The following is a 143,469-nucleotide window of genomic DNA, read 5'->3' as shown; positions in this document are numbered from 1 at the left end:
ACTGGATGAATGTTATTGTAATAACTTTAAATATACAACATTCACTAGATATGGTGCTAGAGTGCCAGCATCTCAGACTAACACAAACACACGCTATTTTAAGTCAAAAAGAAAGCATCATCTGAACACACACTGCCCCCGAATCTTTGATCACACTGAAAATAATGACTGTAACCACACCACATTTCTTGCCTCAATGTTTTCAGAAAACATATTTTAGTGTGCTGTTTAGCTGTATACATCTGCGTTTTTCTACAAGGCCGCCATGTTGGGAACAGATGTGGTGAAGAAAGGGGAGTCTCATGCTACTGAAACAAAGAACAGAGAAGCCATTACAGTGATCCACTATATCTCAACACATCAAACAACGTTTGGTCCTGTATTAACGTTTAGAATGTTATATATTTAAACTTAAAGAAGTGTAAGCAGGCTTTTTTTTTAACCTTCAGACGCCCTGGCTAGCTGTTTCTCCCTGTTTCCAGTCTTTGTGTTAAGACGAGCTAACCAGCTGCAGGATGTATTGATCATAAGTGGTATCAATTTTCTCATCTTACTTTCAGAAAAAAAAGCTGAATAAGCATGTTAAACAAAATGATAAATGACTTTAACATATGAACTTAGAGCTAAACAAAAGAGGGCTAAGAGATTGTTCCAAAAACTGACCAAGTATACTTCAAACATGCCTGAAGCTCACAGTCCTTCAAGTTCTGTTCTTCTCGCTGTAACTAGTGAACGTAGACCACCTACAAGCTCCCTCTAATTTTACTCGAGTGAAAAAGTGGAAGCCGAACCCACCCCCTGGTTTCATCCTTTGGACGCATGCCCATGACCAGAGGCAGCTTTTGGGTGTTTGAAGTGGGGAGGTTCAGCAAGCAAGACCTTAGCTGTAACCACTATTTTCTTTTCTTAGATAGATAGATAGATAGATAGATAGATAGATAGATAGATAGATAGATAGATAGATAGATAGATAGATAGATAGAGTGTGCATGCAAGTGTATAGTGTATCTGCTCGCCATGTGGGAGCGGGCTGACCTTTGATTTTAGCTGCATGCGACAACCTCACTAGGATGGAAAAAGTGTGTGTGTGTGTGCGTGCATGTGTGTATCTGGGAGTGTCCCTCTCTATGTGCATCTCACGCATACTTGAGGAAATTGTCAATAGCTGCTCATGAAGACCAGGGCCGACTCAGCGCCGTCCTGCCCTCTGAAAGCACATGGTCCATATTAAGGCCCCCGTCAGACGCTGCCATCTCCCGCAAGGGCGTGCTCGCCATCAGGTTCCTCCAGTCAAACATCCGCCTACTTCAGTGGTCGTCCTTGGTTAGGAAATGACATTGCGTTTGAAATAGGGCTTCTGAGTGGATAATCTCCCCCAGGAGTGTTAGCAGAGACGTCCAAGTTCACTGGGTTTGTGTTCAGTCATGCAGAGTGTAACAGTGGACTGTGATACTGTAAGGCTGGGATCGATGCATTATTCACATAACTTGGTTTAGCTCCAGAGCTCCAGAGCAGCACAGCACAGTCTCCTTTTAAAGATGTACAGTACAGTGCGCCTCAAGGGTGGCAAGTTACAATCAAAATAAAATGCGCAGAAGTCAACCTACAGGTTTCACATTTCCCGTGTCCTCATTTTTATGATATTCACATGTCATGTCTCTGTATCAATTCTATAAACGCTGTACATCAGGATTAAAAAAAAATCTTACTTTGCATCCCCAGCTGGGCCTTTCAAGTTTAACATCTCTCTCTTCCTTTGCAGAGTTCCTGCTTCTTTATCTAGCTTTATCCATCTGCTCCCAAACAGGTAGACGATTTATCTTAAGGACTGGGCCAGGTTAAGTGTATTGAGGTCAGACAGGATGGCCCCTGAACAGCACCCGTTTAATCCCTTGGCCCGGTCCAACCAGCAGATTAGACCAGCTTGTTGGGGGAAATACTCAGGTCGACCCTGACACTCTCTGTTGGCTGCACTTCAATCAAATTCAATATCTTACTTCCCCCCTCTCATATCTCCGCCGGCCCCGGCAGAAAAGGTCAATGCGGTACCGTCACATAGCTTCTTCACTGAACAGGACTACTTTAAACAATGAAAGCACAGGCAGGATTTTGTAACAGGATGACCTCATGGCAAAAAAAACAAAAAAAAACAGAAAAGGACAGATAATGAAACCATAAGCCAGAGCAATTCCATTAATCAAGCTGCCTAACACCAGAACATTGACACAACGGTGGCAGGTTGAATAACAACCACACAACACAGCACTGAACTTTTCTAGTTGAATTTCAAATGTGACATACCTGCTTTTTGGGTAGACTGCATATACACTGATAGGTCAAGAGTAAAAAAAGAGGTCAAGGCAGATGGAAATGAAGCAACCGGCTGCTTTATTATTTTTGATTATTTGACGCTAAAATAGCCGCTGCAGGCGATGGCAGAAACTCATCTCATCTTTTGTTTAAGTGACATCAGTTAGGAAAGTGTTGCTATAGATAGTTGAAGCATAATACATGAGGCTGGGTCAGAGAGGTGGTGCAAAGAAAAACACCTTTATTACAAAGCTAATGGATCTGGGATTTTGTACTTGTCATTAGCTGATTGAAATGAGCATTAAAAGCAATGTGTTCTGCCTTATGTAGATCTGGTGTGAGGAAAGTGTGTCTGCTGCAAGAAACAAGTTGTTAAAATGACAATAAGTTGTACCAACTTTGATGTTTCTGTCCATGGTTTCTGTATCTCCGTCTGTATTTGGGCATCTATTACAGTTTGTTGATCATCCAGCTGGTAAAGAGACCTCGTGGTAAGTAAATAGCAGGATTAGGTTTGCACAGGGCTGTTAGGTCAATGAGCTCCATTAACTCACAACAGGGGCACAGGAGGATTTGTCCTGTCTGTCAGTGTCTCATCAAAACAATACTGTAATTTACCGCTGATACCACTGTCAACTTAAGAGACATCACAGCTACATAATCAGAAGCTCCTCTCTGTAGTCCTGCCGTCAATTCCGTGACTTCGTGACATCACACAGCATTTGTGGGTATCCAGGAATGGGGCTCTTAAAGAGACAGGAGCTAAAACAGAGCGTCCCAGACTGAGGGGGAATACAGAGCTGCAGCACTGGACAGTGTGAGAATACCGATGTGTTTTTTGGGCACCAAAGCGTGTAAGCCTATTCTAGTAGTAACCCAAAATACAAGCTATGAAGCTATGAAATGATGCCTTAATGGCATTATATACTGGTGCAGATGTCAGAAAAGTTCTGCTGGTTATGTTAATTGTTTTTGTACTTCTCCCCAGACACTTTGCTCTTAAAGGAACACTGATCTTACATGTTACACTATATTATACAATGTCCAAAATGAGGAAATTCTACTCAGCCTCTGAAAACGATTATATAAAAACAACCAGTAAGAAAAATCTCAGTTTGGTCTCAGACCCTCCACTCATTTAATAGAAATCCCTGTTCACAAGGACATAGGTTTTGAAACTATGTGGATATTTGTAAGGCTTGTGAAAGATAATATCATGTTGAATTGAGGGAAGTGTTTCTGAGACCTGACGCATGTAGGGCCAAAAAGAGAGGATGCCTTTGACAGTTGCTATTTTCTGTAATTATCGTGTCCCTTTTAAGTCCCCCCTTTTTTATGACAGAAATATATCTTGATATTTCAAGGTTGCAGCTAAAAGTACAAGTACACCAAAACATTGAAAGAAAAGATCATGATGCAGAAATAAAAGTGTAGGATTTATGACAGTTTCAGTAGAGTATTTGCGCTTTTTCTCAAGATTTTGGTGTGAAGCAAGAGGTTTGCATTTTGTGTGGGATGGTTGTCATTTATCTATCAGCCCCCACTTTTACCCCCAAATATTCCCCCATAGCCAGCTGGTAACCCTGGGTAACCCAGCTCATGTGATAGTGTGAACTGTGAAGGTGGCTGTGTCAGCAACCATGCTGTGTGTGTGTGTGTGTGTGTGTGTGTGTGTGTGTGTGTGTGTGTGTGTGTGTGTGTGTGTGTGTGTGTGTTTGTGTGTGTGTGTGTGTGTGTGTGTGTCTGCGTGCCTGCGTGCGTGTGTGTGTGTGTGTTCCGTTGAAGTTATATCCCCCTCTTGTTGCACATCACAGACCTCAATCCAATATTTCCTGTGCCTCAGAGGGCACCTTTGCATTAGTGTGTGCATAAGAAACACAGTGCCGGTATGTACTGTATGAGCGTGTTTATGCGCCGTGTGCATTTGCCCTTTGTCCTGGCTGCTATGTGTTCTGGTATGTAGCTAAAGGTCGGGGCCAGGCGCAGAGCAGGACGGCAGGGGCCCGGTCAGGGGGAAGCTGTGGCTTGGGAAGAGCCGCAGAGCCAAAGGCCAGCAGCGCTGACGAGAGCAGGGATTAGGACGGAGCCGTGAATATCAGAGCAAAACAATCCTTGTGCACAGGCTAAAAGATCACAGCCCATAGAATGCGAAAGGAAATAACCAGTTAATGAGCTGAGTATTTTTAATCCCCCTCCACTAGCATGGCATCGAGTAAAACCTGTAGGTAATTTAAGATCTGCAATTGATGTGCACACCTCGGGAATCTGAGTTAATGTGTAATTCCAGAAACTTCTCGCTTGTCGTTGCCCACTGCATGACTTCACAGGACTTCAGTGCAGGCTGTTCCTGAGAATTTTGCAAGTCAGGACAGCTACAGTGCACACACACACAAACACACACACACACACACACACACACAAACACACACACACTCACACATACAAACACACAAACAAACACACACATTATGAGCTATCCAGCAGCCCTTCTATTGGCCAGAAGAGGTAGTGCAGGGTGCTCTGTCTCAGTGGTCTAGAGTACAGAGTCTCTGACCTCTGACCTTTCATGCTTGGGCTTGTGGGCTGTTTTGCACATGTCAGTGTTGTGCTTCTCTGCATGAATCACTTGAATTCACGCAGGGATGAGAGTGGATATCACTGTTAGCTGTATTTGGAAACTCTAGTATATCTATTCTACATATACAGTAAGTGTAAACCTACAGCGATGCCACTCAGGGACCAAATCTGGACCAGAGAGTAGATGGTCGCCGTGGTAAGGACTTATCACAAGGTAGCCATACCCCTAAACATACCCTCCTTTATTATTTGTATTTTGCTCTCAGTGGGACCATGATTTACTGAATGAACATGATGCCGTATAGAAGAAGGCCAGAAACTAGCAATTAAGGCCACAAAGTCATTAGGAACAATCTCCTGAGCAGGGATGGAGCTTGGATTTGGTGGATCTAAACAAAGATTTTGTTTGTGGCCCCCAAAACACTCCCAGCACAACCAACATTCATATTATAGCAAATGGTTTATCTGAAACTATTCAAGGCAATTCAGAAATTGTTGTGTGTTGAAATGATTTTTAAAAATTCACTGTTGCAAGAAAACGAAACCTAGCTAATTAGCTAATAAAGTGTGTCCTACAAAAGACATTTCAGCTAAAATTAATAAAACATACATTACATTCTTGCCAGGCTAAATTTATTTCGGCTATGGTCAATTTGGTCCAAGTGAAAGGTAAGGTAATTTTCTCATAACCTTACATACAATCCCACTTCTTTTTGAAACCAGTGGAGTTGCCACCTGCTCATCAGAAAGAATGACGTTTTACAGCACTTCTGCATTGGCTTCATTTTTCATATCCAGAACCACCAGCCACATTTTATACTGTCAGTGGTTCATAATCTATTTTGTTGTGTTTGTTAATCTGACGGTAGAAACATGTTTTGAACTTTGTTATGCAATCCTTTCAGTTCTGTGACCTACAAGGAAATATGTGCAAGTGGAACATCACGAACACCTGTGTTATGAATGCTGTCGATATAATGACGTGGATACATACCATCAAGGACCAGAGTCTCATTTACCCGAAACTTGTCCGACACGTTGTTCGGTGCTTAGCTGAGCAGGTGATTGTTCGAATTCCACTGACATCTGTAATCAATGAATGGAAGTTGTGTGCACAGCTTTGATCCATTTTGGTCACTGTGATAAGTAAGCCATACGCACATTTTAAAAAGTTGAATTGAGGTTCCAACTACGAAATCCCCTGAGCCTAGAGGATATGACTGGCTTGATTGAACTGCTGCCATCTCGCTTATCCTTTTCAAATCTTTGGAGGAAATATGAGGGATGGACTGGAAATCTTACGAATTTCACTTCCTAATCCAGTGGAGTAGAAGAGTAAGAAAGAATACATTTTATTGTTCTCATTCATCATGTTTGTTTGTTTTTTCAGATGTCCTTATGAATGACACAGTGTGGTGAAATCTGGACGTTTACTCTGTTTAGCGCATCACTAATTAGTTAAATCGTGCACTGATTCTGTTGATTTGGACAAATTTGAATGTGTCATATTTTTGTACAGTGAATTAATGCACTGCCTCATATGACTGTGACATCAAAAAGCTGTAACTGAAAGAAGAAAGAAGAAAATGCTAACTTGCTTAATAGATATTGACTTAAAACATTATTTCACTTACTTGTCTGATGATGTCCTGGACTGGTTTTTCTTTTAGATAAGGAACTGCGTTTTGTTGTATATCTGGACAGCTTTCCCCCATTTTTATTGGTGAAATATAATTACAACAAGACATAGAACAATTAAATCATACAGACAATAGGACAGTACAGTACAGTACAATAAACAGTTGACACTGAACTGGGAGGTTGAGTGTTTCTGACACGACACGTAGGAGTTGGTACAGTTGTAAAGCTGTCACTCAGTTTCCTCACCTGTTCCAGCAAGCTTTCATAGCCTGTGACTAATGGCAAACCATCGACTGGTGTTCAGTGACTCAGCCACAACATAAAGAAATGAAAACCTTACGGGATGACTCTCGGTAAGAACAGAAACATTTTCAAATGTGTATGCGTTCACACATGATGGTTGAGTTGGAGTTTCTTTACCGTTCCTGAAAGTCAATTACCTGAACCGCCAACACAGAACATGAACAGTGCAGTACAGGGAAGTACCTACAACTGATAATTATTTTTTCATGATTACAAAGCAGCTGGTGTGAAAGAATTGCTACGCCTATTTGTTCCACACATTAACACTACATACTGATGCCGCTGGCCTGAAGGGGGAAGGTGTGACTTTTATCAGATTCGGAATCAGAAATACTTCATTGACCCCTGAGGGGAGATCGGTGCATTACAGTGGCTCCTTCTAGAATAGAAAAGATACATATAGAGACGATAGTAAGAAGTAAGAGTAAGTGGAAATAATGTTAACAAGTGATAAATATAAAAAAAAAAAAAAAAAACAATAATATGTGCAACTATATAAGTATTTACCTTTAAGAAGGGAGTTTCTATTAGGAATTGAGATGTTAGATATGCGCCTTTTACTACACTGTAGCTACAATCGAGATACTATAGACTAATATTGCAGTATGTAATAGCAGACTGTATTTCACAGTATAAATAAATGCTGCATAAATGTTTCAAATGACAGTATTGCACAGAAAAAAATTAACAGGTGAGTCGATGTATGAGGCAGTGAAAAGGTGTTGGAAGTATTGCACAAAGGTTGTTGTGAGGTATTTTACAGTCAGATTGTAAAATATTTTTAAAGGCGAGATGATGGGCAGATAATTTGAACATAGAGAAAACAGTGGAGCAAGATATTTCTCTAAGGGGTCGGTGGAGACCCAAAAAGAGCAAAAAGCCAATCAAAAATCATACACAAGAAAACCTGTCTCCAACTGAATTATATTGTTGCTCTGTTAGTCAGCTAGTTACTAAGTTAGCTTTATATGCACCATGAGAAAAAGGTATCCCATCACACGTGAGATTACAAGAAGGAAACAGTCTGTGTCAATGTTGCAAAAAAAATCATGTTCTGCAATTTTAAGTATAACCAACTATATTTACTCTGTGGTAACAGACAACCTTAAAATTCTCACCTCCCAGCGTTCTCCTGTGGTATTACTGTTCCAAGCCTTAGCAACATGGATACCACTACCAGCCTGCCTACTGTCCAAAGCAAAAGAACAACCATGAGAATCCCAATTTGATCGCAAAATCCTGTTCTCAGTGCTATGAGGCACAGTCAAACATCAGGTTGTCTAAAAAGGTGCGCAGTTGTTGTTTCTTACTGATCTTGTAGAAAGAATGCAAGATCTGAACCGCCTGAAGACCCAGTGGTAAGAGGAAACACATAGCAGCAGGGGAACAGACTTTGACACAAAGTGCTCCCCCTCCAGTGAATACTCATCAGTTCTCTCCTGTTTTACCTAGATTTCTTTCATTTTCCCTCTTTATTATTTATTTATTTATTTATTTATTTGCACAATACAACAAACAAATAAAATTAACAACTTCCAGAAGAAGCAGATTGTGCAGGTGAGATCAGAAAACCCGGTGGGGCTTATAGAGTGAATCTCACCTCCTTACATCAATACAACATTAATGAAAAATAATAATCCACAACATATAATAATAATGATGATAATAATGATAATAATAATGATAATAATAATAATAATAATAATAATAATAACAACAAACCAACAACAATAATAATAACAATAACAATAGCAATAATAATAATCCACAAAATAACCAGTAGCCCTAAAATAATTTACTGCATAAAATCAATATACAGAAAAGATAGAAATAAAATGTGTGTATGTGTATGAGAACATGTTAACTTAAGCATAAGTACAGTATATCAAGTCAGGTTCATCAAGAATATCCTAAGCTTATGTTTGAATTGATTTACAGAAGTAGACTGGGATGAAATATGAATATATCTGTTCAATAGTTCTTCCATTGCCATCTTGGCTTCCCCTGTACTTTTTCTTTTGCAGTGTAGAGTACTTCAACCGTTACCTGGGGCTAGCGACCAGGGGAAAAATGCCTATTTTCCTGTTTGGATGGAAGATCTGTTTTTTGTTGTAATGATTCCCTTATTTTTGTGGACAAAAATCCACCCGGTGGACAGACAGGTGAGCTTTATAGTAACCCAATCTATATACAGATGGGGTTATTTCTACACCCATTACAGTGTGCAATCATTATGTACTACAAAAAGTTATTGCCTCTGTCAGTGTTACCTGGATTATATTTGTCAATGATTTAACATCTTTGCATCTTTAATGCTGTGGCTGGTATTGTGTGTAACATGGTTAAGATTGGCACCATCATGCAACTCATAACCACGTTACACATCCTACGATCACCTACATCATGTTACAATACACATAAAACTCACTGTTTAACAATATTACTGTGGTCATTGTAAGCCAAATAAATGCATTGGTGTATAAAGGTAAAACTTTAAGACACTTTTCACATTGCACGTGTGTGTGTGTGTGTAGGTGTGTGTGTGTGTGTGTGTGTGTGAGACCTTGCAGCCCTGCATCGTGACCCTCACTCTGCTCTTTGGCATGATCCTCTGCCTTTCAGATCTGCTGTGTCAGCTCTGTGTCAATCAGACAGCAGAGAGAGAAGGAAATATTCTCTCCCTCTCTGTCTCTCTTTTTCTGTCTGTTTCTCTCCTCTCTCTCTCTCTCTTCCCCCTTCTCTCTCCCTTGTTCTCTCCCTCGCCCGCTCCGAGCCTCATTTCCCACACCAGTAGCACAAAAGGTTTACACATCCATAACATTATGCTATGTGCGTATATGTTGTGCGTCATGGAAGGAGCCCTCCCCTGAGCGTTATGTATATGAATGAATGGCTCTTACACAGGGAACAGCTCCTCCCCAGGAAATCCATGACTGTACTTTCCAGAAATAGAGTATGACTTGCTGAAAGTGGAACTAATGCATCAGGCGACAGGTTTCCAGCAGGGCTAAACATGATGGAGACTGAGGTATACCTCCAGCTGGAACGACCGCTTGTAGCTGAACCTGTTCTCAAAGACGCGTGAGCACGCGGTTCAGCAAACTGGCACATTGGATTTCCCACACTACAGTGTACATGCAGCAAACCTTAGATGTGAATGCATGCATACACACACACAAATGCACCCAGACACGCACAGGCAGAGCGGCAGAGAAAGGTGTAGGCGGTGTGACGCAAACAACATGAGTCACTCTGACACCAAGCCTGTGTTACAACGCACACCATTGTTAAAGTGGTTACCTTTCCAACAGGTTGGATGGATTGTGGCTCTCCCTCCCCTCACTGGTGGGAGGCAAAATGACCAGAGTGGAAGACACAACTTTGAATAATCAAACTGAGACCATGATTCAACACAACAACCTCATCTTTTAGGTGTATGATAACAGACAGAGGTCCTACGATGAAGATTAATCACACCGTTTTATTTTTATATTCAACTCACAGATATGATAATTATGTAAAAGGCTGTAACTATAGCAACACAAACCTGTCGTCCAAGAAAAGCAAACCCACCATATGCCCAATTTTCCCACAGAGAAGCATGGAGGAGGAAAATCCAGAGAGAGGAGAAACAGTTTACCTCTTCCTTGAATTATTCAAGCATGCGGTTAATGGCTGCGTTAACATGGACCTTAAAAATGCCTCATGAAACCACCTCAATCCACAGCGATTTAATGTTCGATATGATGGAGAGGGGTGGTGTAAACCTTTGAAAATCTCTTCAGTAGACAAATATACATGTAATCGCTCAAAATAACCTCCTCTGTTTCTCCTTGGCAAGAACGCAGGAAGGCAGTCATTCATTCATTCATTCATTCATTCATTCATCGACATTCATGCTTTTTGTATTTATTTGAATGGCCAGGATAACTTAGTTATCCTCAATAACAATAATGTACAACAAAGTTGCTGTCTGCTGTAATGCAAGACGTTTTCAAACATGGACACCTACAAGCTTTAAATCAAAGCAGCCACGGCAACTGCAGATGACACCAGCAAGGGGATGAAGAGGGAGAGGAATTCTCCCATAAAATCTCTCAATGTTGTGAGTTGTTGAGATGTTGAGGAGACATCTAAACTTTGTGAAACGCTTTCTCTGACAAATTCTGAATGATTTGACCTTCTTGTAAATTCAACAAATGTTATATATAAAGTCATAGCTGTCCTTGTGTGAATGAGTGGATGAGTCTCAATAAATGTGGACAAAAAAATATATATTTATATTATTATTAATCTTCCTGTATTTCTCACAGCAAGTTGAACCACTTTGCGCACATCAAAAAAGTTCTGACTGAATGCTTTGGGGAATAGAAACTCACATTTTACCGGATATTTAGCATCAATAAAACAGTTAGATTGGAATTGTTAATCAGGATGAATTCAGTCGGACTGAGAAATTATTGTCCATGTAGCCACAGCTATTGATATCACAATGATACTGCTCACCAATCCTCCAGCTCAACTTTTATTTGTGTCCAGTCAGATGAAGTGTATTTGAGTCTCCCAGTATCACACATAAACGTCTCATCATTGGGCCCGACCTGATCAAGAACAGAAGGGGCCGACTCCTGCTGCACTGCCTACCTCCTCCACAAGAGAGCGTACAATCTGTTCACTGTCTGTGCCTGGAGAGCTGCCAAGTACATACCAAACTGTTGCCCAATCCTGTTTGTCACATCAGTGGAAAAAAAAGGCAAACTTGACAGTACATTGCAGCACTTTCCGTGGATATAGAGGACTTATTTGAGTAGAGATAAGAAGGCAGCCTCGCCTGATAATTCATGATGAAATATCCCTCCACATTGCTTCACAGAGGAAACACAGAGCTGTAAAGTTATACAATTGTGAGCGCTGCCAAGGTTCAGTTATGGGGTTTTCTATTTGTGCAATTAGTAGGGAATAAAGCATTAACACTGGGTAATGTTTGAGAATAATTGCCCCCTCAAACTGCTTGCAGACTTTGTTAGCAAACACTACAGGAGCCTTGGATTAGACACACACACACACACACACACACACACACAGACACACACACACACACACACACATACACACACACACACACACACACACGCTGCCCAGATGGGAGACAGATGTTTAATAGACAAGGTCAAGGAGTCCATACAGTAATTGTCTGCTCCACCGTTTCTCAGTATTCTCGGCGTTGTTCAGATCACCACATCCACATAAATCCAGGAAATTTCCTCTGGAATGGAAACCATGTCCTTACTCTCACAGACATATTTGTGTTTGTTTTCTCTCTTTCGCATACTTTCTTTCTCTCTGAAACATACACACACACACACCCACACACACACACACACACACACACATTCATTCTGGTCTCAGGGAATAGTCAGGGGTTGGATTCATGACCCCCACAGACATTTATATATACACCTCAGTAAACAACAACATAAAAAAACTATAGACTGAAAAGATAATAAAAATGTCCTTAATCTGTTACTTTAAAAGTGAAACGTGTAAGAATTTTAGTTTACAAAAACAACTAAAACAATCAACAAAATGGGAAGAAACAAACAGCACATCCATGTGTATGTGTATGTGTATGTATGTGTTTGTGAGGAGTTGTCTACTGAAGTTAGCATGCTAACCAGCTAGCCCTGGTCCAAAAACTTATATATATGTTTATTCAATTAAAAAAGTTAAAAGTACAAAATGTAAGAACTGACCACCAATTTACACTCAAAACAAATAAAGGGCAGCATATCACCAGTGTTACCACTAACTGCTGTTAACACTAGCTACCTTAGCTAGTTAGCTCAGTTAGCCGTGCGGTTAGTGGTTCGGACTGGGAGTGCAGGGTCTTGGAAGCAGAGGAGTGTTAGCATTTAGACCACTAGCACAGGAGCTTTGGACTTAAACAGGCTGAGGCTATCTGGTTAGAATGCTATCTTCAGTAGATATCCCTGCAACACAATCCACAGACATCATAATGTCACAACTGCTATTAATTCATACTCTGTTGATAATTTGAGTTTAATTTTAACTAAAATTCTTACACATTGCCTCTTTGAAGGGAACTTCTGTATAAACATGTTGTTATTTGAACATTTGATATTCAAGTATAACACATAGAATTGGGTTATTCTGTCTCCTTTATTAGATATCACCTAGAAATGTAATTTATTCACATTGACTTGAGATGAAAAATTTTACATGGAACTTATTGCATCTGACGTTGTATCCACAATTAAAATACTTAAAGTCAATGTTTAAGGCAAATTGTACAAGAAACTGAATCCACTTCACATTTGTTCTATTTTGACTCTGTTTCTCCTCCTTTCTGGATGTTTCTGTGGTCTGACAGCATTCAGGGAAAGTGCTGATGATGAGGGATGATGAAACGTAAGGAGAAGTTTCTAATCTCATTATCCCTATCCTAACCTAATCCACCAGGAACACCACCTCCGAGTCATCCACACCCTTTTACATGCGTTGTACGCCACACAACATACAGACAGACATACTCATAAGACATATATATATGCATGGTAATGTGAGGTGACCCATATCAATAAAGGAATAAAGATGTCGGACATGCAGGATACGATGCTGCTGGGTTTAGAGGGAATCAAGAAAACCATTTTGCATGGAGGGACTGGAGTCATCCCAAAACTCATCACGGGGACAAAGGTAATGCAGGCCTTCACTACTTTATTACACTGTCTGACACAAATGTGTCTTTATTTGTATTGGTTAGACTTTTAAATAACCTCCCTATCAGTTATAGACTAAAGGAGTGTGATTCCTCAGACAAATATCAGATTTTTATGGTCTTTTTATTTTGGACACATTTTAGAGAATATCTCTCAGACTTAGTTTTAATGTTCTAAATATGCACACAGAGCACTTAGTAACAGGCTATTTACAAGAATATTCTTGGCCCGCTAGGAAGCAGAACCGTGATATATTCTGCACGGGTTTCAAAGGCTTTTTTTGTTCAGTATGCATGACTTCATTACTTGAGATTTATGGATTAATTTTTTCGAATCATTTGCGCCACTTTTAAGCCATTTCAGCTGAACAGGATGGATGAGGAGAGACACATTCATGTTGTCGCAATTCCCCCTGGCAGCCAGTAGAGGCTGATAGAGGACATAAATCACTCAATGCCCCTTTAATGGGAACAATATTTTCAGAGATTAATCAATACCCTCTGAAACACCTGCATCAGGTTTGCAAAAAAGTGTAACCTTAAGAACCCTGTTGTACAACCTGTGTGTGTTTTTCTTAAGGAAGGAAAGCTTCGACTTCTTTGAGAGATTAACTTTTTTGAAAAATGTGATATTCATTGGAAATCTACTCTTGACTGCTCCTGAAGGTTGTCTAATCGTGTTCAACATCATCCCAGGTTTATAAAATCGTCCTTCACTTATACTGGCGCTGTATATGAGGCCGCCGTTATCATGAATTATGGAAGGAGCTCATGAAAGCAACACAGTGCACACCCAGTTCTATTTAATGGTTTCACTTCCCTTGGACGTTATACAACTATTCAACCTCGGAGTGCCTGCCCATCCTCCTGTCTGTCTGCCCTATTGAATAACTGAGCAGTGCGAAGCTGCTGACACAGCATTTTTTTGTTGAGACCGATGTTCGTTGGTGTTTACTCCCCCTGTTGCAACATGTTACACGTTGTCTATCAGCGAGTATTGGCTCGAGACCTCATTTTCCCTTATGCAATTTAATTTGATTGGGTTTGTGATCACCTGCATTTCACGCACCAACTATTTTGCCCTCTGTGAAATGAAGTCACTTTAGCTGCCTTGTGTTGAAAGAGTCATCACCCATTTCTGAAGCTGCCAAAAGTGTTGTAATTTTCCCCAATTTATGTCCAGTTTATTAACAAGCCAGCTTTGTGCAGAAAAAAGAAATCATGCCTGTCTTTTACATGTCTGATTACATTTTGAAAAGTAAAAATCTTCTTGGAATAAAACAGCAATATGTTGAAAACAAAGCAAAATCATTTTTGCATCAATCTACATCAAGATCCATGCATTATTCTCTGAGGTATGATTAAGAAAGTCCAAAAAAAATTTGTGGCTCTTTCCTTTTATTCGTATCACCACCAATTGTTTCTTCTATTTTTGGCCGAGACCCATCCTCCAACAAGGTTTCATGGAAAGCAAACACTTTCATTTGAGTCTAGTTTCATATAAAGACAAAGTCAATAAGCAGAGGTTTGTATTCCATCATCTGACTCCACAGTATTTTAAGAAGTACTTTTTGTCGCTGATGTCTTTTTGTCTCCAGGTGACCTTCCACTTCCGCACCCAGCTGTGTGATGACGATCGCACAGTGATAGATGACAGCAAAGTGGTGGGGACACCCATGGAGGTAGTGGTCGGCAACATGTTTAAACTGGACATCTGGGAGACCCTGCTGTCCTCCATGAGGATCGGTGAGGTGGCTGAATTCTGGTGTGACACCATTGTGAGTGCTAAAAAAAAGTTAACAAGCGCCAACTGCTTTGTGTTTTAGTTTGTTGCTGTGTTACCTTGTTTTGTTTGAAAGCACAGCACATCAGAGTCTCTTCTGAGAGCTTTGATTGTTCACTTTGTACAGAATGACGTCACGCTGCTGATGTGGAGGTTAAAACAAGCATTACAAAAACACATTAAGTTTTATGCTTCAGTGTTATGAAAAGTAGCCAAAAGTCATCCTTGAGTAAAAGTATAAACAGTGTCACCCATGTGAACAGTAATGAGTAAAAGTCTAAATGTATCAAGTATTATACATTTATTTTTTGTATGCATATAATGTATACTATAGGTCAACCGATTATTTGCCTGATCAATCATTGGCTCCCATATTCAGATTTTTTTGTGATTAGACTGCAGCTAAAACAAATTAAATTAAAAAATGTACTACTTTGGCTCTAGTGCAGCATTTAATCTACAAAGTAACTAGTAGCTGAAGTTGATCAAATAAATTTAATGGATTAAAAGTACAATATTTGCTTCCAAAATCCCAAAAGTAGGAGAAAACAGAAATACTAAAGAGAGGTTAAAGCAGGCTAGGCGAGTAACAAAATACATGGAACAGGATTACATAACAGATGATGGAGGATACAACAAAAAGGTAACTGTATTTCACTACGCTTAAAGAAGTAAATTTGTAATTAGATTACAGATACATTCTTTAAGACAACAATTCACGTGTCTCACACAACGTCACTCTGGTCCTGAGTGAAACCAGATACATAATATGCACTTGTGTATTAAGATTAAATAAAAGTATTTACATATTTATTTGCATGTTTGGTTTTGAGGTAATCAAAAACTAGCAGAAAGTTCAGGGTATAGTATTTTATTATTGTGATACTACATACTACATTTTAACAGACAAATAGTAACTTGATTGGAATACACTTTTTTTTTAAACTTCAGTTAAACCTCCCAAACCTGGGTACAAGTACCTCAAAAATTACAGTACTTGAATTAATCTACTTAGATACATCCCCTCAGTGCCAGTTACATACATTGTACATTTAAAGCCCAGACAAAAATCACAGTATATTCAACTCCCCTGTCCATGAAAAAGAAAAATGAACACAGGAGCAGATAATAAAAGAAGATGTGTCACTTTTTGGCTGCACAGAGCTGACACAGAGCAAACTGGGGTCTCCACTACTTCTTTTAAACATGGATGAACGGGCCGAAGTGGAAATACTCACAGAAAAATAACACGTGTGCTTTCTAACAAACATTCACATGTTGAAAAACACAGTTTCAAGGACATCTGATTCACTTTTCAGTTTACCATCTCTTTGAATTCCCTGCATATTTGTCCCTGCATGAGTAATGTTTTGTCTTGCCGAACGTTGTCTGTGTGTGTCCTCTTCCTGTTATAAAAGCTGCTGTCTCGTGCAGATACCTGGTCAACAGACACGTACATGCCCCCGTATCAGAGGCAGGTGTTGCGAAGCAAAAACACTTCCTCTGAATATCTGTTAAAGTATGTGCAGTCTTATGTAAGCTATAATTTGTTATGTCTGGTCTGTGTTTCTGTGTGTGTGTGTTTCTGTGTGTGTGTGTCAGAGACAGATGGGTTGAGGCATACTGTCATTAATCTGCGGCAGCCTCACTTTTCCCTAATCGGCTCTGATTCCTGCTGAATCAGCACCACTGACTCCCCTCCACTCTGATTAGATGTGATGGGGCTTAGAGCGCCTATTCACCCCTCTGAACAACATGGCCGCACCACACGGTCCCCTTGCACATGGTGTGCAGTGTTACTCCCATCCAGAGGAGGGCAAAGTCGGCATGTCGTAGGAGGAATTAGACTGGAGATGATGTGAAGCAAGTCAGTTTAAATTACAACAAATCTTTGACATATTTAATGTGAAATGAATCAGATTTCCTGTGGAGGGTGAGTATGAGTACAGTATGGTCTACATCACTCTTTATATCTGTTACCCTCGACCGAGCAGGTCTAGGTATAAGACGCATTCTTTTCTTGTTATCCACTGATACAATCTAACAAAATGTAATATGTAATATGTAATATTGAAAGCAAAAATACCCTGTAGTCATTCAGAGACAAATCCAGGTGCTGCTTTATAAATAGCCAACAATGGAAAAACTCATGAGATTTAAAGTATTTGAAAGCCTGCAGTAACATGACAGTGAGGCAAGACTACTTCTATGACTCTCTTTTAATTTCTAACTCCTCTCTCCTTGTCAGCACACTGGTGTTTATCCGCTTGTTGCAAAGAGTATGAGGCGCATCGCAGAGGGCAAAGACCCGGTCGACTGGCACATCCACACATGTGGTATGGCCAACATGTTCGCCTACAACAGCCTGGGCTACGACGACCTGGACGAGCTGATGAAGGAACCGAAACCCCTCTTCTTTGTCCTGGAGCTGCTCAGGGTGAGAGAGGACAGAGACGTCCACGCGGATCTTTAGAAAACCGAAGAACAAACACCAATGTATGTGTGTGTGTGTGTGTGTGACTGACAGGTGCAGCAGCCCAGTGAGTACAACAGGGAGACGTGGGCCCTGAGTGATGAGGAGAGGCTGAAGGCCGTCCCTGTCCTGCACGGCCAGGGGAACAAGTTTTACAAGCAAGGGAACTTACAAGAGGCCACACAGAAGTACAAAGAGGCCATCATCTGCATCAAGAACGTTCAGACCAAGGTGAGTATCTTGAAAAAACAGAAATGTAGTCACTTCTACGCAACTGGCGTCGATCTGAACTGCTTTCGCCTTCAGGAGAAAGCATGGGAGGTCCCATGGCTGAAGCTGGAGAAGATGGCCAACACCTTAACGCTCAACTACTGCCAGTGTCTGATGCGCATGGAAGAGTACTACGAGGTCATCGAACACACCAGCGACATCATCAACCAGCACCCAGGTCTGACACCGACACACACTGATGATGGAGGGAGGGGTCGTGTGGACATTTTAAAGCAGAACGAAGTTTTCTTTGCTGAGTAGATAATCACACTCCAGCCAGTTTTATGTATGAGTGTGAGAGACTGTCACGCTGCGTAAGCAATAAAGCCTCACAGTTTATTCAGCCTTTAATAAGCTGGGTGTGTTTTCACTCTGTGTGTGTGTATGTATTTTTAATTGTAGCTGTAAAATGTCTTAAATTCGGACCCTGTAAAAGGTTTTCATGGATGCACATGTGAATCTATCCAAGCTGTAAAAGACACACTATTCAGCTACACAACTATAGATGTCCCCCACATGAGCGGCTGCTGTCAAACATGTGTTTGTATTATGTCCTCCAGGTGCAGTGAAGGCCTTCTTCCTGCGAGGCAAGGCCCACGTGGAAGTGTGGAACGAGGCGGAGGCCCGACACGACTTCAGCAGGGTGCTGGACCTGAACCCGGGCATGAAGAAGGCCGTGAAGAAGGAGCTGGCTGTGCTGAACATGCGCATGGAAGAGAAGAACCAGGAGGACAAGGACAAGTACAAGGGCATGTTCTGATGTGGAGAGACTGACGCAGAGGAAAGAGGATCAGAGAAGAAGAGTGGAGTTGTTCAAGATGTTATATGTAACATGTCTGCATTAAAGCGAATTTTAAAAAGAAGGCAATGTGTACTTCCCAACAATGTTCAAATCTGGAGCAATCTGTCATTTTACCTAATGGCTATCTGTATTTCTGTATTACAGAGCATTCTGGGCTGCATTCCTTCATTTCCAGCATTTATGCTAACTTACGCTAGCTGGCTGCTGGCTGTAGTTTCAAATGTAGCGCACAGATATGAGGTATCAGTCTTTTTTTATCTAGCTCTCAGAGAAAAAGCAAAGAAGAACATTTCCCAAAACGGCTAATGATTTCTTTACTACTGTTCTGATTTTTTTGCATTGTTTCAAAATATTTCCTAATATATAGCAGAAATCATCCATAAATCCCTTATTGATGGCCAGTGACAAACTGTGTTTAAATCCATTGAACCAGATGTTATGTGAGCGAGTGGAACCACCGTCATTGTAGTTCTTTCATACATGTCACACTTTGCTACTATTTTCCCTTGATTTTTTTTTTTTTTTTTAAATAATGAAGCAGTGGCTATGATGTTATTAAAGAATCTTCATTGACTGATTTTTTTATGCCCAAACAAACTAAATAAATTCATGTTTTCAGGACTGAATATACTGAATAAGCCAACTGACCTAAAGAACAACACCATTTCATATTTTTTTACTTCATTCATATGTGGCGGACCCTGCAACCTTTCTAGCTTCAAACAGTGTTCTGGGGACCTTATTTTCCTCTGAGAACAACACGTTTATTCATTTATGGCAAAAAATATGCCAATATACCCAATATGTCAATATGTTAAATTCCTGAGATTGATCGTGTCTTCAAAACTACAAAGTAATCCTTTAAACAGGTACGATTGTTATCAACAATTTTCAAAAAACAAGACTATAGAAATGTAAAAAATAATAAAGGGTTTATTGACCTTAAAGGTGTGGGCTGAAGATTGAACTACCCTTTTGTAAAATCAAATCAAAACCAAGTCAGTTTTCTAATTCTTGCAGGCACACTGCCCTTCCACAAGGTGGAGCTCTGACTACAATTATTCCTCTGCTCCTACCTGAACCCTGCTGGAGAACTGATCCTGAGTCTGTAGAGTCTGAAGAGTATGGGGGCACATGCAAATAAACGAGCCGTGCTGCTTCCTTCCTTTGTTTAACACAGTGGAGGGAGGGACAGAGTTTGACAGTGAGGACAGAGGAGAGACATGAGATCTGACTCACACATCTGAGAAATGCTTATCTTAAAAACACATTTGACTGCACTTCAATAAAATATTAGATCAATAGTATTATGACATCAGAGAGGGAGGTCAGTTTCATTCAGGGAATCCCCACTCATCACTGCACTACCGCCCCCACCCCACCCCACCCGGGTCACAGTGCAGTGTAGCAGTCACTCTGGGAAATGAGGCTGATGGTAATGCACCAGTCTAATGATGAGGAAAATCAATAAGAGCAGATCACAGGAAAAAAAAAAAAAAACAACACAGAGGATCGTGATTAAACATTCAAGTCATATAGCCTCCTTCCTCACTAATGCAGCCGTGGCTCGTCTGATCTGATGCAGGTGGACAGGGGGACTTAAAACTGTGTTGTTGTTTTTTTCAAAGACTGCATTTAAAAGACAAATTGTATCTTTTTCAAATCCAGTCAAACGTTTTCTTTATATTCACACCTGAAAATGTCCACAACGCTATTTGGAAAACTGACGCAGAGAGAGTTGATTTATGATGTCGGGCTGTGCCATTAGAAACCATTGTTGTCCCGGACCAGATTCTGCATAGCAGCACAAAGCGCCGCTGGCTCACCTCCATAAACCACTGGTGCTGATGTTGAGGAGGAGGAGGGGGAGGAGGAGGGGGAGGAGGAGGGGAGGGGGGGGGGGGGAGGATGGGGAAGATGGAGGGGGCTCCGCGCCAGACTGCCCTGCTCCATCGGGAGATGCATCAAGTTAGTCAAAGAAAGCCAATTTCTTACCGGCAGTCCGACGATGGAGTTTTCAAATTAAAAACCTATCAACATATAATATTTATATTACTATTTCTTCTATGTGTTGCTTTTTTATTTGTTGCTGCGGGAGCACCCTCAATTTCATTGTGCCCTCCTGCACAATGACAATAAAGACTATTCTATTCTATTCTATTCTATGTCAGAATCTGGAGGGAGGCTAATCATGACGTTTTGTTTCTTGTCTGCTCCTTTTACTCTTCAATCTCCGCTTAATAGTTACACTGATTCCTTTCTCACTCACTACTATCAAATTAAAAATGTTCCCGTTCATGTAGGCCAGGCTTACATTAGGAGGTATTTGAGGTTTATTGTTGAGTGTTTAAAGGTGCATTATGTAGTTTAGGGAAATTCATTTTAATCAGAGGAGAAAGATCTTTATTGACTGAATGGCTTCATCACTAGATAAACTGACTATTCAAACCGAATAAATTATATTCGGTATAAATTAAAGGAAAACACAATTTCATAATGTTTGATTTTATAATAATAATAATAATAATAATAATAATAATAATAATAATAATAACAATAATAATAATAATAACAACAACAACAACAATATAGTCTAATAACCAGTGTTGGGCAAGTTAAAAATGCAATTTATTACATATATTACCTTTATTTTTAAGTTATTTATTTTGTTAAAATATTACTGTAGAGTGTTACTTAGATTAATATCTTATATTTATTTGATATTGCGTTGCCTAGGTCTATTGTGTCTCTAAGCTTACAATTGAAAATATTTAATCCTATCTCATGATATAACCTATATCAGACTTCTTTATGCGTTATTTAGGCATTTTGTAAAAAAAAAAAAAAGAAAGAAAGAAAGAAAGAGAGAAAAAAAAGAATAATCACATTTTAATTTAACATATTGTAATATTTGTTAATTAGAACGTGTCGGGGCGCTTTTATTTTGTGTTCCCTGACCGGAAGTACCCTGCTTGTTGCTAGGTAACTTGAGTTGTCCCAAGTTGAGTAGAGCGGGGCTGCTGCGGCTGGAGGACAGACGGAGCGGAGCAGAGAGGAGGAGAAAGTGTCTCATGTGCTGGTCTGGTCCTCTCTGACGGAGACGCTTCACTACAACTTGCTGGCGTTTAAAAAAAAAAAAAGCACACTTAAGAGTTTTTTCGGGGCCACTTTCCAAGGAGCACGACGGACTGAAGAGGGACAAGTGTTGGGACTGGATGAAGGCGGCGACAGGAGCTCCTCTGAGTGATCTGGTCCTCCCCGGGTGTCTGAGAGAGGAGGGGAGGTTGTCTAATCCGAGCCCCCCTGCGGGACGTGAGCCGACGTGAAGGAAGGTGAAGGGAAAAAGTGACCGAGGAGCAGGAATGATATCTACAGGAATTTCTTCATCTCCTCTCTGATTCGAATCCTTTCTCTCTCTCTTTTTTTTAAGGGGTTTGTGGTTGAGTTTTTCCTTTCAGATAATCACATTTCCCCTTCATCTCCACCACACCTTAAAAAAAGAGTTGTTGTGAAAAGTTATTATGGGATGCCGGTGTGTCCTTAAACCATTTTAAGATTCATTTTAAAAGTAACACTTTTTCTGATCTGATTTGACGCGACTGAGAACTTGAACATGGCCATCAACACGGACACCGACTTCCTCAAGTCCAACTTGGGTGAGGGTGGAGGAGGCGCTCCGCCCGCAGACGCCCAGGAGACGGAGAAACTCCTGGCGCTGACCGCCGAGCCCGGAGGCAACGGGGTGAAGATGACCACCTCCTTGTCCTCCTCCTTCGCGGTCAACATGGACAGCGACAAGGGCCCGGAGGCCGACCAGAACGGCCACAGCGTCGCCCTGAGGTCGGGTTCCGCCGGGCAGCTGGCCGCCGCCGCCCCCCTCTCCCCCTCCAAGGTGAGCCTGAGCCGCTCCTCCACCGGGAACGCTACCGTCCAGGAGACCCCGAAGCCCAAGGATTACCTCATCCTCGTCATCCTGTCCTGCTTCTGCCCCGTCTGGCCCGTCAGCATCGTCGCGTTGGTGTACTCCATCATGGTGAGTGTCACTTTATTAAAATGTGCATGTAGAAAAAAAAACTGTTCTGTGAGTCTGAGTGTATTCTGGGCAGTATGGATCAATGAGTGAATGATTGTAAATGTGATGAATTGACAACATGCTGATGAACATGTCTAAATCTGACATTAAAAGGGCCCCATATTTTGGAGAAATAATGCAAACTTAATGTTAATATGTACAATATTAATGAGGTAATGATACAAACTCAGCAATATTTACTTCTTCCATAAGTGAATAAACAAGCTACGCTCAGAGGATAAGAAGGTCCCAGGAACCCTGTTTGAAGCTACACAGGTGGCAGGGTCCGCCACATAAGTCAAGCAGTATGAAATTGTGTTTTCCTTTAACGTCAGTTTGTTTATTCAGCCATGAAGACAGAGAGAGTTTGTGCATTTAGTTTATTTAGGCATTAAAATATCAGTCAGAAAAGACATTTCTACTAAAATTTTCTCCCCAAAAACCCCGTTGTGCACCTTTTAAGAAAGGAGGAGCCGTCATTTAAAGAGTCAAAACTATGTTTATTTTACATGCATGCAAGTCTGTGATTTCAAACTTCATACACTTAGTAAAAAAAGGGGTAATATCTTTGTTGAGCAGTGTGTCAAAATTGGTAAAATTGTATGTTTGACACGAATATAATCTGGATCAGGGATGTGAAATTTGTATTACTGACTTGACAAACAAGACAAGCCGTCTCCAAAACAGCTTTTAGTCTGCAGTCATTTTTATGTTTTTATTACCTCCATGCCACTAGAGCCATACCGATACATTGGTTGGCTGTTATTATCTGCCAATGCTGCCAATATATTGATGCCAATATAATACCAAGATATCTTTTTATCGATGTACAGTAAATCTAGCTCAATATATGAAAAGTCATTTTTTAAGAGACTATAAGGCTGAAAAAAAAAATACTTGGGATCGTTCATAATTTTTAAGTTTTCATTTTCAGTGCACTGATGTCATTTTGTTCGATAAAGGTTATTGTTAACTTCTCGTATATCCTGCCTTTGTCAAAAGTGCTTGATAACCATGATTGACTGATCATCACCTAAAATGTGTGTTTCTCAGCTGAAATTTATTGATATCTATCTACTTATGCTGATCTGCTTCGGCCCTAAAAATCAAGTGTCAGTGGAGCGCTACATGCCACTATGTCACTTTGATGTTTTAGAGAAATGGATATACTGCTCATAATTCAGTGAGCTGAAGGTCATACAACTATTTGTATATCAATTTCCTTTTTGGGGGGGATATATCAATCATTTTTGATTAAAAAAAAAAAAAAAACACTATGAAAAACTGGCCATCATAAGTCAACAGAGCCCAGGGGGACATCTTAAAATGACTTAATTTGTCAGGCCAACAGTTCACAATCCAAGAGTGATCGATTTACAGCCAAATAAACAGATTAAAGCAGCGAATCAACACATTTCAGAAGCCAGAAGTGGAATCATGTGATAAGTCACGATCAAGGATTAATCAATTAACAGTCTCTCAGAAATGTGCCTTGTCTTTATATTGTCTATCCCGAGTCAATGGTATTTATTCAGACATTTACGTATTTAAAACTAATTGCACCTGGGGACATCCTTATTTATTTAAAAATGAAATAAAGAAGTTATGAAGCTGTTTCCTCCATCCTTTAAAGTAGCTCCAGGTCAGTGTTTTATATGAATCATTCCAAAATCCTCAAAATGATTATCATATTTCATTGAAGGAAAACGGGTCACCTCTTTAACTGCAGCAAGAACAGTGCAGTTGGCCCTGTGGTCCCTGATAAACTCATTAATATCAGGGAAGCACACACACACACACACACACCCCTCGGACTCAGTGCACCATCAGCTCTCCCAGTGCTGAGGCTTTAAACGATCTCTGGCCTGCTGCTGCTGCCACTCAGCTGCAGGTTGTTCTGTCTCAGAGACGCTGACACTTGATTAATCCTCCCCCTGAAAGTTTCAGGACACAGGAAACGCTGATACAAGATGCCGCGGAGACACTGAAGCCACAGATGCTGGATAAGCTCCCACTCTTCATTCAGTGAACGTTTTGTGGAGACACGGTCCTCAGTCAGTCCACTCCCCACACGGTCCACAGTCATACTGCAGCACACGAGTCCGTAGATTTATGTCAAGGGTGCGCTGTGTTAAAATTGAAAGCTCACACTTTGATGTTGTCACCGTCTGAAGTGGCGACAGGTCTGCAGTAAAATGGTGGATTTTATTGAGGGCTGTGAGAGATTGTTGCTCTCTATATCCATCAGCCAGAGATAAAAGGGAGAGACAACAAATCAAGATACTGCGAGAATTATCTTAGATAAAGATTAATGAAGATGTGGCGTGGAGGTCAAGTGTAACCTGATGAGCAAACATTGGTGTCACTTTTGAGTGGTGACCATACTTTATAGCACATGTGAATACATAAATTCTATTTTAGTTTTGATAAGCTTTGATTCATTTAAATAAATGTTGTTAAATTGTAAACCAGGGTCAAATCCCCTCGTGAATCATACTTAAGCCCTTTGTCTTTTGATACTGACAGGGCCATGCAATTGTCTGTGTGTGTACTTGACCTACAAACTCTTACAATTGAATTATGCTCAATTGCAGGTCAGAACTGTAATGGACAGATGTAAGTGTGTAGAGATTAAAAAGCAGGCTTTTTGGTTCTTTTTTCGAAGTTCAGACAGTTTTCACTAATTGAATTTATTGCAAAATCTGTGAAAGTATTGAGTAAAAAAAAAAGTATTGAACCACAAAATAAAGAATAACACCTAAGGGAAGGAGAGAACGTTTTTCAATAGGTTTGATCTTTTAACAAAGTTATTTTGTGAATTTGTATTAAATCCAAGGCTTTATGGAAGAGCAATGAAGGATTCAGTTTGGTTCCTACAGTATACCTTTTACAGCACTCATATTGAAGTCTGAACTGAGAAAACTGAATCGTGAACACATAAACTGTCATGTTGTTTAATTCTGTAGACTGCAGGAGTGATGAATGAAATATGACTCAGTGAAGGTTTGTTTACATCCTTGGAGCTGAGACAAAATATCGGAACCAATTCAGGCTTTGCCTCCGTTATCGAGCCAGAGGCCGTGTTACATCTGTTGGGAGTTTCTCCAATCTTGAATGCTGTCACCATGAGATATCTAGATCATTTCTTTTTAATTGGAGGGCATAAAAAAACTAAACAAAAAAAGCAAAGCTTGCACAAGAGGCGGAAACTGCAAACTATCATTCTTCACTTTTTATCAATTAACTCTGACGTCCCGAACCATTCTCTCCTGCTTTCTTTAACACAATAAAAGCTTTGAGCAGCACATTCAGGTGATAAATCACTGAATCCATTTGGCTCATCCAGATCTGTAACAACCAAAACCAAACCAAGCAAAATGCAAACAGAGGCAGAGAAGGCGATTCATTCTTAGCATACAGCACAGATAAATCCGGCTGCTGACTGACCTTTGCTCTAAGTGCCTGGCAGTATTCTACCCGGACTCGTTTAGCAGCATCAGTGGTAACTCTCCTGTGTACGGATTTTAACTCCTGTGGGCTGATGGCAGTGCAGTCTCTATTGGCACAGCCGTTTGTGTTTTTCAGCGCACTTTACTTCTGACACTGTACAGCAGCCAACACTCAGATCTACAGAGAAACAAGGCAGAGGCAATGCTGCAGCAAACCCATTAGTTCTGTAATATCACTCCTGTGGGCACTACACACCAAAGGGAATATCAGGCAGTATCCACGAGATAGCCTGTACTTCCCCGAGCCATCATCATGAACCCACTGACATTCACAAGTCAGCCTCCTGCTAATGGCACACAGAGTGTGTGTGTGTGTGTGTGTGTGTGTGTGTGTGTGTGTGTGTGTGTGTGTGTGTGGGTGTGTGTGTGTGTGTGTGTGTATGTGTGTGTGTGTGTGTGTGTGTGAGAGAGAGAGAGAGAGAGAGAGAGAGAGAGGCTCTGACAGAGGACATAAGAAACAAAAGTGAAGGAGGGAGAAACTGGAGCCGGCCGCTAACTCAATAGAAGGCGAGAAGAGTCAATTTAGTTTCTCTGCAGAGGGCAGATTGCAGCAGTTTGCCAAGTCTGTGGCAGTGCTCAACATCCTCCCTCTTTCCTGGACGTATGGAAAGGGGATACGAGCCTTGCAAACGAAGATCAAAACATCATTGGCTACAAGGGCAGATGGGTGCGAGAGAGAGAGCAAATGGCTATAAAGTAGTTCCTATCACTGGATTAGAAAGGAATTGAATCAGATACCGCAGTGATGTCAGATAAGTGCGAGTGAGTCAGAGCAGGAAAACAGAGGTTTTTACAACACGCGCTGTGAGCAAATGAATCAAAAGTAATGCGGTTGATACCACAAGATACGCAGCCCGAGAGTGCCGGCTCGCTGCTAAGTGCTAATATTTCCCTCGCCCATGTGAAATGGATACTGCTGGAAAGTTGAAGAGAGAAACAACAAACTGATGTTGAAATTGTATTAATGAGGAGTCGGAGGAAACTGCCCAGACTACAGGAAATTATACAAAGAAAAAACGAGAAAAGGGACGAACGTGTTTTTTGTTTCCCCCAAATGTAAACAGTAGTTAATGTGTCTGTGTACTTTGTAAAATATTTTTTACATAATTTAACATCTAATCAATCTCAGCTTTTAGTGGTTTCTAAGCGTAGTATGTCAGCTAATCAACATTTCATATATTGACAACTGATCTGTCTGCTTCACTGCCCTCTCTGGCATTAGCCAAGTCTGCTTTCAGATCCCCTACACATCTATGGAGGTTTTTTTTTTTAATTTTTCGTTGGATCATTTTGTTTTGTCGGCCAACAACTACTGCACACTCACATAAACCCTCCTTTGAGCAACAACAGGCAACTCATTTGAGCAGAAAAGCTCCAATAAATCTACCGTACACAAAAAGGCCCAGCACCAAACAGCAGATAGACAAAGTTATCGACTGGCCAGAGAGGGCAGTGGAGCATTTAGCAGCTTATGAACACGATATTTACTTGAGGAGTTGGTCGAGGCCAAAGCAGAGCTAAAAGGAGAATTAATTTTAAACTTCAGTTGTCAGCACACAAAAAAAACTCTAAATGAATGATAGTACTGCTCGATGTCTGCCTGAACTCTATTAGGTGCCAGTAGGTCAGCTTTGTGTTTTCAGGTTGTTCCGCTGTTCCCAGATGCCAAAAAATGTCAATGTATGCAGCTGGTACTGTTAAAATTAAAAAAGCCAAACAAAGAATGATGAACTCTTATGGCACGAAGAACAAATTACACAAATGACCTGACAACTGAAAGCAAACCGACTAAATACAGAAGGGACTGATTAACTTATGAAAAACAAGTGAAAGATAGCACGCTGGAAAAAGACAAAGGCAGGAGGTTTAACAAAACAGAGTATAGATAAACCCCGGAACTATGACATTATCCTTAAAACTCCCATAGTATGTTCATTTTCAGGTTCATACTTTTGATGGGTTTCGTTTCGTTTTGTTTTCTTCTGCTTGTCTGTGAGGGTCGAGGGGATGTTACCGCTTTTATCCCCCTTTTTCAAGGATTTTTGATGGGTGTCTACTAAAAAAGTGTACTTACTGTCAATTGCTGCAGCCCCTCTATTCACACTCTGTCTGTCTCTTTAGCCCACCTAGGGAAGCCTGGCCTTTTGTAATTGGTCCATGTTATTGTGGCGGCGACAGGGATGAAGCATCAGACAAGGCAGCTTTCCTTGTTTTAATCCCATAAATAACTTAAATGAACAATAATTAAGTACAATGTGTTGAGGCCTCATTTAGCCTTGTAAGACTCAGCATCTTTCCATTCTGGCAGATGGCGCCTTGCTAACAACGGGACTGCCAAAAAGTCACATCCATCATCATCCACCACCACTTCAGCAGCAGGACCACCTTAAAGCCAACTTCCAGCTGGCTACCGCCACAGATCTCTGACAGATGCTCTGGTGGGGAAGGCTTGCGGCTGGCAAACACGGAAGATGTGCAGTCAATTATGGGGATTGGAGAGGCAGGGGTTTTTACTGCCCCGACCAGCCTATCCCAGTAATGGGGAGGCCCAAACTGCAGGAGCATTATTGCACGCTCTGCAGATTTGCCTGTGAAATATGGACTCGCAGTGCTGCACTGGATGGATGACTCTGTGTGTGTATGTGAGTGTGCATAGGTAAATGACTTCTTATTAGCAATCTAATACCGCAGTCATGGTGGGAGAGCACTTCATACTGTAGTTGCCAATAATATGAAGCCTATCAGAGAGAAAACCAGAGAATGCTGCTCACACTGCAGAAGAAAACATAAAACCAGGGACTGCCGCTCGGATTGCAGTTGAAAACAGATTTATTTATTATTCGCTTAGTTTAACAAGTTATGATATTATCATTCTACAGTTGATGAAATAGAACATATAGAAAGGGTGTGCTGTCATGTTGTGGATTCAGGTAATTGCATTAGAGCACCACCCAGCTTTTTGAGGCGTGGGGGGATGGGTGCTATATACTGTATGCATCCTATAAGGGGGAGCTTTGATATTAGCATTGAATGAAAATGTAATAGCACCACAATAAATAATATTTACGTGTTGCTACATGTTCGTCACATTTTCTTTTTAATAGCTTTGTTATTACGGTAATTTATAACGCGGTAAGCAGAAATAGGTAACAACTGTCTGCCTTTTTATGGGATTCTGATGATAAGTTAACAGCCAGACAGTGCTTACAGTTTTACATCAGTGCAGTATTTTTTTGTATTCTCTTACAGTTTAATATTACCTTGCAAGGCAGCTGGATTTGCAAGATCACGTGATCGTGTCATCTTGCAAACCCATCTTGCCAGACTTCAAGCTGTGTGCTTGCTGAACCACAGTAGTTGAGGATGAGGATCTACTGGCAGCAATAGCCATGGTTTGGATGTGACGACCAGCGAGAAAAGGTCAGCGTAGATGCTGCTACAGCATCCGTTATATCAGAACTGGAGAGTGTATTTATTTGAAAGAAGAATAGCAATGGAGGCTTTTTTTGATGGAAAGGGTGTTTTTGCTTTTCTCTCAGCTGGCTTTGGTAACAGTGTGATTTGCCAGCTGGCTCCACTGGTAGTACATTCCTACTGTTGATCTGATAGGTAGGAGTTAGCCCGTGGTAGACTGTGAGAGGCAGCTGTTTCAACTAAGACAGTAAACACAGTAAACATTGGATCTAGTTAACATCAATAGGTTAGCGTTGTCACTGTCACATTGTGAGTGTGTCACCATGTTTCTCTAGTTTGTTTCATCATGTTTTTACAAATTCAGTTTGAAACCACGTTGAGGATGTGAGGGACTCTTTTTGTCTGCTGATCACTTTATCATCTAATTTTCTTTTGACCAACACATTATGCTGCTAATAGCACCATGCTCTGTTTATCTTGATAGCTTTGCAACAGACTAAATTGCGAAACTCATATTACAGATGTGCAACATAGAATGAGGCATAGCATATGCCATTATGACTCTGGGTTTTTGTAGGGCTTACCCCAAGTTAGCATATTTGAACTGTGTGTTTCCAGTTCACAAGCCAACAAAGATATAAATACGATTAAAATTTATAAGCTCCAAGCTGTTAGAATGCATTTTATAGCTTCCAGAATGAGAGCTTTGCCTTCATGGGTCTGACAGATTTGATCATCTGACTACATTGAGTGGTCTGAAATTTTAATGGTGATTCTAACGTAACAAGACTAAGTCTAAAAGCCTTGTTAGCAGCCCCTAGAGGCCGCGACGCTCCTCACACCCATCCAGACAAAAGTGGTTAAAACCGGCAGACTTCGAGACCAACCAAGCAGCATTGTTTTTTCTCTTTAGGGGCTTAGAAATGACTACAAGTACTTAATTATAAAATATTTGTCAACATTTAATTTTGAGAACATTTTTAAATTAGGGTTTCTGTGTTCCAGGCTACAATGGAGAGGCATAACATGGTAAAAAAGATGAAAATTAACCCAATGTTTAACAGAAAAAAATTAGGGCGTATTGATGCAAACAAACCATTTTAATTGGATCAAAATGGCCACAGTGACGGACATAACTATATACTAGCTCGTGGTACTGTACAGTGTCCCTCTCCACCAGGCTGCTGCTGGCCCTCCATTATTAATGACAAGAGAGAAAGGGAGCACTTACTGACTTACCAGCCTCCACCTGCCTCTGCTGAACACATGAACCACAGAGAGAGAGAGTAATGTGTGAGAGTGTGTGTGTGTGTGTGTGTGTGTGTGTGTGCGTGTGTGTGTGTGTGTGTGTGTGTGTGTGTGTGTGTGTGTGTGTGTGTGTGTGTGTGTGTGTTTATGTGTGCACTGGTAGCACAATGAACACTGGACAAGACACTTTGAGGGTAGAATTTCCCATTCAGAAAACAAATATGACCAAGCTTACTCTTGCTGTGAATCAATATAGACATTCATCAGCCAGAAGAGGAGCCTCCCACTAACCACACACACAGACACACACACACACACAGACGCACAGTAAATCTCTTGCTGCCTTGAGGCTAACATAAAAAAAGCTGAGTATATTGAACAAGAATGCTGACATTGAATTTCTCTCTTTCCTTTTATTTTTTTTGGTTTGGATGTAGAATATTATAACTTATTCAAATCTTTTTCATTAACATTTTCTCTCTTAGCCGGCTAAATAGGCAGTGTTTTCTGAAAGAGGCCTTTCATTGATTGAAGGTGCTGATGTTGCCTTTCTCTGTGATGTGAGTCCGGATCAATACAGGCTCTAGTGGGACTGTGTTTGGACCATAGCTTCACATTGCAGGTCCTGGAAGTGAGAAGCTGAAGTGTGTGTGAGTGAGAGAAGAAAATCTCTTATTTTAGTGTCGGGAGCCGAGATTGACACGTGCATTGATTAAGCCTTTGTGTCTTTTCACTGTCCTGTAGCGTTTTCATGCTTTTGAAGTAATGTGAATTAAAGGACCAGTGTGTAGGATTCAGGGGGCCCTCTCAACGAAGTCAACTAAAACTGAGAACTGTTTTGTATACTTTTCCGCCATGTTGCACCAACATGTTTCTACAGTAGTCCTGACTGGACAAACCAAACACGGTCCTCAGGGTGGGCCTTTCAACGTTTTCATGTTTTTAGCTGCCACTGTAGGAGGTTGTGTTTTCACCCGCGTCAGTTTGTTGGTTCGTTTGTCAGCAGGATTTCACAAAAACTATTAAAAGGATTTCCACAAAGCTTGGATTGAGGAGTTTCAACCCAGAGTAGACGGCATTGACGGAGTTATACAGTCTACTCAGTGTCATTCTAATTTGAGTATGCTCCTTGAAGTGGAAACAGGATCTCTAAGTGGTATTTTTGTTGCCGCCGCTGTCACAAAGACAACTGGATCCTTTGAGTTTTCCTAGGAGTCGCAACTACCAATAACACAATGACAAAGCGTGAGTTTCGTCATCTGTTTAGTTTAGAATGGAGATGGTAATGTTGCCAGTCAGTCTACTTTTTCCCAGGAGATGTTATGCCTGGTGTTACACTGCATACTGTAAGCCAGGTTTTGAGGGAACCAATCTAAATATCACTATTGTCATTATGAATGTTTGAACCATAATGATACTTTGAAGGGGGGAAAAAGAGGCTATTGCCAGTTTTATAAAATCAGTATACATACACCCAATTTAAATTAAATATACTGAATCAGATTGGAAAGTAAGTGTTCTCAATGTTGATTTAAAAAAAAAGTCATTCCCTCCAGTGCAGCACCCCAGGGTTTGCACCATCCCCACCCACCTGCACTGACTGCAATGTGGGATCTGACTCCACCAGAGACAGCCTGGAGACAGAGAGGCTCATGGGAGTCGGAGGATGAAGTCACTTGTAGAGATCTGTCTCTCTCTCTCTCTCTCTATATATATATATACATATATCTAACTCTCTATCTCTCTATCTCTCTCTGCAGTGTAATCTTATCTTATACTGAGGCAACCCCAGCTCTGCACCCTCAGTATTGACTGCGTGATTGAGAAAAGAAGAAATGCAACATATTGTGGTTTAAAATGCATTTTTTAGGATTTTCTATAAACATCTCTGAGGTATTTGCTCAGGGAGTCCCTTCCATCTGTCTGTTGAAATTTAAGGAGCAATACCAAACCCCACCTCTTAAAATACTAAATGGAAATGGAAAAGATGTGCTCGTATCACGACAAACTAAACTTTTTCCTCAAAATAACGTCTCACCTTGACTGCACTCCATGTCACATCTGCTCTAATTACAACTCCCTCTCCTCATGTCATCTTTGCTAGGATTCTCCCATCAGTGATTCAATTAGACTCATTCATCGAGGGTTCATGTACGAGGTAAATCATTGGATAATGATGTCTTTGTGCAGCTGAAGTGGCTTTAATAGGCCACATTTTGTCCTTGATACATTCATTTCAGGATATGTGGAGTGATTATTCCATGTAATACCACTCTATATGGAGAAACACACCCCTACTTAAATAAAGCTGTGTAATTTAATATAGATGAGAGGAATGGGAGGTCCATTTCCTGCTGTGCTGCACAAACACAGCTTCCAGTTTAAAAAGACACATTCAGCACCACGGACAGCTCCTAAAGATTTCATCAGACACAAGAGCGAGCACACAGCCTCGCTGCTTTCTTTTTCTCTCTCTCTCTCTCTACAACATGTGACATTAAGTAAAAAACATAAAGCACAACTGCATTGTAATGATATAAGGACAGCAAAACAGGCATGATTTCCATCTTAAAAGGACGATTAGCCAGCAGCTAATTCATGTCTGCTGTTCCTGGGCAGGTAGTGAAAAAAGAAGAGAACAGCAAATTCGCTGCATTTAACAGTGCAATATGTAAAAGTCCATCAGAGTAACTTTAAGTTGAATCAGTATGATAGAATATTTAAGCAAGACAATCATGGGAAATTACAGTGTTGTGCTTATTGCAGCCAGAGTCTCCAATGTTTGTAGGTAAAGCATCCCACTTCTCCGCCACTGTACTTAAAAGCAGCAGATTGACCAGATGCTGTTATTCTGAACAAGCTACCCCATCACTTCTAATAGATTCTCTAGTCTGAACAACCCTGCCACAGCTGGAATGGGTCAGACATTCTCTAAGACGGGTTCCGCAAAAAACCCAATAAGAAGTTGTTGGAGTGAGGTAATTGCCATATTGTATATGTACTGCATCAGGTTTATAATTATTATTATTTATTTTGCTGAAAATGCCAACCTTTTGTTACATATCACAAGCTTAAATTTTAAATATGACAATGAAAACACTCTACTGGTTATGTCACGTACAGTTTTTTTTTACCAGGACTGTAGAAGTAAGGTCCACAGACAGTGAGGATTTGGAGAAACTTCACACAAAAAAGCTAAGTCCAACCCAAAATATGACGACAGCTACATAAAATTTGGTTTCATGGTGACAAGGGATGCGATTGCTCTGAATCCCTTTGTGTGTGTCGTGTGGGGCGAAGTTAGCTAATGAGGCTTCCAAACATGAGTTTGTGACCAGGTTTTGATGCAACAAGACAGCAAAAGATCACAGAAACAGCTTTGTCTAGTGGACGAAGATAACTGATGCTTGAGGCTCTTTGAATTATTTAGATTAAGTTGTTAAATGCGGTATATTAACCTCACAGTAATTGTGGGCAATAGGTCAAACTTTTTGCAGCCTAATAACTGTGTGAGCACATTTTTTATTGTTTATGATTTGAATACTCAAAGCACTTCTTAAGTTTGGTCATGCGAGTTGAAACCACAAGAACTTTATGGATGTGAAGTTGACAATCTGCTGAGCCTTCTGTTTTTTTGTTTCCATAATGTTGTAATATTGATACTGAATATTTGGTTTGGGTGTTTTCTGGACCCCCGAGGTGTACTGACAGTCATGAAATACACAATGAGCTGATTTTTATTTTTTTTACAAAATAAACTGCTGGGGGGAAAAATATTCTATCCTTTAAAAAGTCGGGGATGCACATGAGCTTTGTAACATGTGCTCTTCACCTTCACCTTCTCTCTCTGCTCTTGGTTTTAACACAGAGTATGAGTGACTCTTTTCTAACACTGTTTTCCCTCGGAGTCTGACCTCTGAACAGGCCCAGTTGATCATGTCATGGACCCAAAAGGTAGTAAAAGCACCCCCCCCCCCCAACAGGGATGCTGACCCAGGCTGAAACACACCAGCTGGTATTGTGTGCAGAGTCCAAGTAGCTGGAGATTAAAAATTGAGTGAGCGGTGAATGTCCTTCCTGGTAAGTTTGACCTCCTGGAAACATGCTGTATTATCCTATTAAAAAAAACAACCTGGTAGATGGTGACACTGCTGGCACAAAAGGCTGGTCAGATGCCCTGCAGCATTTAAATAATCATTATAAAGGGGCTCAGTGAGACATAATCAACGCCATCACACCACCACCAGACCGCGATGTTTTGACTCTGCGTGACGGATGTGTCGAGTCACACAACCAGAGAGAGACAGCAGGAAGTGAAATTCACCAGAGCAGGCATTGTTTTTCCAACTCTCCAGTGTCCGATGTTGTTGTTGTTGTTTCTCTCCTCGGTACGACCTGTACTTCTTGTTTACTGCGAAAAGAAACTCTGTGTAGTCATTAGCCGTCACACTGGGTTTGTGTTTGGACACAGAACAGAATAGGTCATGCATTCTTAATATTATAATATTAAGGAGTTTTATACCACAAATGCTTCCCTCAGTGAACTAATTGCAGACGTTGTGATGCTCTGCACGCTTCATTTTTGCTGATTTTAATCTCTAACTTGACTTTATTTACTTTTCTGTCATGTCTGTTATGTTGCATTACATATGCACACAACTCTTGTCTTAAAGGTGTTTTGGGGGCGTGGCTGAGGGCAGCAACTTCATACATGTGATATCAGATGCTGACAGTTTGAAGGCACAGTTTCTTATCATGGGCTGCGGCCATTTTTCTCCATTGTTTTTACAGTATCAATATAACACCAACACCTGTTTGATTAAAAGAAAGCACCTTTAAAGTAACATTATGTAGAAATTGGCATTTTTAGTGAATATCAACATTTTATAAACTAAATCTTTGTTTTACGTCAAAATCAATAACGAGTTTTTAAGAATCAAACTGTGTGTGTGTTTGTGTGTGTTCGCTTTTCTGCTCTTGTGTGTGTGCCTTGCACAGCGGTGTGTGTGTGTGTGTGCGGAACAGTATCACAAATTATAAGCAGCCTCAACAAATGCAAACCAAGGTTAATAAGACGATAGCCACATCAGCCGTTTGAGATTTGTTGTTTAGGGTCTCTCATATATAAAAGCATTGCGCGAGGATTGAGGATCCATCCGTCATGGCTCACACACATACACATAAATCACCCTGTCTCCATATCTGCAGCTTACATAAAGCAATATACATACAGCATTAAGTTGATCTACGACCCCTTCACAGCGCCATGCTGATGTGCTCCATCCAGTCGGCTCCACAAGTCACATTCTTCCATCAACCCCAATACAGCTATCTGAAATAGACCATTTGACTGTTCACGGCTGGGTATAAATTATTGTTGGTATTTTCCCTTAGAGGAAGGAGAAGTCAACATTACTGTACTATATGCGTTCCGTCTCCCTTTTAAAATAACTCGGCTGTCGATTTACAGAAAACCTCCTGATAAATATTTTAACTCTCTGAGAGCTGCTGGAGAGAGTCGAGCCCCCACATGTGCTGTGGAGGGAGCGGCCTCTGGGAACCAAACTCGATATCCCTTTAATTTGTGGTGTTCATTTTATGTTGCTCTGGTAGTGTCAATATGATTCATGGACATATGAAGGTTTTTCTTTGTTGCTGGAGGCTTATATTGATAAACTTAAGCTCTCTGGGGAGTTGTCTTTATAATCTTTATTATAAGTCACCGGATATGTGAAATATGAGTGTCATATCCAGGGTTGGGTGGTAATGGACCACGTGTCATTTGATTAACAGGATCGATTCACAGAAAATAAATTACTACGATCAGCCCAGATTACATTTAAAAATATGTGTATTTAGATGCCAAGTCAAAGATTACTTGATAACATTTTTGCATAAGCGTAATTTGATTTGAATGACTGCAAATGAAGAAGATGTGGAATACATTAATTTGCACTAAGAATGTTTTAAAAGTGCAATATTATCAATGTTTGATGTTTTGAAGTAATCAAAAAGTAGTCAGATGGGATTACATTTATTTGTGATCCAGTGGGTAGGTGATTACAAAACTTAATTTGTATTCAGTTAATGACTACATTTGAAAATAATCTGAACAACGCTGGTCATAAATAAATACACGATAATGATAAATAATAATAAACAATAAATACAGAATCAACTCACAGTAAAAATATAGAAATGGTGCAGCTAAAGGAGTATGCTTGTTCTGATTTGGAGCCTTTTTTTGCACTTCTACATTTATTATTGGCATATGTAATGGTTTACATCTTATAGGTACGTATATGTGGTCCATTTCTTTCAGAATTTTACAAGTGGGTCATTTTGTAGACATAGGCTGAAGGATTTTAAGCAGATATTCATCCTGAGCTATGAGCTTGTCTGGAATTTTGCCCAGGTTTAGTATGAGAAGAGAGCAATCGATTCCAATTTTAAACATTTTCATTATGGTAAATGTTCTGTTCTTATACTCCACCCCTTCACACACACACACACACACACAGTTTTGTTCACCTGGGTTGGACTGATCAGTCACTAAGAATGACTGTATTTTGGTAATATTTCACACTTTTTCAGGTCTTTCTTTATATAATCTTTGTATAATCTACCATTGAGGGTGTTGGTGTTAACACCGTATCCTTCTTTAAGCAATGAAAAAGTCTAACCTGGAGTATTCTGTGTGGATTAATGACTAAATTGCTGTTCTGTGGAGTGGAGGTGGATCCATACATTTATAATCCCATGTTCCCTCAAAAGCTTTATCCTGGGTGTTTCCTCTGAACCAAATTATAAGGGTCAAGTCCCCCAAATATTAAGGTTACAGATGGTTCAATAAATGACCTGATGCAATATATACATCTAATCAAGTACCTTCTGTGTGATCTATCACCCCTTAAAGTCGAATATTACCTTCCTTATCTGTAATCTAGCTATCTGATTGCCGAGAGTAAAATGTACTTCTCGTGCTCTGAGAGATATGAGTCTTGCCAAAACAACGCTACTTCTGCCACTAGATAAAGTACCACATTCACAGCGAGCGTTATTACCCTGTATTCCCAGCAGTGCATTAAATTTTACCCGAGGTCTTTTATGCTTTGATTGCCCATTGCAACGGAAAAATATTACCCCACTGTGGTATGGTTGGATGTACAATTATGTAAACCGGTGCTTTGCTTAAAGGTGCACAACGTAACTTTTTAGTCCAATGTTCTTGAACTGTCAGACTTCTGTGATCTTTTTGTTTTCATCCCACCATAACTCAAATACAAGCCATGTTCACAAAGATATGGCTTTAAAGAACATCAAATCTACAATCTGACTAAGGCCTGTTAAAAAAAAACATCATCATTCAGGTGTTTCTTCCTGCTAACACCCTGTGCTGTTTGTGTGTCCCCAGTCCAGAAACAGTCTCCAGGTTGGGGACATCGACGGGGCCAGGAGGCTCGGCCGACTGGCTCGCCTGCTCAGCATCGTCTCCATTGTCCTGGGCGTTGTCGTCATCGTCGTCTACGTCTCAGTTTCAGGTACAAGAACAAAGCCAGGGCGGACACATCTCAAAATACAATGATGTGAAAAAAAATGTTTTCCCTGTACATGTTGACTCACCACAGCTTGCTATTAACTCACATTTAAATATTTGGTGAAGCCTCCAGTGTGCTGTGCTTCAATATAAATTATGTTTACAGTATAGTAAGGAGAGAAACATTTGGGAAATGATGTACGGTGTGTGTCCACTCACAAACACACACGGGGCTTTTACAACAAGTGTTCAACAACAAAGACTGCATTACGATTACAGGGTGATATATGACACCACCACACAAGCATGAGATGTGTATTTTTTTTCTACGTCCAAACTCAGCACATTTCCAAGCTGTGTGTGTGTGTGTGTGTGTGTGTGTGTGCGTGTGTGTGTGTGTGTGCAGATTGATTTAGCACTGCAGCGAGTGCAGCAGGCTGACTGTGCAGCGAGGGCGGCTACCGCTCACAGCCTTCGACACTTTGAGCTTCAGCAGCCAAAATAATGAAGCCATCTCGGTGCCGTACCTGACGTTTTCTCTCCTCTGTCTCTTCTATTGCAGCAAGCAAATGACACGAAGGAGCCGAGGGAGGAACGTGAACCATGAAAGCCAAACAACGGGTGAATGAAACAAGGGGGAAAGAAAAAAAAGCCTATTCCAAAATAAATAAATAAACGAGTAATACGATTCTTGAGTTCATGCTGTATGGTAATTAAGTCGTGACCACCCTCAGAATGCGAAAAAAAAAGATAAGTAACTAGTGAGAGTAGGCACCGCAGCAAGTAAACAAATGAAAAAAAATCCTTCAGAGATGCATGCATTAGAATCCAGTAACATTTGCTTGACAAAAAAAAAACCTGATGTAGAATTGTTCAGGTGAAAACAGAGGACAAAAGTAAATGCAGATATGTGTGTGGTCAGGAGGACTCATAAATGTCTCCTTTTGGAATAATGGACTTCTTAAAACGAAGAGGAGGATCCACATGTGAGGACAGCGGACGACTGCGATGGGGCTCCTTTGGGAAGAAGAAGAAGAAGAACAGCCTCTGGGTTTGGACTGCCAACAGCTGCATATAATCCTCATATATTCCTTACTGAACCTCTTGCATTCAAAAGCATATACAGCTACAAATATATTTGAAATATGGATATATGAATATAAATATATATAGATGTACATTTTCTAAAAACGTTTGTATGCCAAGTGGTGCTGGGTTTGTTAAGACTGTCACAACGGCTGCTCCGCCTGCGTTATTAGTGGAGACAAAAAGGGTTTGTGAAAAAGGGGGCAGGGAACACATTTTAAATTTTTGTTATTTATTATTATTTTTTCAAACTGAACAAAAAAAAAAAAAAAATAGAGACCAACTGCATGCCCTGAATGTAGATAACCAAACTTCTGCCTTCCGTTTTGACTGTTATTGTCTCTTTTTCTTATCGAGGTGTCGGGGAGGCGAACAGGTTTTGCACATACGGGAGTGATTTGTGTACATTATGTGAGCCGGGCCACTGTAGAATGTGGCCTTTGTTGTCTTCAAAAATCTCTTTGCTGTGTGCTGGCAGAAGCTGAAACACATGCCAAACCTCCTACCATCTTTAAATTCCTATATGTTCCTTTCACATGCTTGATTCTTTTTCACAAAACCTGATTTAGTGGCTAGCTCCTTTCATTTATTTCTTATCAATAGTACCTTGAACTACCTTTCTACACCATAGCTCCCCATTCTTACATTGTTATACGTGGACTGTTAGATGCCATTGTTTCACTGAATGTTTTCTTGTCCGCTCCTTGTACTGGTATGAAAATGTAATTTATATGGGAAAATATATATGCAATATGTACGCATGCTACGGGCCAAACGGGCTCACACACATTTATTTTTTTGTAAATGAACAGCCTGGTGAGTTTGCGTTTGACCGAGTAACAACGGATAGCATTTAAAAACGATCTTTCTTTCAAGTCCGAGCACGGCAGATTGATGACACAGGACTGTTGTATTGACACATCACAGGCTACAAGCACAGGTGACGTCACTGTTAAGACCATGTAGCATTGTTTGAATCCACAGCTGTTTTCTTTAGGTGCTTTTTTTTGTCTTGTGCAAATCAGAAATCATCTGGACTAAGTTCCTTTTTTTTTTTCTTTAGTTCCGGTGGTTGTTTGTTCAAGGGCTCATACAAGAGGAGAAACACCAGCTAATTACAACTGATAAAGGGTGAGACTTATCAAACTATGCAGCTAAAGTGATTCTTCCAAGTCCTAAACTGAACATCACTGCAGTCACGTGAAACGTTAACACTGTATAGCACAAAGTTCTGTGCAAAAAGGGGTTTTTATCAATTCCTTTGCGATTCATTGTTATATATATAAAAATAATAATAAAAAAAAACACATTCTTTATCCAAACATCTGAAAGCAGCAAAATCCAAAGAGTACAAAACAAATTCTCCATTTCTGAAACTGGTGTTTAAGAGCCCAGTGTTTCGCCTGTAAGCTCTGCTCTGTCAGTAAAACAATTTGAACCTTCATTTCATTCCTGTATATTACTGTTTTCCTTTTCCAGTATACTGTATGTGCCAGTTTCACAGTCATCTGTGTGGTGTACATTTTGCATGTCTGGAATAAATGTTACCATGCATGGTCCAAGATTTGCCTTTCGATGATGCCGTTCATGAGTTTGTTTGTTTATGTGCCGACAGTCCACTGCTGGAGAAACAGCATAGACCAGCACCAAAACATAACATATGCATATGTTGCTGTTTTTTTCCAGCAGAGTCTCAAACAAGCAGAAATGAGTTAAAGGATAAGCTCACCCAAAATTTTAATTCCGCCATTATCTACTCACCCTCACGTAGATGGTGAGTTGGAGGAAGTTTTTGTATAATCCACAAAACAGTAGTAGTAGTTCACAACTTCAACACATGGTTGAGCTCGCCGAAACCACTTCAGACTAGGGGTTCACACTAATGCTTTTAGCTTAGCAGCTACAGTGGAGATTTCAGCTAAAACAAGGGGCCTAAATATTTTGAAAATTGGCCGATTGTGCCTCCAAATCTTTACCACCCATCATCTTGTCAGCTGCTGATCAACTGGGAAGCTGTGAAATGACAACAATTTGTCAGATTACCTACATTTATACGACTTGTGACGTGGTACACACCCAGAGGAACATTTTACTGCTCAGAGCTTGCTCCTTTATGGCTATGGAGCCGTATAGGAGCTCAATGAGAGTTCTCATTTCAGTCTCGTTGTAAGTTAGTCTTTTTTGGTCTCAAACATTTCTCATTTGTTTCTCCTAAAATTCCTTAGGAGCAATAGGTGAGACTTGAGACTTTACCACTTAAACCTTGCTCCTTTCCAGCACTGGGGAGACATTCTGAAACTTCATTGAGAGCTTGATGAGATCTCCTTTGAAACTTACAGGGAGCCCAAGTTGAAATTTTCTGCACCTGTTTCTCAGGAGAAACAATTGAGAAACAGGAGAAATCAGCCACAGCCTCACTTTAGTCTCACATAGATCTCATAGTTGTCTAGGAGAAATGAATGAGACACTACTGAGATCTCTTTTCCAATTTTCGTTTCCTCTGGGCAGCAGCATTACATCACCCAACATTCGCTCGCCTACCCTGAGCATGACGTTGGAAGAAAATGGCCACCGTGTGAATAGCAATAGTGTACTTCTGAAGAGGCTTTTGTGAAGAAAAAAAAACACATGGAGAATGTCCTCAATGATGCAATATGTTAGCAGGTAAAAAAAAAAAAAAAAAAAAAAAAAAAGATCAAAATTATGTAAGTAAGCGTGTCTTTCACTTACCTCAGCATGAGAGCTACATCTGTAAAATGTCTCCACATTTGCAAGTGTGCTATTTAAGCATAACAAATGAATCACAGATTGATTTTACTTTCCGTTAAGGCTGCAGTCTGCAGTGCTGTTGTATTGGATTACACTATAATGTACAGCTGTTGCTTTTATTACATCTGAACCATCTGCGTTCCAGCAGGTCCTGAGACACAAAACACCATTCATCATGGCCGCCACTACTATGGGTTGCAGATGGCCTTGTGGGGAAAAAACAGGTTGCAAAATGAAGAATTCATGACAGATTTTGCACTTTTAAACCACCAACACACACACACGCACACACACACACACACACACAGTAGAGTAGTGGTCTGATGCAACACCATGAGCCTGAAAGATAGCAGCATCTTTTCTACTTGGCAGCACTTTTTCTGGCTTTCAATTTTCAAAACAATGCTGGCTGGTTTGCTAAAAAAAGCTTTAAAAAAAAAAAAAAGAAAGCCTTTTAACTCATCAATAATCACCTCAAGAAAACAAAGTGATAGGAGGCCATCAGGTGACTGAAGCATCACAAAGCAGCATTACCAAAATCTGCTTTATATAGCCATCTGATTTCTTCACAGAAACAGAGGACCAGGCGTTTTATTCTTACAGCTATTCTTCAGCTGCTGTGAATAAACAGACTCTGTGCTTGTCAGGAGTCAGAGCGGCGCAACCCCTCTAAGTGAGAGGATCTGGTGCTTAGTTCTGCCTGGGTGGCGCTCAGTTTGAGTGGCTGAAATATTCAGGAGTTCGACGCATCAGCACCTCTGCAGCCTAGCGGACAGCGTGTACTCATGTCCTGGACCAAATTTAGACTTCGGCCCAGGGTTTCCCTCCTAAAGCAAGTGAGACGTTTCAAGACAGGACAGAGAACAGGCGATTCCTTACAAAAAAAAGAAAAAAAACTTCCAGATAAGTTAACAGACAGTTTACAGAGACTGCAGCCTGCTAGGTTTTTGTGAGGAAGGCATCAGACAGAGGGAATGAGGACAAGAAACCAAATTTATCCCCTTCAGTCCCTTGAAGTGCACTTATTATATTTGGATTCCAGTCGAGCAACAGCCTGACGCGGTGAGACAAAAACGCATTGATGTTTCTCACACGGCCGCCTTGCTTTTCACAGTCCCACACCCCCGCCAACAAAGTAAGACTTTAATCTAACGGGTCAAAACCCAGTCTGCAATCATTCCCGTCTCACATGAACGCTTTAGTTCCCACCTTCAAATGCACGTGTCGCTTTGTGTTCCAGGTGGACGGAGATGAAACAGCGGTTGATGGGCTCTGCCTGGTACACTATACTGAGAAAGGTGCAGAATGGTTAACTCCTTCAATAGCCCATTATCAAAGCAGTGTTTCCATTCCTCTTCCATAGAGACGCAGAAGTAGAGCACTGCTTTTGATTTCACCCCTTTCATCTCAAATCCTTATTTCCAACCCCCCTTGTCAAAATAAATCTAGGCAATGTACATTCCTGCAAACCGGCACATTAACTCATGGTCCATTTCTTTAGGTTTGATCTTAAGTTTTATCTTGTGTCAACTCTATGCTTATGCTCAGATTAGGTTTAAGGCTTCATCTTAAACGTGAGCATGTGGTTATCTTGCCACAAACACTTTTCGAACCTGAGTACCGTGTCATGACTGCCATTAAGGGATCCCATCAACAGTCTGCCAGCTAGCAAAACAGTTGGAGCCTCTTGTATAAGTGACCAAAGAATCAGAAGATTTTAACGCTACTTTTGAGATCTAAACATTCACACATTTGGTTGCCGATTTCATACACCAATCAACCACAACATTGATGATCTTGTTACAATGCTCTGCTCTGCTGGTAAACCTTTGGTCCTGGCCTTAATGTGGATGCCGCTTGAATTCTGTGGCAGACCAAGTCCACCCTGTCATGGCAAAGGCACTGACTGATGACAGTGGTATGGACGTGCCAGAATAGTAGGATGCATGGATGCCCCACCGCGGATTGGACTTGGCCCTGACTGGGTGAGGCATGGACAAGCCTTCTGGGGGCGTCACGTGGTGTACCAGGGCATTGGCGGCAGATCCCAGGTTGTGAGGTGGGGCATCCATAGATTGGACTTGTTTCAGCATATCCTACAGACACTCATTGGGATCGGGCAAATGGCATGCAATGACTGGCAAATTCGGAGGCCAGCTCCACACCTTGAGCCTCTATGTCAAATTAATCGTCGAGTGACATCATGAAGAGAGCCCAGAAACCACAACATCTACATGAATATCAGGACCCAAGATTTCCCTGCAGAACACTGTATTGTCACAAGATGCTCAATGGTACTTACTTACAATCGTTGGTCCTTTTCATGCATTGTGCATTTCACTTGTCTGACAAAGATTACAGAGAAAGTTACTGGAAACTGGACTGTGATTACTTTTGCTATCAATCCATCTACTGATTATTTCTGTTGATTAATCTTTGCTCAAGATGTCAAGAATGTTGAGACGCTGCCAATATTTGTGCAGAAATAACTTTCACCATTAATAAACTGAAAATAGTTGCCATGGGCTCCCCAGTAGCTCAGTTGGTAGAGCATACGACCCGCTGCTGCAGCCCAGGGTATGAGCCTGACATGTGGCCATTTTCCACGTGTCACCCCTCCCTCATCCTGTTTCCTGACAATAAAGCCATGACAAGATAACGAAAATACTTATTAAAAGAAAGTTGCCAGTTAATTTTCTATAGATTGGTCACACTGCACACTGACTCATTTCAAAATGCAAATTCTGTGAAAGCATGGTGCTGAGGAGGTTGAGGCAATAAACCGTAACAACCACCAGGTCTTCTTTTTTCATGTCTCTCTCTCATTTCCTGTCAACTCACTGATGGAAATGAGAAAGCTCAATAGTCTTTTGAACAGAGTTCAAGTCATATATTTTGAAATATAAAAAACAGTTTAAAATGTTAATTAGCTAATAGTGTCATACGCATTTTTGCACATACTGATATGAATAATTTATTAATTCACATTTTACAGCCCACAATGAACAATCCGTCTCAAGCCATTAATTAAAAAGGACCATTCCACAAAAAATTCTTCCAACTGTGAAAAAAATGATGCATCACACTTTCTTCAGTCTCTTCACACTTTCTTCAGTCTCTGTCCAGGTGAGTTATCAATATAATTGTTTAAAATCTTCTTTTATTTGTACTTCCGGTTTCCCTCTCCGTCGCTGGCAAAAGACTGCCCCACCACCAGCCCTCCATCTGACCCGCTGCTAAATACAAGTTCAGTAGTTCAAGTTGGCTGAAATTGTTCCCCGACCAACTGAATGTCCTTCGTCTCGAGAGCCTCCAGGCTCCTCCAATCACTGAGCTCAGTCTCCTGGGGTTCCCCCTTGCTATAAAAGAGCAGATCAGTCCTGCTCCTTTACAGATTTCAACCAGGCCGATGTGTTCAGTGAAAAGCGTAGAGCAGGAGGAGAATGGTGCAGACGCCAATCACTGTGCCGAGGATGAGAGAGTCCCGTCTCTTTCGCAGGTTGATCCGTTGGATGAGATTGTTGATGGTCGGGAAACGGTCTAGGAAAGTCAAAAGTTAAGGAGGATCACAAATATTAAAATTCCTGATTTGGAGGCCGTAATGTAAAAAAAGATGAAGAGAGTGCCAACATAAACTGACAATGTGGACAGGTGTGATGAGGTCTTATCCACCTCGAGCTGCTGCAGCCTTATATTAACACCTTCTCTATATTAAGACTCATTGTGGCGTTAGACAAAGGTATATATGGTTCATCCTCATGAATCTTCACAAGGAGCCACTCCTTCATAAAAAAGCAACATGTGAGCATTGATTTCTGAGGGAGCAGCAGGAACCCTTCAGCTCCCATATAAAGGATACTGGCCAGCGTGTTGACCCTGCTTTGTATGGATTTCAGCATGCCCCTCTGGGAGGTCATGTTCTCCTTGGTCGCCATGGCAATACTGTAGAGACAAAGAGAGAAATGAGTTGCGAGGTGACAATATATACACTGCAAGTGGGCGCAGTCATTAGTACTGTAAAGTGCGTCTGAGTGCGAGGGGCTTTCCAGATGATTAGAAATTCAATTCTACTGGGGGAACGAGCGTCCATTTTAAAAGGATAAGAGGTGGAGCGACAATTAAGACAATCAGTTTTGCGATGGAGTGTGCAGGAAAACATATCTGCTGGTACCTGCTGGTGTCTGATTTAAAACCAACTTAATTACTGTTAATAGTTGCATCTCACTCGAGCAAGTCCACAACTGTCCATCAAATTTAACAATATGGGACTGTAGTCGACTGTAAACTAGGGCCAAAACTAATTGCTATTTTTATTGTGAATTAATCAATCCACTCAGATCACTTCATGACAGTAACATTCCAAAATCCAAAGACTCTCTTACTGTCATGAAGTCAAAGAAAAGCAGCAAATCCTTAAATTTAAGAAGCTGGAACCAGCAGACATTTTTGTTTGAAAATTGATTGATCATTTATCTAAATAGCTGCCGGCTAATTTTATTACATTGTTGAACTTTTCTAGGGTGATGCGCAAGTCATCCCATTATGAATCTCCTTGAGCTTTACAGGTGTCATACAGTATTGTATGTGAGTCTCCTCATCTTGTAGAAGGAAGGTATAGAGTTGCTATGATATTGTGCCTCCCTTGCTCTCAAACTTGGGCCTCAGCAACTTTTAGTGCAAGAAAGTGCAGCCGGCAGTTGGCAGGGAAAGTTTCAGGCTCTGTTTGCCTTCTGTTACACACGATAATCAATAGCAGTTACTGAGCCCCCTTCTGAGCCCTTCACAGTAGCAGCATCTGAGGGAAGGAAATCCACTGAACAAAGTAAAAATAATGACTTAAGTTTGGTGTTAATGTGCTTAAACGGTACAGTAGCTTTTTCTTCACTGCATGGAGCTTTTGAACAGCAGATGCAGCAGCATTAAGAACCAGCCACAGGGGACCAACTCCACCCACCCCAGAGCGACGGAGCCCCAAAGGAGGCAGGTCAAAACAAGATAAATGAAATCCTCCATGGTTGTTTAGGGTTGCTGCTCATCAGCGAAAAAGAGTAAAGGGATTGTGTTTGTGTGCACCTGAATGCAGATAAAGACAGAATTTGCATTGTGTAACTACGAGTGTACGTGGAGGGTGGGGTGTGCGGGTGAGGTCACGGCATCAGTCCGCAGTCTTGGCCTGTAGCAGTGTTTTGGGGATCATGTTCTCCTCAGTCAGGAAGAAACACTTTGCTGACTCCAGCAACCTCGACAAGCCTTTATCTCAATGATAACCAGCTCATGAGAATCAGAGCTGGAGGATAAAGATTCCCCTTCATAAGCGCAGCCAAAATGTATGTGATCAGTCCGTGATCACTGCTTAATAGTGACCTGGGGGAAGCGGTCACAAGAAGTGGAGTAATCTGTAAAGTTATAAAGCCAAGCTTGGGTGGGATGTCACAAAGCATCATCCATCATTTCAGAGACAAAATCTGTGAAAAATTACAGCCCTCACAGTTCCAAAGCTTGAACAATATCTCGGGCGCACAGTTGCGGCAAGGCTTTCAAAGACTAATTCCACCAATCAGGCCGCTGTGCAAGCCAGTCCCCAGGTAAGCAGTTTACGAGATGCAAGGACTGGAAATGGAAAAGACAAAGAGTGGGACAGGGCCGATGGAGAGAGATGAGAGAATGACAGACTGGAGGGAGGGAGGAGAAATGCTAAGCATCATATTTGTCATTTGCTCAGGGCTGAAGGGAGAGAAAGGGAGTAGTGAGAGGTGGAGGATACCTATAAATCAGTGAAGTGGGCGGATTTATTTTGGGCATCCCAGGCTGCAGACATTATTATGTGACCAGCACTTTTAAGGCCTTGATGTGCACGAACTCTGTCAGCTGAATCATCGGTACATACAATGAGCAAAGGCGTTGAAAAGTTAATTCATAAAAAGTCCCCTATAACTCCTCACAACTTATTCTGGAAAATATGTCTGAATTTGTTCCCTGTACAGCCAATGTGAGTCTGCATTCAAATGTTGTATTGTAGAAGTGTGTGGAGGCATTCAACAGGAAATTCTTTTAGATTCTGGATGAATTTTAAATAATTTCATCGACTATTCTTTGATGTTTCATCCTGACTGCAACAATAAAAGATTTTTAATTTGTTGCTGCTCTGTTTGGCAGCTCTTGTTATCACACTGCTGCACACATCCTGAGGCTGCTGCGGCAGGTTCAGCAGGTAGACTTGACAGTTTAGAGGGGGGGGTGGGGGCTGTCACTTATGCAAATACATGTCTTTCCATTATATGCAAGATACAAAGCAGGTCTTACCTTATTGTGTCATTCATCAATCGGTCCGAACTATAAACAAGGAGTGGGAGATGGGGGAGGGATGAAAAAGAGAAAGAGAGGTTAGTTAGTGACATGGGGAAGTGTATCAAAAACACTGAATGGTAAAAAAGAAATCTGTTTGATTGGCTATGATCACTACTGATTCTGATCACACGTCACTTGGTGACACTTAAACCGAATTAGATTTCATGGAACTGGCTTTCCTTTTCTTCTCTCCATATTAATCTAATCAACTCCCACATAGTGACTGACCAAACAGTCTAGCAGAAAACAGCCCATCATCATCAGAGTCTTCCCGCTATCATCAGTGTTTCATGTCCTTTGTTTTTGCAAAGTGACAAACAGAAAAATCGTATCTGTGTCATGTGGGTCAATGTTAGATATCAACTACTGGTCAAACAAAATGCTCAAACGTAATATTTCACGACTGTTGGGTCATTTGTTCAGCGCATCTCCTCCTGGATGATTCCCACGACACTGAGGACTCTGTATTAAGTAGACCCAGAGGATTCCACCTCAGAGATCCTAAAGCTTAATCTTCTGCGTAACTACATTAAAAAGGGAGTGTCAATTGCTGGCTTTTGTCCTACGGAGAATACTGGAAGGCACACAACCATCTGACGTTGTAACACCAGTTTTGTGTCTCGGGTTGCTCATAAACAACAAGGCTCTCAGCAGTTTATCCCCTAATTGGAATCAATTTTGGATAATGTTCCAGAGAACTAAATGAAACCAAACAATCAAAACTGCAGGGATTGGATTTCATAGCTCAGCATCCATTCAACTCCACATCCTTATGGTCATGCTCAATATGTGGTTTGTGTTTGGCTCTTAGCGTTTTGTATCCAAACAAAGTCAAGGGAAGAGAAGGGACTTTAATAAGTCAAACTTTAGTCACACCAAACCTTTAGCTAAATCTTATCTTTATACCTTAACTTTGTCATCTAATCTTCAGAGAAACATGGTTGGGACTGGAACTATGCTGACCTCTCTCTGCACTGCAGTTTTTTCTTTTGAGGAGAAAACATACCATCAGGCGCAGCATGTGCACGTGCATTGTTGGCAAGTACGTGTGCTGAGCTTACAGTTTTTTAATCCTCTAACAGATGCTGGGCAGCCCTCAGAGGAGTCTCAAAGATCCAGTTCATCAAGAATTGTAAATTTGAAGTAGAAGAAAACCAAGTGAATTATTATAGAAGGAGCACTTAAAAGTTCAAATAGTAAACAAACTTTGTTTCAGGCAGTTCAAGTATGAGAGTCAGAACTACTTAAAAAAAAGTGTAATACCACAGAACCAAATTTGATTGTGGGACCTTGTCCCAGTCACTTATGTGGTCAAGTATTGACCAGCTGATCTCTCAGAGGACAGTCCATTTTCTGGGTTACATATTGATGTAATCCCTTTGAAACAGTTACAGCTAATGACCTATAATGTTACGGTCCTTCTCTTTGCTGGTAAGCTAAACAGGACTGACGTCAGCCAGTCAACATGGCTGATTTTAATGGCTGTAACCGTGATCTTTACCTTTTCTCGACCCATTTTCATTTGTCTACATTTAACATGGTCTCTAGTGAGGTTACGGGAGAGGTAGAAGGGACTGCCATGGATGAGGAATGCTTGCAAATGTCAGTGGAAAGGAGCACTACCTATAACTTCAGAGGAGAGTAGACGGACTGGACACTGAAAGGGACAACGCACAGTCACGGTTGGTGCTGGACCACCCTCTGTTCTTGGATCATAGCTCTGTACACAAGCACCAAACTGCTATTGGCTGTGGTTTGGTGTATTATCTTTTATGTTGTTTGGTCACACTGAAACACAATCACTTACTGGAATCAAATCATTTGGTGAAACGGGATGCTAGCTGGCTCAAAACTCAGAATGAAGGCTGGCAGCCAAGTTCTGTACAAATGCCAAATACTGCAAGCAGGGGTGAGCACAGCGGGAGTAGGACTGTGCAGGCTTACTGGCAAGCAATGCTCTTTATTTTTAGTTTTTAAACAAATGACATTCATTTTGAAAATCTTACAACTCATGATGCTTATTTGATTGTTAACTTAGGCAGAATTTGGTGAGGGGAAGGCCAGACAGCCACGTGACACTGGTCTTAAATGATGGAAGGAAAAAGATGATGGACAGACAAAGGACTGACACAAAAAACTGAACCTTTAACTGTCTGTCGTCCCACAGCGTCCATCTGATAAATCCTGAGCTGAACAGCAAAACAGAGAGTGGCTGTGAGCTGAGGTGAGTCGTGATTCATGGAGTTTATACATGCAGGAATGAGGCGGCGCAAGAGATTTATGCTTTGTTCCCTCCATCATCAAGCTGCTGCTGTGGCTTTGAGGTTGATTGTGCCATCACATTCGTGTATATGTGGTTTGAGGAGGATCCTTCCATTTCCCCCAGTCAGTGGTGTTTTGCTGCAGTCATTAAAATCACTCATTAGCTCCAAGCTAATTGCCTTTCCCAGTTTGATGGATCAACCCATCCTCCCCACAAGCTTCAGTGCTCTTTCTTGCCATTCACACATCGGAACAGACCGACTACTTAAAGCTCACATGAAAGTGTCCCTTTTTTGTTTGCATCAGAACTGCTACACTACCAAGCAGTGGTAAATTGGCATCATGACTACAGATTAAGATTAAAATGGTAACTAATTTCTTTTCTGTCGAGTCATCAATTATCTCAAGTGGTATTCTGAAAAAATCTTTAAAGTAATGCTCTGTCAGGCGACTTTAAGAATCCGCCAGGTAAACTGAACCATTAATTACTTTGCCAAGAAAACAGTCTTAGTAAATCTTGGCAACAGTTGCAGAAAGCAAACTGCATCAGCAAAGAGGAAAAAGGGTCACAAATCAAAGCTCAGAGTTGAACATATTGTGAGATTCACAGAAATGATATTGATAGTTATACTGCCATTCATCAACAGCTGATGCCAACTTATTTCTATAAAACAAATTAAGAGAAAGAAGGCTAGAAGCATAAACTAGGACTTTGCTAAAAGCTTGGAATCTGTAGGAGCTACCAAATGACTCCTCCATTTTTTCTTTTATTTCGGATCAGCTGGTGGGGCCCGGCCAGCACAGAAAAGCCTGTGGCAATGTAGAGCATTTTGTTGCTCCAAGATGAACATTCTTGAAATGAGAAGCCCACAAATAAAACAAAAAGCACCAAAAGTACAATGACCACATACCACTAAGCAGCAAAACACTTCAAATCCACTGGAATCAACAAGAAAAAATGTCTTCTTTCCCAACAAAGTGGCACACAATCTTAATGCCGATAATGTCTTGCGAAAATGCACTTGTGATAGACCATAATGGACCGATAAATATAAGCTAGTCAGTGAAAATAGTTGATGCACCTGACAAAAGCTGTGTCGCTCACGTGCTCAGGTCCATTTTCGAGCAGTCATCTTGATAACCAACTAGGAGCAAAGCACACGGATGAATTGACCCAAAATGCCTCAGACACTTTGATATTGTTGCGTAAACCTCTGACTGAACCTCTGAACGGAATCTGAACCAAACTTTGTGGTTCCCTCAAGTGAGGGGGAGAGCGCAGGGCAGCACTTTACCCAGAATCCTCAGAGGTATCCTCTGCTGATTACATTAGCATATCAGGGAACTGGCAGCTCAGATGGAACTTCTTAAAGTGGGCAACAGGCCAAAGCAGACTAAAAGCAGGGGTCTCAAACTTGGGGACAAGGAGAGATGGAGAAATAATAAAGGGAGAGTAAAGAAGCCTAACATGTGGGGACTGTGGCAGGAAAGTAATTTGTTTGAAATGCTTGGGAAAAAACTGCTACCAAAAACATATGAGTACTTCGTCGTTAGCATCGCTCTACTATGCACCACATTTAACAATACACTTGCAGAAAGGGAGACAGATTGGAGAAGTGGGTAGAGTTATATTGGCCATCAGGGTTCTGAAAGTAAAAGCCCAAATTATTTGTCCCACAAATATCTTCTGTTACTGGCCGTTTGAGCTTTTCAGTCATTTGAAAGGGCAATGAACTGTTCTGGTTTTATCTACTGAAATGAAAAAGTTCTGATTTGCGGGTCCTTGTAGTAGTCTCTTTTGTTCTTTGAATATAATCTGGATGATGGCATTCTTCATGATTGCAATTAAGGGGTATTCTAAACATGCTAGATGGAGAGGGCCCTTGTCCAATGTGAGGAGTAACTTGACTAGGCTAAGAAGAAATGTTTCCAGAGGTGGGTCCAATTTGTAGACACCTTAAAGCTTTTAAAGCTTAGAGCTGCATAGATAAGTCACTGGAAACTAGACTCTCAAGTAAGTATAACAGGGTCCAAGAACCCACAAACAATTGGGGCCCTAAGGCTTATTAGACTAAGCTGATTGGGAAACATTAATAAAAAGGGCTTTTAACACCTCTGGTTAGGGATGTCCCGATCAGGTTTTTTTTACCCCAATCTCGATCCGAGTCTTTCAATATTTAGTATCTGCCGATACCGAGTCCCGATCCGATACTTGGCCTTAACTAATATTTTCCTGGATAATACAGCTGCATTTAGAAACAAAGTACCTGCATCCAAGCTGTTCCTTAGTAGGTTTTTTTATTTTGTTGAAACAAAGTATATACTTTCATATGGCTCTTTCTTATTCTGCATATGCTATTGCAACATTGGCCTCCACCTTCCTTGTGTTAGCAGGTGAGTGTGTGACGCTGCACTGTGACAGCAGACCCTCGTGTGCAGCCAATTGAAGTGTGTGAGACGCAGCCCACGCTTTGTACCTCCATATCATATATTGCTTTTTACAAATTCCTTACGCCGTCACGTAAAATAACGTGGACGCGTTGCTCGTCTATTTCACACGCATTCAGCATCTCCTCAATTGCCTGTTTTACATGCTCTGCTGTATGAGACCCACGAAACTAGTGCGCATACCGGCCCGTTGTAACTCAAAAGTGGAGTTAATACAATATATTGCCAGGTGATGAAGAAAACCCTTATCCTCAACCACAAACATGAGCTGGTTATCCAGAGCGATTAATTTAATTTTGCTCTCTGTAATATTTGTGGCCATGTCGCTGTCTCGAGGATATTTCTCTTTCCTTTTGAAAGTGTCCGCGAGTTTTTTGCTTTGGTGTCTTTGCCTGTATTGCTTGAGGGAACTCGTTGTATTCTTTGAGTGTTAGTTTTTTATATGCAGTATCAACTGAGTAGTATTAAATGCAGCTCTGCGAAACGGCTGATTGCAGATGTTACATGTTGCCGTTGGACTGCTTTCACTTTCTAATTGAAGTTATTTCCACACTGCAGACACTTTATCGACAGATTTGCCAGAGTAACGTTACGTGCGCGTCTGCGTTCTGCCACAAATTGTGCTCTGACATTTAAAAAAAAATCGGGCTTGGGTCCATGTTCAAAATTGCCGATTCCGATCAGCGGAAAAATGCCCAGATCGGCCCCGATCCCGATCCTACAGATCGGATCGGGACATCCCTACCTCTGGTATAACAGCAGGCATTTGTATGCTCAGACAAAGTCAAACTGTAAGACTCAGAGCCAAGATGAAGAGGCAGGAACTGAACTTCATGGTAAGCGTTGAAAAAAGCATTTCCAGTTGGTGGCAAACAAACACAGACAGCAAACCACACGCCATCAAATTCAAGCCGATGTGCGTGAATGAGAGGTGTAAAGCTTCTTCGCTTCTCACCAACACCGATGCTGTGTCTCTGTTTGACAGGAAGTTCTATTCAGAGTGACCACTACCATTAGAGCTATTCCAACATGAACTTTTAATGGACCTGCCCTTCCCTCCCTCTAGTTTATTCATGAATGCTGACCTTTATGGCTGAGAGAGATGGAAAAACAGATACGCAACAATGGCGATAGAAAGGGATGAACTGAACTCATGGACAACTACAGCAATATCAACAATACTTATGGTAGTTTAAACCACTTAACGGGATGCATGGCAACATCAGTGATCTGTGTTTTGAACCAGCTACCTCCCATCCTACTATGCTGCTGCTCTCCACCTACTATTATCTCACCACGTAATGTGTAGGCAGACAATGCACAACATCTATCGCTACCAGCAAAATTATAGAGAGGCGACTATCTAAAAAAAATGAATCCCAGCATGTCCGTCTCCTTAGATTTTGTTGAGAATAAATGCATGCTGGCAAGCCCTCCGCCCACAACAGTCATTTGTAAATTAACTGGAGGGGACTTTTTCCTTGATTGGAGAGTGATTAGTCTTAGCTGATCAGTTTGGCAAAGCTGGAACCATCACTTGCCAATACATTATAGAGTCTAACACACACACACACACACACACACACACACACACACACACACACACACACACACACACACACACACACACACACACACACACACACACACACACACACACACACACACACACACACACACACACACACACCCTATACCCTGCGCTGTTTGTGCCGGTCTTACAGTTTATCATGTACCTTAAAACACTTGCAGAGACAGAGCATTTTATCCCTTGTGTAGGTCTCACTAGTCTAAGGTAGAAAGCCATGGGCAAAAACAGAGTTTAATCACAAACTGAGCTTTAAAAGGATAACTTCACAGAGAGCTCTCCAAAACATGGTGTGAATATTAAATTAAAAAGCATATGAAACTCTCTCTAGACCTGAGCTGCTCACATAAGCTCACATGAGTGATACCTCGATACTCATACAACTGTCTGTTGAAAAGAGAGCAAGAAGTGCAGTGTATCTCAGATCTAGAGTGTCCACACTCTGCCCTCAGTGAGACTTCTGATCATCACTCTGGCCAATAACACATTTTAGCCCTTTTCTCTTAAGGCCTGCTTTCCTGTTTCATGGCTCTAATGGGATCAATCAAGCGTAACTCGATCCTCATCTCCAATCTACAATTTCCTCTCTCGTCTTTGTCAGTGTTCTGGGGAAGCCCTCTAATATGGGTTGTGGTTTAATAAGATAATGTCATTATGGATACCCTGATAAATTGTGCTGGATTAGCACAAGGGCATGACTGCTGGGAGTGCAAGTGGGCACAACAAACTAGAGTAGCTTCAGCACAATGTTGAAGTGGAAATCTGCTGAACCAGAAAAATTACCTGAACAATTCCCTTGTATGTTGAAATTTGCAAGGTGAAAAAAACTAGGGTATGTAATTTAAAGTAATATAATACCAGATCAGTATTTCCTTGCATATGCAGCGCTTGAAACGTTGGCAAAATCACATCAGAGCTAATGAAGGATCTTTGAATTGTGCTGTGTTTGTGTCGCTCTCACTCCATAAACATTAGGCACGCCATGTCAGAGCAGGTTAAGCGTGTTTCGAAATGAATGAAGGAGGTCTTAATGAGGAATAATTGAGCCGTAATTCCTTTGAGGTGTTGAAACAGGAAACAAACCTTCAGCCAAGGAGACAATAAATCAGACTGCTTTGTAAATCAAAATTAGGAGATGGGATCATCGAGTCTGAGCGACATTAAAAGCTCTTCTGTGGTTTATTCCTGTGTTGGTTGTGTGTGTGTGTGTGTGTGTGTGTGTGACCTGCTGACATCCAATTTTACTTTGCACACAGGATGCCTCTCACACCTCTCACACACAGGTACTCGCTTACAGATTTCACAAACTTTACCACCTCATGCTGTTCTGCAGTGTTGAGAGTCAGCCAAATGATAGTAGGACGCTAATGAGGTTGCTGGCAGATCTGGTTTTGACCTACTGTGTCAGTATGAAAAGTCTGCCAAACTTTACTCACAGCTTTAAGTTGCAGTTATGCAATGGAGTAGAAAAGTTGTTCTAAGAATTTGCTTACTCGTTATCATGAGGCGTTTGCACCCTACGACGCTGCCAGTGCTGATATTTTTGAGGCATTAAATAAAGCACAAAACATTTGGGTCTCCACCAGCCAGGAAAGCACTCAAATGCGGTCTTCGTTTTTCTTTATCCTTATATACGTGACAAACTCCGGATTAATGACTGCAACATCATGAAAAAGAGGCGACCCATCTGCTGGAGAGGAAAAGCATAAAGAGATAAAGTACCAAAGGATGCCAGAGCTCAACAAACAGGCATCAGTGACAAGTGCTATTCCAAATGGCTCTGCTGCACCATCAAGATCAGCTCTGATCAATGGAAAGCTGAGGGCACTGCTTTGCCAAGAAAGGCTGTACAGCTCTGGAAAAATTGCACCTATATTCTACTTTGATGTGCTGGGATTGATATACCCACGCTAACTTATAAATCTGGGCTGAGTGAATTAGAAAGTTAGATTCTTTATCCCTTCAAAAAAATCTGCAAATGCAGCAAAGACAGCCGAGGGGGAACTTACTTTCTCAGGTGCTCATGCTCCTTTAGAAACAGCTCCGTTCTTCTGTTGTTGACCCCAGAGCCGCTCTTGTATGTCCTGAAAGGGGAACCGGAATATAAGTCGAAAACTCACGGAAGTTATGCAACAATATTTCAATAATGTGAAACAACATTGAAAAACAGTGACAGTGCATCAATTCTCAGCATCCAGGCGACGACAACGTTATGTCATCCAAGTCAGTAAGAAAATATCTCACAACCATATCTGAAGTGTTATTTCAGGGATCATGGTCGACCAAGCTGACAGTTGACTGACAGCCTCGAGCCTGACGACTGGCTGCAGTGAGACTAGTGTTGATGATTGTCACTGTTTCCAACAGTTGGTCAGAGAAAGGGCTGTCAAAAATATTCCATCACCTTTTCTTTACCTCATCTACAGACAAAAGACCACAGGGTATACATGGTGGGCCAGTTTCTTTCAGTGTGAGAAACTAAACGGTCTGTCCGAAGCCGCTGACACATCAAACTGACACCAAAGAACTACACTCCCGCATCTCGCCCCAAAAAAGCTGCAATTGAACACACCGGAAAGACTACAGTCGGCAGCCAGCAAGAATGTGCGTTTTGCACCCGAGTGATGTACAATCTGTTGTTATAAATACATCCGTTTTAATAATATAGCCACATCTAATTGAAAAAAAATAAGTAGAAACTTTGCTAAATTGATGAAATCATGGATACTACAGCAACAGGCTCAAGAAGCTTTCCCCTTTTTCTTTTGTGTCTCTTTTCGTGCACTGATAAAGTTACCTGAACAGCCAATCAGAGTGATGTCTCTCACTGACGAGCTGTCACTGATTCTACATGCTGAATAGGTCAAAAAGCCATCTTGAGCCACTGATGGCTGTGAAAATGCCCAACAGACCGAGTGCGAGGGCCATTAGTCTACAAAAGCTCTCTGAAAACGCCCACCTATGGTCAAGATGTGAATTTCCATTCTACATAACAGCTCACTTCAATGGTGTGCAGGAGCTTTGCTGATTCACTAAAAATATAAACACATGTGGCCTACAGCTCTTTTTCCAACGATCTCACCAAGGCTACTACTTCTTTTACTATTCCATGTGATATTTAATCTGATCCACTGACAAAAAGCACTGGTTTTACTGCTATGTAGACCAACTTTGATCAAACAGCAGATGACGGTAATACCACTGTGTGCCATACAGTAAAAGCCTTTTTGTGGTTCACCAATGGAAAGCTTTTAATGTAAAGCGAGCAGCAGTAGCAGGAAATATTCAGTTTGCATTAGCAGCAACTTAGCGCAACATCAGTATGGTCATCGTGTAGCGGATCAGAGAACAGACTGCTATTGGCTGGTTGAAAGGGAGAACAGGATTGTGGGAGTGGAACGAACCACCTCATAAAAGCACATCTTTTTAAATGCTGCCTTCTCATTGGTCACCCGCAACTTGGAAGGACAGAGATGGTCATCTTGTCCCAAAGCAGGGTGAACCAGCCGGTTTCTCCACTGATATGAGGCAGCAATGGACATTAAATCACAGCTATGCAGCCTTAACACAGCTAAAAATGCCATACTAGGCAGTGTGAAAGGGCGAAAGGGGCTGCTCAGCCTTCTCCTGTAAAAACGGTTCAGATTGGGTGTGTTGCAGGTGAGAACGGTAAATAAACTATTGATTTTGCATTATGGCTTACGATTGTTCATCCCTATATTGATAGTACCATACAATCTCATGTTAATAAAGGGAGCAGTAACAGTGTGCTCTATCTGGTAGCAAAGCAGTCAAAGTGAATGGTTGGGCTGTTACACCATCACACAGCGAACACATCACATCCATTCTCTATTGCTAGATGCAGCTCAAGCTATGAGCCTCCCTGAGCAGCCAACTCCTGCTGCTGCTGCTGCTGCTGCTGCTGCTGCTCTCCTGGGTTTCTGGTCATTTAACACAGCCCCACCCTCCTGTTGGGCGAGAACAAGATAAAGAGCAGGGGAGAGAAACATAAGAGTATGCATGCGTCTATACCATAAACACTCTCCCCCACCCAGCTCTCTGTGAGCAGTCTAAGAACAAATGTGCCTACTTCATCGCCAGTGCGCCATCTGAAGCCGTTTAATGGAAATATTTTATTGAGTGCACACACACAGCACAGTCCACAGCAGTGTTGTGACAATACTGGAATTTCTCATTTTGATACAATACCAATACCACAGGGAGAAGCAAGGCTATGTGGGCACTGCAGCAGAGCAGGGGAGCGGGAAAGCACAGCTAGTGCTTGTGTATCAATACTGCAGAAAATGAGTATTGAAACCGTTTGGAACATTCTGAATGCATCGATAAGTCGATATTTTTGACAACACAACTCCACGGTGGCTGCATCGAGCTCGAGCTGAGCTCCCCACCACCAGCAGTGCTGATGCCTTCGTGGGGCTAGAATTGCCTGTACTGACAGCCAGCTTCATCACTCCAGCAAGGCTTTTTAAAAGGGCACCAATGTAAATCACAGGCGAGCTGTCACTTTTGTTGCTGACATTTAGAATCAAAGCATGAGCAGCGGGAGCGTTCGGTCTGCGCTCAGCTCTGCTCCATTCTGCTGTTATGAATGGTGCTGCCGTTAGTGTGCGTGTGCATGAGAATACGTTTTGCTGACAGTGTCTGCGAGCACACTGAAAGATATTGATACACTGTTTGATAAAATGTCATACTGTTTATCTAAAACGAGACAGTGTGTGATATTTCTTATAATCAGTATGGATTATTTTGTGTGTGTGTGCGTGCAATATAAATAACGCGAATACACATAGAAATGTACAGTGAACAGTGTCCTAGTGAGGATTACTCCATGCCCAAGATCTCTACTGCCCTCTACCTGACACAAGGGACAAAAGGCTCAGCTGCTGCAGGAACATCCATCACTGGATCAATGGCAGGACAGCTGACAAATTTTACAGCAAACTGAACCTGACATTTTGCTTAATCTGCAATACAATTTATATAAAGATAAATTAGTCTCAAAATGATCTAAATTAAAAAATACCATTTAACAATGTGTACATTGTTGTACATGTGTATAAAATATCAACAATAATTAATATTCATTCTGGAAGAGATGTGTGCATTTGTTAAACTGTACAACATTTGTTCATGTTGCTGGTGTTTGTGTGAAATTGGAACACACTTTCACAAGTCCCCCCGTACACATTTGGAAATCTTTTACGGATCATTTTCTCTCCTTATAAAACTGTCATTCACATCTTTTATTATGAAGCTGTTGTTGTTTTGAGGCAAATTCTACAGTTTCAGACTGCAAGTCATCTAGAAAATATTTTTGTAGTTTAAGTTTTTCTACAATGCATTTTTTTCCTGTCGTGGAGCCTACTGAGTAAGCTTGGTTAAAACCGCAATCACTGATTTTCTTTGTTTCCCCACCAGATCAGAAGAGGAGTGTATTTGTGGTAACAAGTACGGTCGCAGTCCATCACAGTCGAGGCAGTTAAACAGCTCGAGTCTTTAAAAAAAAAAAAATAAGCTAGCCTTCCAGCTGTGCAGGATATTGCTGCGTTGATATATTCTTAAGTCGCATCATATCACTCTCCCATGCTCCACCAGCAAAGGTCAATTAAGGAGGTTAGATGCTCTCTTGTAAAGTATGACTCAATGTCTGATCGCACTGCGCCATAACAGCAGCAGTTGTAATTCCTCTACCTGTGAGCTCAGACGGTTCCCTCATTAGCAGCCCCTGAGCACATTAGTCATCGTTAGGCCGAGCACAGGGTCAACAACACCGGCTCATTTCTATGCATTGAATTCATCAGCACGGAGCCTATTAGTAGGGTCAGTGTCACTCCTTAGCAATGTGATTTAATGAGAAGATTGAGCGAACTGTTGCATGTGGTGCTGAACTCGTGGGATGTTACTAACTGAGCAGATACACAGTTAAGATTTGATTGCTTGTGTGCAGCTGCGACTACAAATTATCATTAGGTAATTGCTCTGTGTTGCATCATTACTAAAATATAAAATACATTTACATTTTGAAATAGGTTAACATAACTTTGTTCAGTAACACATGAAGACAGAAAGCTGTTGAGGGGAGAAGTGGTGTTAACAGGACTATCTGTACATACCTCTGTATGTAGATGTTCTCTCATCAAGTCTCTAGGAGCAGTTGTTTTTGGATTAAACACAAGTTGAACAGATTGATTTAATGCAGAAGTGACACGAACAACTAAAATGTTGTAGTGTGAACTAAACAGCTTTTCAGCGGAGTACATTTGCTAATAATCAGCTTTGTGCCTTAAACGGTTACTGAACCTTTTTGCTTATCTTATCATTCTGGAGTAAATATTGATTGCACAGTGTGATAGCGGTAGAAAAATGACACCACCTGTGCATAGATTGGTCCACTAGAAGCATCGCTTTCATTATGCTATTCTGTCTACCACCAGGCTGGATTTTCTCCGAAAACAAAGGTCAAATTATGGCTCAAAGGGAGCACGTCCGCTTTCAAAACAGGGAGAAGCATGGTTTTGCCAGGTCGCTGATGGAGGAGACAAAGAGGATGCAAAGAAGGCGAAGAGGGAGACAGAAACCGAGGTAAAACAAGAGTGAACAGATGGACATTCATTCAATAGAGTGCGCTGGTGTCGTGTCAAAATCTGTTCCCTCGCTGAAACTGTATGCGTTTCCTCTTACCACCGGGACCTGAGACAGTTCAAAACGAACATTTTTTCTACCAAAACAGTCCATAAATAACCTGGCAAGGTGTTTTACTGCCTTTTCATAGTGCTGAGAAAATTGGATTCTTATGGTTTCAGCTCTGGCTTAACAGTCTGACATAAAACATATCAAATACACATCAGTATTTACTGGTACACCAACGTGGGAAAGTTACCACAGTCTCAAGATTTAAAAACTCTATTATATTTACCTATTTACCTATTTACCTAGCGGTGAAATGCTCAATTAGCATTTTGTGAACTCATTTGGTAAGGGCTTCAATACAAAAGACACTCACACACATGTAAAAGTTCTGCAGCACAGGTTTCACTTGAATGTTTCTTTATGGGAGCTTAATGAGAAAGACTTTGATATAAGGTGAGCGTAAGGCCTATGGAGCATGTGCGACTGTGTGATTCATCCTGGGACTATTTGCATATTAGCAGGATGGAGGGGGATCAATAGGAATCCCGCAGTGCTCACTGTCTGCTGTGTCTTAAAGATCAATAAGCCATTACAAAAAGAAAAAAGGAAAAAAAAAAAACAGCACGAGTCATGGTCTGGGGGAGCCTCCATCTCATTTCAATACACTCACTCACGACTGAGCCAATCTGAGGAGAGGACACACTTTCTCAATACAAGGCCGAATACCCCATGAATCTTCTGAGATTTTAATGGCCGACATTTTTCAAGAGCGTGCCAGGTGGAAGTCAAGGTTCGACTATCCCTCTAAGGAATAAGGTCTACAACACAGAGGTAGTGTGAATAATGATCGGAAGGTTTAATTCCTCCAAAGCCACGACGCAATGCATCATATGACAGTATTGTTTGTTTTGTATGCAGCACCATGTACAGTCTGATGTGTGTGAAAGAGTAAGACACTGTGTGCTCGCTCTGACCACCAATTCACTGTACCTTCACCAGTCAATAGAGTTAATGAGTTATCAATAGTTCTGTGCATTGGAATCCCCTTAACATTGTGAATAATAAACTACAAAGACCATATTCCCGCAACTGTAAACCAGATAATGTGACTGTGTACTCACTCAATGTCTTTCCTGACAGACCCCAGCAGGTCTTCCCTTTCACGGATGGCCAAGAAGTTGCCTTTGGTTTTGTGGAATTCGTGTGTGTAATCCTGCGTAGAACCAAATGAAACACAAACTTTAACCAATGTGATGTTTTGAAGAAAACATAAAGTGTAATATTACGTATATAAAGAGTATAGAATTGATAAGAATAAGCTGGCAAACCTGTAGGATGTCTCTGTGTCTCTGGAGAGTGTGCATGAGTGCAGCATTGAGAGAAGCTGTGCCGGGGGTGTTGGTGTACTCCGCCATCTTGTCATTCACTGCAGTCAGCTGACAGAGATGGAGAATTAATGCATGGAAAGATCAACAGGAAGGACATGAGGGAAACCAGAAGATCAGCACATGACTTAAAGATCCGGACAGAATCCCAATAAAATGTGCTGCATATGTAAAACACAACATGCGTCAGTTCAAGAGTAAACACATTATACTACATGTCTTTCTGGCCGAATATCTAAATGAAGCAACACATTACAGGGAGGCACTCAAGCTGCTATTTTGTGATCAGAATTGCACAATTTTACTATCATGAGATAGCTGGGGTTTTATTTTATATTTCCTGGTAATATTTGTTTGGTCTAAAAAAAAAAATGATCAGAAAATGATGAAGAATATCGATCAGTGTTATCCAAAGCCCAAGAAAACGTCCTTAAATGTCAAGTTATTTAGTTTAGTGTCATAAAGGAGAAAGGAAACCAGAAAAATATTCACATTTAAGAAGTTGAAATCAGTGATATCTTATCTCTTCAAAAGCAACTATTTTCACAATTGTTTAATCAGTTTCAATCAGCCTTTGAACTGCCCTTTGAAGTATGACACAGAATGTTGAGCTTAATCAAATACACTCAAGCCTTCTGGGGTCCAATGCAAACCATGTGGAGAAGTGGAGCTTGCAGTCTGCTCTTTGCTCGATGAAAGACAAGAGCCTTGGCATAAATCCAGTGCTGTTCTTATTACAGTCTTTTTGCTGGCCTTTCACGGGCCACTGGCCCATGAGAATTTACTTACTTTGGCCAGCAGCTGTTCGATCTCCACCGACATGGTGTCAAACATCCTGTCCTGGGTAGAGTTGTTGAGCAGCGGGGTGGTGTCTGACCTTGACGGGGAGAAATAAAAGAATGGAGTGCAATTAGACGACTTTAAGGTTTGTGGTCATTTTTGTAATGTTGGAAAAGGAAATCTTTTACAGGTTTCTTGTGTCTCAATATTACAAAAATACCGTTTTTTGCAGATTTAATGACACACTGCCAAAATCAATCTTACGCACTTGGCTTCAAACTGTTTAAACTGCATGAAACCATTTTTGACAGTAGTGACGTCCAAAACAAAATTATATATTGCAAAATAATCTTGGTACAAAATAATACAAAATTAAAGGCGTCCTCAAAGCTCATAAGTAGTGGCTCAATTAAAAAAGGAGCAAAGGAGTACTTACAGTGTTACAATGATAAGACGTCTATAAGGAAGTCCCCCTTCACTTCCCTCCTTCCTTTCGATGTTACAGTTAGTGAACAAAGGCCTTGGAGTATGGATACTATGTATTGTTCATGTCACTTCCTTCCTGCAGCCAACACTTTCCTGTGCTGACAAGCCTTCACCCACATACCCGAGCCCTCTGTCCACTACAACTTGGTTCAAATTTGTACTTTCATGATTCCTGATCGCATTCTTCTCTAACACAAACAAGAAGGACTTTTATCACTTAGGGCTGCTACAAACACTCTTTCATTATCAATTCTTCTGAAAAATATGTTCCTGATAGCTATTTGGCTTTTAAAATATCAAGGAACTATTGATTTCTAGAGCAAAGATTACCTTGAGAGGATGGAATCAGAAATGATGGAATGATTAATGGATTATCAAAAAGTACGATCATTTCCTGTTGTTTGACTAATCAATTATTCCACAATTGGTCAGCTAAAAATGACTGTTTTCACCACCACATCAAGGGAACACAGCCTATAATTCCCAACCAGGTGCCTTTGTTTTCCTAGTAGTACTCAGAGGCAGTTTGACTTGCTGAGTGTGCTTAGATCAAGCTACTTCTGCATGCCGCATCACCTTCACGACTGACGATCTATACAGACTTTCGCTTTAGGCGGTCGTCGACTTTACAGAACAGTTGATCTTACGTGTCTCGACGTCCATCTCTGGAGCTGCTGTAGCTGGTGCACAGTTTACTGAAGGAGACCAACTTCAGGTCAAGTTCATTCTCCAACTGTCTGGCCTGCTTCCGCAGATCTGTAACACATTCACACAGAAAAACACAACCTTTTAACAACCAACAACTGCTATTTTTTTAGTTTGCTGCCAAACCCAATGGCAAGATATTAAGGTTACAGCAAGCCTTCTTAACTTGTACTGTTGGCTTAGCAAGCTAACTGGTTAAACATTACATCAACAGAAGGGAAAATGAGGACAATGGCTTATATAAATTATCAACTAATGAGTGAAAGAGCTGACACAATGGACTCGGAGTGTGTCTACTTGATAAACCGTTTAGAGAGGTGGCACAGATTTAATAGCTTAGAGAACAACGTTAACATTCATGTTAGCTAGCTAGTCGCTGTAGAGACACGTATGTGTTTCAACTGCGGGTCTTGTGAGAAAATCGCGTCGACAACGACACCGGCAAATTAGCTGTGACATTATGAATACTGCACTACACGCTGTGGCAAACACTGTTTACTGTAAATCGACACCATTTTTGCCCACGTACCTTCCCAGTAGTTGCTGCTTCCTATTCCTGCCATCTTTGTTATTCTGGGACGTCACCCAGTTCCGGGTTGAGTCATACGTCAGTGGAGACGTCATCTTACGCGCTAATGTCAGCTGTAGAGGTTTGTCGCCCTCAGCAGAGCCTCTCAGGCACAACACCACCCAGCACCACCATGCACCAGCTACACTTATATAAACAGCGCCACCTAGAGGCTTTCACCTTGAGATTCAACAGTTAGTTATGCTGTTGGTTTAGTTTAAAGCAACTTATTGAACAATTAGATGCACAATACATTATTTATGTTGTCAGTCATTTTGCATCAATAACAGAGCAGTGTTTTAAAAAACAGTCATTCTTTTATATTTCAGTTATAAGCACACACACCACTTCCCAGTTGGTCTGATACACATCATCACTTTATTAACGAATGTCACTATGTTGTTTACACTTTTCAAGCTAAAAATGGTGTTCTACAGTGTGTTAGCTTTAGTTTTGTTTGTAAGATTTTGAGTCGATGCATCTTGTCTTCCTTGTGTGTTAAGGGGGAGCCAGGGATTGGTGACCTGTTTGACCCGTTTAGTCATCACCTCCATGCCTCTGTGTAAACTTTCTCTTGTTGCTTTCCTTCTTTAGGAATTTTTGTTTTATTCATGTTTTTGTTCCACACATTCAATCATCTAAAAAGAAATTCATAAACATACTGTACAGTGCAAAACATAACAAAGTGGATAGAGGGTCCCTTTAACATATACTTGTGATTCGTCATTGCTATAGTTATGTTATTTCTGAGCTAATCTGCCAATGAAGGTGAAACTCAAAATTAAAGAAAGGCCACATTGCAGACAAATGATCCCTTTATTACCCAATATATGGCTTTGAATTCTGACCCAGGGATTACATGTTTCCTCTTTCCTTCACTGTTGGACAATCGGTTTTCGACGAAGTGTCATAGAAAATGCCATCAGTGTCATATGTAACAAAGAAACGAGGAGTTGTGAGATGTTTTATTTCATTGTGTTTCATGAGTTTTTGTGCATATTCATGGTAAACATGAAGTGCACTTCCCATTCACAATTGGCAAACATTATTTACAGTTGATTCTAGTTCATATAAAATCTTCTCACCAACACTGCTTGAGCCTGGCAAACGCTCAACTTTCAAAATCCATACACACGCACTCACAGATACATTATAAGAAACATAACATACAAAACTGTCCCTTTGGACAGATATCAGGTTTAACATCACTGATGAGAGCTGCAAAGAATCTCTTCTCAAAGTAAATGAAAATCAAGGCAAATTCTTTAGTCAACATGTTTTATGTATGTGATGACAAACATGCATAGCAGTCCCAGTTTTTCACCTGATTTTAATGATCCAGTGCAAGAATTTGAATTGTTAGGAATGTATATTTTGACGTGACGAAAACCACAAGTTTGGTTCCTGGCAGTTCACCTGGTTTGCATGAAGATACTTGAAGTTAAATTCTGTGCCATGTTGGACATTTCAGCACAGGATAACAAACATATCACGTTTTGTTTTTTTTTTTCTTCTTGGAATAACTCACAATTTTGCTTCAGACTGTGACGTTACGTAAAACTGCTGGGTTAGCAATTCATCTGTAGCCTCCTTTTCAGCATCCCTGTCAACTGTCTGAAGTATATTATGCATCCTTGACGCTGCATATTAAACCTCAAAAGAATCAAGTCAAATTTCCAAGTATCTTTAAACTATTTTGGAATAGTCTCAATTTAAAAGGGTCCACATATTAGAATTCTTGCTGCTTTAAACAAGAGCTGCACAATTTGACACAATCTTTGCACAATTTTGCTGAGAAAACAAGGAAACTGGGTGACAAAACAGCTTTATAATGAAGTCTGTAGTGCTGCAGATGTCCTGCCTTACAGTTCTTTTCTTCAGAAGTAAGAAAGAATGTTTGGTACAGACCCCAACAAGTGTCACATCTTCATGATTTCAATAATTGTATGAAAAGTGTGATGCAAAAATCTGCCAAAATAAGCTCAATGTGATTTTTTCAAAAATGTTGCTCAGTCCCTTTTAGCTTCATTTCTCAATCAAATGGATTGTGATCTATACACCCTTTTTTCTGATGAGGTTGTAAAAGCACTGGACCTTTAAATCATGGTGATTGGGTGGTTCTGACATTGATTCATAGTGATCATTACCGGACGGACAAACCTGGAGCGATTTTTGCACTCAAAACATTTGTTTAGTGGGGGAGTTCACACTCACATCGAAATGAAAACAGGCTTGATATTCCTTATTGTGAGAAATAATAGATACGGTAAATGCACAAAAAGGGGCACCGACTCAATGTGACATGCAAGAAAGTCAGCAGCAACTTTCCATGTACAGACAGTTTGAAACCTATAGTGAAAACAAAAAACAGGAAAAATAATACATTCTTTTTATGATTACATATTCAGAGAGATTCGTAGTTTTATTTTCCTGGACAATGATATGGGACAATCCTTGCTTTCTAATTTAGTGCAAGTGACCTCCATGCATACATGAGAGCACCCTGCACTTACTGGGAAAGGGTTTCATTCAAGCATTTCATTGGTAACAGATTCTCCCTGATGCTTTAAAGCATTATTATGATTCTGGCCAACACATTGACTCACAGGAAAAATACAAAACTACTGAACCCAGGCCAGCCAGCCTTGAGTCATCTGTGCAGAAACAGTGCAACATTGGAACTCAGCAGTCCATTTATCATAATTTCTATCTTTTCCTACCACCTGAGTATAGGATGGATCAAATCCCAGCATGGACCGAATATAATCTATTCACCAAGTTGCTGCTTGCTGTCAAACACACACACTACAGTCCGAGTGGACTGTAAACTTTAAAGAGGCCAAGGCACAGTATTGGATTCAGTCTCTCAAAGGCTCGGACACTTCATCATGGCTACGCTGTCGTGGATAAAAGAAACGATTTCAATTTCCTAACTCAAAGCAGTATTGAAAGAAATGCATGATATCAGTGGGGAGATTGTGTGAGATTGAGCACTTTCATCCAGAGTTCATTACACATCCACTAACAAGAGTTTATTTGGACTTATCAGCTGTAGCCCCTCAGCCAGGCAGGACAGATAGTGGTCTAAAAAGAGCACTTTCGGGTGGCTCGGAAATGAAAAAAAGCTGCAGGATTCGAAACCTGGATGGATGAGGGCCACAGCGGACCAAGCTTCATCTTCTCTCTTCCTCGTTTTTTTTAAATGATCCTCTTTGTCTTCTTCTCCTGATCCAGTCAGGTAGAGATGGAGCAAAAAAAAAAAAAAAAAAAAAAAAACATCCAGCCCTTCAGTCCAGACACCAGCAGGATTTCCTTTTTGTTTTCTGAATTTAGTAGCACTCATAACTGAGTGACCCCTCAGAGCTTGTTGGTACAACAGAACAAAGTGTCTTTCAGCCCAGAGTTCAACCTGGTCCTTAGGCCAGGGGTTAAATTTAACAGGGAAATTAAAACAATAGTGAGCCACCAGTCGAATTAGTGCAACGCTTCACCTCAGATTTTGTTGGCATACAGTGTCTCCTCATCACTTTCGCTCTCATCCTGAAACTCATGGGCAAGCAGCGACTTCTTGGAGCCCATAGAGGTGAGGCGGATCTCGTCTTCATAATCGTCACGGTGTTGCCGCAGACGGTGGAAGCCGTCTTTTTGACGATTAGACTTAGCTGCGCACACGCACCAGATGATGCACGCTGTCACCACCAACGCTGTCATGGAAGCCGCTGGAAAGATAAAGATAAATGCACAAGTCAACTTGACAGCATACTACATACACAGTTTGTAGCTGGGAGAACATTGAAAGACTTGACATAATATAAACATTGCACTTCTCTTGTGCCAATGACGGATCCAGTGGGAAGAACAAGAATATTTCTAATACTGTGACTGCAATTTAGTTTGATGGCATACATTTTATTGATTTATTCTTATTAAAATCCGACACTTTGTTTCTCACGTTTGCATTCTGCCATGTAAAGTTTAACTTTACATTTTAAAAAAGATTACAGTAACAAAGCATTAAACTGTTTTTAGCAACATTAAATCAAAACAGATCAATATAAAACTACTAGGCTGGTATACACACAGTCACATCAAAGTAACCAAAATTTAAAAAAAGAAAAATCTATGTTAGTGGCTTAATTTTGATGCGGACAGATCACATGATGAATATAGTCTACACTCGTTACAATAGACCTCTTCACAGACATGCTCACCTGCACTGGCCACCACAAACTCTCTGGGCAGGCCGAAGATGCTGTTGTCCATGTCAAACTCAATGATGAGGGAGATAGCAGCTTCATAGGAAGACACCACCACCTGCAGCACAGAAAAACATTTTTCTATTAAATAAAACTGTCTTAGGAAGGCTTCCAGCAACATTCTTAAGAGGTATAAGTCAAAGATCAGAATCAAACTCTTTATTTCTATAATTACTTTGGGTGTGGTAGCCTCTGAATATAAACTGTTGCAAGGTAACATGTGTCCTAAAAGCTGTGGCAATGATTACTTGTTTCTGGAATTTCATTAACACTGATGAGAAAAGAACATTAGTGTGTTTTGGTGACTTGTGAAATTCATAAAATTGTGTTTTATGGCTGTTCTGTTTCTTACTAACCTTACTTCTTTACTAACGTCAACGACAAAAAGAAAAGAAATTCAGTTTTACCACATCATCTCATCCATTCTGCCTGTTTCTCCAAACAAAGCTTGAAGGCATTTGACTGTCTGCTGAAGCTCCCTACAGAGGTGGTGTCATTAATGACCTCATTAGAACGCCTCACCTGCAGGTGTGACTGCTTAGTATAATCTGCTGCAGGTTGTCTTGTATGTCCAAAATAGGATTTGAGCGGTGATGCAAAAAAATCTTAAATTACTCAGCTTATCTTCTGAGAGGTAGTTTCCAAGAAACTCAGAATTTACTTTTGGTAAATTGCTTGATTGTTCTCCACAGGAAGAGAAGTGCATCTAATTTATTCAGTTTATTTAAGCACAATTTAAAAAAATGAGGAAATTAGATTCAAAGCTTGTGAAACAAGGATTTCTATCCATGTGATTCAGCGATGTGGTCTGAACACACACCCAATGAGAAAGAGTAAGTGCTCCTCTTGATAACCAATCCTCATAATTTCTTTCTTCAGTAAAAAAAAAAATGCTTTGCTGCTTGTTTTGGGACCTCAAGTCAAAGGAGAACCTGAACAGAGGCATCCAAGTCAACTAACACTAATGTCACTTTAATTTCCAGAGGAACGAAATGCGTCCCTATGGTCTGAGGCAGAGCATTCGATGTCCTAAGAAATATGGGGAGACTATTAAGGAGAGAAAATACATGTTGTCCCCAACTAATGATTTGGACCTTGTATGTGAGAAGAGTGAGGCAGACCTCCAGAAACCTCTGGAGGACAGGTATATAAGGAATGCAGCTGTTCTTCCAGATCTCAACATGCCCCACAGCGTCCGAGCCCTAACTACTGAAGAGAGGACTGTGTCAGCTAGTCAGCCAGGACCTCTGATGATCCACGGCTTCACCATACCGGAGTACCAGCAGACGTATCACTCAGTGGTGGATCCCCTGCTCTTTAGTCCAAGCTCGAAGCTCGAAGCCTACAGTCTTGAGCTGGGACGTCACATTAAGGAACATCTGTTCAAAGAGCTGGCCTACCCCACGCTTCAGATTTCAGAACAGCCAAATGGAAAGGTGGAAGTGATAGAGAGATTTTGTGTGCTCCGTTCTACACCTTTTATAGACATAGACAGTAAAGGAGAACCACAATGATATTCTCCCACAGACTCTTGATGTACACTTTTTGTTTTCCTTGAATTGTTTAGTTGCTGAATTTACATTTCAAATGTTTCCTGAAGGGGGGGGGTCAAATCACACAAAACCAAAAAGCCCAAATCTGCAAAAGCTGGAATTATAATTGGTAGGTATCTGCCTAAACTGAGAAAGTAGGGCTACGCCATGAGGTAAAATATCTACTATTGAAAAGATTCTCTGATAGAGATATGATTCACAGTCATTTCTGATTCACAATTTTCACTGAAATAACTTCAATTAATGATGAACTGACATTTGTTGGGGGCTGTTTTATGATTAATTGTGCAGTCCTGCTCCAAAGTATCATCATTGTCATCATCATCAAATAATTTGTTTGAAAACCTGCCAACCACTTCAATAATTCAGTGTACTGTATGATCGCTCCCTGTTCAACTGAGCACATGTGGTTGCATCAGGAGCTCTTTCTGTTGCATAAAAATCTACATTTCAAAACCAGAAACTCTGAGCCTCTTATTTTACAATGCAATATCATCCCCAGATGCAGTACATGTATAGTCCTGAGATAAATAACATTTGAATTGTAAGATAATAAAAAATGTAATGAATTTATGAATAAATAAGACACTATAAATTGGATTTACTCCATTCATGACCATCTGCCTGAAAGCTAGCACACTGCAGGCCCACATAATACATGGTAGGTATTTAACAGTTTACCTCTTGTCGTTGTTGTTGGTAGCCATCAGCGACGGCTTCAATGTTGTGGTTGCCAGGGGCCAGGAGTGCATGGAAGTATCCGCCCTCTACGGTAAAGACTCTCACTCCCCCATTCAGTACAATGATCGCCCCAACAATAGGCTTTCCACTCTTGTCCCTGACCACACCACGCACCCCTTTATGGACCTAGATAGGTAGAAATTTAGACAAAAATTAAGGATATATAATGATAATAATCTTAAATATCTAAAATAAAATTGGTTAAAAGTACACAAGTCACAATTGTTAAAAATGTCCATTAAACGTCTCCATGTTGTGCTGATAATAAACACCATACCTCCACCAACATGCTGAGGAGAGGCTTTTTGTTCTCAGCCCAGAGTGTAGCCAGCTGCTCCGCAGGAGGGTACAAACAGCAGCCAGTATACACTGTGATTTCTGGACAGTGACCAAAGTCCATACTGAAGTCCTGGGAAGACAGGTAGACACAAGATGACACATGAGGCAGTACTGGAGCAGAGGCCCATTTCTGCCTTTGCTTTACTACTCAGTTGATTTGACAGATATCTCTAAATTAACATTCAGCATCTCAAAAGTGTTCTACAAGCTGTCAGTACACAGCATTTTGCAAAACTAAACCCAAAAATGAAGTGAGCTTTTTCCTTTCAGTTCATATGATAAAAACACTACGTAGTGCAGCCTGGAGACCATTTTGACTGCAGCAGCTGCTATCACAGACATCACTGTGGAGAGACTAACCTTCATGCTCCCCATGTGACTTAGTCTCTCTGCTGCCCTCATGACTCCATCTGGGATGTTGCCTACTGAGCAACAGAAAAGTTCCATGTTTTTCAACCGCTTTCATCTCATTAATGACCAATATAACAAGAATTATTCATATTACTTAAATCACATACTCTGCCCATTATTTGAACATCCAGTCTCCCCGAGGTGCATCTTGGGGTGGTTGTTGGCATAAACACTTGCCAAGTACTTCAATGTGCCTTCATTTTCAACTGGAAAAAAAATAAAGATTAAATAAAACCACACAGCCACATTTAGTACTATCAAGAAATGTTTAACAGCAATCAGTGTTGAGATGGCGGATCATTTGTTCAAAGCTTGGAAAACTACTATTATAAAATGAAAAGTTGAGAGGAGAAGGCTGTCCATGCTGTGACTACTCATATTATTTAAAACAAAAACAACAGTCAAGTGCATGTGGAGCACAAGAACAAAGCTGACTACTCACACTAGTTTTGTAGCTTTATCAATATCGACTAATTTTCCATCCTTAATCACTCCCCTTAAAAGGGTGCAATCTCACTGCGTTGCCTTGTTTGTTAGTGGATAAATGAGATCCTCAGAAAGAAAGGAAATCACAGTTACTACCACCAGCTGGTCTAGGAGCTTGTCCTGGATGATGGTCAGTGCAGGGCTTATCATTTTTTATTATTTTACAAGGTGTCTTGCTAACTAACTAAAACAACTGGAAAAAGGCACTTCTCACTGCAAAAATTGGGCTGTCTGGTCAGGCCCTTATATGTTTAAAATCAGTCAATATGTCAATATTCTTAAAACTATATTACCTGAAAAAGCAGATTCTTTTTGTTGATTTTTGAATAAGTATTCAAAGCAGCTTTCTGCATAGTGGTATTACCAGACTGAACAGGCTTGTCGTAGGGGTAGGTAGCAACAAGGGCCCCTCCATCAAGGGCTACAGACAGAGTGTAGCTCTTGTCCAGAATCAAGTCCATCATCGCTCTGGTCTCAGGCTGACTCTCTACAACACGCTGAGATGCATTGCCTAGAAAAGGAAGAAAACAATTTTATATAATCTATGGCAATTTATGTACCCATGTATAATCAATGACATGTCCTTGTTTCTTTCACAAAAAAAAAAAGTTCTTTTGTCTTCGTGTTAGTGTCTCTGTGCCTCAGTTTAACTGAACATAAAACAAATCCATACAACTGACCAAAGAAATCAGTGTCCAGATCCTTGCCATGAGCATTGGCCAAGCCCTGGGTGGAGGTGCACTGCTTCTCAACGGACTGTTCTCGCCCATCCGGGTTGATGGAGGGCACGATGACAATCCGAGTCTCATTGACAAGCTAGGGAAGGGAAATAGAGAACCATATACTTTATCTACTAGGACTGTGTAAAACAAGATTACACAACAGACTGAACCTAGTTGCAGATGTGAAAGAGTGCACATTTCTCAGATTTCTACTTTTGAAAGGGTTCAAGTTTATACATACAGGATATAATACAGTGTATTTTCTAAAGTGGTCCTAAGACTCACCCTGGTGATGACTGGGTTCTTCCCATAGTTGATACACAGGCAGGCAGCAAACTCCAGCAGCAGCTCTGTGCCCACTGGGGCATTGCCATGGATCCCTGCCACAAAACGGATCTTGGGCTCAGATGGTTCAGCTTCCTCTGGTTTGTTGGAGATTTCAAGAGCCAAAATGGTTCGAAACTCTACACTTTGACCCAAACTGGACATAGAAGAGAAGAAATCAGCAATAAATGTCAGGATTAGAAGATAAACTGAAGTTATGAAACACAGAGCAGATGTGGCTCGCATTGATCATGGATTTACATTTGGCATACAAACGATATACAGATATGATGTCAAACATTAATGTACCTGTAAAAGGAAATTATGTTGATTGATTCAAATATAGGGCTTGGGGAAATATCAAGTCTCCCTACCTGTGTAAAGATGTAATTTGGGGAAAGTTAAGAGTGAGACCTCTCAGGAAGGCGGACAGCTCTTTGTAACGTTGATAACGGAAGATTTTTTCTGTGGCTGTGTCCCTGACCAACTTCTCCAAACCCTGGCCTAGAGAGAGGTCCTTGATTAAGCTCTCAAACTCCTTCTCAGATGGGTTCTTGGTGGGTTGGGGGCCCTCGATTGGCTGGCCATTAGAGTCTGAGTGTACACGGGTAAGTCTGAAGTCCACCACTTCCACTCCATCCTTTTGGACTGTGGCGTAGGTCCTCACAGATTTATATCTGGACAGAGAAAGTTAATTATAGCTCTTGAAATGAGGGAAAGTAACCACAGGGAAATGTATGGAAACATCATGGTAATTTCTGTTTGTTCTTTCTTTTTAAAAATTCCAAATCTCACCCATGGGCAGAGGCAGTGATGGAGTAAGTCCCAGGGACCAGCAGCCTCCAGTAGTCTCCAGTATGAGCTGTGGTGACGTTGTGGTCTATACCCTCCACACTAATGGTGGCATTGGGAATTCCTGTACCATCCCTGCTGTCAGAGACAGTGCCTTTTATTCCATGGTGGACCTACAAAGGCAGATTATCATGTAAATGTAAGTAGACGCAATACTAGCCGTTTTTAAAACAGCCTCTCCGCATTATCTCCGGAGCAGTGGTTCGGCAATTCTCTGCTGATGGTGATTCACACAGAGTGCTCCTAAAGAGGCGTGGCAGTACACGTCATGTTGATGACGTCGGTGTCTCCCCAGGTGTTCCCCTGTTAATCTAAACCCGCGGACAGTTTATAATCATAAAGATGCTGTTATAATGTGTAGTGATTGAGATCCTGACCCACCTGGTAAGTGACAGAGTTAAGTTTTTCGCGCTAAATTACATAATCACCATCAGTAAACAGGACGCTGTCTGACTCCCTCACTCGCGGGGATGGAGGCTGTTTTCTGGGGGAAAGTTCGGTGAAGTCTCGGTCCGGAGAGCTGACGGTCGCAGTGATTTATTTTCATCACAAACACTCGGTGAGTTAAAGTTTTTTGCCGGTGACAGACGCTGTTTTTCGGGCAGAAATGTGACGAAGAGTCGGTAGGACAGACACTTCTCCACGTACAGCTGTGGTATTTGTTTTCCTCATATAAGTTGCTAAAGACAGTTACAGTTACTACGTTACTTTTGTTGTTCATGTAACGTTGCTCTGTGAGACATTTCTCTGTATTTAGTTGAGTGAAGGACCTGTGTAGTTATCAGACTGTCAGACCGACACGCCCTCGCTCTGCACCTCCGGATTATCCGTTCACACTGGGACGGCTCACCAATAATGCGGCCCTGATACTACCTCCAGAGGCGGAGCGAAATTTCCCCCCTCTCCGCATCCGAAACATTCACACAGAGGAGGGTGCGGAGAATTGCCGCAGGATCTCCGCATGCAAACGGCAGTGTGAAAGAGGCTACTGAGTAGAGTGAGGAGGAACTCCAGGTTCATGTTAAGATTTGTGTTTATCACCTGGTGTATAAACTGAAGCAAGGATCGTCGGTTTTGTTCCCAGTATTGTGGCAGGTCCCTGGCCAGAGGGTACTTCACACAGCCCAGCTCGATGGTCACCTCAAAACAGTTTGTGTTTAAATAGTTCCAGTCCTGCATGCCACCTGGAGAAGAAAAAGATGAGTTTAGTCATGAAAGCTTCAATTTAAAGCCGCTTCATTATGTGCAGAATACGTCTTGATTTCAATTCTTAATCAGAAATCACTTGAAAAGAATAATTAAATTCAAAAGCTCTGACTCAAATCAAACCCTTTTTACAAAATATTCAATTTGCAGACAAGCCAACTGACCAAACTTGTGCATAAAACATAAACATCAATCTAAGTTTCAAAGTTTGACATGTGGGAAAACTGTATTTTCTCAATCGAAATAACTTTCCTAATTACAAAGCAAAAAACTGAAAATCTCTACAAGCCTCGGTTGATCTCCTGTAAAAAACAAAATGAATGTGGTGAGGAACAAAGGAGGGTGAAAAAATGCAGGCATACCAGGAACATTGTACCACTGGGCACCGTTGGTGATGCCCTCCTCAAAATATTCATCAGGGTAAAGTTCCTCACAAGGGTGTCCATTGTGCATCAGAGGATTCTCCTGCACACACATCACACACAAGTTAGAACTCAACAATGAGTACTTTTGTTGTCATGTTTTCAAACCTTTTCATCTCCAGTCATTTCATCACTGATTTCACAAAAAGCCAATGGCTTTTGTCAGCCCTAATTTTGTTTTCAGTTACACCATGAAACCACAGGGAGACATTATTCAAACCTGCAGACATGCGGTGTCCGTTTACCTGTGAGTAGGCCCGAGAAACCTGCTGAAAGACTTTGTCATCAGGTGACTGACTGTACTGAGATAACCCTTTTTTGTCATCATCATAGGGGTAGTTGACAACCAAGGAACCTAGATTCCACAACACAGAGATACAAATGAGAAAACCAGTTAAAAACAAAAAAAAGTTTATTTTGTATTTTGTCTGCCAAGGACTTTATTTCCCCTTTGTTGCTAGTATCAAATGAGGTATCGAGTATAGTTTTTTTAATCCAAGAACAACAAAATAACTTGCATAAGAAAAAACAACAAAACATGTAAAGACATAAACAACATATAAAACTGCAAACATGATAAACAGACTATCCTTATTAAAAAGGTGACAGTGGCACTGAAAGATTGCAATTTTGGGCCCTAAAAGCTTACCTCCATGTAGGTTGGCCGACAGGACGAAGGGGTTGCCCTTAAGCCAGTTCATTACAGCCACAGTCTCTGGCTGTCTGGGCTCTGTGATGGTGGCAAACTGGTCGGGGAAGTTACGATTCAGGTCAAAATTGTTGCTGTTGTTGCGCCCTTTGGTGCCCTTTACATCACCTGTGAGGAAATAAGTGCAAATGTTGAGTTATGCATCTGTAACCACGGCAAATTTCTGCTCAAAGATGTCTACATTCTCATCGCCACCTCCTCTATACTTCCTGTTACACATCAGCAATGGTTATCAGCTAAAAGATTGTGGTACATGATAAGTAGCACATGTTTTGTGAAACTTCCACATACTTAAATAGAATCAATACAGGCAAAATGGTCTGACTATAAGGTAAATTGATTGCAATGATAATAATTGCAAAGTAAATGAGAAAAACAGCCTAAATGCCGAAAATAACACAAATTTAAAAAAAAGTGTGAAGTCTATGTGTAGGAAACACTGTATTGCCTATTTCTTTGTGATTAATTAACATTTCCCCTTTATATGAAAGTGGTCTGGTCACTTTGCAGCTCTGTCTTTGCTGTAAGTTTGAGAGCTTTCTTGGTGGCATACAGAGCAAACGAGGGCTGTTACTCAAGTGATCAAATTACCGCTCAGGTATTGTAACTTTACATCTATTCTCATGTATCCAAAGCTATAAATGAAATGCCTGTGTGCCATATATACCAAAATACTTGCCATAATGTTACGAGCCTTACTTTCCTGTGCAGGTAGTGTTACTGTATTGTTGCCTGAGTAAGAGCTTCTTCCCTTTCTCTTACCTTCATTGGATGCCTCATAGCCATCTGGGTTCATAGAGGGCATGATGTGAATGCGGGTATTGTTGACCAACTTAGTGACCTCCAGGTCAGTACCATAGTTACGGCACAGGTACTCAATGAGGTTAAGCATTAACTCTCGACCCACCACTTCATTACCATGCATGTTGGCCACATACTTAAACTCTGGCTCACCTGATGAGGAAACAAAAAAAAGACATGAATTACAGGAAAAACAAAGGAAGTAACTACGTTAAGTATCTGTGTCAGACATACCGTGCTCATGGACTGTGGGGTTGTCTGAAATGACCATCACATAGAGTTCCCGCTGTTCCACAGAGCGGCCGACTGAGTACAGATGGACAATAGAGGGGAACTCGCTGCTGTACTTGCGTAAGAACAGTTCCATGTCTGCGTAGTTGTGGTGACGGAATACCTGGGGCTGGATGGGCAGGTGTTCAGGCAATGGAGGGCTGTTTCCCTCAGAAGGATACACCCGGGTCTGGGTGGAGTTAGAAAAGTTGGCGCTGGTAGTGGTGGGGATGTTTGGTTCATCGGTGGATGGTATGGAGTGTGTAGTGGTGCTACCTGCAGCCTCACTGACCACAGGTGCTAAGGTAAAGTTACATTCTGTGGCTTTGCCCTCCAAGACCTGGACACTGTAGACTGTCATTGATGTGTACCTGTTGACATGAAACAAGTTCAGTGTTTCCCAAAGGTTTTTGAGGACTTTGGTAGGTAGACCTCTCACTCTGAAGGGGTGTCGGAAGGGATGTAAACTTTTTATTTGCCAGTAGTTGTTTATCTGTCAGTCTGGTACAATTTGAGAACAAGATTAAGAGGCTACATCATAACATGAACATAAGTTCAGCAATAGTCCAGAGTTTTACTTAAACCTTTACTGGGTGACTGAAGAGTCATTGTTGTTTTGAAATTATGGGCACCAATGAGGATTTCCGTCATGCAAATATTTTCTTGACTGTCTGGTTAAGACAGGAGGTTGCTGCTGGAAACATCAAGTTTAATTTTGTGCATGTGTATGTCAATACATGGTGCATGGCGCGTTGCCATTTATAAAAAAAAAAAACATAATAAAAAGTTGTACTGTATTCTAACATTTGCCAGGCACAGTGTCACAGAACACAGCACTGGAAGTGGCTTAAAGCGAGACACTGACTTTGACAATAGCAGGGAGGTTGAGCACATATGGCTCTGCTCAGACTGTGTGTGACTGACTGGGAGTGAGATGCTTTGCATCGTTAGAGATCTTTAATTATAAGAAGTGTGAAAATATTTTTGGTAAGAAACTGTGGTGGAAACAATGAGACAGACTGCCATAGTATAGGTACATAAACACTGCATACTTCAGGACTTCACTTCCACCTTCAAATAACCAGGAAGTAGCATAATTAGACATCACAGATGCCATAACATAAAAACATCAGTCCTTTAAAGGTGGGGTGAGTGATTCTGCATAAAAATGGTTAATTATTGTTGCTGATCATCAAATACCATGCCCTGAGAGTGAGAAATATAAACTATATTTCTCCTGAATCACTCACTCCAGCTTGAAGTCTCTGTACCAGGAAGTCTTTCACCAGTGAACTTTCAGTTCAGTGACAAAGAGGTGCTCTGACACTCCAAAGAGGAAGTAACTGATATTGTGTTTTTCTTCAGTACATAATGGAGACCTCGAGACAGAGCTTCATTGTCTTATAGGGTGAAGGGGCAGATTACAAATTTTGCTTCATTCATTGTGATCTGGCAACAAGCAGCCAGTTACACACCGCTCACTTGTCTGTCATTGGTCACTGTCTCGAAATTTGAAACCTGACTTTTGTTTCACTCTTTAATGTATAACCTCTATTAATGAAAACCTGCTTAATCATCGAAGGTTAATGGTGATACTCACCCTGTAGCCACAGCTGTGATGTCGTATGTTCCTGGGAGCAGGAGGCGGTAGTAGTCCCCATATTTTCCTGTGGTCAAGTTGTGGCGAATGCCTGTCACCACAATGCTGACATTCGTGAGAGCTGCTCCATTTAACGCCTCTTTCACGTAGCCACGGACACCTATATGGACCTGGAAGACATCAGTAATGTAAATACCGAGGACGTGTTTTACGATTACGGTATATTACTTTTGAATTAATAAAAAAAAAAAAAAACAACACCCTTTACCTTTTCGATATAGGCTACCAGAGATTCCCTGTTCAGATCCCATTCATTGTGGAGCTGAGCAGTAGGAGGATATTTGCAGCAGCTCAGCTCCATGGTGATTTCCAGACAGTTTCCATAGAGGTAGTTGTAGTCCTGCATCCCTCCTAGAAAACAGGCCAGCAATGTAATAATCCAGTAATGCTAAAGATGACATAACACATTCAATCATATGTTATACAAGAGAGAAGGATGTGTCTCAATGCAGGAATAACAGGGCATAATCATATAGTAAAATCTTATCTATGCCCTACCTCTCTATATACGACCCTCACTGGTGCAAGGCCAATTGACTGACAAAGAAAGAAGCTTTGTCTGGAAAGGCTTGAGTCTCTTCAATGCCACAGTTTCAAGATGGTGTATAATGTGGCAATAAGCCATGACAGGTGCAGTTTGCCAGTCAACCCCCCCCCCCCCCCCCAAGTAAGGCAAACAGAAAGATACACAGGAGAGCCGGCTGTTCGGCTGGCCGTCCCACTGGAGCGACAGCAGGAGGGTTGCCATGACTGCCTGCTGGGTGTCTACAGGAACCCAATCAAACAGCCACTATTTGCCACTTTGTAGCAGTCAAAGTGAAAAGACTCACGCAGCAACAAACAGTGACAAATAACTTCTGCAAAGCAACCAACAACCAACCAGTGTCAATGAGGAAGACATGGACCAAACCACAACAGATAACTGCAACCTATTTTAATAAATTCTCACATATGGTGCTGGACTATCAATAAATAAAGTGTAAGACTGACAATTCTACCGCTTTTGCTGACCATGTGGTTAAAATACCAGACATTCATACCAACTGTCTGTGATGTTGAAATCCTCATCAAAGTCATAACTGACTGGACTTGAGACAGTGCAATAAAGAAAATTACAATTCTTCCCTTACAAGCTAAGAAGAAATGCTCTAGTATGTGTATGTGATGTGGTATATGCCTTGGCTCTGAGGGCAGGCGTACCGAAATATACCCTCGACCACAAACACAGAGGTCTGTCCGAGTCATTCCCGGTCAAGCCACAGCTGTTCGGTCTGGAACTTAGGGAGGGCAACTGTCTGCCAGGTCATTCACTGGAAACTGTAAAGAGCAACTTCGGAAGACATGATAAACTCTTAACAGCTACTGACAAGATTCAGATTTTCTTATTCATTGTCAGAACAGATAACAGATTTAATTAATACAGAAGGGGCATCCCCATGTATGCCCTGGGGTAATCCATCAATGGTAAACTTTTGGGTATAAACATTAGCAGAGAGCCCCGCCCTCTGAGCTTATTTTGAAAGTGTGTCAGGGTAATTCATCAGAGGTTTTACCCCTGTGGTGGCAGCTGTTAATGATGAGCAAATAACACCAGAGAAGAGCTCTGGAAATCTTTACCTGGCCCCAACAATGTGACAAACAAACCAAAGCCCTAAAAAGCCTTTATGTCCGGGTCATAAGACGTTAGGCGTCATCACGTGTTGAGTTACTTTAAGCAGTTTGAACTGAATCAAGCATCGCTCACGCAAAGTAAACACCTCCCACATGCTGATAAAGCATGACAAACACAGTCAGACTACCGGGGCCCCAACCTTAAATATCCTGTCTATGTACCGGATCCAGCGACACACCCTGAACTTAGCAGGAAACCACAGGCCAGATAATGAAGCCAAAATCTGGTGAAAGCACAGGGATGTTTAGAAGAAAGGATAACTTCAAGGATTTATAGCTTTTTTTGTGCAATGAAAAATACCCCTTGAGCATTTCTTTGATGAGGAAGAGGAAATTCTACTAAAAAAAGTAAATACTGTCATGTGACAGTCAGCAGTTGCTATCGGAGGTCAGCGTTCACAGGCACTCTGAGGCCTCACATTATCACGGCAATACAGCTGTATTTCCATACAGTAAAATTATATTCTAGACCTTGTTCTCTTGCATGTCTACAGACAGTGACGAGTATCTTTCAACACACACAGGATTACAAAAACCTAGGCCTTAAGATATGAACACATGACCCAGAAACAGCTTAGACTTTGAATACAAGAAACATTACGAAGCAAAGTGGACACAACTCAAGAAAAACATGCAACTGACAATATGCATTTTTAACAACAGCAAAGTGCTCTAGTTATGTGCTGACGGTTACAGTTCAAAAGTAAACGATGCTCTCTGAGGCTAGACTGCGCCAAAAGATTATGAGTCCAGATAACGTGTTATGCTGAATCATTATTTCAAGCCCTGACTGCCACACAAAAAACCTCCTGTCCCTGACTCCTGGTCCTGGCCTTCTGCCTGGGTCACTCATTATGTCACTACAATGTCCTGGCCGGTGGTTCCATCATCTGCCATTAGCCCAGATTTAGAAGTGACATTTCATCCACTCAGATGTCACAGACAGATACAGGCATTGTCCATTCGTCTGATTAACACTTTTTTTTATCTGGACAGTATTGCTGCTAAAAGTTTTAATAACTAGCTTCTATTACAGCCAGAGGTTTCTCTACCAGAACACTAAATGTTTTAGTTGAGAAACTGCAGCAGCAAAATAGGTATTCTTTAATTAAAACAGCCATTTATTTTCTCCCTGTGCTTGTAGTTTTCTGAATGCAATTAAAGCCAATATTTACAAAAGAGTTTGTGCTGATGGCTTCGGTAATGATTACAATCTCCAGTTCCTTCAGATGTGTGACATGTAATGACAAAATATCACATCACAGTGAGCTGCAACAGGGACAAATGATTATTTTTTGAAGAAACCTAAAAATATGAGTCAGTTTGACTGCCTACATTACAAAAACTTTGGGGGAGGATGAAGATAAACACATTGGAACAGCTTAAAATAAATTACTTTTGCTTCAGCCTGTAGAGTTCTCCTCTTGTCCTGATTGATCAATAAATACAACAATAGAGTCAACTGAATTTAATGACCCAATTATTATTTGTGAGCAAAAAACTGGTACCTGCACATGGAGTAGCTGGCACCACTAATGAAATCAGGAAATATACACACTAAACATCTGACACGTTTACCAAAGGAAACAAGATAAGAAAAGCACAAGAGCAAACAATGTGCTCATGTGCAGGCTAATCCATGGGAAATCACAAATTGGAAGAAAGACCACCCTTACATGTAATTTACTACAACAAAGCGAATCTCAACAGGAAAAGCAGTGTGGTAACCTGAAGCTGCAGACACTGACATCACCACCTCATAGCCCGTCGCACAAAACAAAACAAAAGTGTGCTGATCAAGTTTCTGCACAAGTGATGTGAACAGAGCTGATTCTGAACCCGAATGAAGAAGAGATCACTAAGAAAAATAAACCAGCCTCTAACAGAGAATGTTGTTACATACACCTTACATATGAGTCAGAGGATTTAATCCGACGGACCACAGGGTTGAATGTGCCGACAGTGTAAGGTGCTCTTCTGTCCTCAGTTTTTTTTATTATTGGCTTTGACATACAAACTCAGGAAGTCATGCACATTTTGAGCTGAAATGTTTTTCAGTGTTTTGAGACCTTGCAAACCCAAAACTAGGACACACTATTCAGTGCTTCAATGACTGAAATATTAGGAGACTGAAATTAGTTTTGTTCCGTTCCAATGTTGAGTAAGAAGAACAAGTCTGCTCCGTTCTGTTCTACAAACCTGTACACCGTGCAGCCATAAGAACAGTATGTGCACATTAACAATGAACTTTGGATTCTAACTGAGCTGATTAGCTAAAAGAATAACTGGAATCCACCTCTAAGTGTTTTGATGAACAGAACTATTCAGCTGCTTTATTACGTGTGATCTGCAGTGGGAGAAACCCTGTGCATGACAACAGCCTCAGCTGTGCTACACCAAGTGTAAAAGGTACTGTAATAGTTTGTTGGTGCATCTTCTCAAACAGGTTGTATCATGTGCACGTTACTCGTACAAACCCACATACGCTGCATACAGGCCAACAATAAGAAGTTACATTCTTGGCCCTCAGATGGGGAGATATCAAGCAGCAACAGAGGACAGACCAGCTGTGTTTAAACATTGGCTTGGTGGGAAGAGGGCATGACAGAAAAATGTTGAGAACCACTGGTTTAGACCATCACTACAAACTAGGCATGCCCTAATTCAATTCTAAATCAACATTCAATCAAAATAAGTTTTCGTTTTAGTTCCTCTAAATAAAAGTATAAGCGATTCTTCCAACAATTTTCTTTAGGGCACATCAAAAGTAAATAAACAACACTTCTAAGACAATACAGCTAGCTTCCCAGTAGCCTGCAGCTGCATTTCCAGACACTTATCCTTTGTCTTAAGACAAACAACTGACCGGTACCAAAGGAAACTCTAATGAGATGTTGGGTTTTTCTTTTTTTAGATATCCTTTAATTATTTGTTTAGGAAGGGGGTTTTCCACTTGCTACCAAACTGTGAGGGTAGGTGAGGGTGAGGAAAGTCGAATAGTGGTTCAAACCTTTCTATCTAAGAATTAGAAAAATGTAAGTTGTCAGCAATTGTGACGCCCCTCCTACAAACACATTAAACAGCTCTGTTTGCCTGCTGTCTACAACAAAAATAAAACTTCAAGCACATAAGAAAACAATGACTGGACAAGCTTCCCTCTTACACAACAATAGGTCTTCATTCAAAGACACAACCCGTCAATTCCTCTTGGCCATCCCCATGGCAACACACAGCCTTAGTGTCTCACTTCAAGGTATTAGTAGATGTTTTAGGTCTATAACAACAAGTGAGAAGGCTCACTGATGTCCATATGACACATACAGTATAGAATGAGACCAGGATGAACTCTGAAAATGGACTCCAGCTCATATCCTCCGCTCTCAACTACAATATCAAAGTCAATAAAACCAAATTTAATATGCATCGTCTTACCAGGCACGTCATACCACTTCGCCCCATTGGTGATCCCATCTTTAAAATTTTCTTCCATGGCTTCGGGGCAATTCGGCTGACCAGTCTTCATCACAGGGTGGTTGCTGGAATACACCAGGGCCAAGTATCGAAACAGACTGTCGTCCTCCGACTGGCTGTAGTGTCCCTCTTGCTGGTGGGAGGCTGAGTCATCAAAAGGGTAGCTGGCAACCACAGTGCCGCCATGCAGGTTCCCTGACAGCACGAATCTACAGAGACAATTAAAGATTATAGATGCAGTCTTCAATAATCAATAAGAATCATATGAGCCTCGGGCTAACTTAAGAAAGCGTTTTGTTTTGTGTGGAGTCTGTACCCAATCTCTGACACTAGAGTTGCTTTCGGGATGTCGTCATATGTGAGAATTCTGTAAGCGTTATGTAGAAAAACTGAAGTCTTGTCCTTTCGAAAGGTTATGCAGAGACAAATCTGCAGAAGGGTCCCAATGAATAACAAATACTATAAAGAAATGTGAAGTTGCTTAGAGGGAAATTCCCATTGTTCACAGCATTAAACCTCAGCAGTCAGCACACAAGACGTTTGCTCTTGCTGACGTGATTATGAATCACAACCTCCGTCAACCCCTGAGGTGAAAATAAAGACGGAAAAGGAGTTACTCATTGACACAAATACTTGCAAAGCCAGGGCTGCAGTTAACGACTATTTTCACCAACAATTGATTTGGCTATATTTTTTAAAAATATTTTTGGGGCATTTATGGCTTTTTTGGATACAGTAACTATAATCATCATTTCCAATTAATCTGCAAATTATTTTCATGATTAGTTGGTTAAAACAACAAAGAGTCCAAAAACCCAAAGACTCTTCATTGACTGTCATAAACAACTTAGAAAAACAGAAAATCCAGACATTTAAGAAGCTGGAGGCAGCAAATGTTTGACATTTTTGCTTGAAAAATGACTGAAAAATGGTTGGCAACCACTTTTCCTCCTCGTAGTTGCAGGTTAATTTTCTATACATTAACTGGTGTTTTCAACTATGCTCCTCTGTGAAACTCAGTCTCACACTCCATCACATCTGCTCCCTCTGAGGTCCTTATAAAGAGGACTGACAATTGAGTTTCTCATCGACAGACGATGTTTTTTCACTCTCCTGCACTCTGAGACACTAAAAGGTGTTACTGAAGCCTCTTTCTACGACATCACTACAGCTCCGAGGAGACTCACTTTTTCTCCTGGATCCACCTGATCACAGCCATGACCTCTGGGACACTGCTTGAGTTGACAGTAGTGCCATCGAACTGGTCGGGAAAGCTCCTGTTGAGGTCCACATCGTTGGCATTGTTCCGGCCCCTGTTCTCACCGCTGCAGTCCCCCTCCACGGACTTCTCAAAGCCGTCCGGGTTCATGCTGGGCATGATGTAAATATCCGTGTTGTTCACCAGCTCAGAAATACGCGGCTCCTCCGCATATTTAGTCAGCAGATGCTCCACCAGGTACACCAACACCTGCCTGGACACGGTTTCGTCGCCGTGCATGTTCCCGACGTATTTGAATTTGGGTTTCCCCGGTGAGTCTGTGTTTGGGTCCTGGGTGATCCGCATCACCCAGAGCTCCCTGCCTTGCACAGACCGACCTATACTCGACAGGTTAGCTATGTGAGGGTATTTCTGCGCTAATGCCTGTAAACGCCCTGTTAGCTCTACATAATTGTAGTATTTGTTGTAAGTTTCTACCGTACCCTCCGTCGAGGGGCTGACGCTTCGTGTCCGGCGCAGCCTGGCGTCACCGGGGGAGAAAACAAGAAAGAGAAGAAAGGCGAAAAGTGACACCCGTAGTTTCGGCTTCGTCGAGAAACGCTCCCAGATGTGTACCATGTTGATGTATCTTCTACTTCCAAACCATTCGGACTTTCAAATTAGACCACAAACGACAGGGTTGAATATTTCATGGGTGTTTGTCTCCCCAGCGACAGACGTATCTTTGCTGTCAGAGCCAGTCTGGCCCGCCTGGCCTGCTCCCTTCTACTTCCGTTCATTCCGTAGGGGGCGGGGCTCCGTGATGACGTCTATCACGGGTGGGTGGAGGAGACATGTTTTTTTCTTTTTACCTTTTTGCTCAAACATACAACATACAAAATATACAACAGCAACAATACCAAATGCTCTTTTTTTTAAATAGTGCATTTAACTGCTCTCAAGTGCAAACATGCTTTATTAAGTGACTGTATGATGATTAATGTTATTATTATTATTTACTATTTACATGAGGTGCAATAGTGCATTAGACAAATACATAACAGCGACATAGGACAGCATCCAAAAGGGCAACAGAGGTGATCAGTTCAGTCTGTCAGCGTTGAGGAGTCGTTTGGCCTGGGGGAAGCTGTTTTGTAGTCTGGCAGTGACGGACCGTGTGCTTCGGTACCTTCTGCCAGATGGAAGGGGGGAGAAAAGTCCATGTTAGGGGTGGGTGGGGTCTTTCACAATGCTGGTTGCCTTACGGATACAGCATGTGGTGTAAATGTCTGAGATGGAGGGGAGAGTGACTCCGATGATCTTTTCAGCCATCCTCACCACTCGCTGCAGGTTCTTGTGGTCCAGTCTGGTGCAGTTTCCGACCCAGGCAGTGATGAGAACCAGAGAATGAGTCTGAGGATTTAAACGGACCACAGGGTTGAATGTGCTGTCAGTGTAAGGTGTTCTACTGCTGTCCCACTTTTATTGTTATTATTGTCATTGACACACAAACTCAGTAAGTGGTGCACATAAAGCGATTACAGTTTTTCAGTGTTTTGACACCTGGCAAACCCAAAACCTAGGACACACTATTGACTGCTTCAATGACTGAAGAGACTTAAGAGACTGAAATTAGTTTTGTTCCGTTTCAATGTATGATTATGAAGAACAAGTCTGCTCCATTCTGTTCTACAAACCTGTACACCGTGCAGCCATAAGAACAGTATGTGCACTTTAACAATGAGTTTTGGATTCTAACTGAGCTGATTAGCTAAAAGAATAAGTGGAATCCGCCCTCTAAGAATTTTGATGAACAGAACTATTCAGCTGCTTTATTACGTGTGATCTGCAGTGGGAGAAACCCTGTGCATGACAACAGCCTCAGCTGTGCTACACCGAGTGTAAAAGGTACTGTAATAGTTTGTTGGTGCATCTTCTGGTTACAGGTTGTAGCTTGTGCACGTTACTTGCACAAACCCACATACGCTGCATACAGGCCAACAATAAGAAGTTACATTCTTGGCCCTCAGATGGGGAGATATCAAGCAGCAACAGAGGACAGACCAGTTGTTTTCAAACTTGGGGTGGGCACAGAGCCAATGAAAGGGGGATGCAGATGATCAAGAGAGGATATGGGATGAGATGTTGGGTTTTTCTTTTTTTGGAAGATTTTTTAGATATCCTTTAACGAATGGTTTAGGAAGAGGATTATTCCCCTTGGAACCAAACAGCGAGGGTGCTATTTTCATCTAAATCTGGACTCTTTATTTTTGGTGAATATATTTGAACTTCCGGGATAAAGTCGAACACTGGTTGTCCAATACCCCTTTCTATCTACTGATTACAAAAATGTAAGTAACAGTTTTTCATTGCTTCAAGCTAATGATCTGTTGATCTTTATAAATCCAGATGTGACAGTCTGTGATAGTGTTGCAAATCCAAAAAGAATTATGACCCTAAAATCAAACAAGGGATTTGCAGAATTGTAACAGCTCTGTTTGCCTGCTGTGTGAAACAAAAATAAAACTTGAAGCACATAAGAGAACAACGACTGGACAAATTGTCCTCTTACTCAACAATAGGTCTTCATTCAAAGACAACCCATCAATTCCCCTGTGCCATCTCCATGGCAACATACAGCCTTAGTGTCTCACTTCAAGGTATTAGTAGATGTTTTAGGTCTGTGACAAACAAACGAGATGTGAAGAAATATCAGTAATACTGTGTCAGAGATTTCAAGTTCTGTGGAGACTCAAGTCAGCTTATGACCACGAGTTGCATGGCTAACTGAGCTAATTTCACTAAAGGCAGATAGTAGCTACAGTCATAGATAGCAACAGAAAAGAGAAGAGTTAACAGCAGTTAGCGGTTCCTCTGGTGATGTACTCCCTCTTACTTTGGAGTGACCTTTGACAGGTTATTTCACCTTTACATGGCTTACATGAAACTGAGCTATTCCAAATTGTAATACTGTAGGTGTCGGATTTGCTGTGTGTGTTATATGAATCAACACACAATATGATAGTGAAAAAATATACAGTATGTTTATATATTTTTTGAAAAGGAAGAGGATACACTCCATTCCATGTTCATTTGGACCATGTCGAACCCTTTTTCACTGAAGCCCACACTGACGTTTTAATATTCATGGCCACCCACTAATATCACAAACACTTCATAAGTATTTTCAGTTAAATTTTTTCCAGCTACTCATTATCTAATGAAAACACTAAGTAAAAATGTTCCTCTCAGCAGTGCTGTCATGCCATTACCGGTTATCAGTAACCTTTATGCAGTAGCTCTTATTGTGTGTACAGGCGGAGCAACCATTACATCTCACTTGTTTGTTTTGCTTTAGTCATGACTCATGCACTTAGGCATTCATCCTGTGTTTCAATGATATCAGAAGATGGCATTCTCACAGAAAACTGTTGCTCACGATCAACAATTATTAACCATGTCGGTGATGTAGCCTTCCTAAAATAAATGCATACACCAGACTTTTTTTTCTATTTTAGAAAGTATTTTTCAGCTTTGGGGCAAGCTTTATGTGGCCTTTCTTTGAGGGGTAAGGAGTAGTAGTTTGTGTGACCCAACATGTGACATGAATGCAGCATCTTTGTCTGTAAATGTTAACAATCAGTGAAGAAGCACGAGTGTAAACGTGAAAATAAATCACTACTGAGCACCATGGAGTTTAGCAGCAGACTCTTGTATTTCTGTTTATTTTATGTTGCCCATTCTTTTTCTTTTTTTATTGATCACTGGTAGCACCATTTTTATCCACAAATATGAGGAGGTACTCTGACTGACATCACCACCCTGCCGTCATGAGGCCTTTAACTTCCTCCTCTTCTCTCCTCAGTGGGGCGTCAGTCAGGGGCTTCTCTTCAGTTTTCTTTTCATTGAATTCTTTCTCTTTATCACGTTTCTCTTTATTTTCATTTGGCAACAGAACAAAACAAAAACATCTTGATAGTGAAGCACCAGGAGGTGTCAGCCTTAGTTCACTAAGGTCTGACAGAGCTGGTTAAAGCTTGGAATGACTGGGTGAAGGGAGGAGGAGGAGGAGGTGGAGGAGAGGGAGGTGGAGGAGGTAAAGAGTGAGAGGCTGGGAGAGGAGGCTGCAGGTCTCATTGCTGGATTCGACGCAGCGACTGCACCTGGAAGGACTGAGCATGGGAGCCCCACTCTCTGTAATGTTTGTACTCGCCGCCATGACGGTCACACTCCATGATGTACTGGTAGCCACGGTAACCTGGAAACTGGTAGCACACCCAGCTGGAGGAGGAGGGAGAAACAGTGATTAATGGTTAAACATGTGGTTTACACAGAAAATGAAATGAAGCCTACACATGAAATAAAATGCCTAAAATTGAAAAAGATCGTGGAATATATTATATCAAGTATCGCAATATTGTTTTAAGGCTATATCGCCCAGCCCTACTTAAAAACTATTGTTCCTCAAGGGGTTGATCCTAACATAACAAATTCTAGTGTGTTGTTGAGACAGTATTAGTCACAAATATAGAGACAACATGGGGTTGCGATGGATACTGAAATGTATATGCAATGAATTGCACCTGAGAAATGGTATCAAGTGGTGGTGAAGTGTGTCTACAGATTAGCAGTATTAGCAGTATGAAATACAGTTTTTGCTGTTACAAGTGTGCATTGTCTGTGCAATGCAACAGGAACACTGTCCTTTGATTCATTCATTTTCTGATGTTTCTGTCATGTTGTCCTATAAGGAATTTAAAGTTATGTATTTTTTTAAATGTTATGTAACTTTTTTCCACATAATGTTGCTTTAAATACAGCCTGGCGGTTAATACATAAAGTGTAGAAATGACTTACGAGCCGCTCTGAACTTGCATAGATCCAATCTCATTGTTGCCCCAGCCCATGGCCTGCAGAGAGGGGTAGTCATCGTTTATCTCCCACTGGCGTCCCATGAAGTTCTCCTTCTCAAACAGCACCATCTTGGACTCCTTGTGGTTCTGTGTGCACACAGTGCAAATAAAAAATAAGGCAAAATTCAGCGTCTGTTATACTGTATCAACATTGTAGAAGACAGTTGACATCCCAGGAAGCTGCGATATCAATGATATACCAAGTGAGGATTGTTCAGTAGATGCTATGAACACTTCTGAAGACATTCCTCAGAAGGTACGATTCATTTGTTTTCTACTTGTTTTTTCTTTCCTTATGCTAATAGTCACAAATTTACAAACATACATGTACAGAGAGACTGGAGAATGCAAAAAGTTTTATACATTTTTGCCATATTCATAAAATTTAAGTGAAACAACAAGAGAAAACAGGGTTCTGATCCCAAGTGAGTCACTTCTCTGAGTCAAACTTAGTGCTTTTTAATGTGAAGGAGGAAACAGAAGCTCACAGCAGAGCAGATGGGGCGGAAGGACATCATCCTCTCAATGTGGTAGGCGTTGCTGCCGCTCCACGACTCCCAGTGAGGATACTCTCCCCTCTCCAACACAAACTGCTGTCCACAGAAGCTGGAGTGCTCATATCCTGCCCAGCTGTCAGCAACAAGCAGATGGACATACAGACATGTGTACACAGTATGAGGAACAGACTGATCATCAGATATTAGTGAATTTGTAGAAATATTTATAGTATTTTAAGATGCAACCTTTTGAATGTATAGTTGAATGTAATAGTTAAATACTTAAAACAAGGTCAGCATCTTTTGTTTTATTCAAATGTTGCTAGATTTTAAGAACGTAAATGCATTGACAGGTCAATCTTTGTTGGACTCACGCGCCACACTCCACCTTCAGGGAGCGGATGTTGTCGACGCCACACTCCATGATGTTCTGGCAGGCTGAGGTAAACTCCAGACGCTTCCCCTGGAAGTTCTCCTGGTCATAAACTGTGATCTGGAGAGGACACAAATGCATACATGTAGTATGCACAGGCCGCACGCACACACTGATGTGTGTACAGATACACACATCATTGACATCATCAGGCCAGGCAGGAAATTAGCTCACGAATTAAGTTACATCCGGGGAAAGATATCACACTCACCTTCCATGGTCCCAGTGGGGTGGGATTATTCAGAGCCATGCTACTGTGTTGCTCAGTGCTGATTTACCTTCAGTGCACAGAGCAGAGAGAATCATTAGGACACATCATACAGCTCAAAAACAACCGTTCACCTCCTCCATGCTCACTAGAGATAATGTTTATTGTGAGGCATATTCATATTTATGATTTATTTTTACAGAATTAGAGAGAATCTTGATTTATATAAAAGAACCTATCACCCAATGCAAGCTTTTTTCTTTTTTTTATGTTTGGGAATGAAACCTTTCTTGAAGCTACTTCATGCTACACACTTGATGGAGCGAGCTGTTGACGTAGGCACAATGCTGTCTGTTCTCCCAGTGGTCAGTGTGTCTATGCATCTGCATGTCTGACCTCAGTCTATACATTTACGTGGCTCAGCAGAAACAACGCAGACAAAAGGCACAAAAATGTAAAGTGACAATGGTGTACACAAGTCTATAGGCTGGATGGATTAAGATGGAGGGCTTACCTGACCGGCCCCAAAGAATAGCGGTGCAGTGCTCACAGGGGGCTCCACAAAAACGATGTCCTGACCCCGGAGTAAACGGACCTATTTATACATGCTGGTGCTGAAAGCAGCTGGGCCTGTGGGTCGGGGCAGGAGTCAGCACATTGCTGCTCCAGTCATTGTTCAGCACTGAGCTGCTGGGCTTTAGTTCGCCGCAGTGGGACTGGATGGAGGGCACCGTGCCCAGTGCAGATAAGCACAAGTTCCAAATGGTCCATGACCGGTGGGCTGGACCAAGTCCTGGCAAAGCCTGGTCCAGGAAACAGATCATCATAGATGTGGACAGTCTTGCCAGTGACTCTGGTGGAAAAAAAGAAAAACATGTTTAGTAGTAAAGCACAAAAACAGAAATGGCTGCCTACAAGCAGAACATGTTGTCTCTTTTACCTTTAAGATACTTTGAAAGACTCAAAATGACAAACATCTTTAATAAAATATGAATTGTATTAATGCAAATAAATGAGTGATAATCTTACTGAGTCCTCTCCGCACTGCGCTGTGCTCTGTCTCCAATCTGCGCCTCATGTCCACCTCTACTGACCTCACGTCTCTGGTCCTTCCACCGTTTCACTCACTCCTATGTACACACATGCTCAGTCATGCACACACACAGTCATGGACAGAGAAAGGCACACAAAGGCCTGTTCATGCAGGCACACATACACCCAGAGCATACAAAGGAACTCACACTTTTACCCGTTTACACACATCCGTTCAGACAGTGAAAACTCACCTTGTTGAGTACTTCATTTATTGGTTTTAACTGTATTTAAGTGCAAATTCAATGTACTTTACTTTACTTGTATTCTCTTTATATTGTGCTTTATACTCTACTACATTGACCTAATAGCTTTAGTTACAATTATTTTTCACATTTTACTCACATTTTCATTCCTAACTTTCCTGTGCAGTAAATCAAATGATTAAAAGAAATATTCCGACTGTGCTACTAAAGCTAAATGAACTGTTTCACTCTTTAGGACTGGATTAGCTGAAAAACATGCCATTATTCACACTCACTTTCATTTAAGTAAAGGATCCACATTCTTTTCTTCCACCACAAAGCGTATTGATTTCATATTTAATGCAAAACTGAAATTCTTTCAGCCATTTCACACGAGCCTCTCTATGGGTCAGTAGTTCACCTGTCGATGTCTTAACCCTAAACGTCAACAAACCATTTCCATTATTTGTATTGCAAAGCTACACACATCACATACTCTGGGTTGATGAATTAGCAATCATTTAATGTCATTACTGATACATCAAATGTTAAAACTTTTAGCATGTATGTTACTATCCTTGTCTGCAGTTTTGGAGTATAACTACGTACATTAATTGAAGTATTGTATGACACAGAGTCAAAATATTTGTATTTTATTCGAGTATTTCCATTTTGTTGCAATGTACTCTAATGCATCTTAGAGGGAAATAGGTCATGAATCAAATGATAATTGAATATATGAAAGTATAACACTTCAAAAAAAGCCTTTCTGCATAATGTACTGTAAAGTACTGTAAATTGGGATATTTTTGTTCAATTTGAAGTTGATATTTATCTATTCAACTAAAAAATTAATTTTGAAAGAAGGGCTTTCACTTATTATATTAATATTTCTACAGTGTTGTATTGCTGCTTTTACTTTGGCAAAATATTTTCAACTCCCTCCACCTCTGCTTGTATGATTTTTATGGGCTCAATTTGAATTATTCTCTTCCTGTGTTCAGCACGAAGCTTGCTCATCTTCTCAGGTCAACAAAGAGTATGTAGGAGAGCTTGTTGGCTGCAGAACAAAACATTTCTGTGTTTCTTTTTCTTCTTTTCGTTAATGTCGGAACAAATTAATACTCCAGAAAGATAATGACATAATTTTGACTTTATCTGTAAACTGATGTCGTAGGGTTAATTGCTCTGAGAAAGCAAGGCATTTTCTCTGTTTCCTGTTCTAAATAAGTTAGAATCAGAGTACTCTTGTATCTCTCTTTCTCTTCCTGTGTCCACTCTATAAATATATAAAGTTGCACAGATGTCAGATGACGTTTCCTCTGGCCTCGTTCTCAGTGCTCTAGTAATCAATTTTCAAGTTCACGTCACAAACATTTGCCCACAGGCTTTTCGTCACTGTTTAACCCTGGAAGGCATTCCCATCAGAAGAAAATCATAATGTTCTGCAAACATTACAAGGATCGTAATGCCACAGGTGTGAGAGATCCATGGGACAATACTGATACACCTGTTACATCAGTTATCAGAAAACAAACTCTGAATATTTTTGCTTATAGAAACGTGATCACGTGATATCTTCCTTCACTTGCTTTCCAGAAAATTATTCTGTTAGCGTGCACACATTCCACTGTGCGTGTACAAACGCATGTGTGCATATGATCGGAGTGTGTATGTGGGGTTGTATGTGATGTGTATACAATAAGCAAAAGAGTGTCCAACTGTTGCCTGTCTAAACAATAGAGAGATGGATGCCACTCCTGCAGTCAGCACATTACACACACAGGGCTCAAAGGCTTGGACCGGCTGCACTGAGGATCAAAAGAAAGAGAGAGAAAATATGAAGGCGAAAGAAAAACTAGAGCACCGAGAGACTGGAGACAATGACAGAAGGGAAGGATAAAAGAAATAGAAGAAGAATTTAGAAAGAAAGTGTGAGACTGTGAGCGCTGCAGAACAAACTCTGTGTGTGTGTGTGTGTGTGTGTGTGTGTGGCTTGAAAGGCAGGCAAACTTTCTGCTGATGACAGTGACTGTCATCGGTCCCCCACAATGGTGCCGGACAACAAAACAGGCCGCCGAGTCAGCATGACTTGTGCGCAGATAAGCAGCGTGACCTTTGACCCCTGCACCGTGCTCCAAACAGCTCCCAGCCAATGAGAAGTTACGATCCTGCCTCTATAGACTCAGGCTGGTTGTGAATGTATATATATATCCCCGCTCACAAGGCCGGCGTCCATCACTTTCTCCAAAGGTCGGTCCGTTTCAGCCTGCAATTGTAAGTGTACGTTTCCACTCTCAGGTCTTCTAACTCTTTGAGAACTGCTAAAAGCTTTTGGATGTTGAAGGGAATATTGTGGTTTACCTGTTTTCTGCTTGGGCTGAAAGAATCAAGCAAGGATTGACTTCTCTTTAAAAAAAACCTGTATTTGGGACTGAGTAGATGGTAAACAACAAATCAACAAAATGCAGCTTGGTGTGATTTTACATTTTAGCGCTGCTCTCATGTTGTCATCCTAAGGTGAGATGGATGAGAAAGACGAGGGACTGTGCCTGATCTTTTGTCCGTAAAAATAATGATCTTGGCAGGTTTGAACAGATATGTTCTAATTAGTGAGTATTTTTGCTCTCGTGGAAATAACAAAGTACCAGGGGATGTCCTGGCAAATCAACAGAAGGAAATCCACGTTGAGGACAGAATCAGATGAAACAATGCTGCTAAAAAAAACTTTTGGGACGGATTTGATCATGCAGAACATTTAAATATGATTATCGATATAGTATATATACACAGTAAGACCCTTACAGAGTTTAGTTGGAGCACACAAGCCAATTTGGGCAACAGTTTAGCCAAATGATTTAAATGAGTGAGGACAGCGTCGCAATTATCTGAATGATATAATGGTTGCAGTTGGTCCGCAGTGGAATTTTATCATTTAAGCTTTATAAGTGGGTTTTTGGGTTGTTTATCGACTCATGCTTTAACAACTTTTTGTTCCCAGATATGGTCATAATAATGAGCTAAAGTGAAAATGCATATTTTTTAATTGAAAACAAAATATGGGAGGAGGACTCTTAAATTTCTCATCGAACAGGTGCACCTCAGCTTTCCAAATACCTGAATAAAACCTTTTTATTGAGCAGAAAAGGAAAATCAAAAAATGAAAAAGACCCTGAGCCTTGAGGTTCATGTTTGGTCGGCTTTAGAAGAAACTAATTGTAAAAGAAATAAGTGTGATGGACTTGTTTTATAATATGTTTTAACCTTGAGCAGAAGCTTAACACCCTGTTTCTGTTGACTTGAAATGGTTTAACTTCTCATCTTGCTGCAGTGATGTAGTATAGTGCTCCACGCTGTGTCAGTACACTATGACATCACTGTTGGGTGTGGTTACTGAGCAAATTTATCATCACACCCATGGATTTTGGTCATGGTGAGAAACTTTCAACCAGAGGGGGCTGCTTCTCAGCCTGGTGTTAGTTCACTTTTTAAATCCTTCATAGAGATTGACTTTACGTGTCTGCTCTTCCGGTCATCACAAAATTAAATTACATCAAAAAAAATAAATAAATCCCATTCAGCCATGAAAAAAAAGCCAAAAAGTGTTTGATCTGAGCTGATTTGAATCCTTTAAAAAGTCACCAGCATCTCTTATTTTAACGTTTAATATGTTTGAATATTATAGGGTGCTTCAGTCTATGACATTTGCTGATGGCAAATGTAAATATTGACTTTGCATCGCTTACGGTGTACATGTTGTATTCCAGTGGTCAATAAAGACTAATTACCCTCTTCCTAACCTTTCAGTGAACTGGAAATGGCCCACTGAGTTTGTGTTTCTTCTCTCTCCAGATCTGATCATGTCTCACTCAGGTGCTCAGGGCAGTATTGGCAGCCACTCTGCCATCGGGCTGCGCAATCACAAGGTACTTCTACTGAAAACAACAAAAATGTATAATGTATTGCCAAAATCTGACATCAGAACTGATTGCCTTGAACTTGTTCTACTTTTCAGATATACCTCTATGAATTTGAGAACTTCCAAGGCCGCAGGATGGACCTGTTTGGCGAGAGCCGTAACCTGTGTGAGAAGGGTTTCGAGAGAATCGGCTCCATCAGGGTGGAGTGTGGGCCGTGAGTCACTACACCTGCCAATCAAACATGTGCCCCAGCTATGTATGTTGAATACCTGGAAGTGAAATATCTATCTGCCTGTCTGTCTGTCTAGCTGGGTGGGTTATGAGCAGCAGAACATGACCGGTGAGATGTTCATGCTGGAGAAGGGAGAGTATCCCCGCTGGGACACCTGGTCCAACAGCTACAGGTGTGACCGCTTCATGTCGGTCAGGCCCGTCAAGATGGTAAGTTGGGATCAGCCTCCAGGTTTTTCTTGGGCTGCATTTCCTGTCTATTTTGGCAGCAAGTGCAGATTTTTTTTTTTTTATATATATATATAAGTATTTTCTTGGCCTTTTATTAATAGTACAGCTGAAGAGGGTGACAGGAAACAGGGAGGGAGAGAGGGGGAGTGACACGCAGCAAAGGGACCCAGGCCGGGGGTCGATCCCGTGTCGGCTGCAGAGCCTCAGCACATGGGACGCCCGCTCTACCAACTGAGCTAAACGGCGCCCCGCAAGTGCAGATTTTTATCACTGTTGTTTATCCTCTCATCCGTCCTCTATAAGCGCAAGGCAAAGTGCTTCTTATGGTGGCAGTTATATGTGTATTTATAGGTTCGTTCCACTGCCAGTATTTTTGGATTAAAGCTTTTATTAGCTTGAGATGTCACTATGCTTCAATTTGACTAGAAAAAAATCAAGACAAGTATTCAGTGTTTTTGCCCTCAGAGTTTGGTCTAAGCTTCTAAAACAACATTTCTATTCAAACCTATTATCAATATTACATAACAATGAATGTCTCCTTGCAACTGTAGCGACCCTAGTTGGACTTTTCTCATTTGAAATCTCTTTATTGGCTAAAATCTGAAAACAACATCTAACAACCACAATGGTGGATATCATGACATATCATTATGACTCACTTGCCTGCTTACTTACTCACTTTAAATGAATGTTGTATTACAGACAGTGTACTCACTGTCACTGTATTACTTAAAGATGGAATTAGAGTGAAAATAAATTATATATACTCTGGATCTACCAATTGTCTAACCCAATAATTAGCATTTTTCTGCTTATTGGAATCGAGAGGTTTTAATCCGATTGCCGGTAAAATGAATAAACAAAGCAACTAGTAACTAATATTATAACTTCTAGTGAGTAAACAGTACTACAGTACCACAGTTGCCTCCAAAATGTAGGGGAGTGGAAGTATAAAGTAGCATTGAATGGAAATACGTGAGTAAATGTGCTTAGTTATATTCCATCACTCATAATTTGCACATTCCATCATCTTCCTTTAAAACACAGCTCTTTTCAGTTCTATATATATATATATATTATATCTTTTATTGAAATGTTCTGTTTCATTTATTAATCTTGACTTTAGCAGAACTTCTCTCACTGTGTGTGTTATTATACACCAAAACATCAAGGAAAATTCCTTGTTTGTGATTCTGACTTCTGGCATTTGTGTCTCACAGGACCCTCAGGACCACAAGATTTGCCTGTATGAGTGCCCAAACTTTGAGGGGCGTAAGATGGAGGTGTGTGATGAGGATATCCCAAGCCTGTGGTCTTACGGCTTCCAGGACCGTGTTGCCAGCATTCAGGTCACCGGTGGAACGTAAGTCATTTTCAAGTCATCTTGTATCCTGCTTTTAGCCTGAATGGAGGCCTAAGAGTCAGAAGAACGGACAAAGAGATTGTTAAGATGATCCAAAATGAAAACTAAGATAAAAGTAGAACTTTCTGGCTCACATGTGTTCCTCTCTTCTTTCTCACATAGCTGGGTGGGCTACCAGTACCCTGGCTACCGTGGCTACCAGTACGTGTTTGAAATGGGCCCTTACAAGCACTGGAATGACTGGGGAGCCCACCACCCCCAGATCCAGTCCATCCGCAGAGTGAGGGACATGCAGACGCACCGCAGGGGCTGCTTCGAGATGACTGCATAGAGAGGAGTCCAGCAGACTGTGGGCTAACAGGAGGGAATAGCAAAGGGGCCAGGCTTGCAATGCTGCTTACCATCCCCTGGAAATTCTTCAACGGCCACTTAGCCACACAAGCTAACGGCTTTTGAATATTGTTAGTGCTTTTACTGGTACGGTTTGGGAGTGTGTGGCACCGTGAATGATTGTCACAGACTCCCAGAGCGACTGTAACACCTGTAAAAACGGTAGCAATGCTCTCTGTCTACAGACCTCATGGGAAGATGATATGATTTAGCATACTTATGAACGCGGGATTACAGGGGATTAGCAAATTTAAGTTGATAGTTTGTGTTTATTAGTTTGTTTTAAAGATATTATACCCCTTTTTATTTAATTTTTATTTTTAACCGCCTATGTGTTTCCAGTTGAAATGATGCCAATAAGCCTGTTCACCAAAAAACGCTCTCCCTTTCCTGGGATCCACAGGTTTTAAAGAGAGTAAAGGGATAAACTATCACATCACTCCTCACAAAGTACTACCATTGACACCTCTCAGCTCTGCACATGCCCTGCAGTGAGTTTGCCAAGCAGAGGGAGGCACTGTCTCCTCGTCACAAAGCAAAAGGCTAACTTCAGTGACTGGAGGAGGGTACTGGCCAGTCTGTGATTAAACAAGAGAAACGTGGCCGTGCAGGGTTGTGTTTTGCAGATGTGAATATCTTTTGGCTGGCCCTGTTTCAGCTCACTAAGGGGGCTGTCCAGGAGATTTGCATTGTACACTTTCTCAGGGATGCTGGCATCTGGAAAGCAACTTTCCAATGAAAAAAAATGAAATAAAGATATTATAAAGCTGACAGTGGGTCTCATCCTCTCCTTTGTTTCCTTCAGGTCATAATGTTTTTATACTCACATACGTTTATTTAAAGTGTCACATATCAACCTTTGTATTAAACATGGATCAAACAAGTACAAAATGAAGAGGATCAGTTTTTTTTTGTGAACTTTACGAGAATTATTTCCAATTAACTCTATGGAGTGTTTCTTTCAGTCCATTGTTTTGGTTTTACTGCCTCAGTTTTACAGTTTCAGTTGAAGGAAACTCTTCTAACAGCCCAGTGATCATAATGAAATGTTGCCATTCTACATTTCTGCAAACTGTAAAAAGTCCAACAGTACCACAGTTGCCTCCAAAATGTAGGGGAGTGGAAGTATAAACTAGCAGTAAATGGAAATACATGCATAAATGTGCTTAGTTAAATTCCATCACTCATTAGTACAGATTTACAGTTTCAGTTGAAGGAAACTCTTCAAACAGCCCAGTCATCATAATGAAATGCTGCTATTCTACATTTCTGCAAACTACAGATATGTCAAGGTTTTACCGAGTCATATGTGTTATATCAATATTTTGACAATACTTGCAATAGCAGGTTCACATAACATGTATATGAGCTGAGTTTCGTGACTTACTTTTCATTTTTGGGTGAACTGCAACTGCATGCTGATACAGTTTGCTGTTGCTGTGGAGCCTACGATGCTACAGAGGCAAACCTGAAGAAGATGTTCTAAGCTAGAATGCAGAGTGAGAGCCTAAAACCTCACATGTATTTCTAGGGAAGTCAAATGTGTGTAGCAGCAACACAAACAGCTTTTGGATGAATCAGCACCTCTATCTTAAAGGGGCACTGTGTATAAATTCCAACAGAGAATTTCAATAGTAAGGTCCCCAGAAGGGGAAGCTGGAAAGGTGGCAGGGTCCGCCACATATAAACAAAGTAACACAGCATGAAACTGTGGTGTACTTTAAAGTCAGTTTGTTTATTCAGCGATGAAAAAGAGAGTTGCTGACTTAGTTTGTTCAGGCATAACAATATCAATGAGGATCTTTCTCTCCTGATTAAAAATGTCTTCCCCAAAACTACATAGTGCACCTTTAAACAGAATCCTCTCACCAAGAGATTATCTGTGACACCTGTGAACTTGCGTTCCACCAAGGGGGGCGTGGAGCTCATCTCTGAAGTGAGGAACGGGTACTCGAGTTATGAGTAATCAGTTACCTCTCCATAGTAAAGCCCAGCCATGCACGCGCCGGTGTATCACAGCAGATGACGAGGTGCGCAGACTGTGAGCCACGCACCACTGGTCGGGGTAAAGCCACAGGATTTGGATTAAATAGCTTGTGAGAGAGCCGATGAGCCTTCAGCGCGGGAGGGGAGGGAACTAAGGGGCTGATTTTTATCTTTTACCGGATCGAGAAGGGGAGGAGGCACGGGGAATGAGTTATTCTTGGAGCAGCGCAGAGTCTGTTTGCTGAGCGGTGTATTAGCCGGCGCGCAACTAAAGGCTGCGACGCAAGTAAATCGGCTCCTGCGGCGACGACGCCGAGAGCAGCGGAAAAGCCTCAGTCCCTGTCCAGATCTCACACCGATCAGTCCTCTTCTGCCGGACATGAAAGTGCAGCAAGGCTGCAACTCATCAGACATGGGGATCCCGGTTAGAACTGAAGAAGAACTGCGCAGAAATACCGTAATAACGCCCGAGGATGTGTTGGGGCTGCAGAAGATCACCAAGAGTAAGTAACCTGCGACTGTAAAGTGAGAAGAGTAGGTACAGCTTTACAGTTAGAGGAGATTAGTGTGAACCATCTGCCGCTGCTTCCTTGTTCATAATGAAACACATTCCCAGTGTTCATTAACTGGGTTTGATTGGCTGTGTCGAGGAGCCACACACAGATACCATGGACAGCGACACAGTCTGAGAGGACCTCTGCAGCTTTAAATAAGACTTTTACACCAGTGTGTGTCACAGTCAGCGGGCACTTATGGGTCTAACACATCACCTGAAGACAGGTGCTGTCATTTTAATGCTGTATGGGACGAGCAGCATGTTGAGTTTCCCCTGTGTGACACTCGTGTGTGTGTGTGTGTGTGTGTGTGTGTGTTTGGAGGTGCTCTGTGTCTGAGTGTGCAGGCATTGAAAGAGAGAGCAGGTGACCGTGTGCACTTCCTGGTGTGCTGCTCAAATCCTGCTGAGGAAAATCTGGCTCCTACTACATCCTTGTCTCAAGACAACCTGTTGCTCTGAGGTAACAGGTGGCCAGAGATGGGATCGGCTGATTATAGCTCCTTAGAGAGAGGACTGTCAGCTCAAACTAATGCAAGAGTGGAATGTAATAAACAAGCCTGTTGTTTAACATCTTATGAAAGTGTTTCCGTATTATGTCACGGAAACTGGACAGAGCTTGATCTTAAATGCTATAGAGAGACTTATATCTGCAGATGATTTCTCAAACTTTAACAATCTGTCTACTGGGTACTACTTAATATCATACATTGTCAACTCGATTAGGCTGCCAAATTTACAGCATACGTCTATAGTTAGCCATTGCCTTTTCATCCGTAACTTGGTTAAAATTCTTCACTCCTAACCGTTTGCATTGTCGTCTGTATATTAATAGTTACTGTTACAAAGTGTTTTTAATATTTGTGATCCTTGAGTCACCATGGCTCTCGTTCGCACTAAAGCTTCGTCCTCGATGACTAAAAAAATATTTCATTGTGTGTCTTCATCTGGACACAATGTTGCTCACTGACACATGACGCCCAAATGGCCCAGCTTACTGGTTATAAAAGTACCCGGACCTTCCGAGTTGTGTGACACTTGAGACATTCACCAACCTGGCCAGGTGACTTCCAGTTTAGTGCCTGGCTACCTTGAATAGAATTAAAATGATTTAATCTTGTGCCTCTTCTAGACTTCTCAAATTTTATTGGCTGATAATATTCAAACAAAAGGGTTGTAATGCTCAAAAAAGTAATCCACCATTTTACAGCCACTTGTTTTACAATGTTAGCTTATTGGAAAACATGAAAGTTGGCTTCAAAGCATGGCGCTCTTCCTCAGAGCTTGGGCTAACCTCGCTAGTTAAGAACACCTACTTGATTTACTACTAACTAGCATTACATACATAATGAAGTATTTTAACTAAGTTACAGATGAAAAAGATGTTTACTGTGGAGTATAATTTGAAACACAGTTGCACAGTCATCAACAGCGAGAGAGACAAATATATTTGAAATTGCATCTGAATTGTGGTGGAGCAATTACAGCACCTCCTGTATCCATCTCTGAAGTGGGCTGTATGTCCGATTTCCAATTCATAAGAATCACTCTGGGTGCTTTGAGGCTACTCCAAAGGTTTGTGGCACAGGTTTCCACTGGCATCTCACTGAAGTTGGCAGGTTTGAGGGGTGTGTTGCATTCAAATTTGCGAGTCAAGAAGTTGACTAAGGACAGACAGGACCAGAACATGTGTCCCAGGGAGACTGGGTTACAGAACCTGGGACAGATATAGTTAACAAAAAGATGTTTTTTAGTTAATCTGTCGTTTGAGTAATTCTGTGGAACAGCTTGAATTAAATCCAACCGTACAGCAGACATACAATCTTCCCAGCAGAAATGACCCCTCCCAGGTCACATTCTCAGGCTTCCTGTGTTTTAGTAATTGTAGGTGGGTCGATATTTAGGATAATATCATATAATAATATCATAATGACAATATAATCCTGGAGATTAGGCCCCTGTCACATGGGTTCAGATTTACATTTTATATGCAGAATCCCTTTTCTATCTATTGTTGATGTCTCCTTTGGAGACTTAAAGAAATGAATAAACACATTTTGTCCTGTGTTGTCCTTGCAAAAGAATAATTCCACTTAAAGTTTAGATTTTTAACGTGTGATGGTTTTATTTTGTCAAAGTCGACCCTCCTATCATTATCTTTGAACCAAATGTATAAATACCCAACATGAAGAAACCCACATCAGATTATTGTCACTATTAGTAATCCAAGTGCCCCCAACAACAGCTGGCTGGGTTAACACCTGCTGTCACTCTCAAGTCAGTTAATTGAATCTTTTAACAAACGGACAACACGGAACACAAGAAACAAATAATCCATTACATTTAATTCATTCATGTCTAGTGCAGCGATTGTCAATGAAGTCAAAACTGAATCCCCAAAAAACCTTCGCACCACCCCTCTGCTCTCATCCCCTCTCAGACCATCACATCTGTTTTCATTTGGAAAAGCAGCACTCGAGCTCCGTCTGTGCAATTATACCTAAATCGCTCATGATGGTGCTGTAATCTCCGCGCTCCATTGACATCTACGTAATATGGATTATGTCAGGAGGGCTTTAACGCAGCATTCTGCAATGATGGGATTCACCTCAGGTAATTAATGAGCCTGAAGTGTATTTGTGTTTGTTTACATTGTGGTTATCCGACTAGGCATGGTCTGGCTTCTAATTGTCCAAGACAAATAAAATATGTGCAATATTTTCACAACCAGTCAGCAATACATTTTTTTTAAATTCGAGCCTTAGCTTGAGGATATTTTGGTTTATTCGAATGAACTGATGTTGAATTTCCTTCCTTATTTCCTGTTCAGTGATGACAGCAAAATTTCCACAATCATTTGAAACGACCGGCCTTACAAAAGACCTCCACCGCCGAGATAAGCAGCACTATTCAGGCTATCATTTTCTGCTGCAAGAGAAAGAAAATTACAGTTGGAGAAAAAGGGGGAAGCAGAAAATGCCTCACCCTACAGTGTAAATGACTTCTCCAGTCTTGCTTTTGGGAGGTAAATGCCACCATTTTGGGGCAGCCCAGCTCCAGTCTGTCACGGTGGTTCAGTGCTGATAAGGGAGGCACAGCGCCTCATTGTCACGCAGGCAGAGAGGAGAAGAAATATAATCCAGGCAGCAGAGAGGCGCTGCTGGGATATGAAAAATGGCACATTATCAGTTTACTGTTTACATGATGGATGATTTATGATAAACAGAAATACTGCTGTAACTGAATGAATGTTAATTTTTTTATTCTAATGACAAGAATTACAATAATAAACGATGGACAGTAAACGGGTGACATAGAGTTGTCTCTGGTTTTAATCAACATCTATTTTTTGAAGGAACTCCCACACTTGAACTAAAACATTCTGATATTGTTTTGTGTTAAAATGGTTATTTGCTGCTCAGTTGTAGCCACTTTTCGTCTCATCCGCCATGTCTAATTGTGTTTCCATGTAAGTGCGGTGGAGTTGGAGTGAGAGTGAGGATTTCCTGTGGATAACAAGTGAACACTGGGCCTCTTACGCAAGATGCTCCTTAGTCTTTCAATTCAATTTAAAAGATACACTGCACAGTTGGATCATGCCGATGTTGGAGCACCAGATCCCTGCAGTAACTCACTGTTAGTGGGGATTCAGGATGAAATCAGCCACCTGTGTTGCTCGAGGTGCAAGTAAGACAATGATCCAGGAAGTCCAGTTGGAGTAACAGATTAGTGTGTTTTATCAGACATTAAATGTAACATTCTGCAAAGCTATCATGGAGTCAACCTAATTTTGTGTTTTGTGTTAGCTTGACAGAGTGCAGCTTTCGCACACCTTAGGGTCGACAGGTGCGTAGGAGACGACCGAAGGCCGACAGCATCAGGAAAAATATTCCTGCACACCATCCACTTCACTTGCAATTAAGTTTATTGACAACAACGTTTCAGTACTTACACCTTAGAAGACAACCTGATGAAGGTCTAAGTAACGAACCGTTGTTGGAAACTCATTGCAAATGAAGTGGATGGTGTGCTGGGGTCTTTTTACTCAAAGTGTTAGCTTTAAAATATTTGCAGGGGCCCAACTACATAACAAACTGAGAAAAACTAACGGAAGGTATTTCTCTCCGTTATGTCTTTTAAGTAGAACCTGTGATCACATGTCTGTCCACTTAAACGGACACAAGTCAAGTGTTCTCTGCCTCCACCATTCTCAAACGCTTACTACAGAGACAGGAGAAGGCATTATTTCTTATGATTCTTTACCTGAGCTACACAAGATGCAGCATTAGCCGGCTTACTGCCCCCACCCTTAAAAACCATTACCAGAGAATATGTGCTTTGCATCATAACATAGACCCAACTAATCGATGATAGGATTTGTTGCTAAGAGTTTTTATTATTGATTTGAACGGATTAAATCAATTAGTTGCTGCAGTCCTAGTAGAAATACAGCATTCACATTACAAAGTAGTCCACCAGGAATGTGTACTTGGATGATTTTGATTGCCTAAGGAGGTGCTGTGCCACATAACGGCTGCACTGGCCTGAATGTTTAACCTGCTTCAATTTCATCCTGAGAATTGTATTATTTCTTTTGGAACAGAATTCCCTCTCTGTGTCCGTCCATCCCCATTCCTGTGAACACGGTATCTCAAGAATACCTTGAGGAAATTCCTTCAAATTTGATATAAATGTTCACTTGGACTCAAGGATGAACTGATCAGATTTTGGTGGCCACAGATCAGAGGTCAAGGTCACTGTGACCTCTCACGTTTTTGGTCATAACTCCATGAAAAAAAAACAAAAAAAAACATGCGATAATTACAATAAAACTATACACAAATATTGAAAAGGATAAAATTATGAAGGGCTGACATTTGATATGCAAAAGGTCAGAGGTCACATGCACTGTGGCATTATAATGTTCTTCCTATCATTCAAGGCCATAGCTCAAGAACAACAACTTCACTGGTGCACGGAGGCAAACAACCACCAGGTAGTATTCTTAGTGGAATTTCTGAACGAACATGTGACCTTGGAAGATAATCACTTGGCACGGCTAACTCAGGCTGCCAGATTAACTTGGGATAAATGTATTTATTTTAACACGGACAAGGACTTCGAACCTTCTCTCCCATCACTCCCTTTGAGATTATATTATCGAGAATACACTAAACTGCTAATGTCTACAATGTCAAAACTGTATTCAGTGTCCTGATGGGCCGTTGACTAGTGTAGTAAAACACACCTGTAAGCACATAAAAGCACACAGCTGCAGATGGAGGATAGAGGAAAACGTCTTAGCGTCTTAACGTCTCATGTCAAGTGTTTGTATCTGTTCTGTGGATGTGGATGAGTTTGTTGGATTGTCAGTTTCAAAAGTTGCATTTGAAGTGTCAGACAATCTTTCTGCTGATATTTCATTCTTTAAAAGTGAAAAAACTGTGAATCTCTTCATGAAGCTCCTATAATAAAATGTGCATGATATTCTTTATGAAATCTCAAACACATAAAAGTGAGTATTATTCAAAATTAACGCAACAGCAATGCCAAAATAGTTTACAGGAATAGATACAGACAACAAGGAGAAATATAAAAAGTAAAAACTAAATTGTACCGTAGCATTAGAACAATATGGGATGTAGGAGATCTACCTCACTAGATCGTCCATCAGTATAGTCTGGTTCCTTTTACACTAATGGGTGATCAATTATTGGGCCATAATAAGTGTGGGACACAGAGCAGTGCTTTATCTACGTCAGGCGGGATTTCCAGTCTGTGATGTCTGCCAACACAATGGATACAGCTTTAATTAAAATTGATTGGTGCTGCCGGTTCTTAATCTACCATGCACAGCTGTCACAAGGTTGCTCTTTCAGAGTGATTTGACATGGAGAGAGCTGGCTCGTTGCATCCACATCAGTAATCAACACTGCTGATGGCTGTGCCCGGTCTTACGCTCTGAGGCACCACATTTTAACATGTGGAAGGAGCATTATATAAGTTTTGAAGTCCAGAGTTTGACACGGTTCTTGATAGATACCAATAACGCACTGTTTATTGGCTGGTGTTCATATGTTGGGCACAAAAAACTGATCTTTAGGCATTTGTAACCTCTGCTCTGTCAGGTTTAGAGCAGACCTCCTTGCAAAGAAGCTAAAAAGACCCCTTATTACGATACAAGATGAATCATCCTAAAGGCCTTGTCGCTGCTGGGGGGGAAGATGTTAGATGATCAACATGCTCTGCTTGTAATCTTTGCTGGGTACCCCTTTCAAAATGTGTCTCTACAAAATTAGACACACAGGCTGAAATCCGGAGAGCAGCAGCAAACATTTCCCCCAGTCAGACGCCCCCTCTCTGCTAATACGTGCCAGATCGTGGATGATATAACTCTTAGATTGCACAAGTGGATTTTCAGTGGCTTACACATAATAACCACAGTATGTCAGCCAACAGGTACATAATTATAATCCAAGCTCAACATGGTTGCAGTGTCCTAACCAGAGGTCCACAAGCTTTTTGGCCTGTCACCCCGTAAAGGTCATGTGGCCTGTCCTGTGTCTTGATACCACTCTGGACCTCAAGAGGTAGCCCGATAGTCAAGCTCCTGTAGCTTCACCAAGGAGATGTACAGTATGCGGCTGCCAAATTCACTATTAAGTCTAATAATAACTGGCATCCGTCCATCTCGAAGGCTGCGATCGGTTCCTAAATGGTCGTGTTCACGTGGAGGCTACTGAGCCTGGTTCCAGTGCCGTGGTGTAAACATCAACACTGCCACCTAGCTAGTAGTGCCACTAGCTGCTCAGCTAACTGAGCTAACTAGCTTACAGAAGCTAGCTTCAGCACAGTATAGTGATCAGCAGTCCGGGGTTAGTCTGGTGACGCCTCCTCTTTGTGTGGCGCAACTTTCAACAGGTGGCCAATCTTTACACAATGCACCTTTACGACAACGCAATGGCTGCTTGACTGTGAGTGATGTGTTTATTAAATCACTGACGCGCCTGCACTTGAGTTAAGTCAGTCAGTGATACACAAAACAGCAGTGATTAGAGTAACATCTCAAAAAGTATAGTTGTTTTTACTGCTTTCTGTTACCACTCTCACATCCCCTTAGATTCAACTTGTGACCCCTTGGATGAATCCTCACCCCGGGATCTTGGGCCATGATTATTTAGTTGCAAACAAAATCATCAAACACTTTAATACATAATTTTCTATTCATGTATGTCTGGGGGGGTTGCTCGGCTGAGACGGTTAATGTCCTACCTTGTCCTGATTGGATGAAGTTTCTGAAAGATCTAAATCAGATTAAACAGGGATGATCCTGAACAGAACGCAGCCAGCCTCATTCTCTGTTTTTGCTGTATTGCTGTAGAGGTGGCTGCCTTTACTCGTTGTACATTGATATAACTTTAACCTAGGAGACTTACACGAGGGAACTTTTAGTCTCATAAATAATATTTATAGACTTCATTAAAGTAGACATCAATATAAATCGAATAAAATATCTAGTTGTTATATTAAAGCACTGGATTTACCTTCTTTCGGTGCACCTGGCTGTAAATAGAGGGAGACATTAGAGCAGGAGAAACACTGTTGTTGCTTCCACTAACCTGTTGTACAAATGAGTTACAAGTGGGAGCTCACATGGACAGACAATAATAGCTGGAACCACATCAGTTTGTATTTCTTAGCATGGTGACTTTTGTCGGTAAATTTCACTCCGATGCAGCATTGATCAATTTGTTTCTTCCAGAGTAACCCGAATGAAAAATCTCCTCTTCTCTTGAAAAATTAAACTATAACAATAATGAGAAATTTCAATTTCCTGGGTACTAACTGTCACTGTCTGCAAAGCTTTCTCTTTTTTTAGCTCATGCTTATAGGAAGGAGGGGAGGAGTTCACTTCAGGTTCCTCTCACAGCACGTCACCGCATGTCAGTCTGCGATCAGCACGTCTGAAGTCACAAATGAGTAAATAAATTAAATAAATTACATGTTGTTAGTTGGCTATAGAGGTACTGGTCAGTGGATATCATCACCTTTATTAGCTGTTTCCCCGTATTTACATGCCTGTTTAACTGAACCTACTGCAGACTGTAGCTTCATATTTAAATGAAAGTGGAATCAGTCTTATTCTCTAACATCCAGTGATTTTTTAATAATTAAATAATCAGCAAGCCGTCGACGTGCTGATGAGTAGATTTCTTTACCTTTGGATATAGCAAGGCTAGCTGTGAGGCTTCCCTGTGTAAGAGTGACGTTGCGCTGAGCATGAAGTAGTTTACAGACGGGCACTCTTTAAAGTTGGAATTTGTGTGACGGGGCAGAATTTTAGTTTTGAAAACACTTCAACTAAAGTTAGCAAGCTGACCAGCTCGGCCTGGTCCGTCTTGTCTCATCCCGTCCACATTGTATCACAGTAGCAGATGTAAAAGCAGGATATCTCTTTACTCTAATAAGTAAAAAAAATAAGTAAACCCACAAAACGTCAAGAAAGGAAATATTTTTACTTTCCTTACTTAAAAGAAAGATACGACTGTTGTATCTACAATGAGCCTAACTGCCTCGCATACACACTCAACACACTTCAAACTTGACAGAATCGAAATAAAACTCACCAAAACAGCCTTGGTGTGTCTCTTAACAGTCACCTCTGGTTTTTTTGAAATAAATACTTAATTACGTGCCAAGCAAGATCTGAAAATATTATTGATATTTCTCGTCTTCTCGTCCTTGGAGTCACAGTCCTGATCACACCCACTGTGAACCACCTCCATACTGTGTCCCCTGTCTTTAAACTGGCATCTCACGGCCTCTGAGCTCGGTCGAACTGATCTCCATTGACCGCAGTTTCAGTGCAGGCAGACTCAAGTCAGCTAACAGGGCCACGTCTGACTGAGCTATTCGTGAACGGCAGTTGGTCGTTACAGCCAAAGATAGCTACAGCATTTTTCAGGCAAAAAAGCGCTGGCCTTCGGATGAAGAGCTTCTGCGCTGAGAGACAAAATGCTGCACGCTGGTTTTGATTGACATCTGCCAACGCTGTGGTAACAGAGGGCCAACCGCACAGCTAATACCGAGCTTACAACGCGCAGGGTGATATAAGTACAACATCAACATTCAGTATTCAGACAATCTGCTCCCACGATCTGTCTTTTCTGCTTTTCCGTCCAATAAAGCTCAGAATTCGACACAAACAGCCAGAGCAAGCTTCTCCTCCATTTTCTTGGCTACCAGGGTGACACGTAAAGAGTTTGGACTGCGGTGACATCACCAATGACTTTCTGAACAGTTGAGAGATTTTCAACTAGAAGCAATATTGAACAATTGAACAAAGACGCTTGCACTCCGAAAAAAATGTAAGAACTTAATATGAAGCTGCAGTAAGTTAGCATAGCATCTTGCCAAGGTAACAACCAACACCTTCCTTTTTATTATTTCATATCTATCTAATAGTCAGTGAATTTTTGAGGTGCAGAGCCAGGCCAGCTGCTTCCTCCTATTTACAATCTTTATGCTAAGCTAAGCAAACTGTACGTTCATCTCGAAGGCACAGAAATGAAAGTGTCTTTTTTATTAGTGCCACTCTCACCCAGGGTGCTTATATCACAGTATCTGTCCCCATAACACCCTCTCACAGACTGTATCCTTTTTTTTCAAACTCGTTGATGCAGGCCGGAGAAAGAAAAGAGGAAAAAATCTCATCTGCATTCAGCTGCAGACAAATGCAACCTCTGCATGAACCTCAAGGTTCGCCAGTTTGCCTACAGGTGCAGTTAACAGATAGACATGAGACAGCCTGCCATACACAGGTGCACTGTAAATCATGAGGTGGTCATTAAGATGTAATGCTAATGTCACTAGCTGCCTTTGGCTATGGATTTCATCGTGGAGACAAGTAAACATGTCCGCATTGCTCCTTTACATGTTGTGGGATTAATCGTACACGCAGTCTCGGCACTGATCACAAACCACAGAGTCAAATGGAAAGAATAAGGCATGTGAAGTCAATCCCTGTGGTTGAAAGTCTGTAACTCCGGGCTAATCTTGGGGATTAAGGAGCTATAAATGGCAGCTTGCTCGCTCTTTATGAATGCCATTTTGGTGTCAGACAGGCTTTGTGTATCTGGACACAGGAACACAGCATGACTCAAGACTTGGTGCTAATTTTACTCTCTTTAGAAAAGGCTTCTGCCAAACGGATCTTTTCAGGACTTTGTTGACTTTGTGTTCCAGCAGACTGAAAAGTGCTATGTTTCACAGGAGTCTGCAGTCGGTCTTGAGGCTTGTGATTAATGTGTGTTAGCACAGATGAGACTGATTGTAAGAAACCACTCAGCCTGATCATTTGTAAGACTAAAAAACAAGTAATTCGATCTAATGAAATCAAGATGAGATGTGAAAAGTAAACGTGGACTTCTACATTCCTCCTCCGAACAAGTGCAGAAAGAGCAGTGTGTAATTATGGCAGATCACCTGTGCAGGGTGTTAATGATATGCAGCCCTACAGGGACATAAAGCATAATGCAATCTATCATGTCATGTTGTAATTGACACAACCCTCTTCACATTCTGTATCGAACCTTCCAGATCCTTAGTCTTCCTGTGCTTCAAGGCTGTGAAATCAGACAAAAGGAGCCCCCCTCAGTCTATAGGAGGAGGCCTCAGGTTTACGAGGAACATTTAATTTGCATACCACTGATGCCTAACCTGAAATACTCTCCTTTGATTCGCTGCTGCACCTTGTTGTTGCGGAGCAGCCAGGTGGATGAGGGGAAGGAAAAAGACAGGCTAATCGAGCTGGCACACTATCAGAAGGAGCGTTGCTAGGTGACAGTGTTGAAGGAAGTGAAGTGGAGCACTTTGTGTGTGTGTGTGTGTGTGTGTGTGTGTGTGTGTGTGTGTGTGTGTGTGTGTGTGTGTGTGTGTGTGTGTGTAGGTGAAAGAAAGAAAGGACTGAGGTATGAACATGTATATCATTTACCCTCATAGTTTCAAGACGAGGTGATTCAGTCAGCAGGGATTTATATTGAATAGTTTGCTGTTTGCAGGTGGATGTAAGATGCACATTTCTAGAAAAGGATGATTTCCTTCCAACATTATATTTGCCCATAACAGTAGCCTAACCATGGCTCAGATAACAATGTCCCCAGTATGATTAAATTAAGCAGAGGACTTGTGGGCTAGAGCAAATCTTTAACTGAATAGTTTGACATTTTGGTGAATACGCTTACTGGATTTACTTTGTCGCCAAGAGTAACAGGATCAGATATCACCTCTCATGTCTGTATAGATATTATGCAGCCAAAGCCAGCAGACTAGAGAGACTGGAAACAGTTGGCCTGGCTCCGTTCAGAGCTAACCAAACCTCCGAGGCTACCTAAATAACATCTTATATCCTGTTTAATCTGTACGATTAACAGACTGTGGTGGTTTTACTGGGCGGCCATTTTCCTCTGATGTCATGCTGGCAGGCTTGAATGTCGCTCTGCTGTGTTTCAGTGTGTTAGTTATTTAAACGCAGGGAATCTGACATAGTTTCACCACTTCCTGATGCGTCACCAACTGAAAAGAACCGATAGTGAAAACCCGGAGGGAAATTAGGATGTATTTCATGGTAACCTAGACAACAGCTGCCGTTAGCATTCAGCCACTTCCTACCTAACATTACCATTTGATAGTGTTACACGATACGACAGAAAAGGAGTAATTAATTCTGAGATAATGCACATCTTGGACACAAGAGTGGAAGTAAAACAGCCTGGACGCAATCAGTGTAGTAATGGTAGCTATGAAGTGGTTGAGGGCTAATGTGAGCTAACATATCAAATATGTCCCTCCAGTTTTTCATGAACCATCGTCTTTTCATTATTAGTCCGCAAGCAATGAAATAATGAAAAATGTGTCCTATTTCCTTCTTTTGTTTTACATTATCTAAGCATTTGAGCTTCCCTACTGGAACGTGACGTCGGAAAAAAAAATGGCCACCATGTGAACATGGTCAACAGTCAAGCTAAGCTAAAGTAACTGAATGCTGGCTGAAGCCTTTTATTAAATGGACGGACAAACTGCACACATCACTGGAGATATTTTAAACTAGATTTCAATGAAACATTTTTATTGTATTTAAAAAAAAAATGTTATATTTTATTGTTATCTAATGAATTGTGAGTACCCAAGTGGTTTGATACAAATGTTATGAAGTGTCCGAGAGTCATACTTAAAGTAAAAGTAAATATATCATATTAATAGTTACTTTGGCCTGGACGATTATTGGCTCCAATATTCAGCCTTCTTCTTTTTATAGGAGACAGTGTTTTTTTGGAAAATGTAAATACATAAGTACAAATACCTCAAAAGTACCTCAAAAAGTATATCAGGTCGTTACAGTTTTACTCATTATCTGAACCTCCCAAGTAAAATATTAATGTTCACTATGTGTGATATGATATGATTTATATAACTATAATTAATAACTATGAATTTACTCATACTAGTGCAGTGCCGGTAAGAAAAGTGTATTCCTATAAAAAAAAGGGAGGTTAAGTAGCTTTTTCATGGATGGACAAATGAGGCTGTGTTTGAAGGCGGGACGTCAGGGATATTTAGGTTTGTTGTGAAATCCGATATTCCAGGGTATAATTGGCCGTTTTTGACTATTTTTGATTTTGCCATTATATTTCACCTTAAAAACTATTTACTTGGTGTCATTATTTTCAGCACAACCTCACATGTGTGACTGTACAGTTATTTTTTTTATTTTGACATACTGTATTAACACAATGGACCTAAAATCACAAAAAAAAAAAAAACATAAAATCCAAGTGGAAAAAGTTAGATTTTTTTACTGTGAAAACCACAAATATGTTTAACAAACCTTTTTTTTTTTTTTTTTTTACTTATAATGCAAATATAAATTGTTGTTTGCTAAATTTGTGCATACATTTTAAACATTTCCAAAGTTATATGTAACTATTTACATTTAAATGCAGGCAATGCTCAGGTCTGCCTGTGCTCCTTGAGAGCTGCACTGCCTGCTCCACATTCAGCTTCTCCTCATTATTCTGACTCATTAAACAAAAAAACGACTCCACTACACACTAAAGGCACTACACCAAACACTGCATAACACACTAACTATACACTCCAAACATGCTAAATGTCACAAATCTCTCAACTCTCAGTATCGCTGTCTCTACACCGACCGTTGTTGCCTGTCAATCATCCGCCTAGGTCCCTCCCACAACTTCCTGTTCCTCAACAACCAAACTTGCTGCTTGGACACTTTCGTGACAAAAGCCCGTTTTTACCGTTTCTTCTGCACCAGACACAAAGCAAACGTGATGGCAATGTTCGTGAAAAAGCGTGGCGGACATTATTTACCCTAAGTCCGGTTTTGGACGTGCCGATGCGTCCGGTCCGTAGCCTCGGGAGGTGGGCCGTGTAGGTAGCGGCTAGCAGCTAGCTACACACGAACATCCACAGAATCCGATTCCACTTTGTTGTCCGCGCGTCTCCGGATCTCCTCAGACCCGAACAGACTCGGTCCAGACTCATTTAATCTCATTAATCCACAACAGTCAGTTTACATGCACAGAACAGAACAGAACGGGACCGAACCGCCGGCAAAATCCCGGTCCAGCTCGCGCCGCTGCAGGTATAAATCCGCTTCTTTCTTCAGGTATGTCGTGGACTTGAGCTCTGCAGAAATTGGCTCTGGTGCACACGTGACTGTGGTGGCTACGGTGGACAATGCTTGCGGAATTTGTAAAGCATTTATGAAATAATTTATTCACGGTATCATTGCAGTCCAAGCAAATGCTTAGTTGCACACCACTGAACCACGCAGCAGCCATGTTGAAAGTCTCAGGTCAGTCTGATCCTGATCCGCAGAGATATTTGACTGACAGACACACACACACACACACAGACAGACAGACAGAGATTCATTGCTTTTGTAGAGAGATGAATATGATTTAATTAACAGACAATAGTGATCACTTCATTGATGGATCTGTCTCCACTGGATGCTTTCAGAAACCAGTTTGAAGTCTGTCTGCCCTTTGACAAATGAGAATGCTTTACCCAAGATAAGAAATGTATTACGTAATAATCCCAAATACAAGCTCCATCCTAAAAAAAAGACAAGCTGAGGCCTGTAAAAGGTGGCTCATTCGTCAGATTCAGTAGTAAAGGCTATCTCTGTCTTTCTCTTCTGTATCCTCGGTCTCTTCTCTCCATGTTTCTCCCTCTCTGTCTCACACAAACTGAAAATGACTCTCATCATTCAGCGTGTGTGTTTTGTTCCTTTTTCTCGCCCCACAGCTCACACTTCATTTTGTTGTCACTAAACAGTGATCCTCTGAGAAGGGCAAGATTTTATTACTACTCCTACAAATCTCTAAAAGACAGTACAGTCATGCTTCATCAGTCAAGCTGCTTCGTGTGCCAAGGCTGTAAAATCTCATGTCCGTAACCAGCTCCAGGCTCCCAGAGACTGGAGGAGTGACATGGTTATATGTGTGAATACTTGCACTGGACTGGGAGAAAGTGTCTTCACTGGCTGTGCTATCAGATGAAATGCTCCATCTGCCTTTTTTTCAGCACGCTTGGCAAGTGGCCAATTCACAAAATACATCTATCGGTCATCTGCCCACAGAGAGAGCTGCACAGTGACAAATACGCAGGATGCATTCAGAGCGCTCTGCCAGCAGATTTTCAATTAGGTGCCGTTTTTGACAGAAATTATAGATTCAGTATATGACATCCTTAGACACCCAGTAGATTTTACCCATTGGAAATGAGCTTTGCATTGAGGGAAAAGGGAGATGATCTCTTATGATCTATTTTCTACCGGTTACTTCTACGGATATGATGTGACTGTAGTGTAAACATCGCTGCCTTTACAAGTTAAAGGATAACAATAGTATTTTGTAGTGTGGTTATGGTGTATTTTATGTTTTAAGACAGACTCAAAGGTTTGTGTGATTCTGTTAAAGTTAGTTAGATGAGAAACTGATAATAATAATGAAGTAATTCATTGATTTATATACTCTTATTTAGGTTATTATTCTTGTTTAGGGCGGCTGTAGTGGGTAGAGCTGGTTGACTGGTGATCAGAAGATCGCTGGTTCGAATCCAAGCTCTGAGCTGCATGTCGAAGTATCCTTGAGCAAGATAGTGAACCCCAAAGTTGCTCCTGATGTGCAGTTGGCACCTTGTGAAGGCAGCCACTGCCATCAGTAAGGGTCCTGCGATGAGCTGGCAACTCATCCAGGTTGTACCCTGGCCTACGCCCATAGAATAAAACTGGATTTGGCCCCAGTAAGCCCCGCAACCCCTTAGGGGGAAAAAAAACGGCAACATCAACAGTTTGGGTTTCCCAACTCGTCAGATACTGACGCTTTAGGATTGTAGGTCGGGTCGGCCACCATCTGAAAGCGTCAGTATCTGACGAGTTGGGAAACCCAAAGCGTCAGTTTTACCATCTTACAAACAGGAGCTTTAAATTCATTGTCAGCAGTATCACATATACAAACATACCAATCAATAGCTTACCTAAATCCTCCACTCTCCACTCCACACCTTTTTTTAACATGCACATTATATCACTCGTCTACTGTCACAGTAAAGAGGAGGAGTAAGATTAAATTTCTGTGCATAAATCATGTTATAGATGCTAACATGTTTAATACGAGTGGCCCACAGTCATCTCTGTGAGCTGAAGAGAGTTCGGATCAGTGTTATATAACCATATTTAGTCCAGTTTGATGATTATTGGAAGCTTGTCCATCTCAAACTCACTTCCCGCCATGATTACCTTCAGGCAACATACAGTTCACATACAGCTCTATAAATAGTGTGTGAAAGAGTTTTTGTTGCTGTTGCTTCAGAAGTCCCAGACTAACAGTAGGCTTACAGTTATATTCTCAGAGCAGATAAGCTCCTCACATCAAATTAACTGGCACTAGAGGGCACTGCATCAAACAGCCACTCTCTAACCCTCTTACTGTAGTCGGGGCAGCAAAATAAAGAGACTTTATGAGCCAGAGCAGCTTTACGTGGAAATGTCTTGACCAGTTTTATAATGTTCAACACTCGCGTCCATGTGGACACAATCACCATGGATGAGCTTCATGGATTCTGTAAATGCAGCAGCTGCAATCGTACACAAAAATACATATACATGCATTCTGTGCACACATGTAGGCATATACAATTTTTGAAGAAAGCATCCATCCCAAGCAATTGCACAAGTCAAGATGATGACATAACATACTTCACTCTAATATAAAATTCTACATACATAGAAAAGAGTTCTGTGTATTCTGATTTATTCCAAAAGCCGGTCTTTAAGTGTAGTTGTAAAAGTAATTTCTTGAATGCTTTAACATGTAATTCATCAAAACGTCACTGTTTTGCATCGACATGATTGAATACTGAACCACTATGAATCACATGACAACAAGACGATGACATGGAAGTTTAGAGATTGCTTTTAGGGTTGAACTGCGCATTCTTAATTAACATACAAGATCCATGTGTGGTGAAACGGTGTGAAACACTAAAATAACAAATACAGCACATTCTTCATGTTCATCAGCTTAGAAATGTTGATGAGGTCGGTCACATCGTCGCATGTGGTTTGATACTAAAGCGGCCTGACTCGATCTCTTTTGTAACCCATATATATATTTACATTTAAATTCTACCTCATTATTCGGTGGTGTTTGTCCGCGCTGGACGAACGAGAACTGTGACTCTAAGAAAAAGAAGACACTTAATGCTCTGCCATCTTTGCCCAAGTTTCTGCTTTAATTCATTAATGTCAGAACATGCAGTCCTCTGTTTTAAGTTAGAAGCTCTAAATAGTACTGTTTCACAAGAGGGACATTTTTAGACAAGGTGTTTGTCAGGTAAAGAGTGCTGCAATGAAAGTGTCTATAAATATCTTCAAGCAGGTGGCTAAAGCCTGTGTGGTCCATCTGCTCACTAACCCTCACTAACAGTAGAGGATGCAGCAATGTGAGCGTGTGTATACGCAGACACATGTGCATGAATAGTTGTTATTTTGACCTCTATTGTTGCCCCCTTACTCTGTTTCTAATGTGTTTGCATGAGAGGGTCATCAGAAAGAAAGACCCTTTAACCTTTATGCAACTTAGACTGCCAATAATAACTCCCCTTACCTTAACCCTAATGAGATAGTAGGTGTATGTGTGTGTGTGCGTGTGTGTGTGTGTGTGTGTGTGTGCGTGTGTGTGTGTGTTCCCAACCAGTCGGTCCATGTGATGGTAAAACACAATAAGCCTCTTAGGTCTAATCCGGGCCGCTGGGAGGGGAGTGTCTCACACACACACACTCACACACAAACACACACACACACACGCACACACATACACACAGTGCCAGCATGGCCAAATCTGTCACCCTGCTCAGGGTACTTGAGTTTCTGTCTTTTAGTGGGCTTGTGTTCACTCAGCTTTACAATCCTGCAGTTCAATTGAAACAGAAACCTGTGAGAAGAAACTTCCCACGATTGTCTTAAAGAACATTCATGGTGTGAAGCAACCTGTCTACTCAGCAATATTGTTGTAAGCATGTGTGAGTGCTAGGCATATCTGATATCATTGTATTAATGTTCCCAGAACATCAAAGTTAATGTTGTTTTGGAACCATCAAAGTACGTTGAAGACCATATTTCAAACATACTGTCTTGGTTGAGTGGGGTATGTTTGTGACTTTCAATCTAGAGACTGAGGATTGAATCATGCTTGAAACACATTATTATATGGTTTACGATATATTACTTATTTTCTTTTTCACAGATTCCTGTTCAGGTGACAGATTCCTGTTTGTTCAGGTTTAGGTAACTAAAATACAGAGTTAGGTTAAGGGAGCTAAAATATTTGGATAGTTTAAGAGAACTAAGATACTTTATTTAGTTTAAGCAACTAAAATGCTTTTACTCGAGCCCTCTAAAAAAAATCAAGTTTTAGTAAAATTATAAAGAAAGCTTGAAAGAAACTCCAGCTTCAGCGTCGATAGTCAATGCATCCCCTCTTTCTTCTGCAGACAAGAAGCGGGCCACGAGGATAAGAGACAGTGCATACACATGATGACAACATTTGTGTTTGCCCTACCCCTGTTGCTCTTCCTGTGGTTTTCTTAATTTGTTTTCCATTTAATGTTTTTCTGGAGTTTTTCCTTCCAGAGAATGTCATATGTTGAACAGACTGTAAAGCAAACTTGTGACACGTAATTTTGACTTTTGGTCTCTATTGTTTTGAAATGTAAAATGCCTAAATGTAATTACACACATTCCAGAAGGATTTAGATTGATCCCTTTCCATTTTACATTACACACTGAACTGGCTGTATATATTTAGATTTTTGTTTTTAAGCCACATCGAACGAGTCTAGCAGATCACCTGAAGTACTCTCTGAGTCTACTGTCTACTTACCATTGGCGTCATACTTTGGCACACAGAAAGATCTGGCATGTAAAAAACAACAACCTCCTTGGCTTTATTGTGAGGTAACAGTGGTGAGCAGTGGATGCATGAATGAAGTCACTGTGAATGAAATCAGTTCAGACATGCCAATAAAAACAGAGATTACCGAATCTTGGCAGAAATCTGCTGAGGTGTCAGTTTGTCACTAATTGACAGCTTGCTGCTGACATGAAAGGTTTGCTTCATGCACAGCGATAACATGTGAAGAGAAGGAAGAGAACACAGCCTAACGGGTATTTTCTCTCATTTTCAGATTATTTGTGTTCTCCAGAAGAAAATGTCCACATGATCGACTTCACCAGGTTTAAGATCCGCGACATGGAAACAGGGACAGTCCTGTTTGAGATCACCAAACCTCCAGCACCAGGTCACTGGAACAAATCATGATTATTATATAGTATGAAGACTGAGTTATGGTTGATGTTTTGTTATATGTGATGTTTTTGTTTTTATGATCTTACTTGTCTTTTAAAGTGTCTTTAATTTTTTAAGTGTTATTGTATGTTATTTTCCTGTCCCAGATGATAAATGAGAAGAGATACTGTGGACGGTGAAAGTTAAAAAAGCATTTTTCACTCTTTTTCTTCGTATTGTCTCTAATTTAGCAGCAGGCAAAAGGCAATGTGACCCCAATGCCGGCCGTTTTGTCCGATACCAGTTCACCCCCGCCTTCCTGCAGTTGCGGCAGGTTGGAGCCACGTAAGTTGACCTTAAGTGTGTATTTGTTCCAAATTACAATTGCAGACTAATATTCAACAGTTTTCATTCTGAAATTGACAGGAGGCCTGTGAAGACCATATTCTGTTTGGATCTTCAGATTGTGCCATTTTAGATTAAGACGTGTGGAATATGCTGATATTTGGGGGGTTTTAGGAGCATTCTTTGAACTTGTATACAGCACCAACAATAGCCACCAACAAGAATATAAACAATTCTGTTTTTGTTCCCGCTGTCAAGCAAATGTGTTTTTTGATCTATGTCCCCCCCCCCCCCACCACCTCGCCCTTCTTCTTTTGGGTGTCTCTGACCAATACAATATGTGTAACCCCACTGAAGAAGAGGCAAGTTGTTCGCAAGTCCAAGTACATGCAAGGTTATTAGGAAATATTGGAATATCTATAACCCTAGTCATGTGAAGTGCATATTTTCAGGCCTTTTTTTTTAGATAAATATGGACATTTTAGAGTGGCCTTTTATGGAGAACAGTCCAAAGCATACCTGTGCACTAATCATGTTGTTTAATCAGCACCTTGATATGCCACACCTGTCAGGTCAGATCAACAGATTTTTGAATATGCACAAATATCACAATGCCTTCCTTTTTTTAAAAAAAAGTTGGAAGAGGAAGGCTTTGTTCATAAGTCACATGTTCATTTCCATCAGCCTTGTCAACAACTTATATTGGGAGTATTGTCTTTCCTAGAAAAAGGGCAAAAACTGAAATATTTTGTGCACGTAAACGTAGTCTGTGTGAAAAAGCTGAATGATGCAGTAACGTCCGGTCAAACCTGCCATACTGACGGAAGGCACATCCCGGATGTAGGAGGCGTTGGCGTCAGTGTGGGGCGCCAGGCTGACGCCGATCAGTGTGAATACACAGAGCAGGCGCAGCCCACCTGCTGAGTCAGGCACCAAATATCTGTCAGTGTTCCTGAGTGGTGTTCATCATCAGGCTCCCACGCTGTCACTGTTTCAGTCCAACGCAACAGCTGACTCATCGAGATGAACGAGCTCCATATATTAAACTGCGTGTTTTTTTTTTTTAAACCGGACGCCATTCTGGAGTATTTCCTCCAAATAAGGTGTTTAGATAATCTGGATTACGATGTTTGACTGACTGACTCCTTGTTCGTTGTTTTTTTTTGTTTTTTCGCCCTGATGGATATTTGATTCATAAAAGATGCTGTGCATAAAAGTCCTTACCGTCAGATTTTACACAACATTTAACAAATGTGGAACACAGGGAACATACGAGGACCGGGTAACAGGCACAGGAGCACGGGAGAACAGGACTGACAAACCAACAAAGAGTGAAGGGACAGCGCAGGCTAGAATACAAACTGAAGAGGGAATGGGGTGCAGGTGCAGGTGCAGGAACACTGGGGACAGGGCCGTGCTGGACTAAATTGTGTGCAATACCTCTACATAACCAGCAGGACGACAACGTTCATCAAGTCTAGGCCTTATTTTGCCAAATGAAGCTTTTGTAAGCAACTACATGTACATGTTTTTCTCTGAAATAATTGATTATAAGACCCTTTGAGGCCCCACAAGAGGAAGCCAAAACTACAAAAACAGGGTCCCTGACGGTTGTGAGAAAAACTTCCACGTTGGTGAATTAACTTTCCCCTCATGTCTCCCCAGAGTGGAGTTCACAGTGGGAGACACACCTATCAACAACTTCCGCATGATCGAGAGACACTACTTCCGCGATCAGCTGCTCAAGAGCTTTGATTTCGAGTTCGGCTTCTGCATGCCCAGCAGCAAGAACACATGCGAGCACATCTACGAGTTCCCCGCGCTGTCTGAGGATATCAGTGAGTGTCACGAAACCGCCAGAGACAAACACACGCCCACACGCAGACGTTTTTTCTCACATCTTACAGGATTTAATGATGCAAACTCCCGAGTGTCATGTGTCTCTTTCCTCCCTCAGTGCGCGAGATGATCCTGCACCCTTATGAGACGCAGTCTGACAGCTTCTACTTTGTGGACAACAAGCTGGTGATGCACAACAAGGCAGACTATTCCTACAGTGGGGGGCCATAGGAAGAGCAGCCTCCACCCTTCACTCCTCCCTGTTCTAGACATTTTCCAGAATCAATGTACGACTTCAGGACCAGAAACAGATTAACTGATGGACAGTTCGCTGGCATAAAAAACACTTGTCTCACTCCTGTAAACTCCATGAATTTCCATTCAGGTATTCAGCTGCCAGGAAACAATAAGATTTCTCTCTTTGCAGGAACATAGAAATTCTGACAGTTTAATCATCAGTGTGTGTGTGTGTGTGAGTGAGTGTGTGGGCAGCAAACACATGCAGGGTCCATACATACTGTTGATTTCAGTCAGTGTGTAGGTGGGTTCCACTGGATCATCAGGAAAACATTGATTCATTTACATTGTGTGTGTTTTGATAGCTGTTAACATGAAGAAAAAAAGGAGACAGTGTTCACTTAACGAGACGAGGCAACAAAGAGAGAAATTAAGTTAACCTAAAAAAAAAAAAACCTTAATAATTAATCCATTCAGATGTACATTTATATAGTTTGTATAGAAATCTCATTACATTTTTACTCCTGAAGGTTCTTAAATTTCTAGTAGCACACATCTGAGCGATTCCTCCTACGATCTCGGTCCGTCGTCGTCCATCTGAATGACAAACAGAAACGTGTCCTCTGTCTAATGTGAATGTGTCATTTGTTGTATGTTTTCATGTGCATAGTACTACTACTACTTCAGGAGTGTTTTTTAAATAAATAGCCATTTTGAAGGTGTCAGGAAACCTACGTTAGCCAAAAGTCAGATACCAATTTTGATATCCGGTACGTTCTCTGTAGTACTGAACACTGTGTACACTGTAATTATGATTCATGTTTTCGAGTATAAAATGAAAAAGTATGTAAAGTTTTGACAGCGGAAATTCCTTCACTGCAATAAATATGGGATTTTTTCGAAATCTTGATTTCAATTGTTGTTTTTATCTTCAAAAAGAAAATATATATGTTCACAGAACATGTGTATGTATGTGGAAAATTGCAATGCTATTTTATATCTATATCACAATATCAGCAATATCAGTCAAAATAATAGCAAAGTCACTTTTTGACCACATGTTGCAGCCCTTATGTTGATGGTACAGTGTCATGCTGAGTGTAATTTCAGTGAGATGGTATTATCACAGTGATACAAACATGTTTCCTTCAACACATAACATTGTTATGAGGTAATGAGTTTTGTTTGTAGTCAGCTCCCACATCACATCTTTGTAATAGATGGGATTTGTATCCACAACAGCGGTGTTGCGGTCAGAAACTTAAGGGCGCACAAAAAGTGTAATTTTCTACTTAATGTTGCTCTTTATATTGTATTACTAATTTCAAGATTCAAGTTTGGAAATTTACCGACAATCACTTAAACTGATTAAAAATCCCTTTCGATATGTTTAAAGACGTTGAATACTTTGGTAGGATTAATGATTCATGTCTGACACGAAGAATTCAAACAGACAGTTGCAGACGGAAACCTTTTAGATTTATTTAAAAACAACACTCTTGAATCGGTTAACCACAACATTTTTACAAAAGCAGCTGTTACAAAAGCAGCAAACCGGAGTTCTAAAATAAAGCATGCCATGTAAAGCTTGCAGATGGCGTATGATGTAGATGAAGAATGGCGAACAGGTCGTAAAAGATGTGACTGTTGCGTCAGAAGACAGCTCCTCATGAGGACAAGCTGCAGCTCACTGATTGTCTTTGCTGCCATCTTCTGTGACAACAGTCCTACTGCATTGTTGCTGTGACCCCACCAGTCATCATCCACCAGGATGGCACGTTATTACACTTTATTATCAAATGAAGCTCTTGTCTTTGCCGAGCCCATGACTAAAATCTACAATAAGTTGCAGTGCTCTTTTTTTTAGAGCTTTTTTGATGCAAACAGCTGCCTTCACACACCATGAGAGTGTGGAGAGTGAACCAAACCAGTAAAGTTGCAGAGCTGAAACTCACTATAAAGCTCCGTACAGCTGCAGATTCAATAATTAGCTTTTTTAATTCAAATCGGCTCCCAAACCTCATGTAGCTCTGCGGGTAGAGCAGGTCGTCGAGTGATCGGAAGGTCGCTGGTTTGAATCCAGGCTCCCCTGGGCTGGTCTGGGCTGCGTGTCTAAGTGTCCTTGAGCAAAATACTGAGACCCCAAATTGTTCCTGATGTGCAGTTTGGCACTGTGGCCTCCGCCATCAGTGTATGAATGGGTGAATGTGGCAAATAATGTGAAGTGCTTTGAGTACTGGAAAAAAGCTCTATATAAATGCAAGACCGTTTAACAAGCTTAATTCAAAATACACGTAACAATATAGGTTTCAATAAGAAATGTAATTACAATATTAATCATTACTTTTTTTATCAAAATTAATAGCGTTCCTTTATTCAAAATGAGATATATCAGATGCTGTTGCAAATGTAAAATAATGCAGGAAAAGTAATGCTTAAAAGTGTGCTGAAACATGCAAACAAAATATTCAACAAGAATACTTTTTTTTTTTGTTTGTTTTTTTGTTTTACATCAAAGTTAATGCTACTGATTGCTAATTCTAATACTGTGGCTTGAAGTTGCCTGCAGTAACACTCCCCATTCTGGTTACTACAGATCTCTCGGATGGCTCGGGGGAAGTGAAAGAGTCAGGTCTTTACATTAAGGAGATGGACGTGGTGCAGGAGGTCAGATACCCTGCCAAACTCTCCACTCCTGAATAAACCACAGGATGCAGCCCGTTCAAGCAGCCATTCTGCTCAAAATTTTGTCCTCTGTCTGTGTTTTCGTCCTTGTCCTCGTCCTCATACTCGCACGATTTCCGTCGCCCAGTAAGAGGAGGTGAGACCTGCATGTAGCTGTTCTCGACTTCCTGGAGGGCAGAGGCGGAGGACAGTGTCGTGGTGGTGACCTGTGGATCCGAAACCAGGCTGTCCTTTCTTAACTCCTCCCATAAGTTACCTGAGAAAATGAAAAAGTACGAGAGGTGTTCAGGATTCATTAGCCAACAGAAAAACAACAAAAGCTGTTACAGTCACACAGGAATTTACTGTCTGATAGCATTTTTCTCCTGTTGCAAATCCATCACTCCTCAAATAAATTATGCAGGGTTTTCGAACATGATTAGAGAATAAAGACAATTCAGCAAACAAAACATGAAAGTCAGGATGATTGGAAACTGATTTAACATTTCTGCTCTTGCTGCACCGTGAAAACAACACCAAAATCACAACTAAAGAGCAAGAAAAGTGTTGCCTCTATTGGCTGGATAGGAACATTTAATTGAGGTATCAGCCTACAGATCCGTGATCTGTCTTAAAAGCTAATATCCACTGATCATATCAACGCTCATGTTTCTGTCGATATCTAAGGAAACTATGTGCAGACGGCGGACGAAGTTGAACCTGCTTGTTTTCTACCAATAATATTGCCTTTATCTGAGTTTCATACCTTGCAGCTGCAGGTCCGTCAGACTGGGGTTGAGCGTGTCGATGTCATAACCGGTGTCTCCCTCATTCATGAAGTCCTGCATGCTCCTCAGGCCAACAGTGTACTCAGCCTGCAGGTTGTAAGGAGGTGGCATCTTACTAGCCATGGGTGAGCTCAGGCTCTCAGCAGCGGCTGGCTCACCACAGGGTGAGTAGAGGGCAAAGGATTTGCTGGGGTGAGCAGCCATGGGAGGCTGGTAGCAGGGCAGCTGAGGCTGAAAATGGGCATACTGTGGATGATTAATGGATGGGCAGGGTGGTTGAACTTGGGATGGGGTGCAGAATGACGAGCTGGTGCTGTAGATGGGAGTCACTCTGGATAACAACGCTGGAGTGGGGTAAAGTGGCAGAGACCTGTGCTTCTCTGGTCTCTCTGCCATCAGACGATCAAGGCATTCTGTGAAAAAAGTGTGCATCAAATAAAGCTTGAATCAAATTAGATTGATTAACTCTTTTAATATTATATTGTAATGAATTCCCAGAGAAATCAGCCTCCTCCGAGGACCCACCTGGCTTTGCCATGCTCCTGCGAACGCTGATGGGGTCCTTGCGACGCCACTTATGCAGCTCGTCCTGCATTTTCTCCACCTTGGCCGGATTGAGAGACCACAGGCAGCCTTTACGGGACGAGTTCCCATTTTTGTTATCCACCTTCACAAAGCACTTGTTCAGGGAGAGGTTGTGGCGCACAGAGTTCTTCCATCCATCAGGAGCTGTCTGAAAGCAGAGAGGGAAGGAGACATGCAGAAGAAAATAAATTAACACGTGATGTGTGTTTTTACTGCTTTTATTCTTTTTAATTGTATTTACATAGAAATTTAGCATCTTCCATTGTGGTGTCTTTTGGCTTGTTTGAATTTTTGATAGACTTTGTCTTCCTGTTAAACCGCCTCCTGAGTATCCTGCTGAAGCTTTGTCTATCAAAGCACTTTATTATTCTTATTCTTATTCTAAAAGGCTCTCACTCACCGCCCGACTGCGTTTCAGTGTCCAAATGTTATGACAGTTGTTAGAAACTTCTTAAATCCAAATACATTAACCACGATACCCAACCATGCCTGGAGGAAATATTAAAACATGTAATCATTTCTCCACCATCTGCAACATCTGATATCTGCATGCCATAGCAAGTGTCCGCTGAACTGAACTGAACTCTATACCTGACAGTATGCAGAAAGTATTTAGATATATCTCGTGCCTTTTGCGAAAGTGCCACAACTTCCCCGAGTATATCAGAAATTATCTGTCTCATCTCTCTTCTGGCCCTGCAGCCTGGGTTTAATGTGACAGGCAGCTGTTTGGAGCGCAGCCATCTATAGAGCCCCTTCTGTAACATGAATGGCAGCAAGTCTTTGAGCTCCTTCCAGACGTGAGTCTCAACTTATTTGATTTGTAGATATGCGGAATCCTTTGGAAAAAATGTACATGACGACCCAAACAGAAGTGCAACCCTGCAGCTGGATAATTTAATCGCAGTCACGAGTACAGAGGCAAACATTTTGGGTGTTTTCACAAAGTTATACAGCCTGACAGGTGACTTGTTGATTCAACAGTTTCGACAAATGTCATCCTGCATCGTTTGCACATCATCACGACCCACGTGGGGAAACCAAACGTCTGATTTAATGCACTTAAATGCATCTGATCAGCATTTGTATCATTTGGTGTCACAAAGAGTTAATGAAGAAACAACACATTATTATCATTATTACTAGCTTATTGTCAGACTGCAAACAATCACATGTTATGAATAATGACTGAGTGGTTGCGACAGGACGAGAAGAGGGATAATTCATGTTTCAGGGCTTATTAGAGCCTTGACAATCTTCAGAAGCCTAATGTCAGTTTTATGACCGTTGAAGAACAAGCCATTTAACAGAGATGAAACCACATAAGAAGTAACTGAAATCCCACACTTTTTCAGTGGGTTAATTCCAGCAGGTGACGGTGAAAACATGAACTGTGATACCTTGAAATAGGGGAAGTGTTCCGTCATGAAGCTGTAGATCTCGCTGACCGGCAGGCTTCCAGTTTTACTGTTTCTCAGAGCCATGAAGATCAAGATGCTGCAATCAGGACGGAAACATTTTTACATGTTTTAAGGTCTATATTTTTTCCTATTTTATATTCTTTTTAGCACAAACCAATGCCATCTGTTTAAGTTAAAGATAACAGTCACATAAGAATTGTACACATATACAAACATATCACAAAAATATGGTGAAATGCGAAGTTACCTGTATGAGTAAATCGGTTTGGGGAAGAGTGAAGGTGTGGTGCTCCCCTGTTGTGACTTGGTGGATAAAGAATACTTTGAGCTGTTGGGCTGCTCATTGTTGGTGTACAGTCTAGATGAGACCTGCAGAATACAAACACATATATAAGATGAATAATCTGAAAACCAATAAAACGACTGAGTGTTATGTCAAAGCCTCGATGAGTCATGTTTGTCCATAAAACCATGACTCATTCTGATGTTAGAAAAAAAAAGACAACACAGCGGCATGGAGGGTTTTACTGCTGGAAATATTGATTTAAGCTCTAAGCTGGCTGTTATTCTTACAACTAAAAGGTGTTTATGAGATAACTGCACTTCATTACAAGTGAGTGTGTGAGTGACACTGTCTATTTGAATGCTTATGGAAACATGGATCTATAATAAAGGTTTGACATGAAGTGAAGTTAAATGTGAGATGCATCATTATGTGTAAAAAAAATGCCTCTAACAGTTCATTCCTACAGTCGGGCTTTAATTAACCACCTCTGACACCGCCTCAGGATCCAAAATGTTCGTCCACATTGGTCAAAGTTTCAGTACATTTAAGCACATTTCAGCATCTATTACTTTGTGCCAATTTTCTGATTTTATTTGGGCATGAATACAAGACTATGCATAATTTTTCATTGTCAACATAATAAGATGCTTTGTAGATTTAAATCTTACTCTCTAGTTTAGGTCAGGCTCATTAATAAATAAGTCTGACAGCTGCTCCTCCACCTATTTACAGCATCCTGTCTGACAAAATAGTTCCAGTGCCCCTGGGTGACAGTGTCTTGGCTCATTTAGATTACTGTGATAACATAATTCAGCAGCTCAGTACCTGTTGCTCATAAATATTGTGTAACACAAACATCATATCCTTCGGTTTAGCCACACAAACACACTAACCTGCTGTAGAGGGCGCGATGAGCCGTAGGATTGGTAGCTTTGAGACAGAAAGCAGGAGGGCTCTGCTGGCACAGTCGGTGGTTCTGTGTTCGAACTCTAAATATGAGGAGGCAAAAAGAAATCGTTCAAAAGAAACAATTTAGACTACAATGTTTTTATGTGATTAATCAAATTTGGGCCTAATCTTGACTCCTTGGCATAATTTCACACAGTTCATTGGGCATATCATTTAGCCAGCAGTTGTCTATTTATACATCTAAAAATTTGCAGTTTCAGAGCAACATAATCATTAATTTGGAGTCGTCTGTCTGTCCACTTGATGATTCAGGCTAAATCTTTTAGCTGCTGAATGTAAATGAAAGTTCTCAGTCATCCGGGTCATGGTATTTCTAAGTGCTCTATCGTAGGTGACTGGACTTGTTTCAGTTTATAGAAGACGTTTGTTACACCTCTCATCCAAGAGGCTTCTTCAGTTCTAACTAACTGGAGGGGAGTTGCAGGACTTTAAACTCTGTGTGGGAGTGTCCTTACAGAGTCGTTAAGGACACGTGTGAGTTCTGACTTTCAGAGAGGTTAGGGTCACTGGTCGTTGACCCAACCGGCCTTCATGTTGGGTTGCTAGGGCTAGGTGAGCCAAGGTGTGAATGGCTGTTAAGCAGTCTGGGGTGACAACTCAGTACTGCACTGTAGGTAGGTGTGTATCGTAGGCCACTGCCTCTGTTCAAAGATGGTCATTCCAATTTGACAAAGATGGATGATTTTACTCCCTTCAAACCATCAGTCTTCTCTAGCCAAGATGATCAAATTGTTGAACTTAACAAATCTGTGAGGACACTCCCACACACAGTTTAAAAGCCTGCGACTCCCCTCCAGTTAGTTAGAACTGGCAAAGCCTCACGGTTGAGAGGTGAAATGCCTGCAAGAAAAGTGAAACATGTACAGTAGCCTACAATACTATAGCCTACAGCACTACAGAATTAGTAGCTGAATGCTTTACTGCGTTCAGCGGCTAGTCTCAGTTGCAAGCCAACTGTAAATAAAATATAATACACTACCTCAAACGTTTATTTTTGCAAGTAATATTCAATTGAACTTAAATTAGAGAGATTTTTCATATGTTCTCATTGACCCAAATGTTTTGTCGTGCACCTCAGCACCTACATGCCCAAAGCATTACTGAACTGTTTGATGGGGATTAAATCGGTGTACCATGAGTATAGCAACCTGAAAGCTGCAGTTGTACTGGTCCCAGGATGTCGTTGCTCCGCCAGTGAAGCTGTGTGAACCATTGTCAGGGCTGTGTGTCTCCTGCAGACAGCTGAGGGACGACGAGCACTGTTGGAGATGACCTGCAGCCGCCACTGCCCCATCACTGAACTGTCGCTGGTACGAATGGAAAGGGTCAGAGTCACTGGGGCCTCGTCCTGGTGCTGTTTCTGACCCTGAACAAAGGTTCTCATCATCACTGTACCTCTTGATCACAGCTGCGGTCCTCATGCTGAACGTGTTGCTCTCATGCTGGGTGAAGCAGACATCCCTGCCTTCATCTGCCTGTGATATGACCATTAAAACAGTAAATACAAATTATTCCACATGTCATTTACCATGAATGCTAACCGTTGACAATTCAATCAGGGCTGGGATCAAGGCCAAGGAACTGCCAATTGTGAATCCCCTGAGGCCACAAAATCTCCTTTCTCTCATAGTAAACATACCACACAAACAACTGTCTCAGCCTTTCACACTCACATACCTCCATACGTTATAAACCTCCAGTGCTTAGGAAATACGCTGAGGAATTAGATGTTACAACCAGCAGTTGGTTATCTTAACTTCACATAAAGATTAGAAACAAGGGTAGAAATCCAGCCTGGCTCTGTCCAAAAGTAAGAAAATCTGCCTGCTAGCACAAGTCACTGCAACAAGATATTATGTGTTATGTGTATGTGAGCTTTAAAGGTGCCACTAGACAGAATTGCTTAGCTCCGGAGAGAGCCAGGCCAGCCGTTTCCCCTCGTTCGCAGTCTTTATGCTGAGATAAGCTAACTGGCTGCTGTTGTAGCGTCATACTGACCATATGCACATAAGATAAATTATGAGCAATCGCAGGTTAAACATTTCTCATTTGAACACACCATTCATGTACAACTACAGTCTGTACTACTACAGACTGCAGCAACTGATTTTATATTTCCAGAGGAATCAGTTATTGTTCAGACATTAAGGCCTGAGGCAGCTTAGTACCTGTGATTCTGCCATCTGCTGGCAGGAGGTCCCACAGGGTTCGCAGGTGTGTAGACCGGCCTGAGGGATTGATGTTTGAGACCTGCTGCTGCTGCTGCTGCTGCTGCCTGGGTAAAATTGCTGGGAGTCTGACATTCTGCACCAAAATCTGCTCCTGCAAAGAGATTTAGAAAAACATGAAAAGGAGAATGGCCCAGTTGTGATCAAAGAGATAATGTATCTTACTGGCTGGCCCAACAGGGAGCTGCATAGTTTGAAATTGATAACATTCATCAATTAGCAAGATTAAGTCAAATCTTAGGGTCATAGGACATTTTGTTTGCTCATTTTCAATTATCATTACAATTAGGAACAGACAGACAGACAGACTCTGGCCAAAGTTAAAACATTTGCCCGTGTAGAATTTTACATTACATTACAGATAGGCAGTTTCTGTTTATGAAAAAGTAAGTTTGAAAAAAGTTGTTGTAGGATGTATAAATGCTCTTTGAATATAAGGGATCCTTGATAATCTCTGCTAAAGAGGTTATGTTTTCGTGTCCGTTAGTTGGTCGGTTTGTTGGGTTGTCAGCAGAATTACACAAAAACTGTACGGTACTGTACTGTACGGATTTCCACAGGATTTGGATGGAGGATGGGTCTCGGACCAGAATAGACCCCATTAACTTTTGGTGCTGATCCAGATAAATGGACTGATCCAGGAGTTTTTTTCGCACTTCTTCAACTTTATAATCAATTATATAATGCATGGATCTTGAAGGGAGCTACGAGTGAGTAAAACTTGTTGCAGATCCTATAAAATTCAGACCTAGTGAATTTGAATTTATTTGATAGTGGATTAGATTTGATTCAATAAAAGGGGACTGCTGGGCCTTGGCAGAGGTTTGTGCTGAATGTAATTCTAGCTGTCTAAAATCTGAGCCAGAGGGCAGAGTGACTCTGTGCAAGAAGTCAGTCAATTAATGTAATGTCTGATCCTAGGCCATTATGCATCTTAACAGTACAATACTATAGGCATACTTTCCGCCTGTGGGCCATCTATAAATGTCATCTTCAGTGCTTCAGAGGTAAATGTTTTAGCATCCCCACCTTAAATTATTATCAGATAATAAACGAAAATGCGAGTCATAAAATGGGGATGTTTATGATTCTACTTTTGATTTATGTTGCTCTTAGAACATGACAGGAAGCACAAAGCACTTATTATCACTGATCCTTTGAGATCATATCTAGAGTCATTATTGTTTTGTAAATCTGCAAGGTACACTATACTGTGTCCTCTGACAGCATGAGACCAGGCGTGAGAACCGTTGAGTTCATTTTCAGTGCCGGTTTATCAAAACACCAAAGTTTGACGTTAGTGGATGTACACGGGGCCGGAGGTCGAGTGTGAAAAAAGTGACATCCGATATCAGCGGAGCTGACAGACACGTGGCTCACATTCCAGGTGAAGGTAACCTAAACACCAAGCTCATTAAAACTGCCAACAAACCATGGCTGTTAGGTCACATAAAGCCAAAAAATGCTGAGGCAGAGAAAGTAGGGTTGACCTGTAGTGTGTATGAGTGAGAGAGAGTGTGTGAGAGAGAGAGAGAGAGAGAGAGAGAGAGAGAGAGAGGGAAGGCAATCACAGCTCTTTCTGTTCAGATCAAAGGGAGGTGAGATTGTCAAGTTGAAAGTGGAGAGATCACCTTTTCACCACGGTGGCAACAAATCCTCTCTTCTGCTTGACAGACACGCTGCCACCAGCCAGAACGGATGCACTTACAGTAAGGGAAGTAGAAACTTCACCAGTGGTGTGTGCGTGTGTGTCACTTTCTAATCTTTAAGACCATGAAAAGAAACAAGTCTTTTTGGCTGTTTTAGTTTCCGTAGATCAGCGGCTCTCAAAGTAACAAACAGGGAATAAATCATTTACACAATAATTCCTTCCATAAGTGGCACAATGACAGAATCTATGACTATTTTGGACATAGACTTAATACACCTTTCATAATAAAACACTGAACACATGTATAACATTATTTTTCACAATAGGTCAGCAATCATTGAAAAACCCAGCCTTTGAACAATATATTGGTTCTGAAGGTATTTCCAGACTCCCTTTGAAGACTCCTACAACAAATATTCCATCTTGTGTACGAAGAAAAAATATTTTTTCACTTTTTGTTGTTTTCCAAGTCGTGCCTCTTTGTCCTGATCCACACAGAGAGGGTTAACAAGAATTACATAAATCTTGTTAAATTAGTTAAGCGTGAACCCAACCCCCATCAGTTGCGAAAAGCAGGTACACGTCATTTCCAGCAATGAGGTTATAGGAAACACAGGCGCACCTTGAAAAACTTGTTAAAACTCTTGGCGCAACAGACTGAACTTTTTCTTGAGACTTACTTTCTTTTGAGTTTTACAAATATCACTTTTCTGGGATATCTGATGCATATCGTACAGATGGTGTACGAGCAAAAAAAGCAAGCAATTGGGTTCAACTGTGAGGATCAATAGAGACGATTGCTGGTTATTATGCTGGTTTGTATTTGTATTCGCATATTATTTGTAGAATAGAATTTAATTGTCCCCGTGCAGTACAAACAATGCTGGCCTTGTTCTCGAGTTAAGAGTAGGACCTGCCCACTTTTCTTGGCTACCGTGAGATGTAACCAGCACTTAAAACTTAGGAGCGGTCTCTGCATCTTCAGCCAATATGTTTGAGGAATTCAACGAAGTAAGAAGTACTAATTACTAAGTGTGTTTCTCCTGCTTCTGCGATTTACCCACTCTTCAAAGACATGCTGTTCCTGACAACGTACATCACTGGAGAAACAATACAGCTGATTAAGTTTTGGTTATTTTCCTGTGTGATTTTGATCTTATCCTTTCTGTCGATGTCAGTTGATTCAGTTTTTAGAATCTGAAAAGTTCACTCATAGGACCCGCAAGATGAACGACAGCATTTCAGCCTACTGTGCCCCCCATATTGAAGGGCGGGTGCACAATTTTCCACAATTGTTTTTTTTTAAAACAAGAGTCAGGTGCCCGTATGAACATTGAAAACAGGTTTTGCTTGCTGTAATCATTCCTCCCCATTCATACTGGCCATTAAAGGACACCTTCACCCAAATTGAGGCAAACTCATCCCCATGCTGGTGGAAAGTTGTCCACAAAACATTTATGGAGCTTCACAGCAAAACAAACATTACAGCATTCTGCTAAATAACAGAAGAATGGGGGGGCTTGTTTAAAACACAATAAAAAGAAGGAAAATAACCAAATGGCTCCAGGAAGGAAAAATTAGCCCCACTTCCAGCAGCTGCAGCTGTACATTGCTGTTGACAGGTTGGTGTAAATAATAAAATTCTGCTGTTTGATTAGTACTTCTAGCTTTGATACATCCATTTGGTTGGTTAAAACTTTAAATTTTAATTCAGTTTTACTTTACTTTGATTTTACTAACATTATGAATTCAGGATCTTCTTCCAGTATCACATTTACCACACACACTCATTGCTCAAAAAAACTCTTTAAATGTATTGATTTGTTTATCATTTTACTGCTGTGTAAGGATTTATTCTTGTTCTATGTAGCACTAAATCCCTGTTGGCTCAAAATGCTGCTTGTCAGCTGCTCATTATTGCACATAACTCTTTATGAAGAAGGTGATGTATTGAGAACTCTATCTGGATTCCCCATCACGGAACATGACATAAAAACCACACACCACCCATTTGATCTCACGTGTTGTCTTGCATCATTGGCCAAAAACGTTTTCACATTATATGCAAATTATCTGGTTGTTTGTGATGAGGCAAGCCAGGGGGAGCGTAAAAAAAGGGGCGAGGCTGGGATAGTGCCAACAAATGTCAAAAGTTGAAGCCAGCAAGTTGTAGACACAGCAGTATAGAAGTAGTTTGTTTACATATATTGATTTCAATCTGCAAGGGTTTGGATGAATTAACAAAAGTTTCTTTGGACTTTTCTGGGCACAGCACAAACCTGTATGGCATCATGTGGAGTCTGGAGTACTGTGTGTTATTGACTCACCCACTGCATATTGTGCAGTACATTTCAAAGTGGCGGTAACTATGTAGTTTTACTCTGGCACTGTAAGTAAAGTTTTGGGGTACTTGTACTTCACTTGTATATTTCCAATTCCACTTTACTCCACTTCATGCCAGAGAAGAGAAATATGGTGCACTTACTGTGCTGCACTACATTTATTTGACAGCTTTGTTACTTGTTACTATAAATCATGTTTCACATATAAAACATTATAAAATACAGTTTACAACTTTAAGCCTTTCTGATGGCTTCATTTAGGTAACTGTTTGAACCCCCAAGAGGTCCCATTCTCCAACATTTCATTCAAAGTCAAAGATAAGAGGGAAGTCTAAAATATAAATAGGAAGGTGTTTAACAGCACTTTGTTTTTTCTTTCTTTTCTCTCAGTAACCATCTCAGACTCATCTGGTGACCCTCGGGGCCACGAACCCCCTTTGGTTAGAAACCACTGCCCGAAACTACCAAACTACACTGTGTAAGTCAGTTGTGACTCACCGCTGTTCACTGCTTGTTCATCGATTCATCAGTATCAGTCATCTGATTACGTGAAATAATAAACATGATTGACATTTTGCTTTTGACACCTACGTACCTTTTGATTATAATGCTTATATATATTTTTTCGGTAAGATTATAATTGAATGACTTGTGATAGAGTACTTTTACATTGTGGTATTGAGTACTACTCCCACCATTGAGGTTTCGGGGCGTTTTCTCAGGGATCGTCAGAATGATGTCACCTCGACAACCAGCAGGATTGATCACGTTTTAGACTTTCATCGAGGATTCAAGACCTTATTTTTTTTTAAAATAACATCATATCATAACATCATCAATAACATTTCTTATCGTTTGTGATTAATTCTGAGACTTGGTTTAAGGTGACTCGCACTGCCAAGGTTTTACGTGCACAGAGGCCCACATCTGATGACGGTCACTAAATGGTGAATAGACGTGGGAGTATTTTTGCTGTGTCCTCGATATTGTCAGATATTTTTATTACAGTGCATCTCATTACATCATTTTATGACATGACCGCATTGAATTATTTTGATTTGGCTATTTTACCAGAACTGTGTGAAAATTATGAAGTGATTACATAATTATATTTGACAAGTGTTGCAGCATGATCACATCTATTCTGGATCTAAGAGTAAATATATTTTATCCAAAGTAGTATTCACACTAATTAAGTGTAAAACAGTCTGTGATCCAGACAGTAATATGATACTACCAATAAAAGATACATAACAAAAAGATAATAGATTTTGGTTAACTCTAATACGAAAGATGTCTTACTGCAGACTGAACAAACGCAATAAAAACAAATGTCTGTGAAGTGGAAAAGATTTCGTGTCTATAGTTTTCAAATGAGATAAACAGGTTCGGCTTCATTGTCAAAATAAAACATGGTTACAGTGTTTTACCGGTAGACTTGACGTGAGAAAGCTGCCGCTGAGTGTCACAGAGTTCAAGCATTGTCAACACCTGCAGCTGTGACAGCAACATCATGACAAAAGTTTAAAAAAAAAAAAAAGTTTTTAAAGAGTGTAAATAAAATGTTTATCAGAGCAAAAAGAGCAAAAATGTTGCAGCAGTTTATGTAGAAAAAAATATATAAAACTGTAAATTAACTCACCAATCAATTGCTGCCCCCTCTCTTCTTTGTGGATTTGTAGCCTGGATTTTCTCAGACCTCGGACCTGAAGCATCTGAGCTCACGTCCCTTGTGAATCTGCACTCCTCGTGGCCCATACACTCTGACACTGAGCCACTTCTATTAGATTGGCTCTCTAAATATGTTGTATGGAAATGGTTGATGGGCTGGTTTTAGATTTTGGCAGCTCTGAATATCATCCTCAGTCTCTGTTTGTGTGCGTGCGTGCGTGCGTGCGTGCGTGCGTGCATGCGTGCGTGTGCTTGCGTGCGTGCGCCTGTATGTGTGTGTCTCTGGCTCTTGCCTAGGCCAGCCCAGGAATAAGATATACAGACACAAAAAACCTGCCGCAACAGGTTCCAAAAGATCTACTGGTGCAGTCATTGGCAGCTGGCAGCCTTCTCTTCCGCCTTCCATCAGTCTTTCTTTGCCTGACTGAATGGTTACTTGTCTGAATGGGACATAAGATACACTAGTGATCACAGCCAGTGGCAGTGAGCGGGCGCCGTGTCCTGGTTTTCTGAGCTCGCCCATGGCGAAGTCTGTCATACTGTAAATGTGATCTATCTCAACTTAACTGCTGTGTATTCACACACAAAAAAGTGCACACAAGTAAACACAAGACGGTTTATTTGTGCTTTTAAAGCATGCAAGAGCAGCGCAGGCTACTCAGTGTGGACATTTCAGTTTCTGATGCAACCAACAATGTCATAAATGAAAAAACGTACCAACCAATCAGGCTCATTGTTGCTCTGCAGGATGGGAAGTCAAACTTATCTCAGAACCATGGGGCAGCTCCATCGCACATTTAAGATGCTCCTTTTGCTTGAGAGAAATTGAAACTCCTCTCCATAACTTTTACAGTAAGGGCAGGAGGCTCACACAGTAAGAGAGGTAGAGAGGTAAAGGAGAAAGTGAGAGAGGGAAAAGGGGGTAAAGGTATGTCAGTACAGGTAGATTCCTATCCTATCCTCCCACTGAACCAGGAAAACAGTAACAGCCTTAGCCTCGTAGCTATACCTTGAACAAACTCTGTCCTCAGTGAGAGGGTGAGGCAGAATGACAGAGACAAGAGGATTAATTACAGATTGAATAAACTCTTGTGTTACAGTCCAAGGCCTCTGCAGAGCGATGCTACAGCTGAAGGCTCTTTCTACCAAAGATGGAGTTCTTGAGAAGGGTGTAATGTGGGAACAGAGTCCAATGGGGAACCTCAGTGAAAGTCTCATTATCTTCTTGAAAAAAAGCTTCATAGGTGTTTTATATCACAATGTGCAGCTGTGTCTGTCTTGTCATTAAAAAAAAAAAAAGAAAACTGGGCTTCTCTTATCTCTACTTTAATCACCACAAGTCAGTGTTGTTTGTGCACCAGTCAAAGTTTTAACAATCCTGGACTCAACCCAACGACAACAACACACATAAATAAATTTAGACATCAGACAATTGTCAGGCCCTTTGGTCAAAAACTAAAAAACAGATTCCAACAGCTCTCATACGTAGTTTATAGACTTGAATGTCCATGTGGTTATTTTTATATTGGGAGAACAAAGCGTAAATTGAAGCAATAAGAACTGGCAATCCCCAATATCCCATGGCTGTTCATTACAAAGATGTAAATCATGGCAGTTGTAATTCTTTAAAGATATCAGGTATAGAACATATTGAAAACGCAATCAGGGGTGGAGACAGGCTCAAAAAACTTCTGCAAAGAGAGTCATTTTGGATCTATACATTGAAAGCTACATATTACCCAGGCTTGAATGGTGAACTGGATTTCTCTCCCTTTTTGTAATTCTTTCTTTGAACTAATAGTTCTTGTTTTTTAGACAGGTCCTTTGAGAGAGAAATAAGTAATTTCTCAGTCTTCTACCAAGCTCAATATTGATTACATGAATGTATATAATATGCATGTTTTTGATTATTAGTTGAATCAATGATGTTTAATTGTGTGGTGCAGATTTCCTTTTGGTTGTACAGAGTCTGCAACATCCCTGACCTTTTTTTCTGTCATTAGCAGGTCATCCTGGTCATGTGATCGCCTACCTGCTCACACTGAGCAGCTGTTGCTGATCACCTATTTAACAATGAGCAGAGCTGACTGACAAACACTTTGTCCTTGCCCTGACGAAGGCCTTTTAGGCTGAAATGCGTTTGCATGTTTTTATTAGACTAGCCATGTACCAATAAAGGCTTTTTATCATTACCTTCTTGAGTGCCTCAGATTTTTTTTCTTCAAAGCTCTCACAGATAATTGCCATTGGATGAGGTTACTTTCGCACTGACATGCATCTATCTGTGCACGTGCGTTACACTGCACAACATTCAAATGAGTGTCTTGTCATCCAAGTGGAATTCCGACCTGCCGACATCTGATTCACCCTCTTGGAAATGAATTTGGAATTACTGGCTTTAAAAGAGTCATCAACTCGAACAGAGTTGCACAACACTGCTGCTTTGCTCTCTGTCGGACGAAACTTATTATATTATATTATTTTTGACACTGATTCCTCCCCCTGTGAAAACAGGTGCTTTCACTCTAGTTACTGATGGAAAGTACTTGCTGTCATGTCACTGATTGTGTGCAGCATCTATATGACATTTAAACGCTACAGTTGTGCTTGAATAACTGCAGTGATCAATGCAATTGGCAGCATCGTTTTAATCTGGTGCAGTCACAGACAGTTGCTCTCTCCTCATTCTTCCTGACTGATTCTTCTCTAGTTTTGTGTCATGCTGGCGTCCTTGTCACTACTGGTAGCATGAGGTGGTACCTGCAGATAGATCAGGTTGCACAGGTAGTCAGTTCCTCCAGGATGGCACATCCATACGTGCAGTCGCAAGAAGGTTTGCTGTGTCTCAAGAGCGTTAAGGAGATACCACGAGACTGGACCGTACAAGAGGAGAGCTGGTCGCGCAGACCTCCATGTCATAGCTAACGGTATCCTGACTGCATTGATGCAAGTGACTAGCCCTCGAAACGTTTCAATTTGGTTTGTTTAAATTGTGACAAAATTACAAAATAAATTAGATAAATAGTCTAGCCATTTAATTTAAATACAGTATATTGTTGGTCCAGTAGGCAGATGATACCCTGTGGTGCACAATGTTGAATGTATAATGAGTGGACAGTTTAGGTAAAAGTATTTCTAACATTTTTTTGTTGTTGAAAACTGATGTTTTACCTGTCTTGCAGTGTGACAATAAAAGGTTTTAACAGTTGAGCTCTGAATTACTTTATATAGTGTTGATGCCAGGTGTCTACTACAGTGAACATTTACATAATTCCTTCAAATCATCTTACATCTTTGTGGTCAAGAGTGAATAAAATCTGAATTTTAATCAGGATCCAAATCTAACCTGCTAAACTAAAATGGCAAACATGTTAAGAATTACACATGCTTAACATCAACATGTTAGCATGCTATTTTTAGCTTTACTTCTGGAGAACCTAAGATTGATATTTGCCTTTTTGAGAAGCTAACACTGATGTTAGCCTTTTAGAGAAGCTAGCCATCTGGAGAAGCTAACACTGTTAGCTAATTGGAGAGATTATCAATGATGTTAGCCTGTATTGTAAGTATTGCAGTATTGTAAAAAGGAGCCAAAAGCCACAGCCTACATAAGTAAAATTAAAGATATTGTCTTGAAATATAAAAAGTCAGGAATCAAAGATTAATTGAGCAAAAGTTAAAAAGGATCTGATATTTGTACTTAAGCATTAAAAGTTAGCTTTATGTAAAAGTTTTACTAAATTTTACTAGGCCTATGGGATGACCGATTAGGCTATTATTTTTATTAGGCTCATTATTATTTCTGTCATTATTATTATTATTGTTGTTGTTGTTGTTGTTGTTGTTGTTGTTGTTGTTGTTGTTGTTGATGATGATGATAATAATAACATATATATCAAATCGGAGAAACAATGGCCCTTAAAACGATGAAGCCTGAAAAATAAAGATTTATAGCAGGATAGGAAGTTACTGCTTCAAACCCTGAAGGCTACATCTCAACCACCTTGTGGTTGCAAGCAACACACCTTTCTCTGGTAGTTGTCAAAAAGAAATATAATGACAGCTGACTGTCATCACAATAGCATTTGCATGTTACTGACTGGTCACATGAGACATGTTGAACTGATCTATTCCTAGAATCTAGTGCTCCTGAATCCCAGGCTGTGCCCTGCACGTGAAAGAATTGATTGATTGACTTTGTCATGTGCCGCTCCCGTGCAGAATAACGCACTTTGTTCCAGGCAACTTTTCAATTCACATGCCTTGTGGTAGCTCTCGATCACACCTAGATTATTTGTTTCAGAACAATTTCAATGATTTTTCTAACAAAAAATATTTTTAACAGAAGATGAGTGTAAGATGGAGAAATCTCATTCCATATTTTATATAGTCAGAAACAGTGTTCTATGGAAAACATTCACAGACCCCCAGGCAGCAACTCTCTCACTCACATGCTTTTTCGGCTCAGGTGTGAAGTAATACAAATTCAGCGATTGCCTTGCCTGTCCCAGAGATATATTATCATCAAATGTGCAGCTGTTTTCCCAAATAACAGTATGTTATATTCACCATTACCATTTCATCACTGATTCAAAAATGCTAACTGCAGGTTGTAATGCTATCCAGCCAGCATGATAATTACAAATGATTATCATCATATTGATTGACATATAACTAAGAGCAATTCTTGCACATGGTCAGTAACCACGACACTTAT

The 143,469-nt window shown here is 41.0% G+C and overlaps 9 protein-coding genes across 13 annotated transcripts; 5 read left to right on the top strand and 4 right to left on the bottom strand.

Annotated features, from left to right (window-relative positions):
* The first annotated feature begins 13,327 nt into the window (after positions 1 to 13,327).
* aipl1 (aryl hydrocarbon receptor interacting protein-like 1) lies at positions 13,328 to 19,279 on the top strand. Its single transcript, XM_030394948.1, has 6 exons — positions 13,328 to 13,548; positions 15,169 to 15,348; positions 17,602 to 17,790; positions 17,881 to 18,057; positions 18,133 to 18,274; positions 18,657 to 19,279. Exons 1-6 carry the CDS (start codon positions 13,444 to 13,446, stop codon positions 18,854 to 18,856), a joined length of 993 nt encoding a protein of 330 aa, XP_030250808.1. The 5' UTR covers positions 13,328 to 13,443; the 3' UTR covers positions 18,857 to 19,279.
* A 2,611-nt stretch (positions 19,280 to 21,890) lies between these two features.
* trarg1a (trafficking regulator of GLUT4 (SLC2A4) 1a) lies at positions 21,891 to 41,328 on the top strand. The gene is made up of 3 exons (XM_030394972.1): positions 21,891 to 22,931; positions 38,556 to 38,682; positions 39,241 to 41,328. Exons 1-3 carry the CDS (start codon positions 22,512 to 22,514, stop codon positions 39,249 to 39,251), a joined length of 558 nt encoding a protein of 185 aa, XP_030250832.1. The 5' UTR covers positions 21,891 to 22,511; the 3' UTR covers positions 39,252 to 41,328.
* A 4,153-nt stretch (positions 41,329 to 45,481) lies between these two features.
* Positions 45,482 to 65,835, bottom strand: gosr1 (golgi SNAP receptor complex member 1). The gene is made up of 9 exons (XM_030394961.1): positions 65,716 to 65,835; positions 65,129 to 65,237; positions 64,005 to 64,092; positions 63,159 to 63,266; positions 62,952 to 63,043; positions 57,189 to 57,263; positions 48,837 to 48,866; positions 46,393 to 46,475; positions 45,482 to 46,073 (listed from the first exon to the last, which is right to left on the bottom strand). Exons 1-9 carry the CDS (start codon positions 65,747 to 65,749, stop codon positions 45,949 to 45,951), a joined length of 744 nt encoding a protein of 247 aa, XP_030250821.1. The 5' UTR covers positions 65,750 to 65,835; the 3' UTR covers positions 45,482 to 45,948.
* Positions 65,836 to 66,555: 720 nt separating this feature from the next.
* Positions 66,556 to 87,635, bottom strand: cpda (carboxypeptidase D, a). Of its 2 annotated transcripts, none has more exons than XM_030393838.1 (21): positions 86,836 to 87,635; positions 85,610 to 85,857; positions 80,715 to 80,857; positions 80,447 to 80,616; positions 78,811 to 79,217; positions 78,538 to 78,729; positions 77,716 to 77,883; positions 77,312 to 77,421; positions 77,007 to 77,109; positions 76,480 to 76,622; positions 75,382 to 75,551; positions 74,961 to 75,263; positions 74,548 to 74,743; positions 74,221 to 74,356; positions 73,905 to 74,051; positions 73,162 to 73,260; positions 73,004 to 73,068; positions 72,582 to 72,713; positions 72,245 to 72,430; positions 69,966 to 70,068; positions 66,556 to 69,473 (listed from the first exon to the last, which is right to left on the bottom strand). In XM_030393838.1, exons 1-21 carry the CDS (start codon positions 87,483 to 87,485, stop codon positions 69,247 to 69,249), a joined length of 4,098 nt encoding a protein of 1,365 aa, XP_030249698.1. In that variant the 5' UTR covers positions 87,486 to 87,635; the 3' UTR covers positions 66,556 to 69,246. The 2 variants fall into 2 exon arrangements, with proteins under 2 accessions (XP_030249698.1, XP_030249707.1); XM_030393847.1 differs by having other exon boundaries at positions 73,004 to 73,065.
* LOC115567370 (uncharacterized protein C22orf31-like) lies at positions 70,585 to 72,164 on the top strand. The gene is made up of 2 exons (XM_030393859.1): positions 70,585 to 70,843; positions 70,994 to 72,164. Exon 2 carries the CDS (start codon positions 71,003 to 71,005, stop codon positions 71,522 to 71,524), a length of 522 nt encoding a protein of 173 aa, XP_030249719.1. The 5' UTR covers positions 70,585 to 70,843; positions 70,994 to 71,002; the 3' UTR covers positions 71,525 to 72,164.
* A 2,966-nt stretch (positions 87,636 to 90,601) lies between the features above and the next one.
* cryba1a (crystallin, beta A1a) lies at positions 90,602 to 94,020 on the bottom strand. 2 transcript variants are annotated; one of them, XM_030405149.1, is made up of 7 exons: positions 93,927 to 94,020; positions 93,412 to 93,750; positions 92,901 to 92,967; positions 92,631 to 92,749; positions 92,248 to 92,389; positions 91,704 to 91,846; positions 90,602 to 91,127 (listed from the first exon to the last, which is right to left on the bottom strand). In XM_030405149.1, the coding sequence occupies exons 3-7, from the start codon at positions 92,937 to 92,939 to the stop codon at positions 90,980 to 90,982; spliced, it is 591 nt and encodes a 196-aa protein (XP_030261009.1). In that variant the 5' UTR covers positions 92,940 to 92,967; positions 93,412 to 93,750; positions 93,927 to 94,020; the 3' UTR covers positions 90,602 to 90,979. The 2 variants fall into 2 exon arrangements, with proteins under 2 accessions (XP_030261009.1, XP_030261012.1); XM_030405152.1 differs by lacking the exons at positions 93,412 to 93,750; positions 93,927 to 94,020 and adding an exon at positions 93,183 to 93,229.
* Positions 94,021 to 96,381: 2,361 nt separating this feature from the next.
* crybb1l3 (crystallin, beta B1, like 3) lies at positions 96,382 to 101,080 on the top strand. 2 transcript variants are annotated; one of them, XM_030405104.1, is made up of 6 exons: positions 96,382 to 96,451; positions 98,027 to 98,100; positions 98,190 to 98,308; positions 98,403 to 98,535; positions 99,777 to 99,919; positions 100,082 to 101,080. In XM_030405104.1, exons 2-6 carry the CDS (start codon positions 98,035 to 98,037, stop codon positions 100,248 to 100,250), a joined length of 630 nt encoding a protein of 209 aa, XP_030260964.1. In that variant the 5' UTR covers positions 96,382 to 96,451; positions 98,027 to 98,034; the 3' UTR covers positions 100,251 to 101,080. The 2 variants fall into 2 exon arrangements, with proteins under 2 accessions (XP_030260964.1, XP_030260974.1); XM_030405114.1 differs by having other exon boundaries at positions 96,402 to 96,457.
* A 1,197-nt stretch (positions 101,081 to 102,277) lies between these two features.
* unc119a1 (unc-119 lipid binding chaperone a1) lies at positions 102,278 to 125,057 on the top strand. Of its 2 annotated transcripts, none has more exons than XM_030405126.1 (5): positions 102,278 to 102,798; positions 121,626 to 121,739; positions 121,978 to 122,071; positions 123,737 to 123,909; positions 124,029 to 125,057. In XM_030405126.1, exons 1-5 carry the CDS (start codon positions 102,675 to 102,677, stop codon positions 124,139 to 124,141), a joined length of 618 nt encoding a protein of 205 aa, XP_030260986.1. In that variant the 5' UTR covers positions 102,278 to 102,674; the 3' UTR covers positions 124,142 to 125,057. The 2 variants fall into 2 exon arrangements, with proteins under 2 accessions (XP_030260986.1, XP_030260995.1); XM_030405135.1 differs by having other exon boundaries at positions 102,279 to 102,798; positions 121,981 to 122,071.
* A 586-nt stretch (positions 125,058 to 125,643) lies between these two features.
* On the bottom strand, positions 125,644 to 139,530 carry foxn1 (forkhead box N1). The gene is made up of 9 exons (XM_030442885.1): positions 139,470 to 139,530; positions 133,029 to 133,182; positions 132,009 to 132,335; positions 130,785 to 130,880; positions 129,853 to 129,974; positions 129,585 to 129,681; positions 128,125 to 128,332; positions 127,578 to 128,012; positions 125,644 to 127,088 (listed from the first exon to the last, which is right to left on the bottom strand). The coding sequence occupies exons 1-9, from the start codon at positions 139,484 to 139,486 to the stop codon at positions 126,784 to 126,786; spliced, it is 1,761 nt and encodes a 586-aa protein (XP_030298745.1). The 5' UTR covers positions 139,487 to 139,530; the 3' UTR covers positions 125,644 to 126,783.
* Positions 139,531 to 143,469: the final 3,939 nt, after the last annotated feature.

The sequence above is a fragment of the Sparus aurata genome, chromosome 2, assembly GCF_900880675.1.
Source record: "Sparus aurata chromosome 2, fSpaAur1.1, whole genome shotgun sequence".
Taxonomy (NCBI): domain Eukaryota; kingdom Metazoa; phylum Chordata; class Actinopteri; order Spariformes; family Sparidae; genus Sparus; species Sparus aurata.
This window is presented reverse-complemented; position numbering and strand designations above follow the sequence as displayed.

Bases quoted from the DNA above. Each gene is read 5' to 3' on its own strand.
- aipl1 (XM_030394948.1), top strand. From the start codon at position 13,444: ATGTCGGACATGCAGGATACGATGCTGCTGGGTTTAGAGGGAATCAAG. The intron at 15,349-17,601 runs GTGAGTGCTAAA...TCTCCTTGTCAG, and splicing joins AATTCTGGTGTGACACCATT to CACACTGGTGTTTATCCGCT. The intron at 17,791-17,880 runs GTGAGAGAGGAC...TGTGACTGACAG, and splicing joins TTGTCCTGGAGCTGCTCAGG to GTGCAGCAGCCCAGTGAGTA.
- trarg1a (XM_030394972.1), top strand. From the start codon at position 22,512: ATGGCCATCAACACGGACACCGACTTCCTCAAGTCCAACTTGGGTGAG. The intron at 22,932-38,555 runs GTGAGTGTCACT...GTGTGTCCCCAG, and splicing joins CGTTGGTGTACTCCATCATG to TCCAGAAACAGTCTCCAGGT.
- gosr1 (XM_030394961.1), bottom strand. From the start codon at position 65,749: ATGGCAGGAATAGGAAGCAGCAACTACTGGGAAG. The intron at 57,264-62,951 runs GTGAGTACACAG...TTCCCCTTTCAG, and splicing joins TCTGTCAGGAAAGACATTGA to GACATACAAGAGCGGCTCTG. The intron at 46,476-48,836 runs GTAAGACCTGCT...TTGTCTCTACAG, and splicing joins TTGATGAATGACACAATAAG to TATTGCCATGGCGACCAAGG.
- LOC115567370 (XM_030393859.1), top strand. From the start codon at position 71,003: ATGCGTCCCTATGGTCTGAGGCAGAGCATTCGATGTCCTAAGAAATAT.
- cpda (XM_030393838.1), bottom strand. From the start codon at position 87,485: ATGGTACACATCTGGGAGCGTTTCTCGACGAAGCCGAAACTACGGGTG. The intron at 72,714-73,003 runs GTTAGTCTCTCC...CTGTCTTCCCAG, and splicing joins GTCACATGGGGAGCATGAAG to GACTTCAGTATGGACTTTGG. The intron at 72,431-72,581 runs GTATGGTGTTTA...CTACCTATCTAG, and splicing joins TCCTCAGCATGTTGGTGGAG to GTCCATAAAGGGGTGCGTGG.
- cryba1a (XM_030405149.1), bottom strand. From the start codon at position 92,939: ATGGCTCTGAATAATCCCACCCCACTGGGACCATGGAAG. The intron at 92,390-92,630 runs GTGAGTCCAACA...TGTTGCTGACAG, and splicing joins CTGAAGGTGGAGTGTGGCGC to CTGGGCAGGATATGAGCACT. The intron at 91,128-91,703 runs GTAAGTCATTTC...CTCCTCCTCCAG, and splicing joins ATGCAAGTTCAGAGCGGCTC to CTGGGTGTGCTACCAGTTTC.
- crybb1l3 (XM_030405104.1), top strand. From the start codon at position 98,035: ATGTCTCACTCAGGTGCTCAGGGCAGTATTGGCAGCCACTCTGCCATC. The intron at 98,101-98,189 runs GTACTTCTACTG...TCTACTTTTCAG, and splicing joins TCGGGCTGCGCAATCACAAG to ATATACCTCTATGAATTTGA. The intron at 99,920-100,081 runs GTAAGTCATTTT...TTTCTCACATAG, and splicing joins ATTCAGGTCACCGGTGGAAC to CTGGGTGGGCTACCAGTACC.
- unc119a1 (XM_030405126.1), top strand. From the start codon at position 102,675: ATGAAAGTGCAGCAAGGCTGCAACTCATCAGACATGGGGATCCCGGTT. The intron at 121,740-121,977 runs GTCACTGGAACA...TCTCTAATTTAG, and splicing joins CACCAAACCTCCAGCACCAG to CAGCAGGCAAAAGGCAATGT. The intron at 123,910-124,028 runs GTGAGTGTCACG...TTCCTCCCTCAG, and splicing joins CGCGCTGTCTGAGGATATCA to TGCGCGAGATGATCCTGCAC.
- foxn1 (XM_030442885.1), bottom strand. The intron at 132,336-133,028 runs GTACTAAGCTGC...GTCATATCACAG, and splicing joins AGCAGATGGCAGAATCACAG to GCAGATGAAGGCAGGGATGT. The intron at 128,333-129,584 runs GTATCACAGTTC...CTCTGCTTTCAG, and splicing joins AACACTTCCCCTATTTCAAG to ACAGCTCCTGATGGATGGAA.